The sequence below is a fragment of the Salmo salar genome, chromosome ssa09 (genome assembly GCF_905237065.1).
Source record: "Salmo salar chromosome ssa09, Ssal_v3.1, whole genome shotgun sequence".
In the NCBI taxonomy this organism is placed as follows: Eukaryota; Metazoa; Chordata; class Actinopteri; order Salmoniformes; family Salmonidae; genus Salmo; species Salmo salar.
Genome location: NC_059450.1, coordinates 8,848,569 through 8,957,111, shown reverse-complemented (window position 1 = coordinate 8,957,111; position 108,543 = coordinate 8,848,569). Strand labels below are relative to the sequence as shown.

General features: G+C 44.0%; 2 protein-coding genes and 1 long non-coding RNA gene across 7 annotated transcripts; 2 read left to right on the top strand and 1 right to left on the bottom strand.

Moving 5' to 3' along the window:
• The first annotated feature begins 9,559 nt into the window (after nucleotides 1-9,559).
• LOC106610679 (nuclear receptor coactivator 7) lies at nucleotides 9,560-28,147 on the top strand. 5 transcript variants are annotated; one of them, XM_014210145.2, is made up of 17 exons: nucleotides 9,560-10,159; nucleotides 10,377-10,586; nucleotides 11,925-12,141; nucleotides 12,700-12,890; nucleotides 13,662-13,729; nucleotides 17,508-17,624; nucleotides 19,797-19,976; nucleotides 20,385-20,516; nucleotides 20,619-20,803; nucleotides 21,185-21,591; nucleotides 21,819-21,975; nucleotides 22,594-22,759; nucleotides 22,992-23,108; nucleotides 24,148-24,300; nucleotides 24,648-24,743; nucleotides 25,444-25,517; nucleotides 25,652-28,147. In XM_014210145.2, the coding sequence occupies exons 3-17, from the start codon at nucleotides 12,077-12,079 to the stop codon at nucleotides 25,785-25,787; spliced, it is 2,244 nt and encodes a 747-aa protein (XP_014065620.1). In that variant the 5' UTR covers nucleotides 9,560-10,159; nucleotides 10,377-10,586; nucleotides 11,925-12,076; the 3' UTR covers nucleotides 25,788-28,147. The 5 variants fall into 5 exon arrangements, with proteins under 5 accessions (XP_014065620.1, XP_014065616.1, XP_014065618.1 ...); XM_014210141.2 differs by having other exon boundaries at nucleotides 9,561-10,159; nucleotides 13,662-13,741; XM_014210143.2 differs by lacking the exon at nucleotides 10,377-10,586 and having other exon boundaries at nucleotides 9,561-10,108; nucleotides 13,662-13,741.
• Nucleotides 28,148-46,574: 18,427 nt separating this feature from the next.
• LOC123744587 (uncharacterized) lies at nucleotides 46,575-48,742 on the bottom strand. The gene is made up of 2 exons (XR_006770919.1): nucleotides 48,411-48,742; nucleotides 46,575-48,266 (listed from the first exon to the last, which is right to left on the bottom strand). It is a non-coding gene; the product is annotated as an uncharacterized lncRNA (long non-coding RNA).
• Nucleotides 48,743-49,665: 923 nt separating this feature from the next.
• Nucleotides 49,666-64,424, top strand: LOC106610678 (zinc finger protein Rlf). Its single transcript, XM_045723364.1, has 7 exons — nucleotides 49,666-49,876; nucleotides 62,539-62,693; nucleotides 62,927-63,008; nucleotides 63,222-63,357; nucleotides 63,494-63,696; nucleotides 63,956-64,151; nucleotides 64,283-64,424. The coding sequence occupies exons 1-6, from the start codon at nucleotides 49,697-49,699 to the stop codon at nucleotides 64,142-64,144; spliced, it is 945 nt and encodes a 314-aa protein (XP_045579320.1). The 5' UTR covers nucleotides 49,666-49,696; the 3' UTR covers nucleotides 64,145-64,151; nucleotides 64,283-64,424.
• Nucleotides 64,425-108,543: the final 44,119 nt, after the last annotated feature.

Below are 108,543 nucleotides of genomic sequence, written 5' to 3'. Positions count from 1 at the left end.
GCCTTGATATTCATAAAACTCCACCGACCTGCTCTTGCGCATTTGAACCCAGAACGATATGTGACCACTTGGTTACAGCAACAACGTTCTGCCGAGGACCAGTGGCGGTTCTAGACCACTTCAACTGGGGCGCCAAGTTGGGGCCAGTTGTACTGTTAGAGGGGCCAGTTACATTAGACGTTATTGTTGTCATATCGTTTTCTTCACTGCATTGCAGGTATTAGCAGGCAAAAGACCATGTTCCGCGTTGCCACTGTCTAATAACGGATGTAAAAAAAGAACGATAGCAAAAATTTGTTATGTAAAAATTATTTCATATTCCACATTTAGGGGGGCCACAAGGGGGTCAAAAATTGTTGTCACAGGGGCACTGCCCCCCCCAGAACCGCTAGTGCCGAGGACACCTAAACCAGTGTGGCCACCGCAAAGCCCAAGAGCCTGACCCTCTCTGGAAGTTGCTGTAGGCCTGCTTGGGATATTTAGCCTATATTGGCTATTGGTTGAGACTCATGGCCCGCTCTAGCTTGGTAGGCTATGTCGGAGTGGGAAATTGGAAATGTGAATTGGGCCAAGTTGGAGGTAATAATGCATTTAGGTTATGGTTTATTGAAGTGCATGAATGTACCACACCAAAAGCTTGATTTTATGGCTGTTTTAAAACAAATTTCCTGTAATTCTACGTAGTAATTATTTATGTTCACTACTTGGTCAATTGATTTGATACAAGAAAGGCTAATAGTTTATCATCTGCTCTAACGCGCTCACAAAACAGTAATTCAAGAAGATCGAAATGCATAGGTTATTCCCATGAAACTGATTGAGATCAATCAAATGATTGGCATGCAGTGCAGTTTCACCGGTAAAATTAAAATAATTATCATTCACGATTGACAGTGATGACGGCCTATTTTGAAATGAGGTATTCCTAACTTGGTGTTTGAGGGTATTAAAAATATAAAATCATATCCCGATAGGTCATTTCATATCCCGATAACGATACATATCAATATATAGCACATTTTCTGTAAATTCAATGAATAAATAGTTTATATACAATGTATTAGTACATTTCGAATTACACTCAACAAATAAGAAGTACTTACTCATTAGATTATTTCTCCTTTTATTTCGAACCTTTGTGCAAATGTTCAATTAAGCATGTAACAAAATATTAATGTATAAAATCTAAAAAGGTCAATAGAAAACACCAACTATAGTTGCGAACAAAATAAATAGGCCTAAAATATATACAGTGCTGTGAAAAAGTATTTGCCCCTTCCTGATTTCTTATTTTTTTGCACATTTGTCACACTTAAATGTTTCAGATTATCAAACAAATTTTAATATTACACAAAGATAACCCAAGTAAACACAAAATGCAGTTAAGTTATGATTTTATTTATTAAGGGAAAAAAGCTATCCGAACCTTCATGGCCCTATGTGAAAAAGTAATTGCCCCCTAAACCTAATAACTGGTTGTGCCACCCTCAGCAGCAACAACTGCAATCAAGCGTTTGCGATAACTGGCAATGAGTCTTTCACATCGTTGTGGAGGAATTTTGTCCCACTCTTCTTTGCAGAATTGTTTTAAATCAGCCACATTATAGGGTTTTCGAGCATGAACCACCTTTTTAAGGTCACGCCACAGCATCTCACTCGGATTCAAGTCCGGACTATGACTAGGCCACTCCAAAACCTTCATTTTGTTTTTTTTAAGCCATTCAGAGGTGGACTTGCTGGTGGGTTTTCGATCATTGTCCTGCTGCACAAACCAAGTGCGCTTCAGCTTGAGGTCACGAACTGATGGCTGGACATTCTCCTTCAGGATTCTTTGGTAGAGAGCAGAATTCATGGTTCCATCAATCACAGCAAGTCGTCCAGGTCCTGAAGCAGCAAAGCAGTCCCAGACCATCACACTACCACCACCATATTTGACTGCTGGTATGATGTTCTTTTTCTGAAATGCTGTGTTACTTTTACGCCAGATGTAACGGGACGCACACCTTCCAAAAAGTTCAACTTTTGTCTCGTCAGTCCACAGAATATTTTCCCAAAAGTAGTGGGGATCATCAAGATGTTTTTTGCCAAAAGTGAGACGAGCCTTTATGTTATTTCTGGTCAGCAGTGGTTTTCGCCTTGGAACTCTGCCATGGATGCCAATTTTGCCTAGTCTCTTTCTTATGGTTGAGTCATGAACACTGACCTTAACTGAGGCAAGTGAGGCCTGCAGTTCTTTAGATGTTGTTGTGGGTTCTTTTGTGACCTCTTGGGGTAATTTTGGTAGGCCGGCCACTCCTGGGAAGGTTCACCACTGTTCCAAATTTTCTCCATTTGTGGATAATGGCTCTCACCGTGGTTCGCTGGAGTCCCAAAGCTTTAGAACTGGCTTTGTAACCCTTTCCAGACTGATAGATGTCAATTCATTTGTTTCTCATCTGTTCCTGAATTTCTTTGGATCGCGCCATGATGTCTTGCTTTTTGAGAACTTTTGGCCTACTTCACTTTGTCAGACAGGTTCTATTTAAGTGATTTCTTGATTCAACAGGTCTGGCAGTAATCAGGCCTGGGTGTGGCTAGTGAATTTGAACTCAGCTTTCCAAAAAATGAGATTAACCACAGTAAATTCATGATTTAACAAGGGGGGGGGGGTTATTACTTTGTCACATAGGGCCATGAAGGTTCGGATAGCTTCTTCCCCCTTAATAAATAAAATTAGCACTTAACTGCATTTTGTGTTTACTTGGGTTATCTTTGTGTAATATGAACATTTGTTTGATCTGAAACATTTAAGTGTGACAAATGTGCAAAGAAATAAGAAGTCAGGAAGGGGGCAAATACTTTTTCACAGCACTGTATATTTTGGGGGCTTGCCTGTTTTGCATGTTATTTTGTGTCACGACTTCCGCCGAAGTTGGTCCCTCTCCTTGTTGGGGCGGCGTTCGGCGGTCGAAGTCGCCGACCTTCTAGCCATCGCTGATCCTCTTTTCATTTTCCTTTAGTTTTGTCTTGTCTTGTATCACACTTGGTTCCAATCCCATTCATTACATGTTGTGTATTTAACCCTCTGTTCCCCCTCATTGTCCTTGTCGGTGATTGTTTGTTTGTAAGCATTGTTTGTAAGAATTGTGCAAGTTATGTTCTGGTGTGCGACGGGTTTTGTACCCACTTGTATTATTTTGGTTTTCAGAGGTTTTTTTTAGCACTTATTAAACTGCTCCGTTTTATACCAAGTTCATTCTCCTGCGCCTGACTTCCCTGCCACCAGCACGCACCCTTACAGAATCACCGACCGAGTATGGAGTCAGCAGGAGCAGATACCCCGGTTGTAGGGGTGGAGGAGCGCGTCTGGGAGCACGCAGCAATGCTTCACCATCTTGGCATCGCTATGGACCGCGTTGTCCAGACTATGGACCGCTGGGAGAGACAGGGAGTTCTTCCAGTGCCTCCACCAGCACAACCGGGGTCTTCTCTGAGCGCCCCTTTCCACCTGGTTCCAGTGGGATTCATCTCTCCCTGCCCCAGGAGTATGACGGCGACGCTGCGAACTGCCAGGGGTTCCTGCTTCAACTGGAGCTATACCTGGCCACCGTCCACCCGGCTCCATTGGGCCGTGAGAGGGTGTCCGCCCTCGTCTCGTGCCTCACCGGGAAAGCCCTGGAGTGGGCCAACACCGTGTGGAGAGAGGGAAATGCGGCGTTGGACCAGTACGAGGAGTTCACCCGCCGTTTTTCCGGGCAGTCTTCGACCACCCGCCCGAGAGCGGCGGGTGAGCGCCTCTTCCATCTGAGGCAGGAGACGAGGAGCGCCCTGGAGTTTAGGACCCTGTTTGCCAGCGCGGGATGGAGCGACAGGGCCCTGATCGACCATTACCGCTGCAGTCTGCGCGAGGACGTCCGGCGGGAGTTGGCCTGCGGAGACACCACCCTCACGTTCGACCAGCTGGTGGACTTGTCCATCCGGTTGGACAACCTGCTGGCTACCCGCGGACGTTCTGATCGGGGTCCGGTGGTTCCATCGCCCCGCACCCCCTCTCCAATACCCATGGAGCTGGGAGGGGCGGTGCGCAGGAAGACCGGAGGGGGTTCCCGCTCATGCACCATCTGTGGCCATAGAGGTCACACTGCCGGTCGTGCCGGGTTGGTTCCTCTGGGGATCGAAGGCAGCAGGCAGGGCACTCTGGCATCACCCCAGGTGAGCCGGCACCATTCTCACCCAGAGCCCTCTGTTGCACAAATGTTTGTGTTTGTCACTTTCCCTGAGTTTTCCCCGCATTCCCAGCATAAGGCGCTCGTCGATTCAGGCGCGGCTGGGAATTTTATTGACAGAGCTTTAGCCCATAGTTTAGGGATCCCCATCGTTCCCGTGGATGTGCCTTTCCCCGTTCACGCCTTAGATAGTCGACCATTAGGGTCAGGGTGGATTAGGGAGGTCACTGCTCCTTTGGGCATGGTGATGCAGGGGGGTCATACGGAGAGAATTAGTCTTTTCCTAATTGACTCTCCTGCGTTTCCCGTGGTGCTGGGCCTACCCTGGTTAGCTTATCATAACCCCACTGTTTCTTGACCACAGAGGGCTCTCACGGGGTGGTCGCGAGAGTGCTCAGGTAGGTGTTTAGGGGTTTCCGTTGGTGCTACTACGGTGGAGAGTCCAGACCAGGTATCCACCGTGCGCATTCCCCCTGAATATGCCGAATGTGACTCAATTACCACCTCATCGACGGGGCGATTGTACGATAGATCTCCTGGTAGATGCTGCACTTCCCAGTAGTCACGTGTATCCCCTCTCACAGGCGGAGACGGAGGCTATGGAAACATATGTCTCCGAATCCCTGCGTCAGGGGTACATTCGGTCCTCCACTTCACCCGCCTCCTCGAGTTTCATTTTTGTGAAGAAGGAGGGAGGTCTGCGCCTGTGTATTGACTATCGGGGTCTGAATCAGATCACTGTGAGATATAGTTACCTGCTACCGCTCATAGCCACATCGATAGAGTCAATGCACGGGGTGCGCTTCTTCACCAAATTAGATCTCAGGAGCGCTTACAACCTGGTGCATATCCGAGAGGGAGACGAGTGGAAGATGGCTTTCAGTGCCACCTCTGGGCACTATGAGTACCTCGTCATGCCGTACGGGTTGATGAATGCGCCATCAGTCTTCCAAGCCTTTGTAGACAAGATTTTCAGGGACCTGCATGGGCAGGGTGTAGTGGTGTATATTGATGACATTTTGATATACTCCGCTACACGCGCCTAGCATGTGTCCCTGGTGCGCAGAGTGCTTGGTCGCCTGTTGGAGCATGACCTGTACGTCAAGGCTGAGAAATGCCTGTTCTTCCAACAGTCCGTCTCCTTCCTAGAGTATTGCATTTCCACCTCATGGAGAGTGACCGCATTGCAGCCGTGCGTAATTGGCCGACTCCCACCACGGTAAAGGAGGTGCAGCGGTTCTTAGGGTTTGCCAACTACTACCGGAGGTTTATCCTGGGATTTGGTCAGGTAGCAGCTCCCATTACCTCACTGCTGAAGGGGGCCCACTGTGCTTGCAGTGGACAGCTGAGGCGGACAGAGCTTTTAGTCACCTGAGGGCACTGTTTACCTCGGCTCCCGTGCTGGCCCTTCTGGATCCCTCTTTGGCGTTCATAGTGGAGGTGGATGCGTCCGAGGCTGGGGTAGGAGCTGTGCTCTCTCAGCGCTCGGGTACACCACCGAAGCGCCGTCCCTGTGTCTTCTTCTCGAAGAAGCTCAGCCCGGCAGAGCGAAACTATGATGTGGGGGACCGGGAGTTGTTGGCTGTCGTCAAGGCCTTGAAGGTGTGGAGACATTGGCTTGAGGGGGCTAGACACCCTTTTCTCATCTTGACTGACCACCGCAATCTGGAGTACATCCGGGCAGCGAGGAGACTGAACCCTCGCCAGGCAAGGTAGGCCATGTTTTTCACCTGTTTTGTGTTTACCCTTTCCTACAGACCAGGCTCCCAGAACACGAAGGCAGACGCATTGTCCCGGCTGTATGACACAGAGGAGCGGCCCCTGGATCCCACTCCCATACTCCCCGCCTCCTGCATGGTGGATCCGGTAGTGTGGGAGCTGGACACGGACACCGAGCAGGCGTTACGTGCATAGCCCGCTCCCGTCCAGTGTCCCGCTGGGCGTCTGTATGTCCCGTCTGCTGTCCGTGACCGGTTGATCTATTGGGCCCACACGTCACCCTCCTCTGGTCATCCTGGGATCGGTCGGACAATGCGCTGTTTGAGCGGGAGGTACTGGTGGCCTACCCTGGCTAAGGACGTGAGGGTTTATGTTTCCTCCTGCTTGTTGTGCGCCCAGTGTAAGGTTCCTAGGCACCTGCCCAGAGGTAAGCTACATCCCTTACCTGTTCCACAGCGGCCTTGGTCGCACCTGTCGGTGGATTTTCTTACTGATCTTCCACTCTCACAGGGTAGCACCGCGATCCTGGTCGTTGTGGATCGTTTCTCTAAGTCCTGTCGTCTCCTCCCTCTGCCCGGTCTCCCTACGGCCCTACAGACTGCGGAGGCCTTGTTTACACACATCTTCCGGCACTACGGGGTGCCTGAGGATATAGTGTATGATCGGGGTCCACAGTTCACATCTAGGGTCTAGGGTCTGGAAGGCGTTCATGGAACGTCTGGGGGTCTTGATCAGCCTTACTTCAGGGTTTCACCCCGAGAGTAATGGGCAGGTGGAGAGAGTGAACCAGGATGTGGGCAGGTTTCTGCGGTCCTATTGCCAGGACTGGCCGGGGGAGTGGGCGGAGTTCGTGCCCTGGGCCGAGATGGCACAGAACTCGCTCCGCCATTCCTCCACTAACATCTCTCCCTTCCAGTGCGTACTGGGGTACCAGCCGACTGGTTCAGGCGCGCAGCGGAGACATGGGAGGCCATCCGTGTCCACCTTCAGCAGGCTGTGACGCGCCAGAAGGTTAATGCAGATCGCCACCGCAGTGAGACCCCGGTGTTAGCACCGGGGGCCCGGGTATGGCTCTCGACCCGAAACCTGCCCCTCCGCCTGCCCTGCCGGAAGCTGGGTCCGAGGTTTGTGGGGCCATTTAAAATCCTGAGGAGAGTGAACAAGGTTTGTTATAGGTTACAGCTTCCACCCAATTACCGTATTAACCCCTCGTTCCATGTCTCTCTCCTCAGGCCAGTGGTGGCTGGCCCACTCCAGGAGTCTGAGGTGCGGGAGGTTCCTCCGCCCCCTCTGGACATCGGGGGGGCCCCGGCGTACTCCGTTTGATCCATACTGCATTCGAGGTGCCGGGCGAGGGGCCTTCAGTATCTCGTGGAGTGGGAGGGGTACGGTCCGGAGGAGAGGTGCTGGGTTCTGGTCGAGGACGTGTTGGACCCATCTATGCTGCAGGAGTTCCACCGTCTTCGTCCGGATCGCCCTCCGGTTCGTCCCCGAGGCCGGTGTCGACGCACTGCTGGAGCCGCGCGTCGGGGGGGGTACTGTCACGACTTCCACCGAAGTTGGTCCCTCTCCTTGTTCGGGCGGCATTCGGTGGTCGAAGTCACCAACCTTCTAGCCATCGCTGATCCTCTTTTCATTTTCCTTTGGTTTTGTCTTGTCTTGTATCACACCTGGTTCCAATCCCATTCATTACATGTTGTGTATTTAACCCTCTGTTCCCCCTCATTGTCCTTGTCGGTGATTGTTTGTTTGTAAACATTGTGCAAGTTATGTTCTGGTGTGCGACGGGTTTTGTACGCACTTGTATTATTTTTTATATTTTGGTTTTCAGAGTTTTTTTACGACTTATAAAACTGCTCCATGTTATACCAAGTTCGTTCTCCTGCGCCTGACTTCCCTGCCACCAGCACGCCGCCTTACATTTTGGCATTAATACGTGCAACATATCAATTTGCATTTGGTGCCTTGGGTCATTTCTCGACCGTGTAAATTGGGGCCATGTCTTTGCAGATGTACAGTTGAAGTCGGAAGTTTACATACACCTTAGCCAAATACATTTAAACTCAGTTTTTCACAATTCCTGACATTTAGTCCTAGTAAAAAGTCCCTGTCTTAGGTCAGTTAGGATCACATATTTTAAGAATGTGAAATGTCATCACATTCCCAGTGGGTCAGAAGTTTACGTACACTAAATTAGTATTTGGTAGCATTGCCTTTGAATTTTTGAACTTGGGTCAAACGTTTCGGGTAGCCTTCCACAAGCGTCCCACAATAAGTTGGGTGAATTTTGGCCCATTCCTCCTGACAGAGCTGGTGTAACTGAGTCAGGTTTGTAGGCCTCGTTGCTCACACACGCTTTTTCAGTTCTGCCCACAAATTTTCTATAGGATTCAGGTCAGGGCTTTGTGATGGCCACTCCAATACCTTGACTTTGTTAACCTTAATCCATTTTGCCACAACTTTGGAAGTATGTCATTGTCCATTTGGAAGAACCATTTCCGACCAAGTTTTAACTTCCTGACTGATGTCTTGAGATGTTGCTTCAATATATCCACATAATTTTCCTGCCGCATGATGCCATCTATTATGTGAAGTGCACCAGGCCCTCCTGCAGCAAAGAACCCCCACAACATGATGCTGCCACCCCCGTGCTTCACAGTTGGGATGGTGTTCTTTGGCTTGCAAGCCTCCCCTTTTTCCTCCAAACATAACTATGGTCATTATGGCCAAACAGTTATATTCTTGTTTCATCAGACCAGAGGACATTTCTCCAAAAAGTACGGTCTTTGTCCCCATGTGCAGTTGCAAACCGTAGTCTGGCTTTTTTTATGGCCGTTTTGAAGCAGTGACTTCTTCCTTGCTGAGTGGCCTTTCAGGTTATGTCGACATACAACTCGTTTTACTGTGGATATAGATACTTTTGTACCTGTTTCCTCCAGCATCTTCACAATGTCATTTGCTGTTGTTCTGGGATTGATTTGCACTTTTCACACCAAAGTACGCTCATCTCTAGGAGACAGTCTCCTTCCTGAGCATTATGATGGCTGCGTGGCCATATGTTTCGAAAGCGATTACTGACGTTTCAAACGTTAACCACAGCGTAGGGGATTCGAGTTCACATGAGGCAGTCGTGGGCGAAGCTATGGCTGTGAACTGTATGGAGAATGCAGAATGCCGCCTACAGTTTGGGAAAGCTAAAGCACCGCTAGCTAGTTTGTTGTGTTTAACGTTAGTTGCGATCTACTGTTAGCAGACGACGCTTGCCAGTTGACGTTAACTAGCCCTTCAACCGGTCTTCCTGGCTTTATAGACCCTCAGTGTAGACATCGAAATTATACCATGTATTGTAGCTAATGTCGGTTATCCTAACACAAATGGCGTTGCTTTTCCTAGCAGGTTCGAGTATTTTAGCTAACCCTTTTCCTAACCTGCTGCCTAAATTCACCCTTAAAGGCGCTCCAAGGGCAATCAGATGTCTGCATTGGCCGTGCAGCATTTACGGCCATACAGCCTCAGCAGGAGTCAGGGCATTCATACTTCTCGCGCAGAGTTGTCAAGGAAGTACGTTTGTTTATACAGGACCTCCCGCCTTCACCTACCGTCATCAATCATGTCAATGCGTAGCTATATGGAGCCGTCCACATTGTTACAACATTTGAGAGGCTCATGGCGATGCGGTACTGAGCTCATTTTCGCCTCTACTGTACATGCCTCTGGAGGAACCGCTACTGAGTCACAACATCCATATGGCACCGCCGACCACATTTCGGATCAAGCATAAATTGTCTCTTAAATGCACTGCATGTTCAATCTGAGGTCTGCATTGGCCTTGCACCATTTACATGATATTGCCTTTGCAGAAGTCAGGGAGTGTTCATACTTCGGCTTCACAGAGCTATATGGGAGGTCCTGTAAAAACAAACTCACTTCCTTGACAATTTATTTTACAACAACTCTGCTCGGCGAAGCGGAAGAAGTATGAATGCCCTGACTTCTGCAGAGGCCGAATCAGCTGCACGGCAATGCTGATGGCAGATTTACCATGGAGCGCCTTTAACCCGCTACGAAAAAGTTACGTTTGGTCTTAGCTGTACTCACTCTCGTCTGAACCGTCGTTTTCTCCAGAATTTGAGCATCAACAAGCGAAGCGACGCAATGAAAGCGCTTCGAGTGGCAGAAGGCAGGTGCGAGGCCTTTTGCGGAATTTATTTATAAGCTATATATATTTCCCAAAGGTATAAGCCACTCCAGTTTTCTATTCTAAGAAATGCCATGTTATTTTCTGCGAAAGTTATGTATAGGCTTTTTCTATCTGCAATTAATTAGTGCAACTAACAAAAGTCATTTTGAAAAGTTACCATTGTAATCTATGCTATTTTAAGGCGTTTGAATGGGGAATTTAAAAACATGGGGGTTGGATTGATTATTACAGTGAGTTAACCGTTATTCCAGCCATGCAATGATTCTGCTCAACCACGGGCCCTTTAAAAAGGATGGAGGATGAGGGAAATAGGCGGAGCATACATGCTCAACATGTTGCTGTTGGCGCTGCAGTACTGAGCTATATTCTGCAGTGCTATCACAGTCTACAGTAACACCGCAATATGAAGTCTGTCGAAATCACCCGCTCTCCATCAACATTCCGGGCAGTCTTTGTGACAGGTCAGTCCCCAAATGCTTGTAATATGTTGCTGAATTCTGGGTACCCCACTACTACGTTTTATTGCCGCATCCCCCGGATTTTCGATATGGAAGTGGGATCATTCATGTGTAGGAAGACTACAGTAATTGCAATCTTCTCCATGGCATAATGATTTGTCGGCATGCTTCATACAGTATTGCACGTAGAACCCCTATTCATTATGAACTTGAGCTAAGTGGAGAAACCGATCTCTTCTGACTGAATGTGCTAGAAATAAAAACGAAAATAGATGACATAAATCACAGGAGTTAAATTCATTGCATCAGAAGTCGATCAGGCCCTAAGGAATTTGTATTTGCAAAGTCAATTTAATGTAAGAATGAATGCACCAAAATGCCATTCAATATACACTACATGACCAAAAGTATGTGGACACCTGCTCATCGAACATCTCATTACACAATCACGGGCATTAATATCGAGTTGGTCCCCCCCCTTTCTGCTATAACAGCCTCCATACTTCTGGGAAGGCTTTCCACTAGATTTTGGAACATTGCTACTTCCATTCAGCCACAAGAGCATTAGTGAGGTTGGGCACTGATGTTGGACGATTAGGCCTGGCTCGCAGTCAGCGTTACAATTCATCCCAAAGCTGTTCGATGGGGTTGAGGTTAGGGCTCTGTGCAGGCCAGTCAAGTTCTTCCACACCGATCTCGACAAACCATGGACCTCGCTTTGTGGACGGGCGCATTGTCATGCTGAAACAGGAAAGGGTCTTCCCCAAACTGTTACAACAAAGTTGGAAGCACAGAATCGTCTAGAATGTCATTGTATGCTCTAGCAAAAATATTTCCCTTCACTGGAACTAAGGAACTTTTTGTGCTGACATTGCTTCCAGAGGCAGTTTGGAACTCTGTAGCCATGTTGAAAGTCACCGAGCTCTTCAGTAAGGCCATTCTACTGCCAATGTTTGTCTCTGGAGATTGCATGGCTGTGTGCTTGATTTTTATACACCTGTCAGCAATGGGTGTGGCTGAAATAGCCGAATCCACTCTTTTGAAGGGGTGTCCATACTTTTGTAGATATGGTGTACATGCATTTACTTCCTGGCTTCTCTCCCCTGGCATTTGTCTTGTCTAGATAGTCTTTGAGAGCATTTTCTCAATACAAAATGTTTTATTTTTTATTGCTAATTCGACCTTTTGTGACAGTTTTTCCAGCGCAAGGTTATATGCATGCTAAAATGCTCAGATTGCATCATTGATTCTCCTGAAAGACCTGACTCCATTACTTGGGGTATATGCACTGTCTCACTCTCTCATTCTTCTATGTGTGCACTAATTTACACTCTCCTGTAGGTATGATTACGGGGGCCTAATAAGCATGGGGACCCAACATAGGAGGACGGATGCCAGCTGAGCCCCTCAACTCACCAGACCATCGCTGTTGTCAATATCCCAGAATTCTCAGCTAAGCCCCTGAGAAGGCCTTCTTGCAAACCCTTGGAGCCATGGAACACAAAATACAACAGAGGGACAAAAACAGGCCCAGCTACTTTGGCAACGTCAAGACCAGGTCAGGCCTGCGATTAACTGATTATTGGCAAAAAAACGAGGAAAAGCACTGCTTAGAATTGTGACGCGTTTAGTTAATCCCAGAATGCGTCCTATCCTTTTTTGGCTTGCTCTCCCTACATGTTGTGTTGCTCTCCCTACATGCTGCGATGAATGGAGCACAGTAGCTCAAAGTAGAACTTCAACACCTTCTTTGATATAGTCACTCTTTTGAATGTACTTCTCGTTTGCATAAAGGAACACAAACAGTCATGGGCATTACGTGGGCAAGAGGAGTGCAGGTGCTTGCCAGAAACAGTAACAGCCCATATCCCTAACTCCCACTATCCTATGAATCACAAATGTGATTGCAAAAATAGAGCACTCTTTTTTTATGTCAAGACAATTATAAAGCATCATAGCTGATTGCCTTGGATGGGTTATCAACAATTTTAGCCTTACATGCTCATATACTGTAGATGGGGTCAGAAGGCTTTAATGACCATAATAAATGGTGAACTATAAACATCCAAGTAGTTTTCCCTACCACCAGTATCCCTCTGTTCTTTCTCCCCTCCAGACTGGGGTCCAAGCTCCCTGCTGGGGACACCCAGTCACCCAGGTTCATTTCCGGACCCTTGGAGACAGGGCCTCAGATCGGCCCAACCAAGGAGACCAGGGCCAGCGGTAAGGGCCACTGTGCCGTGGGGCGTCCCCTTGACCACGTCCCCCACATCCGGAACCCCCGACTGCGACAGTATTACCTCCAAGGTGAGGTATCTCTCAACAAGGTTATAGCGATATCTCTGGTTTGTTTGCTTTAGTAGGGGCTTGGTAGCTGCAGTAGATCCATAGCCAATTATTCGTATGGTATTTATAAATGTGTTGTGTATTTTCGTAGCAAACCATTCTAGAGCCTGACAGAACACACACAAACGAAGGTTGTTAAGGAGAACTCCTCTCTAGATGTAGCGTTATTTAACTTTTGAGGAATTGCAACACTGCAGCAAGGAAGGCTTGAACTACCTGCCAGATAAATTACCTGTTGACTCTAACACAACAAAATGTGGAGTAAGTCAAGGGGTATGAATACTTTCTGAAAGCACTGTACCCAGAACCACAGATCTGCCCCTGTTAATGTTGACTTTTTTTTATAGAAGGACTTATTGGATCAACATGATCACTCCTCCCGCAGGCTTTCAATTTGATCTAGTTTGCTGACACATGACATTGAGCCAGAGAGCTGACATTTCTATGTCGGTGTGTCAAGGCCAACAGTGCTGTCTTGTTGCACACCTGAGGCACTCAAAGAGAAACCTCAGTACTTTAATAAACCTCTGAAATGTATATAATTTCTTGCATGTACCTCAGAAGAGATACACAAAGGAGCCCACACACAGGGCCAGAGAGAGTGGGGGATTGTTTTGCATGAATTTAACTATATACAGTACCACAAACAAGTTGTAAGTCAGCAGCAGAAAGAGTACTGGTGGAAAGAGCTATCGCTTCTCAACATTATGTTTTTACATCTTGCCTTCATAGAGCCTAGATGGGGAACGGAGGGAACCATGGCCAAGTCCATGGGCAGAGATCACCTGTCAGATGACAAGGTAGACACTACGGTCAGTCACAGATCTTCCTTATTTCATTGGGTATCCACGGGTATATTCTGAGGCTCTACAACAGTTATAATGGAAGGACAGTGTATTGCAAGGTATGTGTTGGAAATAAATGTTCGTAAATATATCACGTGCAGATGAATAAGCTTCTATTACTACAGCTTTCAAACGTTATCAAATTTCGTAAAGGGGAAATTGATACAGTTGAAGTAGGAAGTTTACATACACTTAGGTTGGAGTCATTCAAATGTGTTTTTCAACCACTCCACAAATTTCTTGTTAACAAACTATAGTTTTGGCAAGTCGGTTAGGACATCTACTTTGTGCATGACAAAAGTAATTTTTCCAACAATTGTTTACAGACGGATTATTTCACTTATAATTCACTGTATCACAATTCCAGTGGGTCAGAAGTTTACATAGACTAAGTTGACTGTGCCTATAAACAGCTTGGAAAATTCCAGAAAATGAAATCATGTCATGGCTTTAGAAGCTTCTGATAGGCTAATTGATATAATTTGAGTCAATTGTGTACCTGTGGATGTATTTCAAGGCCTACCTTCAAACTCAGTGCCTCTTTGCTTGACATGGGAAAATCAAAAGAAATCAGCCAAGCCCTCAGAAAAATAATTGCAGACCTCCACAAGTCTGGTTCATCCTTGGGAGCAATTTCCAAACGCCTGAAGGTACCATGTTCATCTATACAAACAATAGTACGCAAGTATAAACACCATGGGACCACGCAGCCGTCATACCGCTCAGGAAGGAGACGCGTTCTGTCTCCTAGAGATGAACGTACTTTGGTGCGAAACGTGCAAATCAATCCCAGAACAACAGCAAAGGACCTTGTGAAGATGCTGGAGGAAACGGGTACAAAAGTATCTATATCCACAGTAAAACGAGTCCTATATCGACAAAACCTGAAAGGCCGCTCAGCAAGGATAAAGCCACTGCTCCAAAACTGCCATAAAAAAGCCAGACTACGGTTTGCAACTGCACATGGAGAAATGTCCTCTGGTCTGATGAAACAAAAATAGAACGGTTTGTCCATCGTTATGTTTGGAGGAAAAGGGGGGAGGCTTGCAAGCCGAAGAACACCATCCTAACTGTAAAGCACGAGGGTGGCAGCATCATGTTGTGGGGGTGCTTTGCTGCATGAGGGACTGGTGCACTTCACAAAATAGGTGGCATCATGAGGCAGGAAAATTATGTGGATATATTGAAGCAACATCTCAAGACATCAGTCAGGAAGTTAAAGCTTGGTCGCAAATGGGTCTTCCAACTGGACAATGACCCCAAGCATACTTCCAAAGTTGTGGCAAAATGGCTTAAGGACAACAAAGTCAAGGTATTGGAGTGGCCATCACAAAGCCCTGACCTCAATCCTATAGAAAATGTGTGGGCAGAACTGAAAAAGCGTGTACAAACAAGGAGGCCTACAAACCTGACTCAGTTACACCAGCTCTGTCAGGAGGAATGGGCCAAAATTCACCCAACTTATTGTGGGAAGCTTGTGGAAGACTACCCGAAATGTTTGACCTAAGTTAAACAATTTTAAAGACAATACTACCAAATACTAATTGAGTGTATGTAAACTTCTGACCCACTGGGAATGTGATGAAAGAAATTAAAGCTGAAATAAATAATTGTTTCCTATTATTCTGACATTTCACATTCTTAAAATAAAGTGGTGATCCTAACTGACCTAAAACAGGGAATTTTTACTAGGATTAAATGTCAGGAATTGTGAACTGAGTTCAAATGTGTTTGGCTAAGGTGTACAGTATGTCAACTTCCGACTTCAACTGTATGTGGAACTACTGTAAATCCTACTGTAGCCTAAATATAACTTAATCAAGGCAAAAACATGTATTCAATAACTTTGTTTTTTTTCGGTCTAGAAAATCCCTTTGCAATGCGTTTCTGTCTAGAAAATATACATTGAGAAGATCTACAGCATATCAAGAAGCTTTCAAGGACCAATATTGCTTTGAGTCTGGTATAGGGGGATAGGGGTGACGTGTTTGTATATTGATTTATGCAACATATGGAGTAGTCAGAATGTATGTCTATTCTATACTCTTTGTATTCTTTGCAGTTTAGTACTTGGTCTATAAACCTCTGTGTTATGAAAATAACAATAAGTTCAATGTCTGTCATGTATGAAGTTGATTCACTAAACCAGTATTCAAATAATGTCGAACTGGTACATTTACATGTACATTTACGTCATTTAGCAGACGCTCTTATCCAGAGCGACTTACAAATTGGTGCATTCACCTTATGATATCCAGTGGAACAACCACTTTACAATAGTACATCTATATATTTTTTTTGGGGGGGGTTAGAAGGATTACTTTATCCTATCCCAGGTATTCCTTAAAGAGGTGGGGTTTCAGGTGTCTCCGGAAGGTGGTGATTGACTCCGCTGTCCTGGCGTCGTGAGGGAGCTTGTTCCACCATTGGGGTGCCAGAGCAGCGAACAGTTTTGACTGGGCTGAGCGGGAACTGTGCTTCCGCAGCGGTAGGGAGGCGAGCAGGCCAGAGGTGGATGAACGCAGTGCCCTTCTTTGGGTGTAGGGACTGATCAGAGCCTGAAGGTACGGAGGTGCTGTTCGTAGGCAAGCACCATGGTCTTGTAGCAGATGCGAGCTTCAACTGGAAGCCAGTGGAGTATGCGGAGGAGCGGGGTGACGTGAGAGAACTTGGGAAGGTTGAACACCAGACGGGCTGCGGCGTTCTGGATGAGTTTTAAGGGTTTAATGGCACAGGCAGTGAGCCCCGCCAGCAGCGAGTTGCAGTAATCCAGACGGGAGATGACAAGTGCCTGGATTAGGACCTGCGCCGCTTCCTGTGTAAGGCAGGGTCGTACTTTGCGAATGTTGTAGAGCATGAACCTTCAGGATCGGGTCACCGCCTTGATGTTAGCGGAGAACGACAGGGTGTTGTCCAGGGTCACGCCAAGGCTCTTAGTACTCTGGGAGGAGGGCACAATGGAGTTGTCAACCATGATGGCAAGATCATGGAACGGGCAGTCCTTCCCTGGGAGGAAGAGCAGCTCCGTCTTGCCGAGGTTCAGCTTGAGGTGGTGCTCCGTCATCGACACTGATATGTCTGCCAGACATGCAGAGATGCGATTCGCCACCTGGTTATCAGAAGGGGGAAAGGAGAAGATTAATTGTGTGTCGTCTGCGTAGGAGAGACCATGATAGGAGAGACCATGTGAGGATATGACAGAGCCAAGTGACTTGGTGTATAGTGAGAATAGGAGAGGGCCTAGAAATGAGCCCTGGGGGACACCAGTGGTGAGAGCACGTGGTGCGGAGACAGATTCTCGCCACGCCACCTGGTAGGAGCGACCTGTCAGGTAGGAGATGGAGATGCCCAACTCGGAGAGGGTGGAGAGGATGATCTGATGGTAGCCTGTATCACTGTCTTGTTTAAAAATGTTTTACACACACAAAAGCATACAAGCAATTAGGCATGTTCCAACACACTCTCTCAACCCACACACATACAGTAGCGGAGTGTAAATAATGCCCGCAGACATGGAGTCTCAAACGTCGGGAACGTAATTTAGGTCAATGGACCCATCTATCAATAGCTAAATCCTGTGTTGTGTGGGTGCGGATGGAGGGTTCACATGATGTTGGGCTTGTCAGAGGACTGTGGAGCCTCAAATGAAGGGAACGGCTTGGCATTCTTTGGTCTGATTTCTGAAAATATTGGAGTACTACCTAAAATGGATTTCTGCACTGCGTACACACAGGCTCACCATGAAGACACGGTGTTCAGTGTCACCTCCAAGTGCAGTAGCCTGGCAGATCAGACTAAGCTGAACAGGCAGCTCTCCACCTCCATCTCTTCCTCCCTCATCTCCCGACAGGTAAGAGTCACCATGGTTCCCACCCTTATCAGATGCTGCATCCTGTACACATACATGCAGTATCTTCCAGAGCCAACATTTACACTTTTATATATATATATATATATATGTGTATATATATATGTGTGTGACATCTTCTGTAACTTCTCCTCACTCAACATGTGACACCTTGAAATGTCACAGCGGGGAAAAAAACATTAATTACAGGCCTATGGGCACGATCAACCTCATATCATTTGAGCAGACACTGACAAGATGTACATCATTATCTTTTATATCTGCATATGTTTTTCCCAGTATGAAGTTTCAGGGTAGTGACATAATACACTACATGACCAAAAGTATGTGAACACTTGCTCGTCGACCATCTCATTCCAAAATCATGGGCATTAATATGGAGTTGGTCCCCCCTTTGCTGCTATAACAGTCTCCACTCTCCTGGGAAGGCTTTCCACTAGATGTTGGAACATTGCTGCTGGGACTTGCTTCCATTCAACCACGAGCATTAGTGAGGTTGGGCACTGATGGGCGATTTAGGCCTGGCTCGCAGTCAGCATTCCAATTTATCACTAAGGTGTTCGTTGGGATTGAGGTTAGGGCTCTGTGTCATGGACCTTGCTTTGTGCATGGGGGCATTGTCATGCTGAAATAGGAAAGGGCCTTCCCAAAACTGTTGCCACAAAGTTAGAAACACAGAATATTCTAGAATGTCATTGTATGCTCTAGCATTAAGATTTCCCTTCACTGGAACTAAGGGGCCTAGGCCGAACCATGAAAAACAGCCCCAGACCATTATTCCTTCTCCACCAAACTTTAGAGTTGTCACTATGTATTTGGGTAGGTAGCATTCTCCTGTGATCCGGCAAACCCAGATTTGTCTGTCGGACTGCCAGATGGCGAAGCATGATTCATCACTCCAGAGAATGCGTTTCCACTGCTCCAGGGTCCAATGGCGGCGAGCTTTACACCACTCCAGCTGACGCTTGGCATTGCGCATATTGATCTTAGGCTTGTGTGCAGCTCCGCCATTTCAGGAAACTCTGGACGAACAGTTCTTGTGCTGACGTTGCTTCCAGAGACAGTTTGGAACATAGTGCAGGTTGCAACTGATTTTACGCGCTTCAGCGGTCCCGTTCTATGATTTTTGTATGGCCTACCACTTCGCGGCTGAGCCTTTGTTGCTCCTAGACATTGCCACTTCACAATAACAGCACTTACAGTTGACTTGTGGGAAAGGTGGCATCCTATGACGGTGCCACGTTGAGTCACTGAGCTCTTCAGTAAGGCCATTCTACTGTCAAGGTTTGTCTATGGCGATTTCATGACTGTGCTCAATTTTCTACACCTGTCAGCAAATGCTGGCTGAAATAGCCGAATCCACTAATTTGAAGGGGTGTCCACATACTTTTGTGTGTGTGTGTATATATAGTATGTTTTACTTGTACCTTCCACTATGATTTGACATGCAAAGTGAGGGAAAGACTACGTAGCCTTCACCACATAGTCTTCAGAGAACCTACAGGTAACTGGCAAAATAAAATAAACACCAACATAAAATGTCTTAATAGGGCGTTGGGCAACCATGAACTGCGAGAACAGCTTCAATGCACCTTGGAATAGATTCTACAATTGTCTGTAACTATTGGAGGGATATAACACAATTTTTCCACAAGAAATTCCATAATTTGGTGTTTAGTTAATGGTGGTGGAAAATGCTGTCTCAGGCGCCGCTCAAATCTTCCATAAGTGTTCAATTGAGTTGTCTGGTGACTGACACTCTCCCCCTATGCTCCTTTGAGACCACTCTTTCAAAGTCACAGATCTCCTCTAGCCATGTTAGCCAAAATAATGGGCAACTCTGCATTTTTATACATGACCCTAAGCATGGTGATGTTAATTACTTAACTCTGGGACCGCACCTGCTTTCTATATACTTTGTATCCCTCATTTACTTGTTTCCTTAATTTTAGCAGTTACCTGTATTTGCATGGTTACCAAATCAAGCATCCACCCCTCCACTCCAGTAGGCTACAGATAAGACCACAGTAAAGCAGATTTAAAGTTCACAGTACAATGGAAAGAGGAAGTGGGAGGTCTTAGGCTGGGCAGAGTTGTATTTACAGCAGTGCACGAATGTGTGTTGTGATGTTACTCTGTGCTTTCATTTTCAAGAACCTCCGCGTTCCCAAGAGTAAAGGCTCTGGCCAAGGCTCATCTCCCACAGTGATGCACCTTGACCCCAACCTCAGGCTGGAGCCAGAGTTGGACACTAACCCAGGGCTTGGGCTTTTTCCGGCCCCATCTGCCAGCTCTCACTCCCCGTCACCAGATGCAGAGTATGACAAACTACTGGTAAGGATAATGTGAATGAATTCCCCAAATCATACAGAAGAGGAAGTACATTTGACAATGTTTTTAAATGATTTAACCATGATTATCTGGCTCCTATCAGGCCTTTTAATGGAGTGTGTTCTTGCTTTTCCGATGGTAGAATTGAATGTTCTTGTCACATGGTTTTTAAATTAAGCTGAAATTGTTCAATAGAATAAGAGCCAATGCAGGACTGGAAAAACTTGGCTAATGGCAATGATTGATTTCTGTGAGAACTGTTCTTTTAAAACCAGCTTAGTCATCTCTGTGTATATAAAGCACTGTCTAACGAGTGGCAAATGCTTGCTTTAGACATTAAGTCAAGTGGAGAAGTGCATATTACTGAGCTACGGTTGTGTTTTTGCTCCGTGCTTGTTTTGATTCTCCCAGGATGTGGAGGCGGTGCCAATGCCTGACGGACGGCTCTGCCTACTGGCCCTCCCTCCCGAGTGCTCCCAAAGGGAAGGGCAAGCCGCCATGCCATATCTCAAATTGTTTTGCCGCTACATCACTGACCGCAAGGTGAGTGGAGACTAGCACCATTCTCACTCAACTTTCACGCACCTCGCTCTCACAATTCTTGCTCACCCCTCGCTTACCTTTCTCACCTCTCTCTCTCACCAGGGTGTGGTTTCTGGTATCTTGCTAGTGACGTCCAATAAGATCTTCTTTGACCCATGTAAGACCCACCCGTTGGTGGTGGAGCACGGCTGTGAGGAGTACCTGCTGTCCTGCTCAGTGGACAGCCTGGACTCTGTCTCGTTCTACTCGGACATTTCCCACGTGCACTTCAACACCTCCACACACAGGTCAGCATTAAATGACTATGTGCACGATTGAGACACACATATTTGGTGCAGCTCTTCACAGATCAACATACTGTGTCTTCACATTGCCTGGAAAGGCGTTTTAACCTAGGAGGTCACTAAAATAATCCTATATTCTGGGCAGACCTGTCAAATCGGTAGATCGCAAATACGCACTATGACTGGATCAGTGTGGGTGAGTCTCTGACAAATCCACAGGTAGCAACAGTGACCTTAAACTCTATGTTCTCTGTGATATCTAGCAGTGCAAATGGAGTATAGCCAATGAAATTGGTCCATGGATTTCTATGGTATCAAGGAGTGCTTGCTGGGTCACATTGTAGAACATGCAACATACATAGGTGGTTGTTTTTCTGTTACTAGGTGGAAAGGAACTAAAAAGACCCAGAAAACTGGCTCCAAAACTGGCAAGACGCCCCAGCAGGGTGGGAGGCGAAGCAGCAGTAGCCCACAGCACAAGGGGGAGACTGTCCCAGTGCTGGTCTCTTCTGCTACGTCGGAGCTGAGGTCTGCCCTGGCTCTCAGCCTGGTCCAAGGGTTTGCTGAGGAGGAGAGTAGCAGTGACATGACTCATGCAGAGAAGCAGCTGGAGGGGAAGGGTAGCCCACTGGAAGAGCTGGTTGTGCAGTCATCCGGGGCTGTGCTGAGCAGTGCTGCCACCTTCTGTTGTGGAGGACAAGAGGCTGCAGGGACGGGAAATCTAGTGAGAATGGAGCAGGTGGACAGAGAGGGGATGGAGAAGGAGCAGTCTGTGAGGAATCGGACGTTAGGTAAGGAAAGGAATCAAGTCAATAGTTTTATGTCATTGTTTTATCCCAAGCAGCACTGTGTGGTTGAAGTCTGCTTGAGAAGTTTGTAGGAAGATGGTATAACAAATGGTTCCCACTCAGTCTGTTTTGCTACCCCCTCACTTTCTCCATCCTCCCCCCTTTTCTCTTTCTCGCACTCTTTCCCCCCTCCCTCTTTCTTCCTCCCCCCTACTTCTCTCCTACTCCAGGCCTCTCTAGACCTTCAGGGACTTTTGGATGTCTCATGTTTGTCAGGCTGCGGCTCCAGGGGTCCGCTGGGAAGAAGGGTGTGGCTGCAGGCTTGCAGCTGGGGACAACCAAAACCTTACCCTGGAGGGATGCCTGGTTCGCCTTTTCCCAGGAGAGGTAACAGTCTGGAGCCACAGAAAGACTGTTTTAGTTTAGCATTAACACTCCACTTACATTCTGTGAACATTAGCACCTCACACTGACAATGTCTGACATTAACATAATGTTTACATGTCTTTTTTTCCCTTTTTTAAAAATCCTTTTTTCTCCCCAATTTCGTGGTATCCAATTGGTAGTTACAGTCTTGTCTCATCGCTGCAACTCCCGTACGGACTCGGGAGAGGCGAAGGTCGAGAGCCATGCGTCCTCCAAAACACAACCCAACCAAGCCGCACTGCTTCTTGACACAATGCCCATCCAACCCGGAAGCCAGCCGCACCAATGTGTCGGAGGAAACACCGTACACCTGGCGACCTGGTCAGCGTGCATTGCGCCCGGCCCACCACAGGAGTCACTAGTGAGCGATGAGACAAGGATATCCCTGCCGGCCAAACCCTCCCTAACCTGGACGATGCTGGGCCAATTGTGCGCTGCCCTATGGGCCTCCCGGCCTTGTTCAGCAATTTCAATGCCCTCCCTTGCTGAGGAATATAGAGACTTTTACAATTCTCACTAGAAGTAAGTCAAAGGTCTTTAACACTAAATCTTTCTGCTCTCATATCTTGTTGTCTGTAGCTCAGATGAGCTCTATGCCTATCTGAGCCACTGGAGGCCTGACCTATGCATACTGGAGGGAGGGTCGGAGGAGGGGGAGGGCGACAAAGACGAGTTTGTACTGGTCGACAACGGAGAGGAGGAAGAAGTGTCCAAGAACCACGGACGGACAGGGGAGGACTGGGAGGTAAGTCTGTATATTAAAGTCATTGAGGAAAGTCCTAAAGTCTGTAGTGGCTGACAACAAAAATGGCTATTTCCATTAACTTTGACTAGAGCGTCAGTGGTGACGATGCATCTTTTGCACGTCTTGCCCTGGGGAAGTTTTGAGCAGTGTTTTAGGTGGGGTGGGGTCCGGAGTTGTTGTTTGAGTGCGAGGTTAATGGGTTTATAACTAGGTTGCGTGTCTTGTCTTGCAGATGGTGTCAGTGGAGGATGGTGGCGGGAGACTACCTCTGGTCATGGACAAAGATCCAGAGGGACTGTGTGAGATCGTAGAGCAGAGTCGCATCTTGGACGCAACGCTTGTCAGAGAGGTAAGCAGACAACTGTTGACATGCATGTCGGATCTTCACAAAACACTGTCTGATCTAATCACACCTGCACAAATTCACAATGGAAGATTATTCTCATCCATTATTGGATAAGAAGGAGATTATGACTTCATTAATCCCCAAGGGGAAATTAAATGAAAGCTTCTCATGACATGTCACTGGTCAGCACCACACATATAGAAGAAATTGCACACATTCCTCTTCTTGCCTCTAGTTCCACAAATGCATTACAAGTTCATCATTCCCTGTCTGGTCTGGGGTTAAAGATAAATCCAGAGTCTGAGACAAAACCTGACTTTTCTGATTCTGCCTCAGTCTCCCTCAAGCAGCGTTGGCCTTCAGTCATACACACAGAGCCATTCATGACTGAACCTTCGTGCTGAGTAGAGTACTGAAAATACTCAACCCCTACTGTGGCCATGTCTCAAAAAGGGGGTTATGTATAAGGTAGAATGCTGGTAGTGAACTCCTGTGGAGAGATTGAAGCAGAGCAGTGCTGTGCTGTGAGCACTTTGAACCAATACATTAGCTATGGCGCCTGCAGGTCAGCTCTTCAAATGTCTCATGTCCAGGCTCATTCACTTGTTGGATAGATGAAGATTAGCTCAACAGAGGAAAAGCTTAGCTAAAGAAAAGGGTAATATAATTGGATATCAATTATTTCCGTTTTCTCCCTTTTTCCTTAGCTCAACAGAGGAAAAGCTTAGTTAATCTTGTAATAAGTGTCTATTCTTCCATTTTAATTTTTATTTAACTAGGCAAGTCAGTCAAGAACAAATTCTTATTGACAATGACAGCCTACACCGGCCAAACCCGGACGACGCTGGGCCAATTGTGCGCCGCCCTATGGGACTCCCAATCACGGCCGGTTGTGATACAGCCTGGATTCAAACCAGGGTGTCTGTAGTGACGCCTCAAGCACTGAGATGCAGTGCCTTAGACCGCTGCGCCACTCGGGAGCCCACCTGTGCCCCCGCTCTCCAACAACTCTTTCTCCTTCTCAATCCTTCCCTCTCTCCAGCTCTCAGCCGAGTTGCCTCCCAGGACAGTGGGCCACATGTGGCATCTGGCCTATAGCACATCTCTTCACGGCTCCAGCCTCAAGTCCCTCTACCGGAAGCTGAACGGCAGCGACTCACCTGTACTCATGGTCATCAAGGACTCGCTCAATCAGGTGACCTTTTTTATGTACTCAGATTTTAAATTTAAGTCACAAACTCCCCAATGTTCCACCCACCACCCTCAACATTTTTAATATCTATCCGCTTTAGAGATTCAACACAAACGCGTACCATAGAGCACTTGCTTTTCATGGCATTTGCACTATTGACTTCAGACACTCACAACTGCTCCAGAAACTATGGTGGGTTTGGTTTGAATAACATATGATTTGCCAGGAGTCACAAGAGTTCATTGTGGACTTGTGGTCACCTATGAAGACCGCCATTGTATGAGCTCGGTCTTGTTTGGTTACCAGAGGGTTGTGTTTTTGTTAATGGTAGGTATGTTTCTGTGCCCCAGGTGTTTGGGAGCTTTCTCTCACACCCACTGAGGCCGAGCGAGACCTTCTATGGCACAGGAGAGACATTCCTCTTCATGCTGCATCCTCGATTCAAGGTCAGACAAGACACACACACACACACACACACACACACACACACACACTATGATGCATACACTACACTTACACAACCATTGCCAAACAATTCTCTCCCACATTTTCTAATCTGAAATGTGTCTTAAGGTATTGCTGCAGGATTGTTTTGTCAACCTAAGTGAAGACAATACTGTTTGTTGCAAATCTTGCTGATGTAATATTGCAGGAGTTTCCATGGCAGCCAAATTACTATTCACATCAAGGTCTTTACCAACGTCACATGATCAATTTAATGCAAGACTGGATTATGAAAGGTCACGTTTTGGCTTTTTAAGCACAAACAACATTTAAGAAGTTAGGAACTCATTGCTATCAATCACATGAGGTTGGTGGCACCTTAATTGGGGAGGACGTGCTCGTGATAATGGCTGGAGAGGAATAGGGGGAATGGTACCAAACACACGGTTTCCATGTTGATACCATTCCATTCGCTCCGTTCCAGCCATTATTATGAGCCGTCCTCCCCTCAGCAGCCTCCTGTGCTATAAATAGTGTACTGTATATGCAGAGCATTACAAAGGCCAAGTTCATTGATTTGCAATTCACCTGGTCTGCAATGCGGAAAGGGCTGTCAGAGAAGTAAAGCATTAATCAGATAGGACCCTAAGGTACTCCTGTGTTGGTGTCCCTGACTGACTCTGTCCTTGTCACCTCCCATAGTGTTTCAGATGGACCAGAGAGAACTCCTTCTTCATAAAGGGAGACCTGGACTCTTTTGCTATCGGAGGAGGAAGGTAGAGCCACTCCCAGTTATAGAAATGTGTTACATTATGGTTTTCTTGAACATAAACATATGTGCCAATATGTTTAAGAGAACACATTACTTTACTCTAAAACAATGAAATGCGTTTCTTTCTCTCTTCCGCAGTGGTCACTTTGGCCTGTGGCTGGATGAGACGCTGTACCTGGGCAGGAGTAGCCCATGTTACACCTTCAACAACTGCTGCCTCTCAGAAAGAGACGACTTCCACGTCATAGAGCTGGAGGTGTGGACGTTCTGGTGAAGCCCTGCCCTCTTCAACTTTCCTAGCAACACCCACTCACGATGTCTGGCTGTCCAATGACTGCTTTAAACAAGACTCTAGAACCCATCTCTTCTAGAACAATGAGTTGGATGTACCTCACTATTTTGACTTAATTCTGTGGTTTTAGGCTGCGAACTTAACTGTGATTATTCTGAACCCCATCTCTGAATGTGGACCAAACCATTAGGTGGAGGAGGGGTGTTGGTGGTTGTAGCCTCACTGCATTGGAAGACTTGCCCTGTTGCAGCCCCCCACTCCTTTCGCAGGTTGGTATGGTCCTCACTTCAACTGACTCTGCATTGTGGATACTGTAGTTCAGTGGTGGAATCACATCTTCTAGCAATGGATCTCCATCTGAAGGCCTACCTGCATGTGTAAGCCTGCATTTCCACCCCAGCACAATTGGCACTGTTATTCTGGCACCATCTTTTTTTTTTTTTACACATCTTTTTGCTGCCTGTGAATCGCTAACCTGAAGGTGGCTGTCTCTTTTGTAAAACGGAGGAACTGAAATTCGAAGAACTAGGGGCTCACTATGCCCCTTTTTGCATATAGACCAAATTATATCACCTGATGTACAAATTTAGTCAACGTGAACAAAAAAAGGACTTGGGGGACATGGTCTAACCTAAATATCTTTAGAAATGTTTAATGTTAACCACTCAATCAAACAATACCTGAAAGTTGCTGTCACTGATCAGAAGTTAGATCTATGTTCCTACAATATAACAAGTAGACAAAATCAACAAAATGTGAAAAATAGGGCTAATGTTATTATAACATGTCTTTATCTGATACTTTTTGAGAAACATTGATTTCATCCAGTGGTCATTGCAAGCTTACGGACCGAAAATAACAATCAAGACTCCTTTTAGCTAAGACCCAATCTATTTCAAAGGTTATTTCAAGGGGATGACTACCTCTGCAATGCTAACATGTGCCTATATTGCAGTGCTTAAAAGGAAAGATTCAACCATTTTGAATGTTGTATCGTATTTGTGCATCTCTGAGCGATGTTCTATCAATTCCTAGGGTACTTTCATGTTTATCTGAGCTATTCGCTGTTCAAGCAGGCAAAAATACAGCCTGCTTGAACAGCGAACACTCTGGAATTGATAGAACAGAGATGCACATACGATATAACATTCAAAATGGGTGAATCTTTCCTTTTTAGAGGATGGAGAAATAACATTTCGTTAAGATATTACCTGTTTCAAGTGTCAATGTACACGTGGTAGAATCCGCAAAGAATATCACTAAGTCCATTTCATCTTGCTCTGAAACTGTTGATTTTGTTAGATAATCTTTGGTGTAGTCACACTTTCAATTCTGATCTCATGGGCAAGGTGTTAATTAACCTGTAGTTCCATAACATGAGATCTACATCAACAATGTTTGGCTTCATATGTGCCAGCCTCCAACTTTTTGTGTTTCCATGACAGCTGTTGGCGACCTCGGGAACAGAGCAGGGGTGTTGCCTGCAGAAGTTTTAGCAATGACATCAGGCCTTGGCCAGCCAACTTTGGACTTTCAGGCAAGGCTGTCACAAACTGCTAAAACTCCACAGGGAACGACTTGACCTGCTCTGCCACTCCAACAATGACAAAGTATTACAGAAATCTATGGCTCTTTACATATTGCAAAACAGTGCTTATGAAGAAAAACAATAATTAGTACAATGCATTATGGTGCAGTCTGCTTGTTTTGGTGTGAAAACGTTTTAAGTGAGTAAAACAAATTTGAACTCACTATTACAACAATGAAATATGAATTAGTCAATAGTAGCAGAGACCAAAGCGATGTTTAAAAGCTGGCTACTTTTCTGACTGATGAGAAGTATGTCTACTTGAACGTCTAGCTATTGAGTTTAGTTATAAAAAAAAACATGTCTAAAGCGTATGTCTTCAGAAGGGCTCAACTGGTATAGCTGCCACTGTCATTTGAAGAGGTTCTTGTAATACTGATCATGTTGGATGCTAATGAAACCACCTGAAAAGTTGACATCGCCGAAGGAATCGGATCCCTACACAGAAGTTGGACGTTTAGCGTTTCATTTGATCATTATCCTTCAGAGGAATTACCCTAATTTACAGACACAAACACAAAATTGACTGCTGCCGCTGCCAGTCTTTACTGTGCTAGGTATTCCTTGGCTTTCTCCAGCCTCTCTTTGAGAAAATTGATGTACCTTGCAGTGGAGGGGTCCTCGAACCACCCCGCCAGAAAATCTAAATGTGGCGTCTTCCTCAGGCTTCATGGACGTCTCGTCCAGAAAGTAATTAGCATTGATGTGGTGGACGTAGAGTCATTAGGAATAAAATGTGGTAATTTTCACACAACCTTATTGCCGTTTTTAATTTTATTTTACTTGGGTCTGGCACAGGCACCAATTACATTCCCTTAAAGTTTTAGCTTATTTTCAACTTCCCTAGGCTATTGTCGTTTCCTCCAAACCAGTTAAATTTGTTAAGTATCCAAATCAAAGTTTATTGGTCACACATACAGATTTGCAGGAAGGGCTGGGTAGGTTACTTTCTAATTGTAAACCGTTAGTCAAATTTAATCTGATTACTTTGTTACTTTTAGTTTAATTTCCCCTTGAGGCATTAGACACACTATTTACAAATTGAATGACATCTACTGCAGGATAAATCCATGTTAGTTTACATAGCTGGTCATAAATGGATGTTGCATGGCATTTTGGGTTGGTTTTGTAGGCTTCTTCTATCCCATTGCTTTCTACTACAGATAATAATACAATTTAGATGATCTTTACATTGAAAACCAAAGTCTGTCAGGTTTCCAGTCATTCCAATTAATTTAATACCCCTTGATCTTCAAGAATATGACTTGGAAATATGGAAGTATAGATCAGCCAAATTGTTACACCTGAGCATAACCCAAAAATGATGGACTAATTAGCCTGCCCTACTCTGTTGTTCATGATTTTGTTGTCATGGAGGACTGATTGGGCTCATTGCTTCAAGACTAACTACCAATTGGATATCACGAAAATGTTAAGTACAAAAAAATCTAAAATATGGATCTACCAACTACAAATTTCCCCTTTGTGTCCATCAAAACTGCTCGAGTTTGAACATGTGTCCGTTAGGCCTATGGATAATTTTGTCAGCACAAATTAGATTTAATATTAAAAGCCCCTCGTGTTCTTAAATTAAACTCGTTTTTGACAGTATGGAGCACATTACCACAGAGGAGTTTAGAAGGTAGGAACTCAAACTTTAATTCCATAGGCTGGGATCTGCAGCTGTTACAGGGGTAATAACATGGTAACAAAGTGGAAACGAGTTGTAAACTTACTGGACTAGGCTTGATGAGGAATCCCAGAGTTCCCTCACCTGAAGACTATGTCCAGATAGAAGTCTCTGGCGGCTCGAATGCAGGCCACGGAGGGGCGAAGCGGGACTTGATGAAGGGCCGTGGGTGGGACATATTCGGCAGTGAGTGAATGAGAACCTGTGGGGAAACAAACACAGCCACTGCTATGATCATGTATTTCATTCAAACAAGTTATAGGACATTTGATACAATTTGCTGCTGATAACACTAGACAGACTATGCTGAGGTAATAATAATGTAGACATATCGTAGTCAAAGTAACACTTAGTCTTTGCCAAGGGTATAAGTGAGGATTATTTCTTTTTTAAAATCAAACTGAATATGAAAGATCAGATACAGTCACTTCCAGAGACTGTACCTCTTTTCCTCGTGGTGCAGGAGGGTAGTAGCGATTGTTTGGCAGGTTACCCAGTGAAAATGTTGAGCTCACTCTGAATGACCAACCAGGTGTATCCCACCTCCCCTTTGTTTTTGGGGGGCAGGAAGTCCCTGAACTGACTGGCACTCTGCCAGGATCTCAGCCCACTCAGGGAACTATGGGCAACCTGGTGAGACTGAAACTTAATTGTGAAATCTGGATCACGTTATAGGGAAGACCCAGATGCAGACAGTGTCGAAGTAACAACAGTTTTACTAGAACAGGAGGCAGACAAAACAACAGGTCAGTAATCCAGATCAGAATCCATAAGGTACAAAATGGCAGGCAGTCTCAGGGTCAGGGCAGGCAGAGATCAATAATCCAGTGTGGTGGGACAAGGTACAGGAAGGCAGGCAGGGTCAGGGCAGGCAGAATGGTCAAAAACAGGAACTAGAAACAGACAGGCGCAAGGGGAAAAACGCTGGTAGGCTTGACGAACAAAACAAACTGGCAACAGACAGAGAACACGTGGGGAGATGGGAGACACCTGGTGGGGGGTGGAGACAAGCACAGACAGGTGAAACAGATCAGGGTGTGACAATCTGAGGCTTTCTCTGCTAAGTGTTGGAATGCCTATTTGAAACTTATTCTCTCTTTTTTGTCATTTATCACCATAAGTCATTTTATACTTTTAAAACCCACTCATAGACACAGCAGTACAAAGTTGACAAGGTAGGACGTAATCTATTCTTGAGCTGGATTACAAATAACTTTATCTTAAATCACAGTAAGGCAACACCCAGTAATTATAATGTGAGTGTTTTGCTGGGTCTACTCTTCGTCATTGTGTCAAGCTGCAGAGGTTAGGGTCTCTCCATTAGGGTCATCGGTCACTTGCTCCTCGAAATCCACTGGATGTGTGATCCCTGCGGGAAGGTGCGCAAGAGGTCACCAACAAATGATTGTGTGTGTTGGGTTTAATAATAATAAATGCCATTTAGCTGACACTTTTATGCAAAGCAACTTAGTCATGCATGCATTCCCGGGACCACGTATGGGTGGTACCAGGAATTGAACTCACTATCCTGGCATTGCAAGTGCCATGCTCTACTAACTGAGCTACAGAGAACCAGAAAGATGAATCATATTGGATTTGAATGTGTTAGGATGCATAGGAAGGCTGGTGGTGAACCAGTGAGTTTCTCTGCGATGGTTTGAACTGAGGAAAAGGTCATGGTCTTTGTCCAAGGAAGAGAAGAGAAAGAGGCCCTCTGTGCCCAGTGCTTTCTCTGCCACTTCCTGTTGGAGGAACACACAATGAGAGCTTCTTATTGTGTCATTTCTCACGCTCCAGTGACATTGAATTTGATGCCCCACACAATATGTCTGGGGCAGATCGTAGTGCATTTTTGTAACCCCAACTTCTAAGAGCTCTACAATTATGAAAACATTGTTTTGGATAAATAAATATGGCACTCAAGCAGCTACAATGTATCAGTTTATCAAAATGTACCAAAGTAGTGTACTGGGAGTTGAAAGTAAACATGGCAAGGAAGTGAGGGGATAAGTTTCTGGCGATTTGAGCTCCCGAGTGGCGCAGCGGTCTAAGGCACTGTATCTCAGTGCTAGAGACGTCACTACAGACACCCTGGTTTGAATCCAGGCTGTATCACAACTGGCTGTGATTGGGAGTCCAATAGGGTGGCGCGCAATTGGCCCAGCGTCGTGTAGGCCGTCATTGTAAATAATAATTTGTTCTTAACCGACTTGCCTAGTTAAATAAAAATACAGAATGATGCTGAGCCTCTGATTTTTAACCTCAAAATGTATGCCAACAAAAACCATTGATTGCAATGTTAAACAAAATCACAACTCTATGCCCAAGGACTATTTCCACTGACAATTTTACAAAAACGCATGCAATTGAAGAACAGTGCACATGTAAAGTTTTGTGACAGAATGACAGTAAAATCTCTCTCAGTTTGTGACAAAGTTTTCCAAAAACTCTTAAATGTCTATTCTGAATTAAGATTCAAAGACGGCTGCAGAAAGAATGAAGTGGCAGCTATGGTATGACACCTTGGGCTCTATTTTAACAAACCTAATAACACATTGGACAATCTGGGTGTGTGTCAGAAATATGTTTGCGGAAATTATGAGGACAAGAGCTGGAGGTGGCGTGAAATGGCTGGATTTTAATGAATAAATGAATTATAGGTGTGACAACGGCTTGGCCACCTTCATGGCTTAATACTGCATGTAATTGTCTCAAATTCTGTAGGTTATTGACCATCTTTGCTTTGTCATCAACTTCAATTCGTCTGGGGACACGGAATATTCTCTTCCTAGTCTGTTGTAGATTGATACAGTTTATTAAATAGCATAGGCTACAGTAACAAGTAAAAAAAGTCACCAGATCATCATTCCATGATGGTCATATAGCCTACATTGAGGGTTTTTTATGCACATCTAAAATACTGTACAATAGCATACGTAGATAAAAAGGTGATGCTCCCAACTTGATTTTTTTAATAAAGCTTTGGTGATTAAGATTTATTTCAAAGCGGTCTTAGGAGCCAAACCCTTTATGATAGTCTTAACTACTTGGCGAATGCATTGGGCAGGACCAAAAAAACTGCCTGCAAGGAAATGGGACATTTTGTTTCTAAATACCAGGTTTACAGGCACAAAAAGCACATGAATTTAATTGAATTTAAGGGCTTTACTAGCATGGGAAACATATGTTAACATTGCCAAAGCAAGTGAAGTAGATCATTTGTATTGTTTATTTCACTTTTGTTTTAACAGTAAACATTACACTCACAGAAGTTCCAAAAGAATAAAAACAAATTGCATATGTCTATATACAGTGTTGTAACGATGTGTAAATAAATAAACACAAATATGGGTTGTATTTATAAAGGTGATTGTTCTTCACTGGTTGCCCTTTTCTTGTGGCAACAGGTCACAAATCTTGCTGCTGTGATGGCACACTGTGGTATTCCACCCAGTGTATATATATATTCATAAACAATTAATGAACATGCCCCTGTGGAACGGTCGTTAAGACACTAACAGCTTACAGACGGTAGGCAATTAAGGTCACAGTTATGAAAACTTAGGATCCTAAAGAGGCCTTTCTACTGACTCTGAAAAACACCAAAAGAAAGATGCCCAGGGTCCCTGCTCATCTGCGTGAACATGCCTTAGGCATGCTGCCTCTGCAGATGTGGCCCGGGCAATAAATTGCAATGTCCGAACTGTGAGATGCCTAAGACAGTGCTACAGGGAGACGGGACGGACAGCTGACCGTCCTCGTAGAGGCAGACCACGTGTAACAACACCTGCACAGGATCGGTACATCTGAACATCACACCTGTGGGACAGATACAGGATGGCAACAACAACTGCCCGAGTTACACAAGGAACACACAATCCCTCCATCAGTGCTCAGACTGTCCGCAATAGGCTGAGAGAGGCTGGACTGAGGGCTTGTAGGCATGTTGTAAGGCAGGTCCTCACCAGACATCACCGGCAACAACGTCGCCTACGGGCACAAACCCACCGTCGCTGGACCAGACAGGACTGGCAAAAAGTGCTCTTCACTGACGAGTCGTGGTTTTGTCTCACCAGGGGTGATGGTCGGATTCGTATTTATCGTCAAAGGAATGAGCGTTACAGGGAGGCCTGTACTCTGGAGCGGGATCGATTTGGAGGTGGAGGGTCCGTCATGGTCTGGGACGGTGTATCACAGCATCATCGGACTGAGCTTGTTGTCATTGCAGGCAATCTCAACACTGTGTGTTACAAGGAATACATCCTCCTCCTTCATGCGGTACCCTTCCTGCAGGCTCATCCTGACATGACCCTCCAGCATGACAATGCCACCAGCCACACTGCTCGTTCTGTACGTGATTTCCTGCAAGACAGGAATGTCAGTGTTCTGCAATGGCCAGCGAAGAGCCCGGATCTCAATCCCATTGAGCACGTCTGGGACCTGTTGGATTGGAGAGTGAGGGCTAGGGCCATTCCCTCCAGAAATGTCCGGGAACTTGCAGGTGCCTTGGTGGAAGAGTGGGGTAACATCTCACAGCAAGAACTGGCAAATCTGGTGTAGTCAATGGTGGCCACACCAGATACTGACTGTTACTTTTGATTTTGACCCCCCCTTTGTTCAGGGACACATTATTCAATTTCTGTTAGTCACATGTCTGTGGAACATGTTCAGTTTGTCTCAGTTGTTGAATCTTGTTATGTTCATACTAATATTTACACGTTTAGTTTGCTGAAAATAAACGCAGTTGACAGTGAGAGGACGTTTCTTTTTTTGCTGAGTTTGTTGCACACCCTTTAGTTTGCCCATTTTCATCTCACACAATTTTACATTAATTTTTCCACATTTCAATAGCTCCTTGGTCATGTAGCCTACAGACTTCAAACAAGGTTCAGAATGGCCACTGACTGCCCTTCTATATTGCACACCGTTTAGTTTGTCCATTTTCATCTCACACATTCAAATGTCAATAGCTCCTTGGTCATGTGACCTACTGACTTCAAACAAGGTTCAGAATGTACACTCAGTGGGCCTACACACTGCACACCATTTAGTTTGTCCATTTTCATCTCACGCAATTTTACATGAATTTTCAATATTTGTCAATGTTTCTAATTTCAATAGCTCCTTCGTAATGAGACCTACTGACCTCAAAACTACTTTCAGAATCTCCACGGACTGGCGGAGACGGGCGCGGCAAGGCATCCAGTGTGGTAAAGTGACCGATCCCGGAGAAGCTGGCGGGAGTCCCAGGGAGAGTTCTCTTTTCTTTGTGAAGGGCAGGGCACCCTGGAATGGGTTTGCCCCAAGAGAGGGGCCCAAGCCCTGGAAAGCGTTGCGTTTCGGTGGCGTCCGGAGAGCTCTCCCTGGCCCTTGAAAATCCGGGGGAGAGAGTGTAAATCTCACGCCGGGCCGTACCCATATCCGCAGCAGGTCTCCAAGGTGAACAGCCTCTGGCATGTTATAACAATGTAGGTAAGGGAAGTTTGAGGTTAGTAGGTCACATGACCAAGGCGCTATTGAAATTAGAAAGTTGGAAAAATTTATGTAAAATTGTGTGAGATGAAAATGGACAAACTAAAGGGTGTGCGATGTGTAGGCCCACTGAGTGTACATTCTGAACCTGTTTGGAGGTCAGTAGGTCACATGACCAAGGAGACATTACTAGGAATACAAAAAGATGCTCACATTTCCACATGTTTATAAGCTTTGCAAAGCAAAGTAATGTCCAAATCGTGAAAATAAGACCTGTGCAATGTTGTCCGCAATTTTTCCAACATCATGAAACTTATTTGTTTGTGGCTCAAGTGTCTGTGGCTCAAGTGGTTTGAAAGCAATTGAGGTTTGAAAGCGCAAATATCCTACCTGAAACTGTCTTTACCTCGGTCAGGCAGGGGCAGGGACAACTGACTTAGTATGAATAGTGTAGCAATATTGATGTTACTCATATTGATGTTACACAGGAAATGGAAACCAGTTATTACTTACTTTGTTAATGTGCTGGTTGACAACATGCCTAGTAAAGTTTGCTTAACTAATATATATACACTGCTCAAAAAAATAAAGGGAACACTAAAATAACACATCCTAGATCTGAATGAATGAAATAATCTTATTAAATACTTTTTTATTTACAAAGTTGAATGCTGACAACAAAATCACACAAAAATAATCAATGGAAATCCAATTTATCAACCCATGGAGGTCTGGATTTGGAGTCACACTCAAAATTAAAGTGGAAAACCACACTACAGGCTGATCCAACTTTGATGTAATGTCCTTAAAACAAGTCAAAATGAGGCTCAGTAGTGTGTGTGGCCTCCACGTGCCTGTATGACCTCCCTACAACGCCTGGGCATGCTCTTGATGAGGTGGCGGATGGTCTCCTGAGGGATCTCCTCCCAGACCTGGACTAAAGCATCCGCCAACTCCTGGACAGTCTGTGGTGCAAAGTGGTGTTGGTGGATGAAGCGAACCATGATGTCCCAGGTGTGCTCAATTGGATTCAGGTCTGGGGAACGGGCGGGCCAGTCCATAGCATCAATGCCTTCCTCTTGCAGGAACTGCTGACACACTCCAGCCACATGAGGTCTAGCATTGTCTTGCATTAGGAGGAACCCAGGGCCAACCGCACCAGCATATGTTCTCACAAGGGGTCTGAGGATCTCATCTCGGTACCTAATGGCAGTCACGCTACCTCTGGCAAGCACATGGAGGGCTGTGCGGCCCCCCAAAGAAATGCCACCCCACACCATGACTGACCCACTGCCAAACCGGTCATGCTGGAGGATGTTGCAGGCAGCAGAACGTTCTCCACGGCGTCTCCAGACTGTCACGTCTGTCATATGTGCTCAGTGTGAACCTGCTTTCATCTGTGAAGAGCACAGGGCGCCAGTGGCGAATTTGCCAATCTTGGTGTTCTCTGGCAAATGCCAAACGTCCTGCACGGTGTTGGGCTGTAAGCACAACCCCCACCTGTGGACGTCGGGCCCTCATACCACCCTCATGGAGTCTGTTTCTGACCGTTTGAGCAGACACATGCACATTTGTGGCCTGCTGGAGGTCATTTTGCAGGGCTCTGGCAGTGCTCCTCCTGCTCCTCCTTGCACAAAGGCGGAGGTAGCAGTCCTGCTGCTGGGTTGTTGCCCTCCTACGACCTCCTCCACGTCTCCTGATGTACTGGCCTGTCTCCTGGTAGCGCCTCCATGCTCTGGACACTATGCTGACAGACACAGCAAACCTTCTTGCCACAGCTCGCATTGATGTGCCATCTTGGATGAGCTGCACTACCTGAGCCACTTGTGTGGGTTGTAGACTCCGTCTCATGCTACCACTAGAGTGAAAGCACCGCCAGCATTCAAAAGTGACCAAAACATCAGCCAGGAAGCATAGGAACTGAGAAGTGGTATGTGGTCCCCACCTGCAGAACCACTCCTTTATTGGGGGTGTCTTGCTAATTGCCTATAATTTCCACCTGTTGTCTATTCCATTTGCACAACAGCATGTGAAATTTATTGTCAATCAGTGTTGCTTCCTAAGTGGACAGTTTGATTTCACAGAAGTGTGATTGACTTGGAGTTACATTGTGTTGTTTAAGTGTTCCCTTTATTTTTTAAAGATATATATATATATATATATATAGTGGCAGCGGTACTCAAAATAACCTGGATCTCATCGATGTAAATGAAGAATACATCCCTGGCGGCAGTTTGAAAAAAAAGTGCCACGTTTACAGGCTAGTCATCGCGCCGAACGTCTACGTTAGCTGGCTATCGTGAGTGACTCTATACTAAAATCTAGCTGACTATTGGATACAATCAGATTCGTGAGTAGCTAACGTTTCATTCTACAAATAAATAATAATAAATACTGAAACCTCTGAGAAAAATAGACTTGAATTATTGTAATTTAGCACTGACCTGGAAAAGATGGAAAGAGGAATTCAATTTGTACATGGCTCTTACAATGAGAGAAAAACCTGAGGACTACAAAGTGAAGCTACTGTATTATCTCACTGGGGAAAAAGGCAGAGAGATTTGTGAGACCCTGTGTGTGGGCAGTACAAAAAGACAATCTCTCTGTTGAAGTAATTGCAGCACTGGACGCATTTTGTGATCCCAAGAAAAATGAAACAATTGAGAGATATCATTTTTTCATGCGAAGTCAGGGCCAAGATGAGAGTTTAGACAAATAACTCACTGAATTGAGGACTCTAGTGGCCACCTACAACTTTGGAGTAATCACAGACTCTCCTATCGGGGACAGGATTGTGTGTGGCACATGTGACCCACACTTAAGAGATCGCTTACTCAGAGAGACTGATCTCAGTTTAGAGAAATGCATACAGATTGGAAGGGCTGCAGAACTGTCCAGACAGAGAGCTAAAGTCATAAATGTGCAGGGCCCTGTAGCAGTGCATGCAGTAACACAGAAAGAGAAACCGAGAGGGAGAGGAGACTCTACAGAGGAACAGAGCATAATACAGTGCAGATACTGTGGACGGACACATGAGAGAAAAAAGGAAAAATGCCCTGCATATGGACAAAAATGTAAATCCTGTGGACAAAAATGTAAATCCTGTGGAAAAAACAATCACTTCTCTACGGTTTGCAAAAGTGCAGGGACCAGCAAGAGAAACAGAGTCCTGGCAATGGAAAATGCGTCAGCTGACTCAGAGAGCGGTGAGGATGTTCTGTGCATCACACTAGGACCAAAGTAGTCAGAGAGCATCAACGTGGTGCAGGAGAAAACCACAGACCCCAATGCAGCGCTCTTTGCAACCATGCTGGTCAACAAAAAGTCAAGTCAGATTTCAGCTAGATTGTGGTGCTAGTTGTAATGTTATCCCTGCAAACCTCAAAAGCCAGTCACCTAGAGCCCTGCAGTCAGGTATTGGTGATGTATAACAAGAGCACTCTGACGCCACTGGGGAAGTGCACACTTAAAAAGTGATCAATCCACACAATAAGAAAACCTACCGAGTTCAATGTGCACAGGCCCATTCTAGGCAGTAAGGCTATCCAGGCAATGGAGATGATTACTGTGCAGCATCACAACATCCTGGCCATTGAGAAAACAACAGGACTAGATTAAAGAGCAAATGAAACAGGAGTACTCTGCTGTATTCCAGGGAGATGGATGCTTACCCGGCAAACTGAAGCTGAAAGTGGATGAGTGAGTGGAGCCCGTCCAGCTGCCAAAGAGAACAGTGCCAGTAGCGCTATATAAACCACTCAAAGAGGAGCTCAGTGGTCTAGAGAAAAGGATGATAAAAGCAGTTGAAAAAAAGCACAGATTGGATTAGTGAAGAAACCGTCTGGAAAGCTAAGAGTGTGTATTGATCCGAAACCTCTCAACAAGGCGCTCAAGAGGAGCCATTACCCACTTCCCACTATTGAAGACGTGCTGCCAGATCTGAACAGAGCACGTGTGTTCTCTGTTTGTGATGTAAAAAATGGATTTTGGCCCGTGGAACTGGAGGAGGAATCGAGCTATCTCACCACGTTCTCTACTCCCATGGGACGCTACAGGTGGCAGCGCATGCCAATGGGAATCAGTCCAGCCCCAGAGATCTTTCAGAGGAAGTTGAACCAGGCAATGGAAGGTCTTCCAGGAGTCAAAATCATTGGAGGTGACATCCTGATTGTGGGAGAAGGAGACAATGATGAAGTGGTGACTCTGGAGCATGACAAAAACCTGAAAATGCTCCTGGACAGATGCAGGAAGCTCAATATCAAGCTGAATCCGGCAAAGCTGCAGCTCAGGCTGAAGGAAGTGCCCTACATTGGCCACCTGCTAACATCAGAGGGGTTGAAAGTGGACCCAGGAAAAGTGACAGCCATCAAACAGATGCCTAGGCCTACAGATGTGCAGGGGGTGCAGCACTTCCTGAGCATGGTAAACTACCTATCCAAGCTCTGCAGCCACGCCGTGGAGCTCTGCGAGCCACTGCGACAGCTAACTCACCATGACTCACTGTGGGAGTGGTCAGAGAGACATGAGCAGGCTTTCAATAAAATCAGAGATACCATTGCACAGACCCCTGTGCTGAAATATTACAACCCAACAGAGCAGCTTGTACTACAGTGTGATGCTTCAGAGAGTGGGTTAGGAGCAGCCTTGATGCAGGGAGGACAACCAATAGCATACGCTAGCAGAGCCCTGACAGAGACTGAAAAAGGGTATGCACAGATAGAGAAGGAGCTGCTTGCAGTGGTGTTTGGCATGGAGAGGTTCTACCAATTCACATATGGACGAACTGTGGAAGTGCAGTCAGATCACAAGCCTCTAGAGAGCATCATGACAAAGCCTCTCCTCAGCGCACCAAAAAGACTACAACGCATGCTCATGAGACTCCAAAACTACGAGGTCAGTCTCCAATACGTTCCGGGAAAACATGTGGTGCTGGCCGACACCCTGAGCAGGGTGTACCTCACAGAACAAGACAACAGAGGCCCTGTGGAGGTCCAAGTGGAATCAATCAATATGATACACTACCTCCCTGTGTCAAGCGAGAGACTAAAGCACATCCAGAGAGCCACTGAGCTGGACTGGGAGCTCCAGACACTGAAAACTGTGATCCTGTAGGGGTGGCCTGAAGTGACAGGACATGTACCCTTGGAAGTAGCCATGTATTTTCACAACAGAGATGAGCTGAGTGCGCAAAATGGAGTTATCTTCAGAGGTGAGCGAGTCGTTGTGCCTACTGCCCTCAGGTCAGAGATAATGCAGAGAATCCATTCCTGACACATAGGAACAGAGGGATGTCTGAGAAGAGCTCGCGAGTGTGTCTACCGGCCAGGCATGAATGCACAGCTGAGAACATACATGGCACAATGTAGCACCTGCACTGCATGGGGTATGAAGCAGCAGAAAGAAACGTTGAGGCCACACGAAGCACCAAAGTGTCCCTGGGGGAAAAAAATAGGGACTGACCTGTTCAACGACAGAGACTACATGGTCACAGTTGATTATCTCTTCAACTTCTGGGAAGTGGACCATTTGGAGAACACGCAGTCGAAAACAGTCATTCGAAAACTGAAGACACACTTTGCACGTCATGGGATACCTGACATCCTTTACTCAGACAATGACCCGAGTACTCTTCAGACGAGTTCCGAAGTTTCAGCAAGGCATGGGACTTTACACACAAAACATCATCTCCAGGATACCTGCAAAGTAAAGGGAAAGTGGAATCGGCAGTGAAAACAGCCAAAAGACTGATGGCAAAAGCAAAGAGAACAGGTGCTGACCCTTACCTGGCCATGCTGGATCACAGAAATACCCCGTCACAAGGAACAGACACCAGCCCTGCAATGGTGCTCATGGGAAGATGTACAAAAACACTACTTACAATGAGTGAAAATCTTCTGAGACCGGGTATGGCAAACTGTCAGCTGGAGAAGTTCAAAGAAAGACAACAGAAACAGGCAAAGTACTACGACACCTCCGCTCAGGATCTCACAGAGCTGCAACGAGATGACAGGGTGAGAGTTCAGCCACTCACAGGACAGAAACAGTGGTGGCAGAGGACCACAGTAGTCAGACCTGTGGAGCAAAGGTCCTACGAGGAAGACAGAACAGGGCCAAGTCTTCAGGAGGTACAGGCGACACCCGAGGAAGAGCAGAGAAATAGAGGAGGATTTCCTCACTGTTGAGGAGCCTGGCACAGAGCCAGTAAACAGAGCACCAGCTGACGCCCAGCAGGGTGCTGAACACAACCTAGAGGTGAATGCTGCACCTCAACAAGATCCAAACATCTCAGGTCAAGCACCTCCTGATGTAATCAACACTGCCCACACAAGGTCTGGTAGGGCCATCCGAAAGAATGTGTGAAGGTAAATTTTTTGTATAATTAATGGACAGTCAGACAGTAAACAAACATTCAGTTCACATTCCAATTTATTGCAGACATGGACTACAAGCCAAAGTTAGGTGGAGTCTGCCTTTGTTGTAAAAAATAATAATTAAAAAAAAAGAACATGTAGCAATATTGATGTTACTCATATTGATGTTACACAGGAAACGGAAACCAGTTGTTACTTACTTTATTAATGTGCTGGTTGACAACATGCCCAGTAAAGTTTGCTTAATTATATATCTTTGTCTGTCGTGACTACAACACAAAGCATATTGAAACAAATAGCTTGCTAAACGTTTGCCTGCATTGATTAAATGTCGGCTAAAGGAGGAGCGAAATGTAAACACTCTGAATTTTCTGTCAATATATTAAGAAAATAATGTTGGGGGAGCAATAGGAGCCTATGGACTAAGCTAACAGGTTAATTTCCACCATTCACGGACTACACCCACCTTCCTCTGTGAAAAATTGAGTGACATGCTGTCGCCCTTTCTTTTCTTTCTCCTGTCTTTCTTTTCGTTTTTGGAAGCCAGATTTTTCTTTAGGAAGCTGAGACATGATGCTCCACCGGCACTCCTCACTAGCAATTCACTGCTAGCAAGTACAGCAGTGGTTCGGCAGGACCGAACCATTTCATGTAAATAGAGGGGGGAAGGTTGGGCAATACAGAGGCTCTCTGGATGTTTACTTTTTTTTGTTGCCAAAAACAAGAAAAGAAACCGTTAGTTTTATTAGTACATTGTAAATAAAATATTAATGATGATAGGTTAATAATTGAATATTGAAAAGTTTTACCTAAATGTTCGAATAATTTTTTAGGGCCCATTTTTTAGGGTCACAGACCCTTAGAATCGCCCTAACCCCCACTGTACTGTTCAAACTTGTAAAAAATAGATGTCTAAATTTCAACTACTTTTCGACATTCGCTGTCGGTCAGTGCTGTCGTTCGAGATTCTGCACAGATTATTAGAGCAACTGTGAAAATCTCCACAGACCTGCGATGATCTATGCATGCTATCTTGAACATGCACGCTTAATATCATTAGATAAGAAGAAATTTACATTAACAGTAACCTCAAAATGTGGACATGGAAGTGTCACTCATTTTAAGGTTGAATGTTACATTAGTTGTAAGATAGCCTTTAGGCTATTTACTATATTACAAAATGAATATTGAATTGTGTTTAGTTGACAATCCCCTCAAATCTACACACAATACCCCCAATAACGACAAAGCGAAAACAAATGCATTCAAAATAAAAAACAAATACCTTATGTAAATAAGTATTCAGACCCTTCGCTATGAGACTCGAAATTGAGCTGAGGTGAACCCTGTTTCCACTAATCAACCTTGAGATCTTTCCACAACTTGATTGGAGTCTACCTGTGGTAAATTCAATTGATTGGACATGATTTGGAAAGGCACACCGGTCAACATAAGGTCCCACAGTTGACAGTGCATGTCAGAAATAAAACCAAGCCATGAGGTTGAAGGAATTGTCCGTAGAGCTCTGAGGCAGGATTGTGTCGAGGCACAGATCTGGGGAAGGGTACCAAAACATTTATGCAGCATTGAAGGTCCCCAAGAACACAGTGGCCTCCATCATTCTTAAATGGAAGCCGTTTGGAACCATCAAGACTCTTACTAGAGCTGGCCGCCCGGCCAAACTGAGCAATCAGGGAAGAAGGGCCTTTGTCAGGGAGGTGACCACTCTGACAGAGCTCCAGAGTTCCTCTGTGGAGATGGGAGAACCTTCCAGAAGGAAAACCACCTCTGCAGCACTCCACCAATCAGGCCTTTATTGTAGAGTGGTCAGACGGAAGCCATTCCTCAGTAAAAGGCACATGACAGCTCGCTTGGAGTTAGCCAAAAGGGACCTAAAGGACTCTCAGAGCATAAGAAACAAGATTCTCTAGTCTGATGCAACCAAGATTGAACTCTTTGGCCAGAATGCCAACCGCCACATCTGGAGGAAACCTGGCACCATCCCTACAGTGAAGCATGGTGGTGGCAGCATCATGCTGTAGGGATGTTTTTCAGCTGTAGGGACTGGGAAACTAGTCAGGATCAAGGGAAAGATGAACGGAGCAAAGTACAGAGAGATCCTTGATGAAGACCTCAGACTGAGGCGAAGGTTCACCTTCCAACAGGACAATGACTCCAAGCACACAGCCAAGACAACGCAGGAGTGGCTTCGGGGCAAGTCTCAATGTCCTTGACTGGCCCAACCAGAGCCCGGACTTGAACCCGATTGAACATCTCTGGAGACCTAAAAATAGCTGTGCAGCGACACTCCCCATCCAACTTGATGAGCTTGAGAGGATCTGCAGAGAATAAATGGGAGAAACTCCCCAAATACATTTACATTTTAGTCATTTAGCAGACGCTCTTATCCAGAGCGACTTACAGTAGTGAATGCATAGATTTCATACATTTTTTCCCCGTACTGGTCCCCTGTGGGAATCGAACCCACAACCCTGGTGTTGCAAACAACATGCTCTACCAACTGAGCCATACGGGACCAAATACAGGGGACCAAATACAGGTGTGCCAAGCTTGTAGCGTCATAACCACGAAGACTCGAGGCTGTAATCCCTGCCAAAGGTTCTTCAACAAAGTACTGAGTATTTATGTAAATTTCTGTTTATTTTTTATACATTTGCAAAATTCATGAGGGGAAAACACTATTTAATCCATTTTACAATAAGGCTGTAATATATCATAGGAAATGGGTAATGGACATCCACAAATTAATAAATACCATACGGAAGGTTGGATATTCCTCTCAAAAATGTTTGAAAAAGCTGTTGCGCAGCAACTCACTGCCTTCCTGAAGACAATGTACACGAAACGCTTCAGTCTGGTTTTAGACCCCATCATAGCACTGAGACTGCACTTGTGAAGGTGGTAAATTACCTTTTAATGACGTCAGACCGAGGTTCTGCATCTGTCCTCGTGCTCCTAGATCTTAGTGCTGCTTTTGATACCATCGATCACCACATTCTTTTGGAGAGATTGGAAACCCAAATTGGTCTACATGGACAAGTTCTGGCCTGGTTTAGGTCTTATCTGTCGGAAAGATATCAGTTTGTCTCTGTGAATGGTTTGTCCTCTGACAAATCAACTGTAAATTTCGGTGTTCCTCAAGGTTCCGTTTTAGGACCACTATTGTTTTCACTATATATTTTATTTCTTGGGGATGTCATTCGAAAACATAATGTTAAATTTCACTGCTATGCGGATGACACACAGCTGTACATTTCAATGAAACATGGTGAAGCCCCAAAATTGCCTTCGCTAGAAGCCTGTGTCTCAGACATAAGGAAGTGGATGGCTGCAAACTTTCTACTCTTAAACTCCGACAAAACAGAGATGCTTGTTCTAGGTCCCAAGAAACAAAGATCTTCTGTTGAATCTGACAATTAATCTGGATGGTTGTACAGTCATCTCAAATAAAACTGTGAAGGACCTCGGCGTTACTCTGGACCCTGATCTCTCTTTTGAAGAACATATCAAGACTGTTTCAAGGACAGCTTTTTTCCATCTACGTAACATTGCAAAAATCAGAAACTTTCTGTCCAAAAATGACACAGAAAAATTAATCCATGCCTTTGTTACTTCTAGGTTGGACTACTGCAATGCTCTACTTTCCGGCTACCCGGATAAAGCACTAAATAAACTTCAGTTAGTGCTAAATACGGCTGCTAGAATCCTGACTAGAACCAAAAAATTATCATATTACTCCAGTGCTAGCCTCCCTACACTGGCTTCCTGTTAAGGCAAGGGCTGATTTCAAGGTTTTACTGCGAATCTACAAAGCATTACATGGGCTTCCTCCTACCCATCTGTCCGATTTGGTCCTCCGTACATACCTACACGTACGCTACGGTCACAAGACGCGGGCCTCCTAATTGTTCCTAGAATTTCTAAGCAAACAGTTGGAGGCAGGGCTTTCTCCTATAGAGCTCCATTTTTATGGAATAGTCTGCCTACCCATGTGAGAGACGCAGACTCAGTCTCAACCTTTAAGTCTTTACTGAAGACACATCTCTTCAGTAGGTCCTAAGATTAAGTGTAGTCTGGCCCAGGGGTGTGAAGGTGAACGGAAAGGCTGGAGCAACGAACCGCCCTTGCTGTCTCTGCCTGGCCGGTTTCCCCTCTTTCCACTGGGATTCTCTGCCTCTACCCCTATTACGGGGGCTGAGTCACTGGCTTACTGGTGTTCTTCCATGCCGTCCCTGGGAGGGGTGCGTCACTTGAGTGGGTTGAGTCACTGACGTGGTCTTCCTGTCTGGGTTGGTGCCCCCCTTGGGCTGTGCCGTGGCAGAGATCTTTGTGGGCTATACTCGGCCTTGTCCCGGGATGGTATGTTGGTGGTTGGAGATATCCCTCCAGTGGTGTGGAGGCTGTGCTTTGGCAAAGTGGGTGGGGTTATATCCTACCTGTTTGGCCCTGTCCGGGGGTTTCATCGGATGGGGCCAGTGTCTCCTGACCCCTCCTGTCTCAGCCTCCAGTATTTATGCTGCAGTAGTTTATGTGTCGGGGGGCTAGGGTCAGTCTGTCACATCTGGAGTATTTCTCTTGTCTTTTCCGGTGTCCTGTGTGAATTTAAATATGCTCTCTCTAATTCTCTCTTTCTCTCGGAGGACCTGAGCCCTAGGACCATGTCCCAGGACTACCTGGCTTGATGACTCCTTGCTGTCCCCAGTTCACCTGGCCGTGCTGCTGCTCCAGTTCCAACTGTTCTGCCTGCAGCTATGGAACCCTGACCTGTTCACCGGACGTGCTACCTGTCCCAGACCTGTTGTCCCAGAGCTGCTGTAACCCTGACCTATTCACCGGACGTGCTACCTGTCCCAGACCTGCTGTTTTTAACTCTCTAGAGACAGCAGGAGCGGTAGAGATACTCTCAAAGATCGGCTATGAAAAAGCCAACTGACACTCTTGTGTTACTGACTTGTTGCACCCTCGACAACTACTATGATTATTATTATTTGACAATGCTGGTCATTTATGAACATTTGAACATCTCCACCCGGCACAGCCAGAAGAGGACTGGCCACCCCTCATAGCCTGGTTCCTCTCTAGGTTTCTTCCTAGGTTTTGGCCTTTCTAGGGAGTTTTTCCTAGCCACCGTGCTTCTACACCTGCATTGCTTGCTGTTTGGGGTTTTAGGCTGGGTTTCTGTACAGCACTTTGAGATATCAGCTGATGTAAGAAGGGCTATATAAATAAATTTGATTTGATATCATACTAAATGGAGTGTTTTGTATTTACATACAGAATAATACTAAATGTTCTGAGACCAGGTTGGGGAGGGAGGAACAAGAATTTGTGAGCCAAACAAATAATGCTGGGTTGAGCGCGTGCTACCAGCTGTGGTCGACATCCAACCCCCTAATAAAACGACGGGGTAAAAATCGCTGTGGGGGTAGAAAACAATGTGGTATTTGTTTCAACTATTCAATTTCTAAAATCTTACCAAAAAATATGTATAATAAAATATGTCCACTTGTTTTAAATACAGCTAAAAATGTTAAAAGAAAAATAACAGAATTGTGTCTTTCAGATATACGTCATGTAAATTCAACATGTCTTGTTAGACAAACGGAGACATGCACTCTACAAGACAATTGGCACCAAATATTTATGGGAAATATAGACACAAATTACATTTAAAATGTACTCTGTATAAATATGTATTATGTAGCGAGAAGTCCGCACCTTCCCTGTCACTGCAAGCGTATCAACATTGCTTTCTCATTTTCCAGATCCAATCCACTCCCCAAAGGACTGCGAAATTCGCCCAATTTATTGCGGGAAGCTTGTGGAAGGCTACCCGAAACGTTTGACCCAAGTTAAACAATTTAAAGGCAATGCTACCAAATACTAATTGAGTGTATGTAAACTTCTGACCCACTGGGAATGTGATGAAAGAAATAAAAGCTGAAATAAATCATTCTCTCTACTATTATTCTGACATTTCACATTCCTAACTGACCTAAGACAGGGAATTTGTACAAGGATTAAATATCAGGAATTGTGAAAAACTGAGTTTAAATGTATTTGGCTAAGGTGTATGTAAACTTCCGACTTCAACTGATCATTTGTATGCAAAAACTACTATTCTTGTAAGACGCGTGCATTAATTTATTTCCGAACTCACGCTAAAGAGGGAGGCTTGTTTGGCTGGTGATAGCACATGGGCAGATGAAATACACCACTGGAATGCTGATTAAGGTGTTTACATGTCCTAATAACTAGAAAGGTTGCTCAGAAAACTAGGTGTTTTACTCGGTGTATGCTTACTTCGACCTTATAACAATTAGAACTCCGCCTTTTCCTAGTTGCTAAAACGATAATAGGTTTGCTAATTTCAGTTTGTGACAAAACAAGCAATCGCTTGTGTAGAGAATTGTACCATCACCACAATCACCACATAAAACGCTGGGAAATATCTTTCTAACAACCCAAAATATTGTCAGCCGGTGTACAAAACCGAAAGTAAAGGACGCAAAAACTAAAGTTAACGGGAAACATAGAAATAGTGCACATACTTCTTAAGACTTCCTTTCAATGAGAATAACAGATCTATAACTCACATTTCTATGCGAATTTGGTCAGATCGCCCAAAAAGTTACATATTGCAGCTTTAACAAAAATATTTCATGAAATATTTCATATTTCAAAGAAAAACCCATGACTCCTGTTGATGGGGGTCGTCTAATTTCCTCAGTTTCACTCAACAGATTCATTAAGTTCAGATGAACATTTTAGGTCTAACAGTTCTCTAGCTACAAGTCTAGCTGACTGGTACTTTAATTGCATTTAAGATTAACAGTGAATTGTAGGAGCACAAACTGTGCTTTACAATTGCATTTCAGCTCAAGTTACAATCTCAAGTAATGAGTAGCTCTATCTATCCTATATATTTAATTGTAAATTCAGCACTGTATTCAATGTTGTTGGGTTGCACAGGCATTGAAATCCGATTCTAACAAAATTATAAACCTGGCTAAAATAGAAACTGGCATCCAGCCAATCACCACATTTCCTTTTAATTGTTTGCTCCACATGTGACATATTTACATGTGAATGTATAAAAACATCTATACATATGTAATGCAAAGCAATGTCCATAGCTCAGAGCCACAAAAAGGAAGGTGTTCTGGAACCTGGGTGAAAGTAATGGTCAAAGAAAGGCAGTCCACATTCAGTCCATCTTCTCTTCCACCTCTACAGTTTAGTGGGGTATGTAAGAACCCATACCTGCCGCTCTTTCTGCTTCTGCCTGAGTGCAAGGTTCCTCCTTCAACAGCTTAATCCTGAACAGAGTGTGGGAGAGACGGAAGAAATGCAGATGCTCAGTCATCAAAATAAAAACCTAAGTCGTAATACTCGGGTGCTGGGGAGGAAGGCTTGTCACAGGAACAATGGACTGCTTCAAACAAAAATAGTGGGGATCTTACCATTTTTCTTGTGCACGTTGGTTTTAAAGTGCTCTTTCAGATCAACAAAATATAATCTGCAAACAAAACAAATGCCCATTCAATTACGGCTTTTAGTTTGCAGTCGCTGAAATGTTTTCAGTTAATTTGAATAGCTGCAAGAAAGTGCAATGTACAGTCGTGGCCAAAACTTGAGAATGACACAAATATTAATTTTCAAAGTCTGCTGCCTCAGACTTTGTAATGATGGCAATTTGCATATACTCCAGAATGTTATGAAGAGTGATCAGATGAATTGCAATTAATTGCAAAGTCCCTCTTTGCCATGCAAATGAACTGAATCACCCAAAAACATTTACACACTGCATTTCAGCCCTGCCACAAAAGGACCAGCTGACATCATGTCAGTGATTCTCTCGATAACACAGGTGTGAGTGTTGACGAGGACAAGGCTGGAGATCACTCTGTCATGCTGATTGAGTTCGAATAACAGACTGGAAGCTTCAAAAGGAGGGTGGTGCTTGGAATCATTGATCTTCCTCTGTCAATCATGGTTACCTGCAAGGAAACACGTGCCGTCATCATTGCTTTGCACAAAAAGGCCTTCACACTCAAGGATATTGCTGCCAGTAAGATTGCACCTAAATCAACCATTTATCAGATCATCAAGAACTTCAAGGACAGCGGTTCAATTGTTTCTGAAGAAGGCTTCAGGGCGCCCAAGAAAGTCCAGCAAGTGCCAGGACTGTCTCCTAAAGTTGATTCAGCTGCAGGATCGGGGCACCACCAGTACAGAGCTTGGTCAGGAATGGCAGCAGGCAGGTGTGAGTGCATCTGCACGCACAGTGAGGCGAAGACTTTTGGAGGATGGCCTGGTGTCAAGAATGGCAGCAAAGAAGGCGGCGCACAATTGGCCCAGCGTCGTCCGAGTTTGGCCGTCATTGAAAATAGGAATTTATACTTAACTGACTTGCCTAGTTAAATAAAGGTTGAAATATAGATTTATGTTATCTACCTGTAGTACAGCAGGCTTTGACACTAATATACTCTAATTGTGTAGAATTGCAGCGTCTCTGGGAGTGGACTATTTGGGGGTATTTTTTTCAGCAGTATGTGATTGAACATGTCTAGAATATATAGTCGTTTACAATAAATTAAATTCTTATGCAAAAAAAATATGGTGGAACAACAGATGAAAGGTATAGTTACCATAATCTTTGGCACAACCAAATTTCACTACCTGGAGCAGTGGTGAGTGCACGCCGATCACATGACAGGCTGCATACGCGCGGTGGCGGGGAGTGAGGATGGCGGATAGTGATGTTGAACCAGCACCCGACTGGAGTAATCGGCTGTCTAATTCTGCCGAGGACACTTTCGTCGCCATGGAATGCTTGCTGACTACCTTGAGAGCCCTGGAAGCAACGCTCTGGCAACAAGACATGTCGGAAATATCTTCCACCGAATATTGCGACAACTTCTGCCAGGTAGCTAGCGTGCACGCAAAACTGAAAGGAAAAGGAACGATGTTGGCTGTATGCGCCAATATGGCCTTTAGCTGCTAACTAGCTAGACAATTTACCAGGATAAGCGAACAATCTACATTAATGCACGACTATAAGCAATCAACGCAAAGTATAACAGCTGTGTTACATGCCCTCCAATGTTGTGCAAAATACAACATGCTATCGTCAGTGGTTCTAACTCCAGCCAGCTAGTTAACGTTAGCAATGTTGACATGGTTGTTCTACACGCTTGAGGTACAGTAGCCCAGTGTTGGACTAAAGGAGCCTAATCTTACACTTTATGTTCTGGAAGCCAAAACAACCAAATAAATGCTCTATCTAAACGTGAAACGGTTATTAATTCCACTACAGTTCTGTAAAATAAATCCCTCTACTTTCATATCACATTAAAATTATTTCAAAGGCAAAAGACACTTACTGTACACTGTTTTGACAAAGTTGCAGCCTACAGTATTTTTCAGTGACAACACGTTTGTTGTTTCTGTCTTCCGTTTACATACAGTGGACTACCTGTGCTAATTAACTATCTTAAATTTGTTTCCGGAAACAAACAAGCGCTGTTACATTGAAATATGGCCATTTGAGAACCCTAACCCGATAAAGGTCTGTATCAATTTAACCTTTTGTTTACAAAAAATACGCGCCAATATGAAAGAAAGATAAGGTCCTTAATGTTTCCAAACCCATACGGTAAGCGATGCGTGTTAATGTTCAGGCAGAGCGTTGCGCTCTGAACAATGACTAACACGGAACCCAAACCGGCTGCTTGCGTGAGCAAATGTATTTTGTCCCCCTACACCAAACGCGATCACGACACGCAGGTTAAAATATCTAAACAAACTCTGAACCAATGACATTAATTTGGCGACAGGTCGAAAAGCATTAAACATGTATGGTAATTTAGCGAGCTAATGTGTCCTATTTAGCTAGCTTGCTGTTGCTAGTTAATTTGTCCTGCTATATAAACATTAGGTTGTTATTTTACCAGAAAGGTCCTCTACTCCGACAATTAATCCACACATAAAAACAGTCAACCGAATCGTTTCTAGTCATCTCTCCTCCATCCAGGCTTTTTCATAGTTTAACTTATATGGTGATTGACATCTACACTTTCATAGTATCACCACGGCAACAGTTCGTCTTTCAATCACCCACATGAGGAGATGGCACGTGGGTACCTGCTTCTATAAACCAATGAGGAGATGGAAGAGGCAGGACTTGCAGCGAGATCTGAGTCAGAAATAGGAATGACTTCTATTTTAGCCCTTGGCAACACAGACGCTCCTTGGTGCACGTGAGCAGTGTGGGTGCAATTATTGAATAACATAGATTTCTAAAATAATTTTGCAATGCGTGCGCGAACGGTGTGGTCAGCCTATGTGTAATGCATTGGAACTGAGTCATGATCAAGGGCTAGTCAGAGAGGGAGACAGTCAGTGCTCCAGGATGACAATAAGGCTTGCAAAAATATTTTAGTTGCTAAATCCAGTACATACAAACTAGTAGCTAGTTTATCTTAAATTTTGTTGCTCTTTGGAACATTTTAAATGTTTACAGTAAAAGCTGAACTGGGCTGGATGGCATCACGTTTTGTTTATCAGGGCCAGCTGGAAATCAGGCACTTGCTGGCATGCATGTGAATAGGTAGGCCTGCAGGGTTGTCACTAGTTACTACAGCAGTCAGTCAAAATTGTCTATTGTAAAAATTCATGAAAAGAACAATTGGATTGTTGGTCTTAGTTTAAGGTTATTGGTGTGGTTAGGTTTAAAATCAGATTTTAGGAAGATAAATGGTAGAAATAGGCAGGGTTTAGCATAATTATGACCGGCCTTCAGGGCAAGAGTTCTTCATTACTTATCAATTAGCTTTGTCTGACGACTCACCCTGAATGTAATTCTGCTGCTCTATCGATCGCTACATACATTGTCTGAAAATGCCACCCTACAATAGTATTGCATGGTATACTGAAACGTAGGTACTTTTTCGATTCATATGTATTACTTTTGGTACTTCTTTCAAATGTCTCACGTCGTCTACTGATTGAGAGAGGATCAAGTCTCTCTCAGCGACGCCGATGTCCCCTTATAGCACAAGAGCACCGTGCCTGCTCCACTTACTCATTGCTAGCTCTAGCCTATCCTGAGAAACCACTGCAATCACTGAGAGTCTGGGCTGCATCACCACTTATGCTGCACAGCAGTTAAAACCTCTTACATCTAGATGTTCCGCTAGCGGAACACCGCTCCAATATCCAATGATAGGGCGTGGCGCGAATTACAAATTCCTCAAAAATCCCAAAACTTCAATTTTTCAAACATATGACTATTTTACACCATTTTAAAGACAAGACTCTCCTTTATCTAACCACATTGTTCGATTTCAAAAAGGCTTTACAACGAAAGCAAAACATTAGATTATGTCAGGAGAGTACCCAGCCAGAAATAATCACACACCCATTTTTCAAGCTAGCATATAATGTCACAAAAACCAAAACCACAGCTAAATGCAGCACTAACCTTTGATGATCTTCATCAGATGACACTCCTAGGACATTATGTTATACAATACATGCATGTTTTGTTCAATCAAGTTCATATTTATATCAAAAAACAGCTTTTTACATTAGCATGTGACGTTCAGATCTAGCATATCCACCGAACACTTCCGGTGAATTTACTAAATTACTCACGATAAACATTCACAAAAAACATAACAATTATTTTAAGAATTATAGATACAGAACTCCTTTATGCAATCGCGGTGTCCGATTTTAAAATAGCTTTTCGGTGAAAGCACATTTTGCAATATTCTGAGTAGATAGCCCGGCCATCACAGGCTAGCTATTTTGACACCCACCAAGTTTGGCACTCGCCAAACTCAGATTTACTATAAGAAAAATTGGATTACCTTTGCTGTTCTTCGTCAGAATGCACTCCCAGGACTTCTACTTCCACACCAATGTTGTTTTTGTTCCAAATAATCCATAGTTATATCCAAATAGCGGCGTTTTGTTCTTGCATTCAAGACACTATCCGAAGGGTGACGCGCCGGCGCGTATCGTGACAAAAAAATTCCAAATATTCCATTACCGTACTTCGAAGCATGTCAAACGCTGTTTAAAATCAATTTTTATGCGATTTTTCTCGTAAAATAGCGATAATATTCCGACCGGGAGACGTCGTTTTCGTTCAAAGACTGAAAATGTAAAATGGACTCTTCACACGCACGCCCGTTTCATTGTTCTCAGATCGACCACTATCCAAATGCGCTACTGTTTTTCAGCCAAGGACTGCAGAGTCATCATATGAGTTCTGCCATATGAGTTCTGTTATACTCACAGACACCATTCAAACAGTTTTAGAAACTTTAGGGTGTTTTCTATCCAAATCAAACAATTACATGCATATTCTTGTTTCTGGGCAGGAGTAATAACCAGATTAAATCGGGTATGTTTTTTTATCCGGCAGCGAAAATACTGCCCCCTATCCTAAACAGGTTAACACACTTGAATAATGCAACGCGGCATGTAGAAATGTTGAAACTGTTAATTACTGTTCGCAAAACAATATCCTATACAGACTAGAACACGTTGTACAATGCAAGAAGATACCAGTAGCTTCCTGCTTTGTGTGTTAACTTTCCTTGCTAGTTTACAGCTAACATCAATTCACTACCCTATTACATTGTTTATGTAAAACGTAACGCAAAGTATTGGTGATTTCAAAGCTGATTGTCACCAAAAGCTTTATTAATTGACTTCGTCTCCCCCACTTCACATCTCTCCCAGTCAAGATCATATTTGCTACATCCTGTACTGAATGTGTGTGTGAATGATATCATTAGTCTTAAAGAGACCGCACACTTTTATAAAAGAGGAGTTTGCTTCTTCTATGCAATAGTGTTGATCAGTACAATAAAATAAGTCCCAAAATGGAAGGGAAACAGATCGCTTTAAAAAAAAAAAAAATCTGTTGCCCTATGAAATCAGCCTAAACAAGCTCAAACTCAATCCATGCACACACTGCATTTACCTATAGTGAATAGGCCTAGACAACGTCTTGATTTACCCAGTTTATCAGTAGATGAGAGATTTACCATTCGATTAAAGGATTACCATTATGATATGTAGTTAGTGGTTAAAAAAAATCAGTCAAATTGATTGTATGGTTGTATAATAATAAAAGATCTGTCTGGATCAAGTGCTGTGACTTTGGCTAATATTCTGTGACTTTGGCTAATATGCCTTTTTTTTTGCTGTGGTATCGAGTATTGTGATACTAAACCTCGTATCGGTATGAAAGTCAACAATTTGGTATTGTGACAACACTACCCTAGATGTTGTTTGTGTGACTTCAAAATAAGGGGCGTTGTACAAAACAAATGAATCAGCAATTGACTAGTCTTTAACCAATCAGAGTATCAAAATTGATAATGATATCTTGTAGGCCGGCTCTGGCCCAACCCATCAGTTTCTATGACCAATCAGAACGGTCAGAATGTGTTCGCATTCTAGAAAACGTTGGGGAGGGAGGCAAATCCAGACTCATTGTGGAGAAGAAACGTCAGTTGGCCGGAGCGATATGGACGGGTAGCTAGGAAATAAATAGCTTTCCTAGCTAGTGCATTTATCTTTTTTTTTTAAAGTATATTTTAAAGATCTTTTCAGACTTTATTGAACAGATAGAGAGCGGAGATGACAGTGGAGAAAGATAGAGGTTGTGTCAAAGGGGCAGGCAGGAGGTCGGATTTGATCCTATTCCGACACCGCATGCAAGGGTGCCGTAGACCAGTAGTTCTCAACTGGTTTTTCATTGGGACCCAAACTGAACCAGGTTGTCTCAGTAGCGACCCAATATTCACGTCGCGAAAAATAATTGCGAAAATACAATCTGGAAAACTATTTTGAATGATATATTGATTGTAAATGTAGCAATTAGTGGCAAGAAAAAGTATTTGAACCCTTTGGAATTATCTGGATTTCTGCATAAATTGGTCATACAATTAGATCTGATCTTCATCTAAGTCACAACAGACAAACCCAGTCTGCTTAAACTAATAACATACAAATGAATGTATTTTTCTTGTCTATATTGAATACATAATTTAAACATTCACAGTGTAGGTTGGGGAAAGTATGTGAACCCCTAGGCTAATGACTTCTCCAAAAGCTAATTGGAGTCAGCTAATCTGGAGTACAGTCATTGAGACGAGATTGGAGATGTTGGTTAGAGCTGCCCTGCCCTATAAAAACACTCACAAAATTTGAGTTTGCTATTCACAAGAAACATTGCCTGATGTGAACCATGCCTCTAACAAAAGAGATCTCAGAAGACCCAAGATTAAGAATTGTTGACTTGAATAAAGCTGGAAAGGGTTACAAAAGTATCTCTAAAAGCCTTGATATTCATCAGTCCACGGTAAGACAAATTGTCTGTAAATGGAGAAAGTTCAGCACTGTTGCTACCCTCCTTAGGTTAAGAAGAATCCTAGAGTGTCAGCTAAAGACTTACAGAAATCTCTGGAACATGCTAACATCTCTGTTGACGAGTCTACTATACGTAAAACACGAAACAAGAATGGTGCTCATGGGAGGACACCACGGAAGAAGCCACTGCTGTCCAAAGTTCGCAAAACAGCATCTGCATGTTCCACAGCGCTACTGGCAAAATATTCTGTGGACAGATGAAACTACAGTTGAGATGTTTGGAAGGAACACACAACACTATGTGTGGAGAAAAAAAAGGCACAACACACCAACATCAAAACCTCCTCCCAACTGTAAAGTATGGTGGAGGGAGCATCATGCTTTGGAGCTGTCTCAGGGCCTGGACAGCTTGCTATCATCAATGGAAAAATGAATTCCCAAGTTTATCAAGACACTTTTCAGGAGAATGTAAGGCTATCTGTCCGCCAATTGAAGCTCAACAGAAGTTGGGTGATGCAACAGGACAATGACCCAAAACACAGAAGTAAATCAACAACAGAATGGCTTCAACAGAAGAAAATATGCCTTCTGGAGTGGCCCAGTCAGAGTCCTGTCCTCAACCCGATGATCACAAGAGAGCGATTCACACCAGACATCCCAAGAATATTGCTGAACTGAAACAGTTTTGGAAAGAGGAATGGTCCAGAATTCCTCCTGACTGTTGTGCAGGTCTGATCCGCAACTACAGAAAACGTTTGGTTGAGGTTATTGCTGCCAAAGGAGGGTCAACCAGTTATTAAAACAAGGGTTCACATACTTTTCCCACCCTGCACTGTGAATGTTTACAGTGTGTTCAATAAAGACATGAAAACGTATAATTGTTTGTGTGCTATTAGTTTAAGCAGACTGTGTTTGTCTATTGTTGTGACTTAGATGAAGATCAGATCAAGTTTTATGACCAATTTATGCAGAAGTCCAGGTAATTCCAAAGGGTTCACATACTTTTTCTTGCCACTGTATATTTCATTTTTTTGTTTTATTTCACCTTTATTTAACCAGGTAGGCACGTTGAGAACAAGTTCTCATTTACAATTGCGACCTGGCCAAGATAAAGCAAAACAGCATGAGTGAAGGATGCTTTATTGCGAAATAGGAAGCCAATTCTAGATTTAACTTTGGATTGGAGATGTTTGATGTGAGTCTGGAAGGAGAGTTTACAGTCTAACCAGACACCTAGGTATTTGTATTTGTCCACATATTCTAAGTCAGAACCATCCAGAGTAGTGATGCTGGACGGGAGGGCAGGTGCAGGCAGCGATCGGTTGAAGAGCATGCATTTAGTTTTACTTGTATTTAAGAGCAGTTGGAGGCCACGGAAGGAGAGTTGTATGGCATTGAAGCTCGTCTGGAGGGTTGGTAACACAGTGTCCAAAGAAGGGCCAGAAGTATACAGAATGGTGTCGTCTGCGTAGAGGTGGATCAGAGACTCACCAGCAGCAAGAGCGACATCATTGATGTATACAGAGAAGAGAGTCGGCCCAAGAATTGAACCCTGTGGCACCCCCATATGACAAGGGAACAACATTCCCACCTCTTTCATTGTCAATAATGAAATGTTGCCAATGTTCTTGATGAAGAATGTTCAACTCACTGGCTTGAAACCACAAAATCCACGAAAATAATGCTGGCAGATTTACTCACTGTAATTTTCATCCTCTCCTTGTCCCAGTCTGTAATCCCCACATGTTTTAAGATAACCACATTCATTCCTGTTCCCAAGAACTCTGACTTCATGCCACAATGACTACCGCTCTTTGAGAGGCTGGTTATGGAGCACAGGAACTCCGTCGTCACAGATAGATATAGATAACGCAATCTCAATTGCACTCCACACTGCCCTCACCAACCTAGACAAGAGGAATACCTATGTGAGAATGCTGTTCTTTGACTACAGCTCAGCGTTCAACACCATTGTCCCTCCAAGCTCATCACCAAGCTTATGACCCTGGGACTGAACACCTCCCTCTGCAACTGGATCCTAGACTTCCTGACGGGCCAACCCCAGGTGGCGATGGTAGGCAACATCACCTCCAACTCTCTGACCTCCAACACGCTGACCTTCAACACGGGGCCCCACAGGGGTGTGTGCTTAGTCTGCTCCTGTGACTCCCTGTTTACCCACGACTCCGTGGCCACGCACGACTCAAACGCCATCATCAAGTTTGCTGACGACACGCCGGTGGTAGGCTTGATCACGATGAGACAGCCTACAGGGAGGTCAGTGACTTGAGAGTGTGGGGCCTGAACAACAACCTCTCCCTCAACGTCAGTAAGACCAAGGAGCTGGTTGTAAACTACAGGAAAGGGGGAGTGATCACACCCCCATCCACATCAATGGGGCTGCAGTGGAGCGGGTCGAGAGCTTCAAGTTCCTCGGTGTCCAAATCACTAAGAACTTAAAATGCTCCACAGTCGTAAAGAAGGCACGACAGCACCTTTTCCCCCTCAGGAGGTTGAAAAGGTTTGGCATAGGTCCTCAAATCCTCCGTTTTACAGCTGTACCATTGAGAGCATATTGACTGGCTGCATCACTGCTCGGTATGGTAATAGCACCGCCCTAAATCTCATGGCGCTACGGAGGGTGGTGCGCATAGCCCAATACATCACTGGTGCCGAGCTCCCTGCCATCCAGGACCTATCATGCGGTGTGAAAGGAAGGCCCGGAAAATTGTTAGACTCTAACCACCCAAGCCATAGACTGTTCTTTCTGGTTCCGCATAGCAAGCGCTACCGGTGCATCAAGTCTGACCCCAACAGGCTCCTTAACGGCTTCTATCCCCAAGCCATAAGACTGCTAAATAGCTAACGAAATGCCTACACAGACTGAGTTGGCCTCTTGTGTTTTATTCTTATTTTTGCAATGTCTCTATACATGCACAGGACCCTACACACTATGCACCACAGGAGGTTGGTGGTACCTTAACTGGGGAGGACGGGCTCGTGGTAATGGCTGGAGTGGAACTCTAATACTCCAACACGCATACTAACACTCACTCCATCATCTGCTCACACAATAATATGCACATACAATACCGGTCAAAAGTTTTAGAACACCTACTCAAGAGTTTTTCTTTATTTTTACTATTTTCTACATTGTAGAATAATAGTGAAGACATCAAAACTATGAAATAACACATGGAATCATGTAGTAACCAAAAAGTGAAACAAATCAAAATATATTTGAGATTCTTCAAATAGCCACCCTTTGCCTTGATGACAGCATTGCACACTCTCAACCAGCTTCACCTGGAATGCTTTTCCAACAGTCTTGAAGGAGTTCCCACATATGCTGAGCACTTGTTGGCTGCTTTTCCTTCACTCTGCGGTCTGACTCATCCCAAACCATCTCAATTTGGTTGAGGTTGGGAGAATGTGGAGGCCAGGATTTCACTCCTCCAACGGTGTTTGCGCTCACAGGATTCTGTGGGAACGTGCCTCCCCGGAGAAAGACACAGATAAGGTGTGTTTGACCCCTGTGCTAGCCCACAGATGGTCAGCCATCCAAACAATGTCATAAATCGTGATTGAGTCATCACGCTGGGCCTCGGCGCCTGCAAGTCACCAGTCGCGAGTATTACCTTCTCTCATTCTTCCACTACAGCCGTGAAAACGACCCAACGTTTATGATAAGATTTCAGTTCAGCTTGGATGCATATTTTATGTGGTTGAAATACTATCAGCTTTTATGATGCTAATAAAGATACCACCTCTAGAGATGCTATCTGACTGCGCATGCATCATATAACTCCACTCCTGTTCCCAAGTCAAAATTGAACTTACATTTGGTGTATCATTTTACTGCAAGAAATGCTCAATTCTGCAGTAGTTAATATTAAGGCTATGTGAGAGGTTATTGACCTACAGTCACTGTTCAGTTTCCATTAAACCCATCTGAATCGTTCCTTTGACGTGCCATAGGCTTATTTGAAGTCCCCGTCTTGTGACTGTCAAATTTGTATAGCACCTCTCAATCATCACACACAACATAGCCGACACCGGTACTATCCTCTTTTACCACTTCACCAAATCTTTCCCAAACATTACTTTTATATCCTTCTCTTTATTTTCATCTCTCCATTTCGCAGCTTTTTGACTATGGATCGACAAACTTTTTCTGCCCGATCCCAAAAGCATTTGCCGATTGCCGTGTAGGCAATTTGGCACGCGTACAGTTAAACCCTAAAGCTTAGGCTTGCACACTAATGCCACATAGCTTCTTTTTTGAAGGTATTGTTTTCTCTTTATTCTACCCGCCACCCACCCGCCCTTCATCCACACAATATTTGCGTTATGAGTCAACCCGCACATCACTACACCCTAGGCATAGCTGCTTTTAGCAACGCTAGTATTTACACACTAGCGTTGCTGGGAATTAACTTCCAAAAAAAAACGTACATTTTTAACTTACTCTGTCGATTGTCTGTAGACTTGGTCCTTATGCAGGGGGGAATTTGAGAAGGAAAAAAACAATATAATTAAACATCATTTCCAAATGTAGATCAGTTCCTCTCTGCTTACCTCATGTTAAAATAGAGGTCTCCCACAATTTCTAGCTTTTTTTGTGCAGGAATGTCACAAAAAAAGGTAAGCTGAGAGGAACTAGGTCTACAACACACCCACGTTTGGAAAGTTTATTTAATTATAAATTCTATTGTCTTTTTCTCAATTTCCTCCCTGCATAACGACCAACCCTACGGTCAATCGGCAGAGTAAATATCTAAGTATGGCTTCCGGTGGACAATTGTTTTTTTGCAAGCTAGGCCTAATTCCTAGCAACGCAAGTGTGTAAATGCTAGCATTGCTAAAAGCAGCTACCTTGGCCACAGCTAGTGAAGTTTTTAGCTAAACGTTATTTATTACAACTCGCTAGCTACAGCAGGTCTTGTTTCAAAATCGAGTTGCTGTAACAAGCTAATTTGACCCTATCACACTCTACAAAAACATGCCTTCTAGCTAGTTGATGTGGTTCAACCACATTCTTTTTAACAAACATAATAAAGCAAAGTTGATGTGTACATTTGTGTCAAATGCCATACGCAAGTATACATAATCAAAGATGATCTATTATATAGATTTACATTTGCACACACTGTATATAGATGATCTATTATATAGATCTACATTTATACACACCGTATATCGATTTTTCTATTGTGTTATTGACTGTACGTTTGTTTATCCCATGTGTAACTCTGTGTTGTTTGTGTCGCACTGCTTTGCTTTATCTTGGCCAGGTCGCGGTTGTAAATGAGAACTTGTTCTCAACTGGCCTACCTGATAAATAACGGTGAAAAAAAATGTAAAAAATATTGACAAGATAGTCGACAGACTGCTCTAACAATGGAAATAAATGTCTGCAAAGGCGGAAGGCAGGCGGGAGGAGGCGAGATCAGCTGGGAACATTCTAGCCAATGAGAGGGCAGATACGCGTGTGAACAAGACAACTCGGATATAAAAATGTTTTTTTCTCAAAGTTTCCAGAATGCCACGTACAGTGCATTCGGGAAAGTATTCAGACCCCTTGACTTTGTCCACATTTTGTTACATTCCAGCCTTATTCTAAAACGGATTAAATTGTTTTTTTCTCTCCTCATAAATCTACAAACAATAACCCATAATGACAAAGCAAAAAGAGGTTTTTAGAATTTTTAGCATATTTATAAAAATAAAAAACTGATATCACATTAGTTTTCAGACCCTTTACTTAGTACTTTCTTGATGCACCATTGGCAGCGATTACAGTCTCGGGTCTTCTTGGGTATGACGCTACAAGCTTGGCACACCTGTATTTGGGGAGTTTCTCCCATTCTTTTCTGCAGATCCTCTCAAGCTCTGTCAGCGTCGCTGCAGAGCTTTTCTCAGTCTCTCCAGAGATGTTAAATCGGGTTCAAGTCCGGGCTCTGACTGGGCCACTCAAGGACTTGTCCCGGAGCCACTCCTGCATTGTCTTGGCTGTGTGCTTAGGGTCGTTGTCCTGTTGGACGGTGCTCTTGAGTAGGTTTTCATCAAGGATCTCTTTGCTCCGTTCATCTTTCCCTCGATCCTGACTAGTCTCCCAGTCCCTGCCGCTGAAAAACATACCCACAGCATGATGCTGCCACCACCATGCTTCATCGTAGTGATTGATTGGCCAGGTGATGAGCGGTGTCTGGTTTCCTCCAAACGTGATGCTTGGCATTGAGGCCAAAGAGTTCAATTTTGGTTTCATAAGACCAGAGAATCTTGTTTCTCAAGGTCTGAGAGTCCTTTAGGAGCCTTTTGGCAAACTCCAAGCAACTGTGGGACCTTATATAGACAGGTGTGTGCCTTTCCAAATCATGTCCAATCAATTGAATTTACCACATGTGGACTCCAATCAAGTTGTAGAAACATCTCAAGGATCAATGGAAACAGGATGCACCTGAGCTCAATTTCGAGTCTCATAGCAAAGGGTCTGAATACTTATGTAAATAAGGTATTTCTGTTTTTATTTTTAATAAAGTTGCAAAAAAATTCAAAACCTGTTTTCGCTTTGTCATTATGGGGTATTGTGTAGATTGATGAGGGGGAAAAAAACAATTGAATCAATTTTAGAATAAGGCTGTAACGTAACAAAATTTGGAAAAAGTGAAGGGGTCTGAATGCTTTTTCGAATGCACTGTATATCAGTACATTTCTAACAACCTAAACATTACAAAATAAGCCTCACATAGCAAAATAGCAATTACATCTTTTGTTGACCAAATTTGACACTCGTAGACGTCCCATACAAAAAATGTTGTCTGCTTATCGCTGTATTGTCGCGATTTTGGGTAATCCTCTTGCTTCGCCTCTTCCTCTCTGACATAATTCGGAAATTAGGACTGTTTTTTGTTTTCTACAGAAATTGTAGTATCAGAGTTTGCTATGCTGTTTCCTCTATTTTTGCAAGACTGTGAGACCATTGTAACAAAAAAGATAACTCTAAACTGGGTTCAGTATGGCTGCTGAACATTTAATTGGAAGGTAATTGGGTGTTAAGCTAGCTGTAGCTGTTGGCTAAGTCGTTATGTTTATTTAAAAAATTTTTTATGACTAACCCAGCTGCCTGTTTGTCATTGGAGGTGTTTTTTTTTTAGTTTTTTTTTTTACCTCTTTCCTCCATGACTGTCTTTGCAGGCACTGATGCACTATGCTGGGAGCAGGAATTCTGTGGAGCATGGTCTTCCCCTTCTGGAGGTCTACTGCCTGTCCATCAACTGCTTTGCTGCTGCAAGGCCACACCTCACCGCAGACTCTGATAATGTGGCCCTCGTGTTAAAGAGACTAGCATTGTGAGTCAACTCAGAGTAATAATGTGTTTGAAACTGTTATGGTTGTACCAACATACATTTTTTGGGAAACCTGAGCAGTACCACACTTTCTGCTGCGTGCTGCAATACATAGCCTTTTTTTTTTAGACATGTCTTCTTTTTGTGCGGCATGTTAGAAATAGATAACGTTGTGTCATGAAGTTTCACAAGTTGTCACTTGTCCCTCATTGTGTCTTTTGTTGTTTTGCTTCCAGGAGCTGTTTTGAACTGTTGCTATCTGTGCCTGAAAATGAAATCCCTTATGAGGCCTGGGTTCAATTTTACCGTTCTGTTCAGGTAAAGGATGGGATCTGTTTGATAAAAAGGAAATGTGTTGAGAAAGCATGAGAGCACATTAGCAGGGGAATTGAGAGAAGTTGAAGTGATTTTATATCCAATTCTTGATATGAGGGCTGTCCTACTTTACCTACTTTACCATGCCGTCTCTTACCTTAAGGGTCATTTGTGGCCCAACCCCTTTCTTTGTGTGTGTTCTCACGGGTTTTGCAGGTGGCACATGATGCCTTGTTGGAGTATGGGAGCGCAGACCTGCAAGCCTTGCTCCAGATCACAGGAGAGGGGGGAGCGTGGAGTAACCCTGTCCTAAGCGCCCTTCTCACCGGTCGCCCCACAAACATAGAGGAAGGTCAGTGTCACCACCTTACTGCATTGACATGGTAGCGATGTACAAAGAAGCAGCAGTGACTAATAAGGCTAATCTTGTGATTTTGAAGTATTGGTGTTAGTCATCCAGCTACTGCTGCTCTGTCATTCTCCTTCAGTTGAGGCGTACATCGCCTTGGAGGGGGAGGGCTTCATGGAGATGCGGGTCAAACACTTGGAGAAAATGGGGGAGGTGGCGAAGGCTGTTGTGCTGGCTAAGTCATGTGCCGAATGCCACCTCGTCTCCAACCAAACCACCTTCCGGCAGACCTACGTCTCTCTCCTCTGCCACCTGCTGCCCGGTGAGGAGGCCATCATGGAGGTCTGTCGGTGTGTTGTTGTGAGAACAGCATCATTTTGTCTTTTAGCTCAGCTCAGTTATGTTATTTATACCGCTATTTAAATAGCGTTCAGAGAAAGCTGTTATGAAATAAAATGTGATGGCATAGTGAATCTGACAGCTGTGTGTTGGACAATCTTCACAAGTAGAGTATGAACTCATTCGCCCTTGAGATGTAAGCGATATGGTCCACAAAACTGTAGTTCTATGCATGATTTGGCCTTCATTATTTATCCCACAGATATCCAGGCTGGACTGTAAGGATGTGCTGGATATTACATGCAGTTTGGAGACAGAGGGGGAGGAAAACACAGCCTTCATCCTGTGCACCACCTTCCTAACTCAACAGCTGCAGCAGCAAAGCCTGTACTGCTCCTGGTGTGTTTTTAGTGGTCAATGTCAAATCCTGGGAAGCATATGGATAAATTGAAGTGAATGTATGTTATGCACATGAATTATCTTATTTGCAGAGTGAGCCTGAATAATCTTAGCCCAATCTTAGTTCTGGGCTGGTGTGTAGTTTTGGGGTCTTTCTAATGTATATTTCTCTATGCGGCTTCATTTTTAGGGAGCTCACACTGTTGTGGAGTAAGCTTCAGAGAAGGATTGACCCATCTTTGGAATCACTGCTGGAGCGTTGCCTGCAGCTAGGTGCCATTGCTAAGACCGTTTACCATCTGCTCTTCCTTGTGCACGTCATTCGGACAGAGGTAGAAAAATACAGCTTTTTCTCCCTCTGATTTTGAATGTCATTGTAATAAATGGTTAAGCAGTTTTGAATTGTTATTTTAGTGAAATATTCATTTTGAAAATAAATATACATTTGTAGGCCACTGATTTCCCTCATTTCTTCTACAGGCAGAGGTGCTAGGTCTGGCTTCGTCCGTGGAGTTATGTGTTAAAGCACTACAGCTCCCAAACCAAGAGGACACAGAGACAAGGATTTCGGTGTGCAAGACTGTAGCCTGCCTCCTACCAGATGATCTTGAGGTGTTGCGGGCTTGCCAGCTGACAGAGTTTCTTTTAGGCCTCTCTCATGTGGCCTTCAGCTCCCTTGAAGAGCTCTCTCTGCAGACCGATCAGAAGTATGACCAGGAAAATGCCATCATCCCCAACTCCCTGCGGTGTGAACTGCTCCTGGCACTTAAAGCCCCCTGGCCTTTCGACCCTGAATTCTGGGACTGGAAAACACTCAAGCATCAGTGCATCAGGCTGCTAGGACTTGAGCCTGAGGAAGAGGAGGAAGAGGGGGGGCAGCAGGTTAGTCTTGGGCAGGATGTAAAGGAGGAGGTGGAGAGGGGATTTGTTGATATGCCAAGAGAATACTTAAATGGGACAATTGTTGGCATTGATGGTCATAATAAAGATGAGGAAAATGAGAGGGACAGTAAACCACCTTTGAAGCCAGATGCTGAGCAGGGCTCACTTCAGAAGAAATGCAAGTTCTTCTGCAAGATTTGTAAGAAAAGTGTTACTGAAACGCGAATCCTTCTTCACTCTAAGAGGCATGAAAAAAACGGTGTTTTCACCTGCCCTGTCTGCCTGAAGAAGTTTAAGAGCAGAAAAGATTTTATCCCACATACTAAACTACACCTTCGAATGCCATCCAGAAGCACTCGGCAAAAGAAAAAGGACAAAAAGAGGATTGATTGGGATAAAGAAATGGAGGATGACTTGGAGACTGTTGAGATTGCTCTTGATCCATCCTTAATGCTGTACTACCAGTCCACACATGATCCTGATGTTTTGGAGCACATTTTAGAACAAGCTTCATCTGCACCCAGGAAGCCTGGACATGAAGATAATGTCACATTTGATTACATTAACTTTCATTTTGAATTGCAGAATCATGACATGTACACATGCCCTGCCACTCACTGTACAAAGACTTTTAAGAATTCCAAGTACTTGGGTGTGCACTTAAAATCAGAACACCACGTTGGGGACCAGAACGTGAAACATTATTTTGAAATGAAAGACCGTAGGGAAAAGTGCGCTTACTGCCGGCGCCACTTCATGTCTGCCTATCACCACCGAAGACATCAATGTTTGCACTACGGTGACCTGCCTTACATTTGTATGGTCACAGGTTGTGGTGCTCGTTTCAGCACCTCCAATAAGCTTGTCACACATAAGCATAGCCATGGCTATCAACTTAGCTACCAGTGTGAGCTCCAAGGATGTAGTCTTTCTTTCTCTGACTTGGGGCAGGTATACCACCATGAAGCACAGCACTTTCGTGATGCTGCATACAGCTGCACTAGCCTTGAATGCAAAAAGTTCTACTTTTCCAAAAAGGAATTCAGCAGGCATTTAGCCACACACGGCATTACCTTCTCTGAGGAAGACTTTGAGGCACAGAGGAAGGCCAAAATAAAACATCTTGATTCCATAACTGAGGACATAGCCAGCTCCAAAAAGTATTGTGAAACAAAGACTGTACTGGAGGAGGTAGTCAGTGGGGGAAACAATGCTACTTCCTATACATGCAGTGCGTCCTCGTCACATGTGTCGAGCTGCAAGGAGCCCAAAGGCACAATGACATCAGTTGCTGTGTGCTTTGATGGAAAAAAGTTCACTTGTGGTTTTGAGAGGTGTGGATTGACCTTCTCCAAAGTCAGAGATGTTCACAAGCACCTGAGGTGTATTCATCCAGAGCATTTCAAGGCAGATAATAAGGAACTCAATCTTGACAAAGAAAAGGGCTTAAAATCAAAAGGTCTAAAGGTCAAAACAGAGCAGGACCATGATGACCAGAACAAACATGAACATGCAGTTTGTCTGCTAATGAAGGGATCAAGCCAGGGAAATGCTTGCCCTTCCCTTATTAAGAACACCACAACATCTCCATCATGCCTTGCCAATGATAATGACCATTTGAGAGAGATTTTGATTGGGCTTAGCCAGCTTAGTCTGACTCCCTCCAACTCTACAAATGGATATAGTGAGCCCTCCCACCCAATGTCAGGGTCCACCACATCAAATATATCCTGCCATCAGAGTGTTGGCACCAGGTCCCCAGTTGTGTTATTGCAAAAGAGAGCTCCACCCGCTGTTGGTGAGAGGAGGAAATTGACATCAAACGCTGAACCGTCAGTAGCCCACAGTCTACCCTCAGAGCAACAATTAGAGTCAGACCAGATCAGCCCCTATGTTTTGCAAGCCTCTACTAAGCCATACTTATGTGAGCTTAATGGCTGCAATTTTAGATGTGTGATTAGCACTACCCTGAGGCGCCACTACATGAACAAGCATCATTTCTCAGAGGAGAAGGTGAAAGGCATGAAAATCCTCAAGTCACTGACATTTAAGTGCCACCTCTGCTTCAAATGCCATAGAGAGAAGACAGACTTGAGGGTTCATTATCTTCAGACTCATAGACTTAGCGAGGCAGTTGTGGAGAAAATGAGCTGGTCTAAAAAGTGGGTTCAGGGTAAACCCCCAGAACCCACCAAGCCCACAGTCTCCCTTATACAAAAAGCTCAGACCCTCACCTGGCAGCAGAAGTACCAAAAAAAGAAAATAATGTGGAGGCGACAAAACATTGTACAATTTGCTAAGTCTGGAGACAAGAGTAAGAAATGGGCTCCATCTTCTGTGCAGGGTCACTTTGAAGAGGAGGAGGAAAGTGAGGATGGAGATACGCAAAGAGGCAGGGGCAGCATTTATATGTGCAAGCACAAGGACTGTGGGATGCTTTTCTGTCACACCTACAGTCTTTATCGCCACAAGAAGAAGCATCATTCACAGGTGATTGGTCATCCTTCCATGCTTTCAGAAGACCCAGCTTTACAGAAGTTTAGGTGCAGCTACGCCAACTGTAATGCCTCTTACCTCCTGAACAGTAGCTTGGTGCGTCACTTGGAGAGTGAGCATCCTTACCAGGTGAACCGTAGCCTAAAGCATCACAGAAAGAGTTATCCTTACCAGGCGACCCTGTACTGCAAGTATGAGGGCTGTACACAAGTGTTCACCCAAAGCAGTAGTCTGAAAAAACATGTACTCTCTAGCCACCTCAATTACTATGATTCACTTGTATTGCGTCTCCAGAATACTCACAATGACACTTCAGTCACTGGTTGCCAAAAAAAGTTTATCTTCACATCCTCAACGCCACAAAAAGATGCAACCAAACTGTCTCTCAGGCAATCTCTGAGACACTGCCCAAAGTCTCCCGAAGATGTTAAGGCTGAAGAAACTAGTGAAGAGCATGATGAAGATGGTGAAATTTTGAATGTTGACCAAAGTATTGTAGAGTCCAAATCAAAACACAAGTTTGAAAATATGGCCTTCCGTTCCCATGAGGAGGCCTTGCAGATGTGCCAAGATCGCTGTCAACGTGAAGCGTACCCATGCATGGTGCAGGGTTGTGATTCTGTAGTCAAATTTATACGTAGTATGCGGCGTCACTATTTGAATTGCCACAAATTAACCAATCGGGCTTTTAAATTGAATGAGGATAAGCTTGTGTTTAGTGCAGAGCAACTGGAGGAGCTGATACAGAGGAATACTGTATTATCTGTGTGGCCTGATATGACGAGGGCACCTAACGGAGTTCTGAAGATGGAGTATCAAGCAGAGCCAGAGAACCCTGGTGGTCCATCTGTGCCTATGAGTCTGCACTCCATCAAAGCAGAAACACTTGATGACCATGACCCACTGGGGTTCAAAGAGGAGCCACCTGCTGAGAGGAATGTTTTGGTCGGTGCAGATGACTTGCTTTATGGAGAACCTAGTAGGCACACAGAGGACCCTGCTACTCAGAACAGCCACAGCCAAGAGGCGAGGCCAAGGCGAAGATCCTCAAACCCACCCGCTCTTGATCTCTCTCCGCCATCCTCCCTCAGATTCAGTGTTGATGAGAGCTTCTTGGACAGTTCAGGCAAAGATGGTGGCAAACCAACAAACATTTCTGTGCCCTTGCCCTCCCCTCAAGCCCGCCAGCCACTTAAACGTAAGCACGAGCTACCTGAGCACCCTCCCATTTCAAAGGACCCCCAGCCTCAAAGCCCCCCCCCTCGCACATTTGACCTGGCTACTTACAAACCTATGGGATTCGAGTCATCTTTCCTGAAGTTCATACAGGAGAACTCCAAGGATAAGGATGCTGAGAGGCCCCGGGCTTCACACTGCAACAACCCCAGGCCTGATCCACCTGTGGTGTCAGCTCGGCGGCGGGATTCCTACAGACGTAGCTGTTCTGTAAAGGAGAACAGCCAGGTGGGACTCACTACTACCTGTAGCAGTTGGGCTCATTCTTCCCCACTTAAGCCTCTTCCCAGGACAGGGGAATGCACATCAGTCCAAAACTTACAAGTCATCTTAGAAAAGGCTCTTACAAGTTGTGGTGACCTAGCCATTAAGCAGCTGCAGCACCTAAGGCCTGTAGTGGTTCTTGAGAGACCAACGTTTTTCACTTCCTTGCTTGACCTCTTCCCCACAAAAACTAATGATAAGCTACTTCTCGAAGGTTTGTAGAACTGAGCACTTTTGTGTCCAATATAAAGACTCTCAGTGTTTTTTTTTCTAATGTTGTTACTACTCTGATATTATCAGTATCTTTTAAGTTGCCAAATTGATCAGCTCAAGTTCCTTAATTTACCTACATGTTTCAACCTGTGCAAAATGCCCCCCTGATTAAACAAAAAAAACTCTTCAGTCTTTGTATTACATTTCTGTCAGATGATGAACATTTCAATGTGGATACAGTGGCAAGAAAAAGTATGTGAACCCTTTGGAATTACCTGGATTTAAACTTGCTTAAACTAATAACACACATTATTGTATTTTTCTTGTCTATATTGAATACTTAATTTAAACATTCACAGCGTAGGTTGGAAAAAGTATGTGAACGCCTAGGCTAATGACTTCTCCAAAAGCTAATTGGAGTCAGGAGTCAGCTAACCTGGAGTCCAATCAATGAGATGAGATTGGAGATTTTGGTTAGAGCTGCCTTGCCCTATGAAAAACACTCACAAAATTTGAGTTTGCTATTCACAAGAAGCATTGCCTGATGTGAACCATGCCTTGAACAAAAGAGATCTCAGATGACCTAAGATTAGGAATTGTTGACTTGCATAAAGCTTGAAAGGGTTACCAAAGTATCTCTAAAAGCCTTGATGTTCATCAGTCCATGGTAAGACAAATTGTCTATAAATGGAAAAAGTTCAGCACTCCCTAGGAGTGGCCGTCCTGCAAAGATTACTGCAAGAGCACAGCGCAGAATGGTCAATGAGGTTAAGACGAATCCTAGAGTGTCAGCTAAAGACTTACAGAAATCTCTGGAACATGCTAACATCTCTGTTGATGAGTCTAAGATATGTAAAACACGAAACAAGAATGGTGCTGTCCAAAAAAAACATTGCTGCACATCTGAAGTTTGCAAAAGTGCACCTGGATGTTCCACAGCTCTACTGGCAAAATATTCTGTGGACAGATGAAACTACAGTCGAGTTGTTTGGAAGGAACACACAACACTGTGTGGAGAAAAAAAAGCACAGAACACCAACATCAAAACCTCAACCCAACTGTAAAGTATGGTTTGGGGCTTCTTTGCTGCCTCAGGGCCTGGACAGCTTGTTATCATCGATGGAAAAATTAATTCCCAAATTCATCAAGACATTTTGCAGGAGAATGTAAGACTATCTGTCTGCCAATTGAAGCTCAACAGAAGTTGAGTGATGCAACAGGACAACGACCCAAAACACAGAAGTAAATCAACAACAGAATGGCTTAAACAGAAGAAAATACGCCTTCTGGAGTGACCCAGTCAGAGTCCTGACCTCAACCCGATTTGAGATTCTGTGGCATGACCTCAAGAGAGCAGTTCACACCAGACATCTCAAGAATGGGATGGTCCAAAATTCCTACTGACTGTTTTGTAGGTCTGATCCGCAACTACAGAAAACGTTTGGTTGAGGTTATTGCTGCCAAAGGAGGGTCAACCAGTTATTAAATCCAAGGGTTCCCATACTTTTCCCACCCTGCACTGTGAATGTTTACACGGTGTGTTCAATAAAGACATGAACACGTATAATTGTGTGTTATAAGTTTAAGCAGACTGTTTGTCTACTGCTTGTCTACTGATCAGAAGATCAGATCAAATTTTATGACCAATTTATGCAGAAATCCAAGTATTTCCAAAGGGTTCACATACTTTTTCTTGCCACTGTATGTATCTTCTCACTACATAATTAACTTCTTTAAAATATTCAGAAGAACAATGTAGCTCATTTGCACATTCTAATGCTATGAATTTGTCTGAATATAGCTTTCATGGGACAGAATCATCTTATTTGCCATTTTTGTCCCCTCTGAGTATCAAGACACCATTTCTTCAATACAGTAGGCAGACGTAATGCTTTCTAAGAATAATACATGTTTGAATAGGCCCTTTCAAAAATATGAAATTGCATTGTGTATATTTTCCTTATTATTCCTTACATTGATTAGCCTGTAAACTCTTCAGGAAACTATTCTGTATTTCTTATGAAAGTGACATAGATGGTAAAAATATAGCCATTTTACTTTAGCTCTTGTTTGCCCCACCCCCCCAGGATGTCAGAATGTCATGTTCCCATTTTCTATATGTCCATAAAACTTCACATTCAGAATTAGTTGTAGTGTGCACTACAGTAACACAGTATTGCCATTCTGTTCAGGAAGATACCAGTCAAATATCAATGGATGATTCTTATTTAAAAAGTATTACCTATTTATTTAGCCTGCTAACACTTTACATTGAAAGTATATAAAAAAATGTTTTATAGAGGCATAAATACTATATAAACTGTTAATTATTCAAATAGTTTGTACATCAGCAATGATCAGTTTGTTGTGCTTTATGCAAAGGCAATAATGTTAGTGCAGTCATACTTTCTTGCCAAATGATATCACAATTTCCAACAATGTCTAACTGTTTATTTCAGATTTATACATTTGAATCTTCTAAATTGCTTAATATAAGGAGTAAGACCGGTGTATAAAAATATTGATAAGTTACATTCTTCAAAAGCAAGGGATACATTTATTAGCTGATTATACGGAAAGTCATAGACTGGTTTCACTAAGGGTTGGGAAAATGTCTGATTTGCAAAATGGGGAAGATGGAAACATGGTGGTTGTACTAGTCAGACAGTCAACCCAAAGACACTGACAATACAGTACATGGTTTTGTTCTCCAATCTCACCGTACAGCTTCCTGGTAGAAGAACAGAAACACAGATGGTAATAGTTCACATTCTACAACTTCTGAAAAACCGTTGCCAGCCTCTGCTGTTAGCATTGTAGATAGTGACACGGTCTCTGTAAAACATTATTATATTGCTTACCGTCCATAGTGTCCAGGGAAGAAAGCGCTTTCATTGCCATGTTTTTTTAAATATACTGTACACAACATAACGAGGGGTTACCTATATATTTCAAGGGGTTTTCCAGTTTGGGTAGTTGGTTCTGACTTGTCTACTCCACACTGGATGTCCATTAGTTAATTTGATTTTGTTAAAAGGCACTGCTTCCAATAGTTGTCGCCACAGTCTAAGTGTTATTTGAGTTAACACCGACATGTCAATCACCACCAATTACAAATATATTTTGTCATTGATTGTAGTGATATCACCAGTTGCCCAAATACTAACATATTTTATGACCCGCTCAAATAACAGACATTAGTAACGTCACAGCAATGTAGCGTGTAACAGTTGAATGATGCATTCACCATGCAGCAGATGGAGAAAAAGCATGAATGTTTCCACAAGATAATTTGATGTAGGATTTATTATTAGAGATTGAAATTTGTCCATACTGGTAGAGAAAAATCAGCTTACCTTGTTACCAGCTAGATAGATTAGTTTCTCTCACAACAGCCAGCAATATAACTAAACTAAATGTAGCTAACAAAGTCCAATGTTTGAAAGGCTACATACAGTGCCTTCGGAAAGTATTCAGACCCCTTGACTTTTTCCACATTTTGTTACGTTACAGCCCTATTCTAAAACTTTTTTTTCAAAATAAATAATAATCACATTTATATAAATATTCAGACCCTTTACTCAGTACTATGTTGAAGAACCTTTGGCAGTGATTACAGCATCGAGTCTTCTTGGGTATGACGCTACAAGCTTGGTACACCTGTATTTGGGGAGTTTCTCCCATTCTTCTCTGCAGACCCTCTCAAGATCTATCAGGTTGGATGGAGAGCATTGCTGCACAGCTATTTTCAGGTGTCTCCAGAGATGTTCGATCTGGTTCAAGTCCGGGTTCTGGCTGGGCCACTCAAGGACATTCAGAGACTTGTCCCAAAGCCACTCCTGCATTGTCTTGGCTGTGTGCTTAGGGTTGGTGTCCTGTTGGAAGGTGAACCTTTGCCCCAGTCTGAGGTCCTGAGCGCTCTGGAGCAGGTTTTCATCAAGGATCTCTCTGTACTTTGCTCCGTTCATCTTTGCCTCAATCCTGACTAGTCTCCCTGCCGCTGAAAAACATCCCCACAGCATGATGCTACCCCCACCATGCTTCACCGTAGGGATGGTGCCAGGTTTCCTCCAGACGTGATGCTTGGCATTCAGGGCAAAGAGTCTTGGTTTCATCAGACTAGAGAATCTTGTTCCTCATGGTCTGAGCCTTTTGGCAAACTCCAAGCGGGCTGTCATGTGCCTTTTACTAAGGAGTGGCTTCCGTCTGTCCACTCTACCTTAAAGGCCTGATTGGTGGAGTGCTGCAGAGATGGTTGTCCTTCTAGAAGGTTCTCCCATATCCACAGAGGAACTCTAGAGCTCTGTCAGAGTGACCATCAGGTTCTTAGTCATCTCCCTGACCAAGGCCCTTCTCTCCCGATTGCTCAGTTTGGCTGGGCAGCCACCTCAAGGAAGAGTCTTGGTGGTTCCAAACATCTTCCATTTAAGAATGATGGAGGCAACTGTCTTCTTAGGGACCTTCAATGCTGCATACTTTTTTTGGTACACTTCCCCAGATCTGTGCCTCGACACAATCCTGTCTCGGAGCGCTACTAACAATTCCTTCAACCTCATGGCTTGGTTTTTGCTCTGATATCCAATTGGTAGTTAGTCTTGTCCCATTGTTGCAACTCCCCTACGGACCCGGGAGAGGCGAAGGTCGAGAGCCATGCGTCCTCCGAAACACGACCCTGACAAGCCGCATTGCTTCTTGACACAGCTGGCGACAGGAAGTCAGCTGCAGGTACCCGGCACGCCACAAGGAGTCACTAGAGCCCGATGGGACAAGGACTTCACAGCCGGCCAAACCCTACCCTAACCCGGATGACTCTGGGCCAACTGTGCACCGCCTCATGGGTTTCCCGGTCACGGCCGGCTGTGAAACAGCCTGGGATCGAACCCAGGATTTGTTTTATTCATTTCAGAATAAGGCTGTAACGTAACAAAATGTGGAAAAAGTCAAGGGGTCTGAATACTTTCCGAAGGCACCGTACATTAAAAGTTACACCGTCATAGGATGCCAACTTTCCAACAAGTCACTTCATAAAATGTCTGCTTTGCTACAGCTTCCCTGGTCAACTGTAAGTGCTGTTATTGTGAAGTGGAAACATATAGGAGCAACAACAGCTCAGCTGCGAAGTGGTAGGTCACACAAGCTCACAAAACTGGACCGCTGAGTGCTGAAGCGTGTAGCGCGTAAAAATCGCCTGTCCTCGGGTGCAACACTCACTACCGAGTTCCAAACTGCCTCTGAAAGCAACGTCAGCACAAGAACTGTTCGTCGGGAGCTTCATGAAATGGGTTTCATTGGCCGAGCAGCCGCACACAAGCCTAAGTTCACCATGCGCAACGCCAAGCGTTGCCTGGAGTGGTGTAAAGCTCGCCGCCATCGGACTCTGGCGCAGTGGAAACGCGTTCTCAGGCGTGATGAAACACGCTTCACCATCTGGCAGTCCGATGGACGAATCTGGATTTGGCGAATGCCAGTAGAACGATACCTGCCAAATACAGGCTGTAGTGCCAACTGTTAAGTTTGGTGGAGGAGGAATAATGATTCGGGCTAGATTTCACGACTGTTTGTCACAGATACCTTAAAAAAAAGGTAGGAGCGTGGATCAGAAAAACAGTCAGTATCTGGTGTGACCACCATTTGCTTCATGCAGCGCGACACATCTCCTTCGCATAGAGTTGATCAGGCTGTTGATTGTGGCCTGTGGAATGTTGTCCCACGCTTCAATGGCTGTGCAAAGTTGCTGGTTATTGGCGAAAACTGGAACATGCTGTCGTGCACATCGATCCAGAGCATCCCGAACATGCTCAATGGGTAAGATGTCTGGTGGGTATTCAGGCCATGGAAGAACTGGGACATTTTCAGCTTCCAGGAATTGTGTACAGATCCTTGCGACATGGGGCCTGAGGCGGCGGATGAATGGCACGACAATCGGCCTCAGAATCTCTTCACGGTATGTCTGTGCATTTAAATTATCAACAATAAAACGCATTTGTGTTCGATGTCCGTAGCTTATGCCTGCCAATACCATAACACAACACCACCGCCACCATGGGGTGCTCTGTTCACAACGTTGACATCAGCCCGGTACAGTTCAAACCGGGATTCATCTATGAAGAGCACACTTCTCCAGCGTCAGTGGCCATCGAAGGTGAGCATTTACCCACTGAAGTCGGTTACGATGCCGAACTGCAGTCTGATCAAGACCTTGGTGAGGACGACGAGCACGCAGATGAGCATCCCTGAGACGGTTTCTGACAATTTGTGTAGAAATTCTTCGGTTGTGCAAACCCACAGTTTCATCAGCTGTCCGTGTGACTGGTCTCAGATGATCCCAATTTCAACTGTACCGGGCAGATGGCGTCGTGTGGTCGAGCGTTTTGCTGAGGTGAACAGAGTGCCCCATGGTGGGGTTATGGTATTGGCAGGCATAAGCTACGGATAACGAACACAAATGCTCATACGTACTGGTGGTGTTGTCCTTGACCTTGTCCCCGGTGTTCCCCACCCTCTTTTGCAATAAAACGCTCACTTTTGGTAGAGGAGCCAGAGGTATCGCTGTCTGTGGATAGTTGGTCTGACAGAGGGTCTCTGCGTCTCTCAACGGCTTGTCTCTTCCTGTGTTGTGGTTTCTTGTGCTCAGGATCTCGCCAGAGATATATTCGTTTGTTGTTCTTTTCTTCCAAATCGTGTTTATACTTAATTTTCCTCTCCCTCAGCAGTCGTAATCTTGGTCTGAAGGTCAGTGTTACTATTAGTGAGATCATCCAGTTTGATAGGATCATTAAGCTCGTATCGTAGAGCTTGCTGTGAATTGCCAATGAAGGTTTAAATCTCTGTATTTGTATTTATTATGAATCCCCAAGGCAGCAGCTACTCTTCCTGGGATCCAGCAAAATTAAGGCAGCTATACAATTTTAAAAACATTACAATACATTCACAGATATCACATCACATTGTCTACCCTCAGGCCCCTACTCCATCACTTCCACATATCTACAATACTAAATCCATGTGCACGTGTATGTTATCGTGTGTGTGTACGTCTGTAATATCCTTTTTGAGTTGTTCAATGATCAAAGTCATCAGGTCCAGTGAACATTTGTTAAGTATAGCACACCATCGTTTACAAAACTGTTCAGTGCGTTGTCCAAGTGAAGGCTCTTTTTGCCAACGTAGTCCGCATGAAATAACTCAATTTTGAACATACTCACTTAGTGACGATGTGCAGGTGTGTTCTAGTTCTTGGATGAACAGTCTTAGAATTCTTTAAAAAGATTTTCTCAGGTGCCTTCTGGCCGATGAAGTAAAGACAATTTCAGTGAGAGACAAGACTAAAAGGGAAATGCATTAACTAATAGTACTGGTACATAGCAAAAAAAACAGTACTAAAGAGATACAAATTAAGTTGGAGGAAAAACAAAAAGAACTGGAGAAACTTATTCAAGAACAATCCAATGTAATCTATTACAAAAAGAAAGCAAACTGGGTGGAATATGGAGAAAAATGCACCAAATTCTTCCTGGATCTTCAACACAGGAACGCTACCAAAAATAATTTGCAGAAACTGTTAACTAAAGACAGAGTCATCTATGATTCTCCAAATTATATTTTAAAAGAGAAAGCTAAATATTTTAAGCAGATGTTTTCTTTTCCGTCTCATCCTCTGAATGACAATTACTGTGAGGAATTCTCTCCAAATATATATATATATATTTATTTTTTTAAGTTAACAAAATGTACAACAAGATCAGGGTGATGGCCAAATTAGAGGCTATTAAATCTGCAAAAACGTATACTTCAATGTGGTGATGCAAAAATACTACCGAAATGCATAGCACTCAGAATTTAAAAGGTTTTACCAGGTATTGTTCATCCTGATCAGACAGGTTTTTTACATGGATGATACATTAGAGATAATATACGACATCTAGAAATAATAGAACAACATGAAACATCTAAGAAGCCATGCTTGGTATTTATAGCGGATTTTGAAAAGGCCTTTGATAAAGTAAAACTGGATTTTATTTATAAATGCCTGGAGTTTTTCTATTTCGGGGAGTCTCTTATAAAATGGGTAAAAATAATGTATAGCAACCCCAGGTGTAAAATAGTAAATAGCGGCTACTTCTCAGAGATTTTTGAATTACCAAGAGGAGTTAATCAAGGGTGTTCGCTGTCACCATATCTATTTGTTATGGCCATCGAAATGCTAGATATTAAAATCAGATCAAATGACAAGATTAGAAGATTAGAAATCCAAGGCTTAAAAACAGTGTCCATGTATGCCGATGACTCAAGTTTTATATTAAGACCGCAAGCTAGATCCCTGCAATGTCTCAGTGCAGATCTAGATAACTTTTCTGGACTCTGCACTAAAACCTAATTATGTTAAGTGTACACTATTACGTATTGGCTCTGAAGAAATTACAACTTTTACATTACCCAGAGCTCGTGCTGCTAGGTGACCTAAACTGGGACATGCTTAAAACCCCAGCCATCCTACAATCTAAGCTTTATGCCCTCAATCTCACACAAATTATCAATGAACCTAGCAGGTACAACCCCAAATCCGTAAACACGGGTACCCTCATAGATATCATCCTAACCAACTTGCCCTCCAAATACACCTCTGTTGTTTTCAACCAAGATCTCAGAGATCATTGCCTGCATCCATAACGACCACCCCTCACCACAGTCAAACGCTCCCTAAAACACTTCAGCGAGCAGGCCTTTCTAATCGACCTGGCCCGGGTAACCTGGAAGGATATTGACCTCATCCCGTCAGTAGAGGATGCCTGGTTATTCTTTAAAAAGTGCCTTCCTCACCATTTTAAATAAGCATGCCCCATTCAAAAAATGTAGAACCAGGAACAGATTCTTGGTTCACTCCAGACCTGACTGCCCTTGACCAGCACAAAAACATCCTGTGATATGCTACTTTTCTGGGATGTTAGGAACCAATATACACAGGCAGTTAGGAAAGCTAAGGCTAGCTTTTTCAAGCAGAAATTGGCATCCTGTAGCACAAACTCAAGTGTTCTGGGACACTGTAAAGTCCATGGAGAATAAGTGCACCTCCTCCCAGCTACCCACTGCACTGAGGCTAGGAAACACTGTCACCACCAATAAATCCACTATAATTGACCATTTCAATAAGCATTTTTCTACGGCTGACCATGCTTTCAACCTGGCTCACCCTACATCGCTCAACTGCCCTGCACCCCCCACAGCAACTCGCCCAAGCCTACCCCATTTCTCCTTCACCCAAATCCAGATAGCTGATGTTCTGAAAGAGCTGCAAAATCTGGACCCGGGCTAGACAATCTGGACCCTCTCTTTCTAAAATTATCTGCCGAAATTGTTGCAACCCCTATTACTAGCCTGTTCAACCTCTCTTTTGTATCGTCTGAGATTCCAAAAGATTGGAAAGCTGCCGCGATCATCCCCCTCTTAAAAGGGGAGACACTCTAGACCCAAACTGCTACAGACATATATCTATCCTACACTGCCTTTCTAAGGTCTTTGAAAGCCAAGTTAACAAACAGATTACCGACCATTTCGAATCCCACCGTACCTTCTCCGCTATGCAATCTGGTTTCAGAGCTGGTCATGGGTGCACCTCAGCCACACTCAAGGTCCTAAACGATATCATAACGGCCATAAGAGACATTAAGAGACATTACTGTGCAGCCGTATTCATCGACCTGGCCAAGGCTTTCGACTGTCAATCACAACATTCTTATCGGCAGACTCGACAGCCTTGGTTTCTCAAATGACTGCCTCGCCTGGTTCACCAACTACTTCTCAGATAGAGTTCAGTGTGTCAAATCAGACGGCCTGTTGTCCGGACCTTTGGCAGTCTCTATGGGGGTGCCACAGTGTTCAATTCTCGGGCCGACTCTCTTCTCTGTATACATCAATGATGTCGCTCTTGCTGCTGGTGATTCTCTGATCCACCTCTACGCAGACGACACCATTTTGTATACTACTGGCCCTTCTTTGGACACTGTGTTAACTAACCTCCAGACAAGCTTCAATGCCATACAACTCTCCTTTCGTGGCCTCCAACTGCTCTTAAATGCAAGTTAAACTAAATGCATGCTCTTCAACCAATTGCTGCCCCGCACCTGCCCTCCCGTCCAGCATCACTACTCTGGACGGTTCTGACTTAGAATATATGTGGACAACTCCAAATACCTAGGTGTCTGGCTAGACTGTAAATTCTCCTTCCAGACTCACATTAAGCATCTCCAATCCAAAATGAAATCTAGAATCGGCTTCCTATTTCGCAACAAAGCATCCTTCACTCATGCTGTCAAACATACCCTCGTAAAACTGACCATCCTACCGATCCTCGACTTCGGCGATGTCATCTACAAAATAGCCTCCAACACTCTACTCAACAAATTGGATGCAGTCTATCACAGTGCCATCCGTTTTGTTACCAAAGCCCCATATACTACCCACCACTGCGACCTGTACTCTCTCGTTGGCTGGCCCTCACTTCATATTTGTTGCCTAACTCACTGGCTCCAGGTCATTTACAAGTCTTTGCTAGGTAAAGCCCCGCCTTATCTCAGCTCACTGGTCACCATAGCAGCACCCACCCATAGCACGCGCTCCAGCAGGTATATCTCACTGGTCACCCCCAAAGCCAATTCCTCTGTTGCACGCCTTTCCTTCCAGTTCTCTGCTGCCAATGACTGGAACGAACTGCAAAAATCACTGAAGCTGGAGACTCGTATCTCCCTCACTAGCTTTCATCACCAGCTGTCAGAGCAGCTCACAGATCACTGCACCTGTACATAGCCCATCTGTAAATCGCCCATCCAACTACCTCATCCCCATACTGTATTTATTTATTTATCTTGCTCCTTTGCACCCCAGTATCTCTACTTGCACATTCATCTTCTGCACATCTATCACTCCAGTGTTTAATTGGTATATTGTAGTTACTTTGCCACCATGGCCTATTTATTGCCTTACCTCCCTTATCTTACCTCATTTTCACACACTGTATATAGACCTTTTCTACTGTATTATTGACTGTATATTTTGTTTATTCCATGTGTAACTCTGTGTTGTTGTATGTGTCGAACTGCTTTGCTTTATCTTGGCCAGGTCGCAGTTGTAAATGAGAACTTGTTCTCAACTGGCCTACCTGGTTAAATGAAGGTGAAATAAATAAAATACCCTGCAGTTTACCTATAACATGGGCTGACTGTGAAGTAGACATACTTGGTATTTATATCACAAAATATATAAATGAGCTCTCCACAATGAAATTCAATAGACAACTAGTAAAAATAGACAAGATAATGCAAACATGGAGAGGTAAATGCCTGTCTATTTATGCAAAAATTACACTGATTAACTCCTTAGTCATATCTCAGTGTACTCACTTACTTATGGCGCTGCCTACTCCTGACTCCTACTCGCTTTATCTGGGATGCTAAATCAGACAAGATAAATCGTTCCTATCTACAGTACCAGTCAAAAGATTGGACATACCTACTCATTCAAGGGAGTTTTTCTTTATTTTTACTATTTTCTACATTGTAGAATTATAGTGAAGACAACTATGAAATAACACATATGGAATCATGTAGTAACCAAAAAAAGTGTTTAACAAATCAAAATATATTTTCAATTTGGGATTCTTCAAATTAGTGTAAGGGAATTTTTATGTATGCTCTTTTCTTTTAACTAATCTTCTATCTTCTATTAATGTGCTGTTCTAATAACCAATGTCTGTGTTCATGCAAGTGGCTGACTGTACAAATCCTCACTTATCAGTAGCTGCAATTTGGCAGTACACCCAGACCTTGTTTTGAGAACGAACAAAATATATCTCAGATTCAAGGTCTCAGCTTAGTGAGAAAGAAGCATTGTGAGGTATTGGTCTGTCACATGTTATGAACCAGTATTGGTCTGTCACATGGATGGAAAAAAAACGGTAATGATTAATGAATAATGCAAAATCATGCAAATATAACTTGTCTGTGTATAGCCATATATAAGACAACTGCTGGGACTGCCCAGGGAGAGCTCCTGATTGACATGTGTGCTATGGTGCATTGAGTTGGTTGGAACCTCTCCAGCGCGCTGACAATAAACAATGATTCATTTCAGATTGACTTCGAGTGTCCCTGTGTAAGAATTTCCACAACAGTAGCCACCCTTTGCTACTTTGCACACTCTTGGCATTCTCTCAACCAGCTTCACCTGTAATTCTTTTCTAACAGTCTTGAAGGAGTTCCCATATATGCTGAGCACTTGTTGGCTGCTTTTCCTTCACTCTGCGGTCCAACTCATCCCAAACCATCTCAATTGGGTTGATGTCGGGTCATCTGATGCAGCACTCCATCACTCTCCTTGGTCAAATAGCCCTTTCACAACCTGAAGGTGTGTTTTGGGTTAATGTCCTGTAGAAAAACAAATGATACTAATTGCAAACCAGATGGGATGGCGTATCGCTGCAGAATGCTGTGGTAGCCATGCTGGTTAAGTGTGCCTTGAATTCTAAATAAATCACTGACAGTGTCACCAGCAAGGCACCCCCACACCATCACACCTCCTCCTCCATGCTTCATGGTGGGAACCACACATACGGAGATCATCCGTTCACCTACTCTGCATCTCACAAAAAAATGGCAGTTGGAACCAAAAATTTCAAATTTTGACTCCTCAGACCAAAGGACAGATTTCCACTGGTCTAATGTCCATTGTTCGTGTTTCTTGGCCCAAGCAAATCTCTTCTTATTGGTGTCCTTTAGTAGTGGTTTCTTTGCAGCAATTCGACCAGGAAGGCCTGATTCACGCGGTCTCCTCTGAACAATTGATGTTGAGATGTGTCTGTTACTTGAACTCTGTAAAGCATTTATTTGGGCTGCAATTTCTGAGGCTGATATCTCTAATAAACGTATCCTCTGCAGCAGAGGTAACTCTGTGTCTTCCTTTCCTGTGGCAGTCCTCATGAGAGTCAGTTTCATCATAGCGCTTGATGGTTTTTGCGACAGCACTTGAAGAAACTTTCAAAGTTCTTGAAATTTCCGTATTGACTGACCTTCATGTCTTAAAGTAATGATGGACTGTCGTTTCTCTTTGCTTATTTGAGCTGTTCTTGCCATAATATAGACTTGGTTTTTTACTAGATAGGGCTATCTTCCACCCCTACATTGTCACAACACAACTGATTGGCTCAAATGCAATAAGAAGGAAAGAAATTGCATAAATTAACTTTAAAAAAAGCACATCTGTTAATGAAATGCATTCCAGGTGACTACCTCATGAAGCTGGTTGAGAGAATGCCAAGAGTGTGCAAAGCTGTCATCAAGGCAAAGGGTGGCTACTTTGAAGAATCTCAAATATAAAATATATTTTGATTTGTTTAACATTTTTTTGGTTACTACATGATTCCATATGTGTTATTTCATAGTATTGATGTCTTCACTATTATTCTACAATGTAGAAAATAGTAAAAATAAAGAAAAACCCTTGAATGAGTAGGTGTCTAAACTTTTGACTGGTACTGTATATAATGAATATGAACTGGGTGGGTTGAGATTATTAAATATAAAAGCACTAAACCTCTCTCTAAAAGCTTCACTTATACAAAAGTTTTACTTGAACCCTAAATGGTTCTCAAGTAGATTACTAAGAAAAGCTCATCCATTGTTTAAAAATAGCCTTTTTGCACATTACCATGTCTCATTTTCGATTAATTGAAGTATCTCTCTTTTTCAAACGAGCATTGCAGAGCTGGTTACAATATAAATTTCATCCCTCTGAAAAGATACAACAAATATTATGGCTGAACTCAAACGGTGGTTGATAAAATAGCTGTATTTATGTAAAATATGTTTGAAAAGGGTATTTTGTTTTTAAATTATATTGTAAATTGGAATGTTAGAATTATGTCTTTCATGGAGTTATCAGAATTGTATGGGAAGGTCTGCTCAATCCAAGATTACAACCAATTGATTACAGCATTACCCCCAAAATGGAGGAGGCAGGTGGCAGCGGGAGGAGGTAGGGATCTGGTCTGTTTGCCCAATCTAATATATTGATATATAAAACGACGCAAGATTCAAGAGTTCGTGCTTTTCAGCTAAAATTATTGTACAGTATTCTTGCCACCAACAAAATGGTGAATATTTGGGGCATACTATCATCGCAGCTCTGCAGATTTTGTTGTGAGGATACAGAATCAATCACTGGAGGTTGGTGGCACCTTTATTGGGGAGAACGGGCTCATGTTAATGACTGGAGCAGACGGAGTGAAATGGTATCAAATACATCAAACACATGATTTCAAAGTGTTTGATGCCATTCCATTTACTCCATTTTGTCTATTATTATGAGACAATCTCCCCTCAGCAGCCTACGGTGGAATCAATTTACCAATTGTTTTGGTATTGCCCTCAGGTAGTCTGTTTCTGGTCTCAGGTTCAGGAATGGCTGAAAAAACACAACATTAATCTAAAATTGACTCTAGAAATAGCAGTGTTGGGAGATCTGGAGAGACCTGGTCAGTTAATTACTAACATATTTATACTCTTAGTAAAAGTATTTATCTTCAACTCGCAATCTGTGGATTCTATTCGATTACATAGATAAAAATGGTATGTTAAACATCACAGCATAGTTGAAAGATAAATGGTGTGTAAAAATCCAAAGAGGATGGCCAGCAGAGATAGGTGGGATGGGCTGAGGGAAGTTGAGGGTTGGGATGTGGAATTGGAGACAAGTGGGAGGGGAGTTTCTGGGCGGGGGATAGAATGATGGTCAAAGATAGAAGTCCAAAATAAAGTTGTTATTTTAAAAATATTTAAGTATGTTTGAATGATACTGAGGGGCAACGTTGTTACATCTAATGTCTGTTTGCTGAAGCTGATGCCGCGCAGGTTTTGTACGCGTGTACACATGCATATACACACACTCGCATTCAAACGCACAAATGTGCACATAGCCGGACACACACACACACATAAATAGTGCCATACATGCACTGAAACGTATTCAGTTGGCCTTGCTGTTATGATTTTTGGTTGTTGGTCCATTGGGGGACGGTGGATTGGGGGGGGGTTGGGGGTAGGGAACGGAATTATTTTATTATATTATGATTATTTGTTTTCTCGGGAAGGGGGGGGGGGTCTCGGATGGTTGAGGGGCAGCTCTCGGGAACTGTGGGGGTGATCTTGGAGGGCTGGTGGCCCTACGGTTGGGAATTTGGGCCGGTGGTTGATAGGTCGCTGGTTCGGGTCCCCGTTTTTGACCTTGTGGGAGATCTGTCGACGTGCCCTTGAGCAGGGCATTGACCCTGGTTGTTTCTGTGGGTCGCTCTGGATGGGAGTCTGTTAGATGACTGAATGTAATGTAAATGTCAAGTGGCTTCACTGCAAGTAGACTGTATGTTTTAATATTCAATAATATAAAAGAAAATATCCAACCAATTAAAAAAGTTTTTTCCCCCACCAAACAGCTGTGTTGGACATGTGCTTCATGCATTTTGGTTTGAAGGTAGCCTTATTCTGTGGTTCAGGTTGTATCTTCATGTCTGTAACTTCGCTCTCACTCCCTCTGACCCCTAAACCCTCACCCCTGACCTCCCATTGCCCCAAGGCCTCCGGCAAAACCCTCTAATCAGTCTCTCTGACACGGTGTTAATCCAGGAGTAGACAGGTTTATGATGCATAGGGTTTCTCTACTCTGCATATCAGTGGAGCGTTAACTACATATACATATAACATATGCATGATTTACTAACATGGAGTGCTCCATGTTCCTGCTGGTAGCAGGCCTCAACCTGGATGCAGGGAAATGTCCTGGCTTGGACTATGGTTGTATCCATAATCCATAGGTTCTTTACACAGGAGTGTACAGGTTTTTGTTCCAGCACTTCACTAACACCTCATTCAACTATTTGTGGTCTAAATTGAACTAAAACCTGCACAGTTAAGTCTTCTGGGACAGAAATCACCCATGTCTGTATTATTGAATGAGCTCCCCGAGTTACAAGTTTAGCAACAATTCTGCGTGATAGAAATATAGATCCACACATGTTATACTCTATCTAATCTTGTGAATAAACTCCAAGATCAAGATGGTTTTCCTGGTGACTGGGAGGTTCCCAAGTTCTTTAGATCTGTCTGGGTGTTGGGGATGTGCTTCAACCTGAGGAAAAGGGCAGAGGAGGAAGAAATTAACGTCACTGCTCAAATTTCATTGCTGGTTCAAGTTGCTGAGAACCCCAACTACTTTTAATGTGCCATCATTTTGTAAACAGTTTTACATACAGTTGAAGTCGGAAGTTTACATACACTTAGGTTGGAGTCATTAAAACTCGTTTTTCAACCACTCCACAAATTTCTTGCCATCCCATCTGGCAAGTCGGTTAGGACATATACTTTGTGCATGACACAAGTAATTTTTCCAACAACTGTTTACAAACAGATTATTTCCCTTATAACTCACTGTATCACAATTCCAGTGGGTCAGAGGTTTACATACACTAAGTTGACTGTGCCTTTAAACAGCTTGGAAAATTCCAAAAAATGATGTTATGGCTTGAAAAGCTTCTGATAGGCTAATTAACAACATTTGAGTCAATTGGAGGTGTACCTGTGGATGTATTTCAAGGCCTACCTTCAAACTCAGTGCCTCTTTGCTTGACATTATGGGAAAATCAAAAAAAATCAGCCAAGACCTCAGAAAAAGAATTGTAGACCTCCACAAGTCTGGTTCATCCTTGGGAGCAATTTCCAAATGCCTGAAGGAACCACGTTCGTCTGTACAAACAATAGTACGCAAGTATAAACACCATGGGACCACGCAGCCGTCATACCGCTCAGGAGGAGCGGTATGGATGCATTCTGTCTCCGAGAGATGAATGTACTTTGGTCCAAAAAGTGCAAAACAATACCAGAACAACAGCAAAGGACCTTGTGAAGATGCTGGAGGAAACAGGTACAAAAGTATCTATATCCACAGTAAAACGAGTCCTATATCGATATAACCTGAAAGGCCGCTCAGCAAGGAAGAAGCCACTGCTCCAAAACTGCTATAAAAAAGCCAGACCACGGTTTGTAACTGCACATGGGGACAAAGATTGTACTTTTTGGAGAAATGTCCTCTGGTCTGATGAAACAAAAATAGAACTGTTTGGCCATAATGACCATCGTTATGTTTGGAGGAAAAAGGGGGATGCTTGCAAGCCGAAGAACACCATCCTAACCGTGAAGCATGGGGGGTGCAGCATCATGTTGTGGGGGTGCTTTGCTGCAGGAGGGACTATGTCTATATTTTTTTCCTTTTTTTTTTTCTTCACATTTTCAAACAGTTCATTTATATTTTCCAACGGGGCTGTCACGTCTGCTCCTGCTCCTCCCCTATGGCATACGACGTCACCAGAGTTCTAACCACCGGTCCTGGGATTCATCATTACGCGCACCTGACGTTTTGGACACTACAGTGAAAATGGTTAACTTTGTTAAAGCAAGGCTCCTGAACTCTCGTGTATTTTCTGCATTATGCAATGATATGGGCAGCGAACATGTAACGTTTTTACATTTTACAACATACAGAAGTGTGCTGGTTATCAAGGGGAAAAGTATTGACATGTTTTTTTGAATTGAGAGACAAGCTTAAAGTTTTCTTTACTGACCATAATTTTCACTTGTCTGACCGCCTGCATGATGACGAGTTTCTCACATGACTGGCCTATCTGGGTGATGTTTTTTCTCGCCTGAATGATCGGAATCTAGGATTACAGGGAGTCTCCACAATTATATTCAATGTGCGGGACAAAATTGAGGCTATGATTAAGAAGTTGGAGCTCTTTTCTGTCTGCATTAACAAGGACAACACACAGGTCTTTCCATCATTGTATGATTTTTTGTGTGCAAATTAACTCAAGCTTACGGACAATGTCAAATGTGATATAGTGAAGCACTTGAGTGAGCTGTGTGCGCAATTACACAGGTACTTTCCCGAAACGGACGACAAACAACTGGATTCGTTATCTCTTTAATGCCCTGCCTCCAGTCCACTTACCGATATCTGAACAAGAGAGCCTCATCGAAATTACAACAAGCGGTTCTGTGATAAAAGCTGCACTCAGACTTTCTTGCCGTGGAAAATCGCGCTGTTAAGACACTGATGCCCTTTGCAACCACATACCTATGTGAGATTGGATTCTCAGCCCTCAATAGCATAAAAACTAAATACAGGCACAGACTGTGTGTGGAAAATGATTTAAGACTGAGACTCTCTCCAATACAACCCAACATTGCAGAGTTATGTGCATCCTTTCAAGAACACCCTTCTCATTAACCTGTAGTGAGTTATTCACAATTTCTGATGAACAAATAAGGTTTTATATGTAAGATGGCTAAATAAAGAGCTAAATTATTGATTATTATTACATTATTATTTGTGCCCTGGTCCTATAAGAGCTCTTTGTCACTTCCCACGAGCCGGGTTGTGACAAAAACTCACACTCATTCTTATGTTTATTAAATGTATTGTACAGTATAATGTGTGTGTGTGTGTGTGTGTGTGTGTGTGTGTGTGTGTGTGTGTGTGTGTGTGTGTGTGTGTGTGTGTGTGTGTGTGTGTGTGTGTGTGTGTGTGTGTGTGTGTGTGTGTGTGTGTGGCAGGCTTACAGTGATGGCAAAAAACAACATTTGAGAGTACGCTGACCCTGGTGCTAGAGGGGGTACACAGCTGGAGGTTGAATGTTTGAAGGGCTACGGGACTATAAAAACTTTGGGAACCACTGCTGTAGGTCATTTAACTGTTTGTTACATGCAATATGCTTTGTGGACTTCACCGGACAGAGGTTGCTCTCCAGTTTTGTGATGAAACAAAGGTTTGGTTGAATCTATTCTGCCACTATGTCGTCTTATTGTCTTTGCCTTTAGGCCTATATATCACCGTCGCAAGACGTATGAACTAACAGGTTATAGAGCAAACAACGCAATTATCACAACAAAGGTTGTAATATGGCTTATCTTTCTGGCTTCCCCAGTGATTTTACCCACGCACCGCTGCTGGGTCTAGGCCAGTTTTTTGACAAGAAAATTATTATACCTGGGCTACAGCAACACAGTGCAATTAGGAATGTATTATTGTTATTAAGTGAGTACAGAATTATTGTCTATAGGCTGTAAACTGCAGTGATGTAGGCATCCTGTTTTGTTTCCTGACGAAATAACTGGCCGAAAGCCTAGGTATGATTATGCAACCATTTGGATCAGTTTGGGTCTATTCTCCAAAGTTTAGGTCCAGAAAGGTACTAAATTAGCAGGCCACTCTAGTCTAGGCTGTTAACTGCAGTGTGCATGTCATTTGAATAATTAATATTAATGATTAATTATGATAATGCGCGGACAAAGTTGTATCCATAGTTTCCGCGTTTGGCTTCTGTGTTTTAAAAGCGTTCGAAAATGCGGTGGATAGTTGGAATGTTGTTGTAAAAGCCACCTATTTTAGGCGTTGTCATAACTATCTGCGTTGTTTGTGACATCCATGTAGAACGATTAGAATCTAAAATCAGAATTTAGATTCTAGAATGTTGATCAATTTGTGGGAAATTGTGGCAGACACATTTTAGCAGCACATTACATCCAAATAACCAATTAAAATATACGAAAACATTGATTGAAATGGATTGGATTCCAGGAGCTGAACCCCAATCCGAATGGGCAAGAATGCGTTCTGCATTATTGACTGGTTTTAAAGGCAGCAACAGCGGCTTTACTGGCCGCAACAGAGTCAGACATGCAACTTTCAATACAGTTGTCCCTTCGCCCCAGACTGTCTTTGAAGGATGGAAATGCTTCACAGCTTTATTTATGGCTGCTCTCGCTTACCTGTGCTACATCTACTGGGACAGAATAGAACTTGCTTCACAAGTAAGTTTGGTCCTGATTCCTGTCTTATCTATCATCACCACAATCACAATCAGAGTGGCAGTAGACTAGGCAGCTTGTTGCCTGCCATGTTTAATTAAAAACAATACCATTAGTGAATGATAGCTATCAAATGATCATAAAGAGGCCATAAACCCATTTTCTATAACCAAATATCTTTGCTTCAGCCTCCATAATTGCATGTCCGTGTCTTGACAATTTGATTGTTTTAATTAAAAATGCAGTAATTAGCATTTTATATACAATCTCTTTTTCATTAAGGCTGCCTGGAGTTGGGTGACCAAATGTCCAGCCAGTTGGAAACACTTCATGGAGAAGGTGGAGCGGCGAAGGTCCAGAAAAAGACGGCTAAGCCCTGTGCTGATCAAAGTCAAGCGGCTGGAATTGAAACTGACTGCTATGAAGACAGCCTTGGAGAATCATGGTTCACATCGAACCTCCCCATCTTGTTCCTCCCCACACTGCTCTCAGCATGTTCTCCAGACCAAGGGCTCTATACACAACAGCAGCTACTCAGACTGGGAGAGTGCTGCATAGGCCATAGTCTTAGAAAATGAAATGGACTGCACTCCAATGGAGACATTTAAATGATTGATTTATTGAACCTGTTGTTTAGACTGTAGATCACCTATGTTGATACCGAATTTCATTGGCATGAGAAAACACCTGTTGTCTCAATATATTTTCTTTCAATAATATCTCTGGTGTCTGTCTTTAATTATTGGAATAACACAATGATAGGAACCACTTAAAAAGGCTAAATAAACAGTCATACAGCCATACGTAATACATCTGCTAAATCTCACAATGCAATTTTTTTTTAAATGAGTTACCTCTGGTTCATTCATCTACTCCTATGGGCGAAATGATGCATGGGGAAAGAATAGGGGTTTTGGGATAAACGCCGAAAATAAGGTCTGGGATTAACACAGGTTTAGGAGATCTTATACTTTCTGTTCTAAGAGATAATATCAGTCAGTTAACATGGCCTTTATTAATTATGAAGCCTTTATGTGCTTGTTTTGATGACATAAATGCTTCAAAATTCACAAAAAGTGACGTTAGCTGATGAAGATTATTTTATAGAACAAAACGTTGTGAAAAACACTCAACACGCTACTCCTCTGGCACCGAATGACCGGTAGCTGCCGGAGTATGGGCCGGTGAAAAGGAGTGGGCATTTCGAAAGCAAGCAGGTAATTGGTCAGATATTACTACTTCTGCCTAACCCTCTCTGCAAGCTCAGACTCAGAGATGATACTCTGTCTGAAGTAGTGTAGGCTACTGAAGTACAGGCTACTGAATCCCTTTTCTAAGAGTTATATGTTCATTCATCACTGCACAATTAAACAGACACAGAAAGATCCCACCATGTCGAACAAACTACTGACTTTACAAGGCACCTGCCGCGGGACCTTTGGGACCAGCTCTTCCCACCATGGAACCCCCAGAACCAGCCCTTCCCACCGGGACCCCCCAGAACCAGCCCTTCCCGCCACCAGAACCCCGGAACCAGCTCTTCCCGTCATGGGACCTCGGAACCAGCCCTTCCCGCCACGGCACCAGCCCTTCCTGCCACAGAACTACTTGGACCAGCCCGTCCCGCCACGGAACCCCTGGGACTAGCTCATTCAACAGTGGCACCTCTAGGCAAGCCAAAGACCAAATGTCCAAAATGCAGTTCATGGCTAAACAAAAATGATCTAAATAGACATAACTTTAGAAACCATTCACCTGTTGTGAAGGACATCACAGCACAATCCAATCTGAAGAGCCAATGCATAGACCAGCAAAAAGGGATTTCTGCAGTTTCAAAATCTTTACAGGGGACATGTGTCCCAATACATTTGATTAAAAAAAACATTGGGGTCAAACACAAAAGATTGCCTGTGAATTGGATGTTTAAGAAGTGGGTTTATGTTGAATCAATGTCCCCATACATGCTCAATTGATTACTGCACATCTCTGAAGGAAACATGTCTTATAACAGCTGATTAGGCAAAGTAATGGTGGTTTAATTCAAAGGAAAACATGTGGCACTGCCCTTGCTCCAAGGCCAGAGTTTCCTGTGTCTATAAATGCATTGGAAAATGGTATCTATTCCAAATTAATAGAGGCCTCTTTCACACAGTGACCAGCACTGAGAATGTTAAACAGCACTTCCCATGTGATGTATGTCCAGAAAACATTTGCGAAGACAATCTTGAACAAACAAGCACTGAATACACACCAAGGAATGAAGGTCTGACAAGGATGGTACACTATATTTATGAACATAAGAAATTACCATCCATCTGTGCTGTCAGAAGACACTTTGGACCATCTTAGGGAAATAGAAGTCCCCAAAGAACTAGTGCCAGAGGAGATCTTTTGCATAGAATGCTTGGGTATGTGCCACTTGGTAAACCATTGTTGATCACTGCTAAAGCAAAGGTTCCTAGATTGACTGAAAATAACTACAATGCAAATCCCTAATGTAATCATAGTTAGATCCTTGTTGAAACCATTTATGAAATATATTTATATTGAACATTTATAAACTGTATCTCCCAATGTACAGTACCAGTTAAAAGTTTGGAAACACCTACTCAGTCAAGGGTTTTTCTTTATTTCTTCTAATTTCTACATTGTAAAATAATAGTGAAGACTTCAAAACTATGAAATAACACATATGGAATCATGTAGTAACCAAAAAAGGGCTATACCCCATCCTGTAAGGAAAATACACCTTCATTGAAGATCTCTATGTCCCTCCGACATGACTCGCACCCACCAACCAGTCTCCTCTTAGCAGCTTCACGGTAAGCTAAACTTTCTGGTAAAACACATAAATGGCCACCTTTTAAAACATGACAGTCAATTTATTGTGCATTACGTCCCTTGTATTACAAGAACGCTCACATGAAAGACACCTTGATCATTCCACTGTGGACCCATGGGCACTTTCTGCTCTGTGTAAATTGAGAACTTTTGTGCCAATGTTTATTACTTGCCATCATTATTTGGATAGATTTGGATTGATTAAAGACCAGTTGTAGATCCAATAACAGCATGGGATGGGCAATTGATGTGTGTGTTCACTGAAGTTATGAATAATGTAATTTTTTGTTGTTGTTCTGTTACGGTCCTGTCTATTAGAGCTGTTACTCTGCTGTCTCGTTCTGTGGCATTGCTGTTTGCTTATCATCCAGACTGCATGTTCCCTAAAGGTTACGAGGCCACAACAGAAATAAATATTTTTCTGGACTCCAAGTATACAGAGGGAGCACAAGGGTTTGGACATGAAGGCTCTCTGAGTGTTTTAAGATCACCTGAGGATTACATGTTCTTTGGCGGTCACGTTACCATGACCTGCTTATAAAGTTTAAAACCTCTTAAGGATTGGACCCTTTTTTTCAATTTTTGCCTAAAATGACATTCCCAAATCTAACTGCCTGTAGCTCAGGACCTGAAGCAAGGATATGCATATTCTTGAAAGTATTTGAAAGGAAACACTTCGAAGTTTGTGGAAAGGTGAAATTAATGTAGGAGAATATAACCCATTAGATCTGGTGAAAGATAATACAAAGAAAAAAAACATAGGTTTTTTTTCATCATCTTTGAAATGCAAGAGAAAGGCCACAATGTATTATTGCAGTTCAGGTGTGATTTCGGTTCTGTCCACTAGATGGCAGCAGTGTATGTGCAGAGTTTTAGACTGATCCAATGAACCATTGCATTACTGTTCAGAATGTTGTATCAAGTCTGCCCAAATGTGCCTAATTGGTTTATTGATACATGTTCAAATACATAACTGTGCACTCTCCTCAAACAATAGCATGGTATTATTTCACTGTAATAGCTACTGTAAATTGGACAGTGCAATTAGATTAACATGAATTTAAGCTTTCTGCCCATATCAGATATGTCTATGTCCTGGGAAATGATCTTGTTACTTAAAATGTCATGCTAATCACATTAGAACACGTTAGCTCAACCGTCCCATGAGGGGGGACACCGATCCCGTAGAGGTTCAGAAACAATGCTACCCAATGGTCCTGTTCTGCCGACTATGCATGTCCTGTTTGTGCTTGTTTCTGGTCATGTTACGTTGACCTTGTTTATTGCGTTTCTCCGTGTTTGTTACAGATAATCTCTGGTCTCTGCAGAATCACATGTTCTATGCACGTTTGTGTTTGGCATTGTGTTCTTTATAGAAGTTATATATATACAGTATATATTTTTTTTACATATATAACACTACTTTTGTCTCTTGCTTTCTCAGTGAACTGGCAAAGCAGCTTGTCCCTGGGATGTGGACATAATAATAGTTGGCCTGGACTTAAAGGTAATAGTTTGCATTGAGTGTTTTTTTGCATTTAATGTTATTATTTGGTTTCAAATATTTTGTTGAGCGGCAGGTGAACGTCTCTTCCACCTGCGGCAGGGGACGAGGAGCGCACTGGAGTTCGCTTTGGACTTTCGTACCCTGGCCGCCGGAGCTGGATGGAACGACAGGGCCCCGATCGACCACTATCGCTGCAGTTTGCGTGAAGACGTCCGTCAAGAGTTGGCCTGCAGGGACACCACCCTTACCTTCGACCAGCTGGTGGACCAGCTGGTGGACCTGTCCACCCCCCCAGCACCACCGGTCCGATTCCCATGGAGCTGGGAGGTGCTGCGCTCAGGGAGACCGGAGGAGGTTCCGTCTCATGCACCATCTGTGGCTGCAGAGGTCACACTGCCAGTCGGTGCCGGGTTGGTTCCTCTGGGAATCGAGGCAGCAGGCAGGGCACTCTGGCGTCACCCCAGGTGAGAAGGCACCATTCTCACCCAGAGCCCTCTTTTGCACACGTTTTTGTTCGTTACTTTTCCTGAGTTTTCCCCGCATTCCCAGCATAAGGCGCTCGTCGAATCAGGTGCGGCTGGGAATTTTATAGACAGATCATTTGCCCATAGTTTAGGGATCCCCATCGTTCCTGTGGCTATGCCCTTCCCAGTTCACGCCTTAGATAGTCGACCATTAGGGTCAGGGTTGATTAGGGAGGCCACCGCTCCTCTGGGCATGGTGACGCAGGGGGGTCACACGGAGAGAATCAGTCTCTTTCTCATTGACTCTCCTGCGTTTCCCGTGGTGCTAGGTCTACCCTGGTTAGCTTGTCATAACCCCACTGTTTCATGGCAACGGAGGGCTGTCACGGGGTAGTCGCGAGAGTGCTCGGGGAGGTGCTTAGGGGTTTCCGTAGGAGCTACTACGGTGGAGAGTCCAGACCAGGTCTCCACCGTGCGCATTACCCCCGAATATGCCAATTTGTCTCTCGCCTTCTCCAAAAAGAAGGCGACTCAATTATCACCCCATCGACGGGGGGATTGTGCGATAAATCTCCTGGTAGACACCACACTTCCCAGGAGTCACATGTATACCCTGTCACAGGCGGAGACGGTGGCTATGGAAACATATGTCTCCAAATCCCTGCGTCAGGGGTACATCCTCCACTTCACCCGCCTCCTCGAGTTTCTTTTTTGTGAAGAAGAAGGAGGGAGGTTTGCGCCCGTGTATTGACTATCGAGGCCTTAATCAGATAACTGTGAGGTACAGTTACCCGCTACCTCTAATCGTTATTGAGAGAAGAAGCGCGCCCCGTGCATTGACTCAATCGCCGTGGTGATTAGAGGTAGCGAGTAACTGTACCTCACAGTTATCTGATTAAGGCCTCGATAGTACAATTTTCTGCTACAAGACCATGATGCTTGCCTACGGAGCTGTGAGGGGAACGGCACCTCCGTACCTTCAGGCTCTGATCAGGCCCTACACCCAAACAAGGGCACTGAGTTCATCCACCTCTGGCCTGCTGGCCCCCCTACCTCTGCGGAAGCACAGTTCCCGCTCAGCCCAGTCAAAACTGTTCGCTGCTCTGGCACCCCAATGGTGGAACAAGCTCCCTCCCGACGCCAGGATAGCGGAGTCAATCACCACCTTCCGGAGACACCTGAAACCCCACCTCTTTAAGGAATACCTGGGATAGGATAAGGTAATCCTTCTAACCCCCCACCCCCCCAAAAAAGTATATAGATGTACTATTGTAAAGTGGTTGTTCAACTGGATATCATAAGGTGAATGCACCAATTTGTAAGTCGCTCTGGATAAGAGCGTCTGCTAAATGACATAAATGTAAAATGTAAATGGTAGGTTTCTGAGGTCCTATTGCCAGGACCGGCCAGGGGAGTGGGCAGCGTTCGTGCCCTGGGCAGAGATGGTCCAGAACTCGCTCCGCCACTCCTCCACTAACCTCTCCCCCTTCCAGTGTGTACTGGGGTATCAGCCGGTTCTGGCTCCTTGGCATCAGAGTCAGACCGAGGCTCCTGCGGTGCCAGAAAGTTGGCGCAGACCGTCACCGCAGTGAGGCCCTGGTGTTCGCACCGGGGGACCGGGTCTGGCTCTCAACCCGAAACCTGCCCCTCCGCCGGCCCTGCCGGAAGCTGGGTCCGCGGTTTGTGGGGCCATTTAAAGTCCTGAGGAGACTGAATGGGGTGAGTTACAGGTTACAGGTTCCCCCCGATTACCGTATTAACCCCTCGTTCCATGTGTCTCTCCTCAGGCCGGTGGTGGCTGGCCCGCTCCAGGAGTCTGGGGTGCGGGAGGTTCCTCCGCCCCCTCTGGACATCGAGGGGGACCCGGCGTACTCCGTTCGTTCCATACTGGATTCGAGGCGTAGGGAGAGGGGCCTTCAGTACCTCGTGGACTGGGAGGGGTATGGTCCGGAGGAGGATGTGTTGAGTTCCATCGTCTCTTTCCGGATCGCCCTGCGCCTCGCCCTCCGGGTTGTCCCCGAGGCCGGTGTCGGCGCGCGGCTCCAAGGGGGGGTACTGTCACGACAGCAGGCATGGACATGGTACTGGATGGTACTGGAGCTCATGCAATCTTTATTTGCTATTTCTGGGACAGACAATAACAAACAATGCAGTGTTAGTTGACTTATGGCTTCTGTCACACTCCATTAATTCCATCAGCATGAAACAGTCATATTATTCTTGTTTTGATCTATAGTATTTTTACTTTTTTTCTTAATGCATATAAGCTCCATATAAAAATGTAGAATAACAATTGCATAGATCAAATACCCATAGACAGCAAATTCATTCACATACCTGAGACAGACAAATTAATCTCTCCAGAAATAAGTCTCTCACTGTTGCCGCCTGTTATCGACCCCCCTCCGCTCCCAGCTGTGCCCTGGACACCATATGTGAATTGATCGCCCCCCATCTAGCTTCAGAGTTCGTTCTGTTAGGTGACCTAAACTGGGATATGCTTAGCACCCCGGCAGTCCTACAATCTAAACTAGATGCCCTCAATCTCACACAAATCATCAATGAACCCACCAGGTACAACCCTAAATCCGTAAACATGGTCACCCTCATAGACATTATCCTGACCAACTTACCCTCCAAATACACCTCTGCTGTTTTCAATCAGGATCTCAGCGATCACTGCTTCATTGCCTGTATGCGCTATGGGTCCGCGGTCAAACGACCACCCCTCATCACTGTCAAACACTCCCTAAGACACTTATGCAAGCAGGCCTTTCTAATCGACCTGGCCCGGGTATCCTGGAAGGATATTGACCTCATCCCGTCAGTCGAGGATGCCTGGTCGTTCTTTAAAAGTAATGTCCTCACCATCTTAGATAAGCATGCCCCTTTCAAAAAATGCAGAACTAAGAACAGATATAGCCCTTAGTTCACTCCAGACCTGACTGCCCTTGACCAGCACAAAAACATCCGGTAGCGGACTGCAATAGCATCGAATAGTCCCCACAATATGCAACTGTTCAGGGAAGTCAGAAAAGCAAAGGCTAGCTTCTTCAAGCAGAAATTTGCATCCTGTAGCTCTAACTCCAAAAGTTTTGGGACACTAAAGTCCATGGAGAACAAGAGCACCTCCTCCCAGCTGCCAACTACACTGAGGCTAGGTAACACGGTCACCACCGATAAATCCATGATAATCGAAAATTTCAATAAGCATTTCTCTACAGCTGGCCATGCCTTCCTCCTGGCTACTCCAAACCTGGCCAACAGCTCCGCCCCCCCCCCTGCAGCTATTCGCCTGAGCCTCCCCAGCTTCTCCTTCACCCAAATCCAGATAGCTGATGTTCTGAAAGAGCTGCAAAACTTGGACCTGTACAAATCAGCCGGGCTAGACAATCTGGACCCTCTCTTTCTAAAACTATCCGCCGCCATTGTTGCAACCCCTATTACCAGCCTGTTCAACCTCTCTTTCGTATCGTCCGAGATCCCTAAAGATTGGAAAGCTGCCGCGGTCATCCCCCACTTCAAAGGGGGTGACACTCTAGACCCAAACTGCTATAGACCTATATCTATCCTGCCCTGCTTCTCTAAAGTCTTCGAAAGCCAAGTTAATAAACAGATCAATGTCCATTTCGAATCCCACCGTACCTTCTCCGCTGTGCAATCCGGTTTCCGAGCCGGTCACGGATGCACCTCAGCCACGCTCAAGGTCCTAAACGACATCATAACCGCCATCGATAAAAGACAGTACTGTGCAGCCGTCTTCATCAACCTGGCCAAGGCTTTCGACTCTGTCAATCACCGTATTCTTATCGGCAGACTCAATAGCCTTTGTTTCTCTAATGACTGCCTCGCCTGGTTCACCAACTACTTTGCAGACAGAGTTCAGTGTGTCAAATCGGAGGGCCTGTTGTCCGGACCTCTGGCAGTCTCTATGGGGGTACCACAGGGTTCAATTCTCGTGCAGACTCTTTTCTCTGTATATATCAACGATGTCGCTCTTGCTGCGGGTGATTCCCTGATCCACCTCTACGCAGACGACACCATTCTGTATACTTCTGGCCCTTCCTTGGACACTGTGCTAACTAACCTCCAAACGAGCTTCAATGCCATACAACACTCCTTCTGTGGCCTCCAACTGCTCTTACATGCTCGTAAAACTAAAAGCATGCTTTTCAACCATTTGCTGCCCCGCACCCGCTGCCCGATCAGCATCACCACCCTGGACGGTTCTGACGAAGAATATGTGGACAACTATAAATACCTAGGTGTCTGGCTAGACTGTAAACTCTCCTTCCAGACTCATATTAAACATCTCCAATCCAAAATCAAATCTAGAATTGGCTTTCTATTTCGCAACAAAGTCTCCTTTACTCACGCCAGCAAACTTACCCTAGTAAAACTGACTATCCTGCCGATCCTCGACTTCGGCGATGTCATCTACAAAATAGCTTCCAATACTCTACTCAGCAAACTGGATGCAGTCTATCACAGTGCCATCCGTTTTGTTACCAAATCACCTTATACTACCCACCACAGTGACCTGTATGCTCTCGTTGGCTGGCCCTCGCTACATATTCGTCGCCAGACCCCCTGGCTCCAGGTCATCTATAAGTCTATGCTAGGTAAAGCTCCGCCTTATCTCAGTTCACTGGTCACGATAACAACACCCACCCATAGCACACATTCCAGCAGGTATATCTAACTGATCACCCCCAAAGCCAAAAACTCATTTGGCCGCCTTTCCTTCCAGTTCTCTGCTGCCAGTGACTGGAACGAATTGCAAAAATCGCTGAAGCTGGAGACTTATATTTCCCTCACCAACTTTAACATCAGCTATCTGAGCAGCTAACCGATTGCTGCAGCTGTACATAGTCCATCTGTAAATAGCCCACCCAATCTACCTACCTCATCCCCATACTGTTTTTATTTACTTTTCTGCTCTTTTGCACACCAGTATCTCTACTTGCACATCATCATCTGCTCATTTACCACTCCAGCGTTAATATGCTAAATTGTAATTCTTCACTGCTATGGCCTATTTATTGCCTACCTCCTCATGCCTTTTGCACACACATTATATAGACTTCCTTTTTTTTCTCCTGTGTCATTGACTTGTTTATTGTGTTATTGGCTTGTTTATTCCATGTTATCCCATGTGTAACTCTGTGTTGTTGTCTGTGTCACACTGCTTTGCTTTATCTTGGCCAGGTCGCAGTTGTAAAGGAGAACTTGTTCTCAACTAGCCTACCTGGTGTTGGGTTCTCGTCAATTCGAATCTGGTATCAGAACAAAAATAGTCAGCACAGAGTAACTTCTGATTTCTACTCATAACAATTCATAATTTAGTTCACTTACATCGAACAGGTGCTTCACAAAATTAATTTGGATATAGCCAATATGTAGATCTTTAGTTATTATAACAATAGGTGTCTGCTTACCTGTTTTTAGTTGTCCGGACTCTTTGTGAAACACACCGTCCCACGACAGCGATATCCAATCGGCTGATCAATACTCAGCGAAGTTCCAGTACCAGATCACGTCGGGGTCACCAATTGTTGGGTTGCGTCAAGTCGAATCTGGTGTCAGAACAAAGAGAAACTCTGGTCGCTAGTACTGTTTCACAGCTGTTTATTAAGCTAAGTAAATAGTGATAAATGCAATGTTCGTATATACGGGCTCACTGTAACACCTCGCAGGGCAGACAGAGAACTGAGTGACACATCCTTTGCTTTTCATTAAATACTCTGACAGAGATAGTTCCCGCTCACTGCTGGCCTGTCAGAGGGAGGATGAGCGTGGTTTAAACTTACTCATCCTATCGTTGGCATGCAGGCTGGTCCCAGCCTCTAGACGCATCATTGTTGCCAAACGTAGTTGTCTTCGTGTGTGTACCCGAGAGTCAGTCACCCAAGGACAGTGCCTGTTTTTATGCTACAGTTATTCTCCCCTCTATCAGTTCCTCATGTACACCTGTCCTTGAGCGGCTTCACAACCAGGCATTGTGTGTGTGTGTGTCACGAGTCTACTCAGCCTACACCCTAGCTGCCCAGCAACCCTCCAGTTAGTCACGTCTATTCTATGTTAATACAATACAAACCTGTTATGTTTAACATTAATGAATTCATATGCTATGCAACACATCTAGTTTAATAAAATATAACCCAACACTGGTTAAATAAAGGTGAAATAAAAAAACAATAAAATAAACTGACAATAACATACACCACAGTGTTCGTTGACTTATGGCTTCTCTCACACTCCTACAACATAAAATAATTTAAAAAAACTCAACAAAAATGTGAACCTTCTACCTACCAAGCTAGTACATGGCTAACAGGAAAAGAGCTAGCATAGCTAACAAGTTAGCATGGAAACTTGGTTAAAACAACCAAAATACACTTCACGTTATGACATACTACATGTCATTACATTGTACATTAGTTCATACATATTCTGTGACAATTTGGATGTAATTATATCAAATGAAAGTGCCTTTAACTGGGAAAGGAGCGGAGAAGCATTTCCTTCCTGCCATTAATTCCATCGGCATGAAACAGTCTGAGCAGTGTTGCCAACTAATTTTCAGGGAAAGTTGCTAGAGGCAGGTTGATTTGTTGCTAAAAGTTGCTAAATGACGTTGTGACGTCGAACCCGTACTACTGCTGCTGCAGTCAGCCAACAATGATTTGCAATTTACTGAAATTGCTGCTGGCCTGCTGCTGCCTGTGCACGAGCTGAGCGCCTGCTGCTGACGTCACTCACAATGCACTTTTGCAGCCAGGCCCGTGTGTTGTGACTGAGTGTGTGACAGAGAAAATCGTTTTTGTGTCATTTAGAGGAAAAATGCATGCTTTTTAGCGTTTGAGTCACTTTTCAAAAGTTGCTAAAAATTCCAAATACATTTTTAAAAGTAGCAAAATTTGTTGCTAGGTGCTGTTTGACAAAAATGTTGCCAGGGTAGTCTGAGAAGTTGCTAAATCTAGCAACAAAATTGCTAAATTGGCATCACTGAGTGAGGGAAAATGGTGCGCAAAAATAATACAGCAGCTAGGGTGCAATACTGTCAACCAACCACACAATGTCAGTCAAGTACCCATGAATGAAACCTGGCAATAGAGCACAGAACTCAAGAGCATTAATTCAACGCTTGAAAAACACATTTTGGCGAAATTCACGAATAAAACAAGATATATTTCTGAATCTGTTACATAGGCAGCCTACAATATTTGTGTGCTATCAGCAAGATGGTGCCAACAGAGATGGTCGCCTTGCTTCGAGACCTTAGGAAATCAAATCAAATTTTATTAGTCACATGCGCCTAATACAACAGGTGTAGACCTTACAGTGAAGTGCTTACTTACGAGCCCCTAACCAACAGTGCAGTTTCAAAAAATACGGATAAGAATAAGAGATAAAAGTAACAAGTAATTAAAGAGCAGCAGTAAAAAATAACAATATATACAGGGGTGTGCCAGTACAGAGTCAATGTGCGGGCACCGGTTAGTTGAGGTAGTATGTACATGTAGGTAGAGTTAATTAAAGTGACTATGCATAGATGACAACAGTATTTTGTTTTTTTATGTATTATTTCTTACATTGTTAGCCCAGAAAATCTTATGTGTTATTAGATACAGCCAGGAAGAACTATTGGATATAAGAGCGATGTCAACTTACCAACATTACGACCAGGAATACAACTTTCCCGAAGCGGATCCTTTGTTCGGACCACCACCCAGGACATTGGATCTAATCCCAGAGGCCGACCCAAAACAATATTGCAGCAGAAGAGGTAGACAGAGCGGCCTCCTGGTCCGGCTTTGAAGGCGTGCACACCGCCCACCGCTTCCGAGTATACTACTCCAGTCTCTAGACAACAAGATGGACGAAATTAGGGCAAGAGAGAGACATCAGAGATTGTAACATTCTCTATTTCACGGAAACATGGCTCTCTCGGCATATGTTGTCAGAGTCGGTACAGTCACCGGGTTTCTTCATGCGTCGTGCCGACCGAAATAAACATCTCTCTGGGAATAAGAAGGGCGGGGATGTATGCTTCATGATTAACAACTCATTGTGTAACCATAACAACATACAGGAACTCAAGTCCTTCTGTTGACCTGACCTAGAATTCCTTACAATCAAATACCGACCATTTTGTCTCCCAAGAGAATTCTCGTCAGTTATCGTCACAGCTGTGTATATACCCCCTCAAGCAGATACCACGACGGCCCTCAAGGAACTTCACTGGACTCTATGTAAACTAGAAACCATATATCCTGGGGCTGCATTTATTGTAGCTGGGGATTTTAACAAAGCAAATTTGAGAACAAGGCTACCTAAATTCTATCAGCATATTGATTGCAGCACTCGCCTGGGTAATACACTTAACCACTGGTACTTTAACTTCCGCGATGCATACAATGTTCTCCCTCACCCTCCCTTCGGCAAATCCAACCACGACTCCATCTTGCTCCTACCGTCCTTTAGGCAGAAACTCAAACAGGGTATACCCATGACTAGAATCATTCAACGCTGGTCTGACCAATCGTAATCCACGCTTCAAGATTATTTTGATGACTCGGACTGGGAAATGTTCCGGGCAGCCTCAGAAAATAACATCAATCTATACGCTGACTCGGTGAGTGAGTTTATAAGGAAGTGCATTGGAGATGTTGTACCCTCTGTGACTATTAAAACCTACCCTAACCAAAAACCATGGATGGATTGCGGCATTAACCATGGAAAGAAGACTGGGAATATGGCCAAATATAAACAGTGTAGTTATTCCCTCCGCAAGGCAATCAAACAAGTGAAATGTCTGTATGGGGACAAAGGGGAGTCGCAACTCAACGGCTCAGACACGAGACGTATGTGGCAGGGTCTACAGGCAATTACGAACTACAAAAATAAAACTAGCCAGGTCACAGACACCAACTAAACATCTTCTATGCCCGCTTTGAGGATAATACAGTGCAATTGGCACGGCCCGCTAACAAGGAGCGGGCCCCCCTTCTCCTTCTCCGTGGCTGACGAGAGTGACATTTAAATGCGTTAAGCCTTGCAAGGCTGCTGGACCAGACGGCATCCGTAGCTGTGTCCTCAGAGCATGCGCAGACCAATGGCTGGTGTGTTTACGGACATATTCAATAGCTCCCTTTCCCAGTCTGCCGTCCCCACATGCTTCAAGATGGCCACCATTGTTCCTGTACCCAAGAAGGCAAAGATAACTGAACTAAATGACTATCGCCCAGTAGCACTCACTTCTGTCATCATGAAGTGCTTTGAGAGACTAGTCAAGGATCATATCACCTCCACCTTACCTGCCACCCTAGACCCACTTCAGTTTGCATACCGCCTCGACACTCGGACTGTGGTGTCAGGAAAACAACCTTTCACTCAACGTCAAGAAAACAAAGGAGATGATTATGGACTTCAGGAAACAGCAGAGGGAGCACCCCCCTATCCACATTGAAGGGACAGTACGAGATGGAAAACTTCAAGTTCCTCGGCGTACACATCACAGACAAACTGAAATGGTACAAGAAGAAGTATACCTCAGGAGGCTAAAGAAATGTGGCTTGTCACCTAAAACCGTGACAAACTTTTACAGATGCACAATTGAAAGCATCCTGTCGGGCTGTATCACCGCCTGGTACGGCAACTGCACTACCCTCAACTGGAAGGCTCTCCAGAGGGTGGTGCGGTCTGCACAACCTATCACCAGGGGAAAACTACCTGCCCTCCAGGACACCAACAGCACCCGATGTCAAAGGAAGGCCAAATCATCAAGGACAACCACCCGAGCCACTGCCTGTTCACCCCGCTACCATCCAGAAGGCGAGGTCAGTACAGGTGTATCAAAGCTGGGAACGAGAGACTGAAAAACAGCTTATATCTCAAGGCCATCAGACTGCTAAACAGCAATCACTAACTCAGAGAGGCTGCTGTCTACATAGAGACTCACTAGTCACTTTAAACAATGCCACTTTAATAATGTTTACATATCTTACATTACTCATCTCATATATATATGTACACCACATCAGTCAATGGCTTTATCGATAAGTGCATTGGGGACGTTGTCCCCACAGTGACTGTACATACATACCCCAACCAGAAGCCATGGATTACAGGCAACATTTGCACTGAGCTAAAGGGTAGACCAGTCATATCAAGGAGTGGGACTCTAACACAGAAGCTTATAAGAAATCCCTCTATGCCTTCCAACGAACCAACAAACAGGCAAAGCGTCAATACAGGACTAAGATCGAATCGTACTACACCGGTACCGACACTCGTCGGATGTGGCAGGGTTTGCAAATTATTACAAACTGCAAAGGGAAGCACAGCTGAGAGCTGCCCAGTGACACAAACCTATCAGACAAGGTAAATAACTTCTATGCTCGCTTCAAGGCAAGTAACACTGAAACATGCATGAAAGCATCAGCTGTTCCGGACGACTGTGTGATCACGTTCTCCGCAGCCGATGTGAGTAAGACCTTTAAACAGGTCAACATTCACAATGCCGCTGGGCCAGATGGATTACCAGGACATGTACTCCGAGCTATGTGAGAATGCTGTTCATTGACTAGAGCTCAGCGTTCAACACCATAGTGCCCTATAAGCTCATCACTAAACTAAGGACCCTGGGACTAAACACCTCCCTCTGCAACTGGATCCTGGACTTCGTGACGGGCCGCCCCCAGATGGTAAGGGTTGGTAACAATACATCAGCCAACCTGATCCTCAACACGGGCACCCCTCAGGGGTGCGTGCTCAGTCCCCTCCTGCCCTCCCTGTTCGCTCATGACTGCACGACCAGGCACGACTCCAACACCATCATTAAGTTTGCTGATGACACAACAGTGGTAGGCCTGATCACCGACAATGATGAGACAGCCTATAGGGAAGAGGTCAGAGACCTGACCGTGTGGTTTAAGGACAACAACCTCTCTCTCAATGTGGTCAAGACAAAGGAGATGATCGTGGACTACAGGAAAAGGAGGACCGAGCACGCCCCCATTCTCATCGACGGGGCTGCAGTGGAGCAGGTTGAGATCTACAAGTTCCTTGGTGTCCACATCACCAACAAACTAACATGGTCCAATCACACCATGACAGTCGTAAAGCGGGCATGACAAAACCTATTTCCCCTCAGGAGACTGAAAAGATTTGGCATGGGTCCTCAGATCCTCAAAAGGTTTTACAGCTGCACCATCGAGAGCATCCTGACGGGTTTCAACACTGCCTGGTATGGCAACTGCTCGGCCTCCGACCGCAAGGCACTACAGAGGGTAGTGCGTACTGCCCAGTACATCACTGGGGCCAAGCTTCCTGCCATCCAGGACCTCTATACCAGGCGGTGTCAGAGGAAGGCCCTAAAAATTGTCAAAAACTCCAGCCACCCTAGTCATAGACTGTTCTCTCTGCTACCGGACGGCAAGCGGTACCGGAGCGCCAAGTCTGGGTCCAAGAGGCTTCTTAACAGCTTCTACCTCCAAGCCATAAGACTCCTGAACATCTAATCAAATGGCTACCCAGACTATTTGCATTGCCCCCCCACCGGTGTCAATTACCTCGACACCGGTGCCCCCGCACATTGACTCTGTACCGGTACCCCTGTATACAGCGCCGCCATTGTTATTTACTGCTGCTCTTTAATTATTTGTTATTCTTATCTTTTTGTTGTTGTTGTATTTTCTTTAAACTGAGTTGTTGGTTAAGGGCTTGTAAGTAAGCATTTCACTGTAAGGTCTATCTATACCTGTTGTATTCGGCGCATGTGACAGTTACAATTTGATTTGAAACAGTTTACTCAAAGGATATGGTATGAATGCAAACAACACCGGGACACAGTGCCCTTCGCTCCGACTTGACAAGTACTTATGTCCAGAAACAGTGTGGGAAATAGCTACCTGGTATCAGGGTGACAGTCACAATAAGCACACGGATGCAACACCCACCCATCATGATTACTTTTTAGTCAAAAAATAAACAATTGCTAGTTTTATAACTGAAAATGTACAATTATTTGTGTAAAACTAACAATGAAATATGACTCAGGCTCATCCTCTGTCTTCAAAACAGAAATCCTAATGCTTGCGGTAGGGTAGTTACGTGGTAAGAAACAGATGGAAAAAAACAGCTCAATCAAAACCACCTAACCTATAGCAGAGTACTTTTGACACACCCACTCCTTTCCACACACCCACTACTCCAAGACATACTTGGTCCGGTATGCGTCTATCTATACTTGTAGCACAAATAGAACAATGTGCCAGATATTTCATGTATATAAGTGTGAAGCATCCATTTAGCTATTTCCACTCACTACCAAATATGGCGACAAGAGGAATCCCAGTGTCCGGCAGTGGGAAGAGGTGGAGCGAGATGGATTTTGGCCAACGTTATGCAAATGTTCTCATCAATGAAATTTGATCTCAATACAGTTTTCCGTTCCCAAAACTAGAATGAGTGGAACAGAGTGGACTAAGTTTTGTAGATTTTACACTTTGCCCAAAAAAAAAATTCAATTGCGTTGTTTAGAAGGAGTGCAAGGCCAAATTTAGTTATTGCACACGCACTCTTTACAGAGTAGGCTTTCCCTAACTGAAATTTACGAATATATTCTAGAACGAGCAAATAGGATCTGCTAGCTTGTGCTTGGCTCTGCCTACTATGACTAATTTTTTTATTTTTTTATTTTTTTAATTTCACCTTTATTTAACCAGGTAGGCCAGTTGAGAACAAGTTCTCATTTACAACTGCGACCTGGCCAAGATAAAGCAAAGCAGTGCGACACAAACAACAACACAGAGTTACACATGGAATAAACAAACGCACAGTCAATAACACAGTAGAAAAAATCTATATACAGTGTGTGCAAATGTGGTAAGATTAGGGAGGTAAGGCAATAAATTGGCTGTAGTGGCGAAGTAATTACAATTTATCAATTAAACACTGGAGTGATAGATGTGCAGAAGATGAATGTGCAAGTAGAGATACTGGGGTGCAAAGGAGCAAAAAATTAAAAATAAACAATATGGGGATGAGGTAGTTGGATGCAGGGGCGGAAATCCCGGGGGGGACGGGGGGGACACGACCCCCCCATCCTGGGAAAAATATGATTTGTCCCCCCCAATATATCACTGAAACATAACTATGTAATTTAAATAATATTAATAATACGCAATGAAAGCAATTGTGCTGATTATAGACACTTAATAGCGCGTTTTTAAGTTTCAAAAGATTGCGACCCCCCCACCCTTTGCCTCACAATGGTTTGATCCACTGCCAGTTCCTTAGTTGGCAAGGTAACAGAGGGGTGTTATCCACTGTCTGAAAGGCACTCAATGAACGTAACTGACATGAGGTTAATCCAGTCAATCGCGCACACACACTAGCTGAATATGCAGAGCTAGCGGGCAAATATTAACTATTAAGCTAGCTAGTAATTATTCCATTTATGTGGCCTCGTCAAAGATGGAATCTTTGCTATCGTCAATTTATTCCAAGATCAGCATGCAGATGATGTAAGTTAGTGCTTCAAAGTCCCTGTGATAAGGTTAGCGATAAAATGAAGTCCAAACTGAACAGAACTACACTCTCTTCTACCATTGTCTTAAATATATTTAATGGTCTCGTTGCAAAAGCTAAATTGTCGCAAGGGAACTTTAATTTATTTATTTTATTTCACCTTTATTTAACCCGGGTAGCAAAGATTATAGCAAACACCATTGAAACGGAATTGGTGCTCGCTAGCTTTGCAAATTCAGCTATTGTTGGAAGCCAGCCAATATGAAACAAACTATTAAAATTACAAAAGGTTGCAGCATATGTTGTGTAAATGGTGAACTCATACAGCTGTCAACTCTTGTCATTTTAATCCGTTTCACATTTGCTAGCTACATTTTAGATCGAAGCCCAAATAGAATGATAAAAGATAAGATGATAGAAGCCCATCTCCTACTTTAAATAACCTACACACTGTGTGTGTGTGTAGCCAGCCAGCCAGGTAAAAAAATGGCAGAAAAATAAAAGACAGACACAGTATTTTTCAGTACACCAAAACGCAAAGTAAGAACCCTAGTAGCCTATCTCTCAAAGACTAGTTGATAAAATGTTCATAAGAAATAAATGAAATTCTAATGGAAATGTTTCACAATGATGTCATTAGGCAGAGCAGGCAACAGATGGCACACAGACAGCAGGGTTGGGGACAGATATGCAGGGACAGACTTGCAGAGACAGGGAGTCTCAGGTAAGTTTGTTGAGTCTTTGTTTGGCAACATTATGAAAGGTTCTCAATGTTTTTGACTTGTAAAATAGGAACATAATTGGAAAATGCCATGGATACCCCCACTCTCAACTTAAACTGGTGACTGAACTAAGATTTGTTAAAGGCAATGGTATTGCTGTTGTGATTAGTTGTGTAGTTTTGGGTACCGGTAGTTAGGAGTACGGCAAACACCTTATTTCTTTGGTTCCTCAATATACATTTACCATATTACAATGTAGGCTATGTGTTACAGCACTACTTTTGGTGTCCCCCTCAGGAATTGCTCTTGAGAAAATTTCATGTAATTGTCCCCTCCAAAGTTGATATCAGATTTTCGCCCCTGGTTGGATGGACTATTTACAG

What these genes read in the sequence shown, in the direction of transcription:
- LOC106610679 (XM_014210143.2), top strand. Translation starts at nt 12,077, where the DNA reads ATGGAACACAAAATACAACAGAGGGACAAAAACAGGCCCAGCTACTTT. An exon ending in TGTGAGGAATCGGACGTTAG is followed by an intron (nt 21,592 to 21,818) that starts GTAAGGAAAGGA and finishes CTCCTACTCCAG; the next exon opens with GCCTCTCTAGACCTTCAGGG. An exon ending in GGACAGGGGAGGACTGGGAG is followed by an intron (nt 22,760 to 22,991) that starts GTAAGTCTGTAT and finishes CTTGTCTTGCAG; the next exon opens with ATGGTGTCAGTGGAGGATGG.
- LOC106610678 (XM_045723364.1), top strand. Translation starts at nt 49,697, where the DNA reads ATGGCGGATAGTGATGTTGAACCAGCACCCGACTGGAGTAATCGGCTG. An exon ending in ATTGCGACAACTTCTGCCAG is followed by an intron (nt 49,877 to 62,538) that starts GTAGCTAGCGTG and finishes CTGTCTTTGCAG; the next exon opens with GCACTGATGCACTATGCTGG. An exon ending in CCCCACAAACATAGAGGAAG is followed by an intron (nt 63,358 to 63,493) that starts GTCAGTGTCACC and finishes ATTCTCCTTCAG; the next exon opens with TTGAGGCGTACATCGCCTTG.